A 116,210-nucleotide genomic window follows, 5' to 3' on the forward strand; every position below is an offset into this window, starting at 1 on the left:
CACTTGAGGGCAGGTCGGCACTGGTTGAGGGCAAGTGATCATCAATCTTGCCTCTAATAGTTCAAATCTTTTCATTGAAGAAGTTCATGAAGTCATTACTACTGAGGTCTATAGGAATACAAGGCTCCACAGAGCTGTGACTCTCTGTCAGCCTGGCTACAATGCTAAAGAGAAACCTGGGGTTGTTCTTATTTTTCTCTATTACTGATGAGTAATAGGCTGCTCTGGCATTACGGAGGGCCTTTTATATGTTTTAAGACTATCTCACCAAACTAAGCGTGATTTTTCTTGGTGGAACTCCATATGCTTTCAAGCTTTCGTGATGTTTGCTTTAGTTTGCGGGTCTGAGGGTTATATATAAACCTCCTTTGCCTCACCATCTTCTTCTTCAGAGGGGCTATTGAGTCTAGTGTCATTCTCAGTGAGCCTGTAGCACTATCGACAAGATGATCAATCTCGGACGGACTAAAGTTAGCACATTGAGACGTGGTATTGAATCAAATGCAGAAGGAATCGCTTCTTTAAATTTAGCTATAGCACTGTCAGTTAGACATCTGGAGTAGAAATGTTTGACTAACGGTGTACACTCTGGGAGTATAAACTCAAAAGTTATGAGGTAATGGTCTGACAGAAGAGGGTTCTGTGGAAAGACCTCCAAATGCTCAATGTCAATGCCCCATGCAAGAACAAGGTCAAGGGTGTGGCCAAAGCAGTGAGTGGGTTTCTGTACTCTCTGACAACATCCACATGAATATTAAAATCTCCTACAATAATAACCTTATCAGTTTTATGGACTAAACTTGATATAAACTCTGAAAATTCAGATAGAAATTCTGAATATGGACCTGGTGGCCCATACAGTATAACAAATAGAATTGGCTGTAATGTTTCCAAGTTGGATGTGAAAGGCTTTCAAATGAGTTGTAGTTCAATTTAGGTTTAGGATTTATTAATAGGCTTGAGTCAAAGATGGCAGCTACTCCACCTCCTCGGTCGGTGCCTCGAGGAATATGAGTATTAATATGACTTGGAGGAGTTGATTCATTTAGGCTGACATATTCTTCATGACTCAGCCAGGCTTCAGTGAGACAAAATAAATAATTTACTAATACAGCTTTAGATGACAGATCTAATATTAAGGAGTCCACATGTAATTCTCCTATTTTGTTGCACTGCTGAAATATTGGCGTTAACCTGTATGAGGTTATTTTGTATGACTCCTCTTCTGGTTACTTTTGATTTAATTAATTTAAGTGGCTGAGGGACAGACACAGTCTCTATAGAGTTAAGGTTAAGGGTGGGTACCTGCTTGAATGGAAGTGCAGAGAACGGTGTAAGACTACAACTCTGCTTCTGCTTCCTGATCTGAACTCTGGATTGTCTGTTAATCAACTTGGACATATTTGCAGAAATGAGACCCGTCCTTCCAAAGTGGGATGAATGCCGTCTCTCCTCATCAGATCAGGTTTTCCCCAGAAAGTATTCCAGTTATCGACGAAGCCCACATTGTTTGCTGGGCACCACCTCGACTACCAGCGGTTGAATGACGACATGTGGCTATACATGTTGTCATTGATAAAATTAGGGAGAGGGCCAGAGAAAATTAGAGTCCGACATTGTTTTGCCGTATCTACACACCGATTCCACATTAACTTTAGTGACCTCCGAGCGTCAAATTCAGGAGTCATTACCGCCGACGTGTATTACAATCTTATACTGTATTTACGTTTATCTTAAGCCAGGAGATTTAAACAGGATTCAACATCGCCCGAAATGTGCAGGACGAGGGATCAGACACACTGGCACAGGACAAGGGGAGACACAGACTATAAGTACACATGAGGGAAGTGGGGAAACAGGTGGACACAATCAGGAATCAGGGAAGACAATCAGACTGGTGACACAAGAGGAAGGGCACGGAACCTGAAACGAAAGGAGAGTTAATTTCCAAAATAAAACAGGAAGTCACAAAACAAACATGGAGACAGGACAAAAACCCAACTTGACATACAGGTGTGACAGGTAATTGGAAAAAAACGTTGTCTCTCGGGGCACAAAAATACAATTTTACATACATACACTGCTAAATTATGAACATGCATATGCTCCTGCTTTCAAGGTTGTTCATTAAAATGTTGACATGCATTCATTTCATCACATCATTAGCTTAGTTTTGTTTTTTTAAACTGCTATGAATCGCATAAAAAACGTAAAACCTCCTCCATAACATAACCACTGCTTGAGCAAAACTGTACAACAGTCATCAGTGTGAATACATTAGACCCTTTTGCAGAACAGCATCTTAAGGTGTACATAAATTCCTCTCATTTTTAGTCCATAAATGATTGGATTAAAAAGAGGTTGATATATTACTACTTGTAAAATCATTATCAAATGTAAAGTTTTCGGAAATTCAGGTTCCAGTCGAGCAAGAAGTACATCATATGCACTTAAACAGGATAAGCTGAATAGAACCAGGAGGTGGGGTAAACATGTCTGTGCAGCTTTTCTCCTGACTCCTTGACATCGATAGGATACTACAAGTATCCTGGTGTAAGTAAAAAGTATGAAGAGCACGGGGAGAAGTACAGCACTACCAAAAACAACCAAGCCATAAAGAAACAGCAATCTTGAAGTCACACAGTGAAGTTTATGAACGGTGCTGTTGCAAATTATTCCTTTCAAATAAAAGTTACATATTGTCTTATTAGCACTCAAACACATCGGGACTGAAACCTGACAAGCAGGCACAATCCAAGCTGAAATCAGTAAAATATTAACAGTTGTTTTGCTCATGATGGTTGGATATTGCAGAGGGTTACATATAGACACATATCTATCATAGGCCATGACCGACAACAGGAAGAAATCTGAACAGGCAAGTGAGTAATATACAAACCACTGTAAGAGACAGGCTGAATAAGATATGATCTGTTTTTCTGATAAAAAGTCAATCAAAAGCTTCGGGTAGATAGCAGTGCTGAAAAGAACAGAGTTGATTAACAAAGCTGCAATGAAAATGTACATTGGCTCATGGAGGGATTTGTGAATCACTATGATGCACACAATAGTTAAATTACAGCTAATTGTTAAAATATACAATGTAAACATGATCACAAAATAGAGATATCTATATTTGTGCACTTCCACATGCCCACCAAAAGTGATGTATGTCACATTTAAGCTATTATCCATTAAAGATATATCAATGATAAAATAAAATAAAGATTCTTGAGTAACCAGCACTAGATTGTCTTATTCAGTCTTCAGTACCTGACCTGGATATGCACTGGTGTGATCCAGCAGACAGGATCTGTAAAGTGATCTGTTTGAGTTGGTGGGATGTTTTTATCAGATTACTTCATCCTCTATGGATCTCATTAAACTCTCCAAAGAATGAGCTACGTAAAGAACTTGATTCTTGAGGCATGAAGTCATACATGTTTTCTTTACCTCGATTTGTTGGAGCAATTGTGGTGTTTGTAGAGAATTTACCATCAAGCAGTATATCTAAACGTCATAATTAATCTAGCGCTGTTTGGGGCCTTTTTAGTGGTGCGCCCTAGGCTCAGGTTGCCGACCTTGCAGAACAGTCCAGTTTGCCCCTGGTGTTTTCTGCCAGTGAACCACACCGAAGGACAATTTCACCTGTTTAGAACGGAGAGCTGCTGCTTTAGCTAGGAGGTTGGAGCGTTAGGGTTTCCCTTGAGGGATTATCTGAATGGCATAATTGAGTGGCAAAGAGCTGCTGAGAAGGGCTGTGCTCTTTTTTCTTACTGTTGATTGATTGGTTTTGTGGTGGAATTATTTGTAACTCCTATTCACAAGCTTCGGATGAGATGGTTGAAATAAAGAGATTCCACAAACAACCTTTAAGCTTCTGCGTATTTATTCTTGCGCATGAAGGAACTGGTCTGCAGAACGATGAATGTTCAGCAGAGAAGTACAAATGCACATTGGTTTTGGGCTCAGTTGTATACCCTTCCTTCCAAGGGGTCGTGTAGCACACGAACATGCACAGATAGGGAGTATGTAAGGGCGGGGCAAAGGTACATCAGAGGTTATGTATTTTACTTCATTGTATTATGGCGATACATCCGCGGAGCGTCATGGTTCTTTGAACATAGCGTAGTGCGTGTCTTGACAGGACATTTGCTTAACAGTTTTCCTTTGTCACATATTGTCACGCCCGGTGGTGTTTGATACAGACCTTTAGCGTGTCAATGCGAAATGGGCAATGAATGGTTGTATTGGGCTTTTCTGACCTTCTGACCACTCAAAGCGCTTTAACACTTGTCATCATTCACCCATTCATACACTGATGACAGGAGCTACCATGCAAGGTGCCACTCGCCCATCAGGACTATCTAACATTCAAAGACCATAGGCACAGCTACGGGTTTAAGTGTCTTGCCCAAGGACACATCGAACCGCCGATCCTCTAATTGAAGGACGACCCTGCTCTACTATTGAGCCACGTTATATATGTTCTATGCTGACGATACGTTATTCACGTTTTACTTAGTTTTGGTACTCATTTTAAGGCCAACCATTATGTTTTCCCTAAGCCTAACCAAGTGGTGTAGTTGCCTAAACCCTGAAGACGTTAATCATATGTTTATTGCATATAAATTGATGCACTGGGCTACACACTGCATTAGAAAGTGGCGCCAATGATCCTGACCTAAAAACTTTGAGTGATGCAAATCAAAGGGAGATCCCGCCCCCCTCTTTGAACAGTTAGGGTGTGCTTGACTGAAACAGCTTCAGTTGACACCTGTTGGAGCTCAGGTCAGGTTTTAATGTGTGTGTCTCACTGTAGGTGTTCTGCAGTTACAGACAAGCCAAGTGTTGACTATACATATTAAGGAAATAACGACAGCAGCATTGTGCTTTCTTATAAGTTATTTTAGTTGTTATGGTTCTCATCTGATAGTATCAATATATGTCGTGCATAAAGTATCATATGTTGTAGCCACACGTCACACCAACACTCGCAAACAACACACATCTCTGTGGATCTGAAGGCTCAACCACCATGGAGACAGTCCGGAGCGGGTCAACAAGCCCTCTTCTCATGAATAATCAACATGTCTCATTTGGAGTGTGTCGAAGCATAGTATTTTTGCAACGCTGTCTGTTTTACTATTATACAGCTTAAACATTAGAAGAGGACATTAGAACAAAGCTGAAAGTATAAGCTTGAATCCACCCAGTTTACCTCCTTGGAAAATTCATCACACATATAAACATTATTGTGTAGTAAATGTGATATGATTATTTTTCTCCATAAAGAATGAAATTACCCACAAGCAAGACTTGGATGGTGGGCACATGATACAGCCGTTTATCAATAAGAAACATGCAGTCAAATATAACATAAAACATATTTTCAGCTTATTAAAATTCTGCACTTTTTAAATCCAGCATATGTATACAAATTTGACTTTTTTTATGAATTAAATTATTTACTCCAGATGGAGAAAACAATAATGAAATACACACTTGACAGACACAACAGTTTAATCATTCATTTTTACTATAAAATGAAAAAAACGTGCAACCTCCTCCATAACATAACCACTGCTTGACCACAACTCACTGCATCACACACTATATCATGATACTTTTTTAAATTTCAATTGTGCTGCTAAAACCCTGGATTGCCCTGCAGGGATTGTTAAAGGGCTCTGATCTCCTCTGATCTTGTGCTTATTTGAGGGCTCATGTTATCACCAGTAACTAAACTCAAACTGGAAAATTGATGATAAAGTTGTGGTTATCTGTTAGACTAAACCATTACCTTTGGGTCTTTGGCAAACTGCAGTGAATTGCTAAGTACTTATCATTAAATTATTGAAGTGGAAGACTCTTTGTGCGTTATTGTATGAAAAACAAGTCTTTAATCTCTGCATTATTATGACAAAAACGCTGACTGTACAACAGCTATCAGTGTGAATACATTAGACCCTTTTGCAGAACAGCATCTTGAGGTGTACATAAATTCCTCTCATTTTTAGTCCATAAATGATAGGATTAAAAAGAGGTTGATATATTACTACTTGTAATGCCATTATCAAACGTACAATTTTCGGAAAGTCAATTTCCAGTCGAACAAGAAGTACATCATATGCACTTATACAGGAGAAGTTGAATAGAACCAGCAGGTGGGGTAAACATGTCTGTGCAGCTTTTCTCCTGACTCCTTGACATCGATAGGATACTACAAGTATCCTGGTGTATGTAAAAAGTATGAAGAGCACGGGGAGAAGTACAGAATTCCCAAAAACAACCAAGCCATAAATATTCAGTATTCTTGAAGTCACACAGGGAAGTTTGTGAGTGGTGCTGTTGCAAATTATTCCTTTCAAATAAAAGTTACATATTTTCTTATTAGCACTCAAACACATCGGGACTGAAACCTGACAAGCGGGCACAATCCAAGCTGAAATCAGTAAAATATTAACAGTTCTTTTTCTCATGATGGTTGGATATTGCAGAGGGTTACATATAGACACATATCTATCATAGGCCATGACCGACAACAGGAAGAAATCTGAACATAGAAGAGAATAATATATAAACCACTGTAAGAGACAGGCTGAATAAGATATGATCTGTTTTTCTGATAAAAAGTCAATCAAAAGCTTTGGGTAGATAGCAGTGCTGAAAAGAACAGAGTTGATTAACAAAGCTGCAATGAAAATGTACATTGGCTCATGGAGGGATTTTTGAATCACTATGATGCACACAATAGTTAAATTACAGCTAATTGTTAAAATATACAATGTAAACATGATCACAAAATAGAGATATCTATATTTGTGCACTTCCACATGCCCACCAAAAGTGATATATGTCACATTTAAGCTATTATCCATTAATGATATATCAAATGGAATGATAAAATAAAATAAAGATTCTTGAGTAACCAGCACTAGATTGTCTTATTCAGTCTTCAGTACCTGGCCTGGATATGCACTGATTTGATCCGGCAGACAGGATCTGTAAAGTGATCTGTTTGAGTTGGTGGGATGTTTTTATCAGATTACTTCATCCTCTATGGATCTCATTAAACTCTCCAAAGAATGAGCTACGTAAACAACTTGATTCTTGAGGCATGAAGTCATACATGTTTTCTTTGCCTCGATTTGTTGGAGCAATTGTGGTGTTTGTAGTGAATTTACCATCAAGCAGTACATCTAAACGTCTTAATTAATCTAGCGCTGTTTGGGGCCTTTTTAGTGGTGCGCCCTAGGCTCAGGTTGCCGACCTTGCAGAACAGTCCAATTTGCCCCTGGTGTTTTCTGTCAGTGAACCACACCGAAGGACAATTTCACCTGTTTTAGACTATACGTATAGCCGTGTAATGGATGTGTGACACAATGCCAGATGTATTTCTCCCAAACCCGATGAAGCACCATGTTCAGTTGTTTTGAGAAAGCTGCAAGCAGCACACCACAGGCCAACGAATCGGCTCGTCCTTAACAGGCATGTTTTGAACGAGCATTTCACTTGTAGGACTAATTCACTTAGAGTGAAAACAATATTTATTACACATGCATCGGGAAATGAATAGTGAAGAGTCTTTGGCAATTAGACTCCATGGTGACGTAGTATATTAAAGGAGAAGGTGATTTTGTGATCACTGATATTCACAGACATACCAGGCAAATACTCATTTCTGTTTTGCATGCATCATCCAGGATGACTGTCCTGCCGAGAACGGAGAGCTGCTGCTTTAGCTAGGAGGTTGGAGCGTTAGGGTTTCCCTTGAGGGATTATCTGAATGGCATAATTGAGTGGCAAAGAGCTGCTGAGAAGGGCTGTGCTCTTTTTTCCTACTGTTGATTGATTGGTTTTGTGGTGGAATTATTTGTAACTCCTATTCACAAGCTTCGGATGAGATGGTTGAAGTAAAGAGATTCCACAAACAACCTTTAAGCTTCTGCGTATGTATTCTTGCGCAGGAAGGAACTCGTCTGCAGAATGATGAATGTTCAGCAGAGAAGTACAAATGCACATTGGTTTTGGGCTCAGTTGTATACCATTCCTTCCAAGGGGTCGGGTAGCACACAAACATGCACAGATAGGGAGTATGTAAGGGAGGGGGAAAGGTACATCAGAGGTTATGTATTTTACTTCATTGTATTATGGCGATACATCCGCGGAGCATCATGCTTCTTTGAACATAGCTTAGACAGGACATTTGCTTAACAGTTTTTCTTTGTCACATATTGTCACGCCCGGCGGTGTCTGATACAGACCTTTAGCGTGTCAATGCGAAATGGGCAATGAATGGTTGTATTGCGCTTTTCTGACCTTCTGACCACTCAAAGCGCTTTACCACTTGTCATCATTCAACCATTCATACACTGATGACAGGAGCTACCATGCAAGGTGCCACCCGCCCATCAGGGCTATCTAACATTCAAACACCATAGGCACAGCTACGGGTTTAAGTGTCTTGCCCAAGGACACATCGACATGGGCTAGCAGAGCCGGGGATCGAACCGCCGATCCTCCGATTGAAGGAGGACCCTGCTCTACTATTGAGCCACGTTATATATGTTCTATGCTGACGATACGTTATTTACGTTTTACTTAGTTTCGGTACTCATTTTAAGGCCAACCATTATGTTTTCCCTAAACCTAACCAAGTGGTGTAGTTGCCTAAACCCTGAGGACGTTAATTATATGTTTATTGCATATAAATTGATGCACTGGGCTACACACTGCATTAGAAAGTGGCGCCAATGATCCTGACCTAAAAACTTTGAGTGACACAATTCAAAGGGAGATCCCGCCCCCCTCTTTGAACAGCTAGGGTGTCCTTGACTGAAACAGCTTCAGTTGACACCTGTTGGAGCTCAGGTCAGGTTTTAATGTGTGTGTCTCACTGTAGGTGTTCTGCAGTTACAGACAAGCCAAGTGTTGACTATACATATTAAGGAAATAACGACAGCAGCATTGTGCTTTCTTATAAGTTATTTTAGTTTTTATGGTTCTCATCTGATAGTATCAATATATGTCGTGCATAAAGTATCATATGTTGTTGCCACACGTCACACCAACACTCGCAAACAACACACATCTCTCGGGATCTGAAGGCTCAACCACCATGGAGACAGTCCGGAGTGGGTCAACAATTCCTCTTCTCATAAATAATCAACATGTTAGATCTCATTTAGTTGAGCCAATATTTTACCATTTTAGGTCATATACATGTACACAAGAAGGTTAAAAGAGTATCGATTGGCACCATAGCAGCAGCCTTTCTATGCAGATAAAGTATATCCGTCTCATCTCGATTTCATCAGAATCAGAAGTGTTTATTGCCAGGTACGTTGAACATACGAGGAATTTGACTCAATGTAAGGTGCATAACAATAAACATAAACATAGAAAAAATATATATATAATAAAAACACTAAACATGCAATAATAGATAAATATGGTAAGAAAACTAAGAGATAACAGTACTTTATAACAAGTATACATATTTTTCATAAAAGTGGCAAGTGTATTTTTATAGCGGAAGAAAATGTGTGCATATCTTTTCGACTCCTGAATTTGCATAAACTTCTGCCACTACACTCCTCGTACACTTAAAAAAATTATTATTGATGTAAACCAACGGGCCAGGCACTTCACAGTGGAACTTCTGACGTGAAAAAAAAGACACACACATAATCTTTCTTCCCCTAATTTTTTGAAGCACACAAGGTCTAAAGTCAAAGCTTGAAGCAAAAGAAAATGTTTTCTTCTGAGAAGATTTGTGCACACATGACTGCTGTTACTGCTCTAAACATCAATTATCATTGTTACTCAAAATAACTTAGTTTGAAGTGTTAAAAGAATTACAATCTGTATGGTGTAATAAAACGAGAGAAACTTGTCTGGAATACAGGCTTGTACACACTTTCATTGTACTCTTAACACATTATCCATCTGCATTAATACAATTTACATTCTTAAATTTCAATATTTAACTTGACCAATACACCGAGAGCCAATGATATAAATATGTATGTCATTATTTGTAAAAAGAGTTCAGGTGTGCTAACTAAATTCACAACAATAAAATAAAATACATAGATAGGTAAGTCTAAATGTCAGCTGTGATAAGTTGATGTAGAATGAAATGTTTTTAAATAATTAGCCATCACATTGTTCAAGCTCAAGACACTCTTTGTCATATCAAACAGTAAAGAGGCTCTTTACGGCTTGTTATGGAAATAAGTACATTAAATACCTTTCAAGAATTCACACCTCTGCATGACTAAATCAGATGAAATGCCTGTACCTTCGTAATCTGTGTTACTTCATCAAATCCTTTTTGGCTGAACAGAACAACTTTTTGAGGTGTTTGGAAATTTCTTTCATTTTGAGCCCATATATGAGTGGATTAAACAAAGGATGATACAAAACTATTTGCAACATCATTATTAATCGTGCAGTTTTGGGATAATTGGATTCCACTCGAGCGACACTGACATCATATGCACTCAAACAAGAAAAACTGATTAAAACCAAAAGGTGGGGTAAACAGGTCTCTGCAGCTTTCTTCCTTACTTCTTTACAACTCTGATAGGTTATTATAAGTATTTTTGTGTATGTAAAAAGGATGAAGAGTATAGGAAGAATTGCAAGATCTAATAAAGTAACAATGCCGTATATATCGATTATTCTCGATCTTACACATTGAAGTTCGTAAATTGCATTGTTACAAAATATTCCTTTTGTAATAAAGTTACACAGTTTTGTTTTAGCACTCAGTATTGTTGGGACTGCAATGTGACAAGCAGGCAGAAGCCAAGCAAAAAACAGGAAAATACTCACAGTGGTTTTTCTCATGATAGTCGGGTATTGTAGAGGTTTACATATCGACACATATCTGTCATAGGCCATGACCGACAACAGTAAGAATTCTGAACTGCCTATAGTGTAAAATAAATAAAATTGGAAGAGACAGGCTGAATAAGATATGATCTGTTTGTCAGATAAAATGTCAACCAGAAGCTTTGGATACATAGCAGTGCTGAAAACAATGGAGTTCAGTAACAAGGCTGCAATGAAAATGTACATAGGCTCATGGAGGTTTTTGTGTATCCAGATAAGGTACAGAATAGTAGAATTACTGCATATAATTAGAATATATAATGTGAATATAATAAAAAAATAAACATATCTGTATTTGCTAACTTCTACATACCCATCAAGAGTTATATATGTTGCATTTACCTCATCATCCATAATGACAGCCAACATGTATAACCAGCATAAATGAATTACACTTTGAAAAGAACTCTCACTTTCATGATAATAGGAACATCAAACCTGTATGGAGTGTCTTATTCATTCACAGGCACCATAGGTTCACTTACCCTGAAAGGCACTTGGTGTTTTCGCTGAAAGTTTTTATTAGATTGCTTTACCCACCAAGGATCTCATTAAATAGTTTGACCTCCTTTACTTAAGCATTGCGCAATCTTTTCCACTCCAAGTTATCAGCTGTTGTAGTCCATACAACCTCGAAGGACTATATCCTGGAATACCGGACTCAGCCATTCAACTGCGACTCTTGTTCCAAACACTGATCCCGGGTATCAGAGATCAACGCACTAGATACCCCTCTAGCGTTAGTTTTTAACGTGTTGGGATGGCATGTCAATATACGCTTGTTACATGAATAGTGTCTTTTAAAATTAAACTTAGCACGGTTGATGTTAACTTGACTTACTAGCCACTTACGTCACTGGCGAGTGACAAACTGGTCACGTGACTAGCAACTTCCGTGATTAAGCTGACAAAATATCAACGTGACGTCACGAGACACCAACACCGGTTTCCTGAAAGAAAGTCCTGTGTTTGTTTGACCCTCATGCCCTAAGCAGACTCTCACGCACTTCACTATGTTACATACTCTTGAGGGTGAGCAAGCAGCAGATGGCGGCTGAGCTGAGAGTTTTCCTCCTTCAGTTAGCCTCGCACTTGGTGAACAGAGCAAAGCCCGCAAATGAAGCCAAAAGATAGCAGCATAGTTTTCTTCAGTTCACTGTGAAATAAAACACCCCTATTTTTATCAATTGTCTCCACATTTTGGGGCAGCACGGTGGTGTAGTGGCTAACACAGTCACCTTACAGCAAGAGAGGCCCGGGGTCGGTTCCCGGTCTGGGCAGTCCCTCTGTGTGGAGTTTGTATGTTCTCTCCGGGTTCCTCCTACAGTCCAAAGATATGCAACTTAGGTTAATTGGACTCTAAATTGCCCATAGGTGTGAATGGTTGTCTGTCTATATATGTGACTTGAGATGGACTGGTGACCTGTCCAAGGTGAACCTGCCTTCGCCCAGTGGAAGCTGGGATCTGCTCCAGTGACCTGCGACCCTAAATAGGATAAGCGGTTCGGATAATGGAATGGGTCTCCACATTTTGGCAAATTCCGCATTATACAGTTTTAATATCAAATTCCCTCCATGTTTTAACCTTTTGAAAACCGACCTATTGTTTAGGTTTCTGCTCGAAATAACATACCCAAACTAAAAAAGGTGTATCTCAGCAATCACAAAGGCTATTTGAATAATGTTGGTGTTATAATAAAGGCAACCCATGTGTGCTTTTGTTCAGATGTGTAAATATTAGTACATGTGTTACTGATTAAGAGTAAATAAAGATGAAAGACAGCAAAAGTTGAATTTTCAGGTTCGCTTTCCGGATGATCCTTGGAAGGATGCGGAGCAAAGGTTTAAACTGACTCAGATCATAGCACAATATAATAATATAACACTCTCTCTGCAAAGTTTGACCTCGAAAAAGTAAAGCAGATCAAAGTTAGAGAGGTTTTAGTACAGATTGATTAGGTGAAATGGGCATTTGGGCACCATCTGTGCAATTTGAATTTTCTCATGTACAAAACCATATATTTCACTTGTATATAACTTATGGTGTTCAATACATCAAATACAGTAGTCTTTGTTGAGTAGAAGAAGATTTTTTTTTTTTTTTAAGTCAAAGATAAGCAACATTTGTGACTGTAAAGCGCTAAAGCGATTCATGTTGCTGTGTTTTTTGGCTCATATCTCGGTGATGCTTTGGTGCAGAAGGATTTTCTAAAGATGTTTAGAATATGTGTTAAATCCTCTTGCTCTTTGCTAACTGGCTTTTTCTGATAGCACCGAGCTACGGGTTGCTGGTTCCGAAAACGTGCTGAGTGGGCTGCCTACTGACAAAATGATGATTATGATATTTTAATAATTCTTTCTTGGTGTTTGAGTTGTGTGGAAATGGCTTACTTATTATTGTAGCCCAAGTTCTCTTGTTTAATTTGATGTACAAGCATCAATATATTTGCTCATGTTTATTGTAATGTTTTACACAGTCTAACTATAATGTGTAAATCGGCAATGGTTTTCAAAAGGTTAAGAATCGCGGAAAAACACAATCTCAATATTCTGGACTATCTATTCTCAGAAGAGTATGTCTGCTATGGTAACAAAGTCACTTAAAAACCTTTTATGTAGTGTGTGTGTGTGTGTGTGTGTGCCTCCTCCAATTAATATGATGCAATCTCACAAACACACAGCTGATGTAAGGATACTGTAGTGGGCGTCATTAGTGGGCCATCCACTGTGGAGAACAACAGGCCAGGCCTCATGAGAGCGGCCTGACTACAGCCAGTCTGTAAACAGCTAATTATGAACCAGGAGTCCCAGTGTGCAAACCTCTGCGGACATATTCCGAAACAACACAATGGTGAGGTCAGCACTTTTGGTGTCATTTTTTTATTTAGTTGATCTTTTGCCAAAAAGTACTATTTTTAACCCAGACCCCAATGTTTCCCCCACCAAGTTGTGTTTGTGACTAAACCAAACCAAATCTCCGATATTACCACTGTTTCTTTCAGTTTCCCCAAAACAAATATATACAAAATAATGATCTTTACGTTTGCTTCCTTGTGCACCTTCTTACATGCAATAAAGGCCCCCTTCCTGTTCCTGCAGAGGTTTGATATTTTGGGCGAAAAGCTTTAAGAGAACATGACTCCTTTTTTGGCGGTCATATTTTCTTACGTCTGCCTGTTTCTGTGGCGTCTCTCACAGGATCAGTGTTAATCCCGGAGGTGACCCAGTGACCATTACTCTGTGAAAACCCCTAACACACACACACACACACACACACACACACACACACACACACAGTTGATAACGGCTGGCCTCTTGAAGACCCAGATGTTGCAGCAGGGTTTAATGCATCACAACTACTGTTATTGCCCTCTTAACACTGTTTTGCCTGATGCTGCTGAGCATGTCTGACCTGCTGTGTGTGTGTTTGTGTGTGTGTGTGTGTGTGTGCTAAAAGCAGCAAAGAGTTAAGAAGCTTTGTGATCTATTGTAGAAGTACTTAAAGTGAGTGTAAGAGCGAGTTTATGATAGAAAGAGGGAGTTACACAATGAAGGAGTGAAGAACACGAAGAAACAGATGGAGTGAGTGAGGAGAGACGGGGAAAGATTACGATTTAAAAAATAACCGGAGGAAGCAAAGAGAGAGAGAGAGGGAGGGTGGTGGTTGGTGGATTAAGTCGGGTTAGAGAGGATTAATGTCTGTTTTGGTTTGGTAGTAAAATCACATCCATGTCAGTCCCCACTGGCCGCTGCTGACACGCTCACACTGATTCAGTTCAGCTCTCAGCTCACACACTGAAACATCACCGGACCAGAGGAAGAAGAGGACGAAGAGGTGGTGAGTTGGTCTTATTCCACAGCTTTGACTGGATGTGCTTGAGAGTCGAGGACTGAGCTCTCTGACCAGGAGTTTTACTTCCTGTTAGACTCTGTCGTTGTACTTGCAGCTCGGTGAGGCTAAATGATAACATCAGCATGCTAACATAAAAATGTTTAGCAGACGTAATGCTTTCCATGTTCACCATCTTAGTTCATCACATTTTTTTATTAGCAGTAAACACAGCGTGCAGCTGAGGCTTTTTAGAATGTCATTAGTTTAGTTATTTGATCATAAATCAAAGTACTGGACACATTGAAATCCTCCTCTGGGTACAATTAATATCTATAAACAATATTATGGCAAACCATCTAATAATTGCAGAAAGAAAAAGGACAAAACTTAAGACTATAACGTTGAACCGCAAATCAGAAAGTGTTTTAAACCCCGCGGCAGGTGCAACAAACATTGCCAAACTGACCTGACACTTATAGAATCAAAAACAGGATTATACATCAAAGCAGATGATGTACAAATATATTTACAATATAAACACCACACCAGCTGGTGCCCAAAACCACACATTAAAGATTTTACATTTATATACCTTCAAGGAAAGTACATCAATTTCAATCAATTTAAGATTATATCCAGAGTTGTTCCATTTACTTTATATCCAATTGTTTCACCGGTAAAATGAGCTTTTACACCTTTTAACGTCTTTTCTTTTACTCTGTTGGCAGGATGAAATTACTGGCAGAGCTAACTGAAACAAAATGGAGAACTTCAATAGTTTGCAGGAATTCAAGATTGAATTTGCCACTCAGTTCAGTAGCTGTGGTGCAGTTTTAGACAACTTCATAGTTAAATTCCACTCCTGTATTGAACTTGGTTTGAGTTTGTAGTGTTTAAAACCAGTGGGAATGAGCCAGGGCTTTACATAATATGTCTCAAGAAGCTTGTGCGGCTGCGTGATGTGCTCAGTTGACTTTTGATGACTTTTGGATCTAGTTAATGAAAGCTTTTGCAGCGTAAGTGGAAACGGAAGCAGAGCCCATTAAGAAGCTAAAGAGGAGACGTAACATCAAATTAGCCCACATTTAGAAACTCGCTGCTGTCAGAGGAGGTACCAAAATAACACACAAGCTGTATATAAAACATTTAGGTCATTTAGGTTTTAAAAATTACAAATTGCTAACACTCACAAAGGAATATCACAGAGCTTATCGGTTGTGTTATGACATTGGAAATACAAATGATAATACTGGTCTTTCTGAGTAACATTAGAGGGCTAGTAATTCAGTCATACCAAACAAAATGACAATCACATTTAATCACATGTTATGAGCCAAAACATATGCGGCATACAAACATATACAAAAATGAACAAATGTGAATAAGTTCGATGAGTTTTCATTTATTTTAAAGTAGTAAAATAAATGATGACAACAAATTTTTGAGTTATGTATTTTATGTTAACAATGGATCAAATGATGACGTGAGATTCGTAGACTATTTTTGCTCCAAGTTTTACTGTTTTGTTCCATCTCAATGTTTCCATTAAAAAAGCTCAGATAAACTCAACGTACTCTACCTGCTCAGCAGCAAACAGCAGACAGAGAGTTAGAGAGCAGCCGGTGAACATAGTGGAGCATTTAGCAGCTAAAGAGACAGCTATTTCCCTCTGCAGTTGGTGGAGACCAAAAACGGAGCTAAAAGAGAGAGCATTTTAGACTTGCTGTGTAACTGCTGAAAGTGGAAATAAGCAACTGTTTGTTATTGTATTACAAAAAGCAACTTTATGTAATATGTCACCTCATATGTTAGGTTGTTTGATTTTCAGATGATCCATAATACAACCTTATGAGAAAGACTGACATTAGGGGTTTTTCACACCTGATAGTCAGATTTGAGGTTGGTCTTTTTGTTACATTAAATACATGTTGGCTGATAAGCCAAATATAATAACAAACCTATTTGTGAAGTAAATGAAAATGGTGGAATGGAAAAGCAAGATTTTGTTTTTATATATACAAATTCACAATTAATTCAGTTAGACAAAACACAAGTATTTGCGGCAGAAAGACTTCCTGCTTTAAACTTTAACGTACTTACCGCATATCAACGCACCGAGTTTTTATTAAAATGATTATTTCAGAGATGTTCACTTCTGTTACCTCAAGCGCTTCTCTGTCAGCGTACACGTGGCTGACAGTGCATGCTAGTGCATGTGAGCCTGTCTCGTTGGCTAGCTATTGCTGTCATTTGTTTGTAATGATAATGATAAAGTAATGACCCTGCTGCATTAGATCAGAGTAGGATTCATATTCAAAGATGTTGTTTTTTCCTTTTCTTTTCTAGTAAAACCCTTTTCCTTTACGGTGATTGTGGACAATCACCATGAGAGAAGCAATGGAGGACGGTGAGAAACGCACGAACACACACACAAACACACACGCACACTAAATCTAACCTGCATTGATTGCATTCATTGTTTATTGTCTGACTTTAATTCAGTCTTAATCCTGAACTTGAGTCTAAATCCATGGGTGGGGTTAGCTTCAATTGGATTCTAATGTAAAACCTAATTCAGATGGTATTAGTGTCTCTCTGTGGGGTCAGGGCTCCTCGGTGTCAGATAATCCTGTCAGGCCCAAACACGTCTGTTTTTCAACCTTTACTCAAGAGAAACTTTCAACCCTAAGCATCTGCCTCGATATTACAGCATGTTCAAATACAATGTTGTCTGTTGTTGACTGGTGTAATGCATATAATGACATAACCAGAGGTGGAACAATTATTCAGATCCGTTACTTAAGTAGCAGTACTCTGACCACACTGTGAAAATGCTCTACATTAAACAGAAGTATATATTCATATTGTGTGTGTGCGTGTGTGTGTGTGTGTGTGTGTGTGTGTGTGTGTGTGTGAGCGTGTGTGTGTGTGTGTGTTTCTGCAGGTATCAGTGAAATGCTGTCCAGTGTGGTGGAGGACGTCAGTCTCGGGGTCAACAGAAACATTTTTGGTGCTGAAGTTCTGCATGAACTGCTGAGTGCACCGTGGCTGCACGCTCTGCTGAAGGTAAGACAAGACTCCACAAACCCGAAAGCAGACACACCATGGACATGTCAAACAATGACCTCATTTCCTGTTTTCATTGCTCTAGATTTATGAGTGCCTGTTGCAGTTCGAGAGGTCCACACCCACACCCCTTCTGCCTTATGCCTCAGGACTCTCACATGAGGTTTATGCACCCCCCCCCCCCCCCCCCCCCCCCACCCACACACACACACACACACACAGACATGCACACACACACCTAGATACGTATCAGGATCTGTCTTGTACACACTAGGATAAGCATATTCATGTTTGAACAGAAAGGACAATGCAGCAAATGTGTCTTCAGAATGATGCATGTTCGATGCAATACTAATTATTATAATTACAGAAAAAAAGAAAATAAAGCCCAACAAATCGTCACTGCCTGGACATCAATAGGAGCATGTCCTTGTTTCCTAAAACCATCCAAAGTTTGAGCTCATTCTTAATCACATAAAAACATTTTTAAAGAGGCCTCACAGATTACTAATAATAATGTTAACTTTTATTGATCCCACAGTGGGGAAATTCTTCTCTGCATTTGACCCATCCTTAGTTATTAGGGAGCAGTGGGCTGCAGTGAATCACCTGGGGAGCAACTGGGGGTTCAGTTTCTTGATCAAGGACACTTCGACATGCAACTATGGGGAGAGTGGGGATCGAACCGGCTACCTTGTGGTTGCGGGACGACCACTCTCCTCATGAGCTACAGACCCTTTTATTGACCCACACAGTGGAGAAATTCTTGCATTTAATTACATCTGATATGAGTGTTAGCATCTGTATTTCTGTCTGACTATCTGTCTGTCTGTCTGCCTGTCTGTCTGTCCATCAGATCATGGCTACAATAGAAAAGGTCCACCGTCCCTCCGCTGAAGCCAGAGAGCTCTACAGCCTCCTCAGCTCACCACACATGCAGGTGTGTATCACTCATGTACAAGCTCTTTCAGAACGTGTGGGTGCTCTGATATAACACATGCTACCTGTCTCTCAGGCCCTCCTATCATCTCACGACAGTGTAGCCCAGTCAGACTATGGACCCGTTTTACCGCCTCTGCCTGATGAGATGCCCGATGGCGAGGAGGCCATGAGGATCGTGTGTCTGGTGAAGAACAACCAGCCGCTGGTGAGACATAAGCTTTCTTTCTATTTCCAATTTTCGTGACTTGGTCGTGGTAAGTTGTTCTGATGGTGTAAGCTTTTGTTTGTAACTGGTGCAGTTAACACAAAGTCATTTTCCATTTCCACCAGTTCTACAAGAGAAGTTATGAAATGGTGAAACTGGTCAAACCTGATAACACATCTCATTTATTCCTCCTTAAATAAATACATCTGGTTGTCAGTGAAGATCCATATTCTTTCTAAAATAATAATTTGGTGAGCTAATATTAATTATTCAACCCAGTTTCCCAGTTAAATGTATACTACTAGATATTAGTGATGGAAGGAAAATAAGTATGTTTACTCACAAACTTGTAGGTACTTTTATTGTACTTGGTGTTCTGCTCCTTCATACGTCTACGACACTAAATCTCAGAGAGTAATGTACTTTTACTCCCCTACATTTTAAAAATTCAGAAGTATTCAGATCTTTTACTGAGCTAAAAATAGCACCAGTGTAGAAATGATCTGTTACATACAAGTCCTGCATTGAAACTAAAAGTACAAAAGTATTATCATAAGAATATACTTAAAGTACAATCAGTAAAATTACTCATGATGCAGAATTGCTCATTTTAGAATAATGTATATTATAATATTGGAATATAACTGGTTGTGTCACAATTCTTAATGAGCTCATTGATGATTTTTAGATTTTCATATTCATATTGCATATTCATATTCTTCTTTAGAAATGACATGGTATTAAGTGAGCTATAACTGCCATATTGTGGAGTAATGTACCACACTGAGGCCATATGGTTGGATTTAAATAACTAATTTGAATGTAATAACTTGTTTCCCCATGTCAATTGACAGTTATCTGTCTGAGGGTTGATATTGATCTGTAACTGCCTCACAGGTAATTAGTTACATTTTAAGCTATGAGAAAAGACCTTTCATCATCTTTTGTTAACCAAGAACAGAGAAGAGCGCAGAGCAAGTGTAGGTGACGGAGTCCGAGTGATTCGTAGTCGTTGGAGCAGCCTCCGTCGCCTCACGTTGGACCGTCTGGTCCCTGCAAGGAGGGCGTGGTCGGGGGAGGAGCTTAGAGCCACTGAAAGTGAAGCCCGGCCTTTGCCCCTCCCCAGGGGAGGCCAGTCACGTCCTTTCCTCCCCCGGTACGAGTCAACCGGAAGCTGCTGTTTGCGTCCACAAACCGCAGAGCTTTGGAAGAAAGGGCTCCACCAATCAGATCCTACTGTCTTTAGCCCGGCCTCCTGCACCGGTAAGAGGAGGAGGACTGTCAATCCATGCACTCATCAAGCATGCATCCATTTTTTGTGTTCACTCGTTCATTTTCCGACAATTCATCCAGCATGGGGTGTATTTATCAGGAGAGTTAACAGAGCACGACTCTCAGTGCAACTTATGATGACGTGTTGTAGTATTGTGATTATTAAATATTGAAAAAAATAAAAACATACAGAACAATGTAATGCTCATAAGCTCTTCTGGCAGCTCCCAACAGGTTGTCCATCTCTGAAATTTGCACATTCCTTTGTCGGAAAGACCATCTTTGGTTGATCCAGAACATGTGTTGAGGGACGACAACGAGTTCATCTATTAGTTCATCCATCATGTACCTCTCAACTCACAAACATACTTATGATCCTCACCATGTGTCAATCGTCATCACCAGTCTTTTTCATCTTACCATCCTGTGTTCCCGCAATGCTGGTTTTTTTCAATAATGTATTTTCACATTTCTTTTGTCTCTTTCTTTCTTATCTTCATTTGCCCCACCGACATGGAGGTCCATTTTTAGAGAAACTCAATCACAAGGAGGGAGAAGGTGCCTCTACCGGAGGGAGCAGTGATGACTACGCCTACCCTCCTCCTCCGGTCCCAGTTTACAGTCTGAGCTTTCCTAACTCCCCCGTCTTTTACAAAAAGGGGGCTACAGGGGGACACTCGAGGAACATCCCTACACCCGGCAGGAGCCCCTCTTGCACTGGGATGAACCCACTTAGAGCCCACACAGCACCTTCTAGTCCTGCAGCTCATCGCTCCACTCGGCAGCAGGGGGTTAGCACTCTCCCGACCCCTGGTAGGCAACATGTCTGTCAAACTGGATCTCATAACAAACTCCAAGAAGAGCCTCTAAGTCGGCCCTCAGTGACCCACTACTCTACCGCTTCTCATCGCAATGGACGCCAGAAGCAATCACAGCAGACGAGAAACGAGCAGGAGCAACCAAAACGCTGTCAACAACGGGAGCTCCCCAAACAGTGCAGCATGGAGGAACTCATGTCCACCGTCCAGACGGTGGCCACAAGCATTGAGCACGGCACTCAAGACGTCTGCCATCTTGGCCAGAAGATGGTGGCGGCCACGGAGATGATCACCGGCAGTGTGGAAGAGAATGCCCAGGCGCTCAACCTGCTGGCCGAGGTGGTCGACAAGCTCCAAGGGCTCATTGTGGCCAGCAAACATACAGAGGCTTTAGCTCCGTGCAGGCCCAAACGGCACACTCCTCCCCCACCTCCTCCAAGAGTCTCCTCAATGTCTCCCAAAGAGGTCCGCAAACCTCCCACACCTTACCCACGACACCTCTCGTCCTCCTCTTCTTCTTCTTCTTGCACTTCCTCGTCTTCATCCACGTCTGTCAGTACCTGTGCAGACGGCTTCACGACATCGAGGTGTCCAAAACAAATTAACCGGGGCTCCAAGAGGACGGTGGTGACCTTTGGTGTCACCCACAGGGCAGGTGGGAGTGGTGGTAACGGACAGGCGAGGCTCCACAATGGAGATGCTCTGGAGGAGCAACAAGACTGTCATAGCACAGGGTGCTTGACAACCAACAAGAAGAAAAAGAAGAAGTAGGGCCCAAAACAAGCCGTGTCCTCTCCTTTTCTGCGTGGAAAATAGACTCTGAAACTGAATAAGATATCTCGACTTCTTCTTATCAATATAAATCTCCATCAGAATTTGGATCCCAACAATTAGTTCAAGGAACAAAGTTAGACCATATACCAGAAGCAGACGAACAATTCGAACAACAAACACTTTTTTAGAGACAGTTGTTTTTTTTCACCTCTGGATTTACCACTGGAAGGGTGAAAAGCTAAATATTTGAAGGTACAAAATAATTACATCTCCTATTCCATCCAGCTATTCTTAAAACTGTGACATCATCGACTCTCTTGTATTCATTGCAGTTGCTCTTGTAGACCATATGTTAGTCTTCGCCTTTCTCATCTTAATTTAGCTTTAATTAGTTGAAGGAAGTCCAGGTGGTTTAATGCACAACTCAACGGGACAGTAGTTACAAACAAATTGGCATAAACTAAATACTTTGTGTAACCAACTCATTTCCTTCCATCAGCTCATGCTTCAAGAGGTTCAGTCATCAGTTGCTTTCATCCCGTCCTCATTTGTATCCTTCCCCAATGTGCTCTTCTCTCTGTACACAGAGCTGTCCTAAAAGCTGTCACATAGTGCTTCTGTAGCCACTAATGGTTGCTCAATTTGGAATAACTGTCTATATGTCAGGGGGCGACCATTAGGAGGGACGAGGAAACGGGAGAGATCTACATCGCCAGGGTCATTCATGGAGGACTGGCTGACCGCAGCGGTGAGATCTAACTGTATTAAATAGGAATCAAATATAACATACAATACCAGAGACATAAAAATGTATTACACATGGTCAGAATGTGAAATGTCATGGTTTCATGTGTATGTTTTCCAGGACTCCTCCATCCTGGTGATCTGTTAGTGGAGGTAAACGGAAACCCTGTGGTGGGTATGGAGCCAGGACAGGTCATCCAGATACTGGTAGGACACCTGAGGGGGGAATTACATACATAATTACAAAATAATGGCCAGAGATGACATATGTAACGAAATTGTTCATTTTCTTTTTTGTAACGCAAAAACTATATCAAACAAAAAACCATCAATAAATTAGAAAATAGAATAAGGAATAGCTCCTGTTTGGTTTTGTGACTGCATACTTCTCATACTTGTGATCTTGTAATCTGATTATTAAAACAATTGCTCAGTTATTTACTAGTTTTTGTTGTATTTGCAGATCAATTCCCAGGGAACAATCCTGTTCAAAGTCATTCCTGATCAAGCTCAGAGCAGCAGCAGACAGAAGTCGGTAAGAAACGGCCATCAAACATCTTCAGATGGTTGTCTGTAGTAAAGAAACTCACCTTTACTAAAAGTACAAATAGAAGAATGTAAAAATCCTACTTGAGTAAGAGTACATATGTATTATCAGCTTCATGCAGTAAAAGTACTGGTTGTGCAGTATGACTGTGACTGTTATCCAGTTATATGTCACATTTACTTTACTTAATGAAACCACGGGAGAAGCTCAGAGGGGTAATGTATCTTTGATGGAACTGCTAACAACTCATAAACATCTACACTGACAAGTGAGAGGATGTTTAGATTTGGGAGATTTCCTTGAATCCGTCTCTCTGTGTTCGTCAGGTGTACATGAGGGCGTTGGTGGACTACTCCCCCTTGCAGGACTCCTCCATCCCCTGTCCCGATGCAGGGATGGCGTTCAGCCGAGGAGACCTGCTGGAGGTGGTCGACCAGTCGGACGGACGCTGGTGGCAGGCCAGGAAGCTGCCCTGCGCTGCATCCTGCGCTGGTTTGATTCCCTCTGCCAGCATGCTGAAGAGGTGACACCTCACACACCCTGAATATGAACCTTACATGTGTTTCATCATTCCCAACTAAACTAAAGGGCCGTACTAATGTTTTAGCATCTTTTAACAGATTTAATAGAAATACCATATACGATACAAACTGTAAAATGTCTGAAATCTGCTTTTCACGGTTCAGCTTTTCAATTCAATTCAATTCAGTTTATTTTGTATAGCCCAATATCACAAATTACAAATTTGCCTCAGAGGGCTTTACAATCTGTACATATATGACATCCCTGTCCCAGGACCTCACATCGGATCAGGAAAAACTCCCCAAAAATAACCTTTGACAAGGAAAAAAGGGAAGAAACCTTCAGGAGAGCAACAGAGGAGGATCCCTCTCCCCGGATGGACAGAAGCAATAGATGTCATGTGTATAGAATGAACAGCATTTAAAAAGTTACATAAACACATTACATGAATATGACAATGTATGAATGGAACTCCAATCCATGAAACAGAAGGAGGTAGAGAGGAGGGGGCGGGGCATCAGCAGGGCCAAGGTGGGAGGCCGGCTCACCAGGCATCAGACACCTCCAGGTCCAATGGACCCTATGAGACGTGAAGTCACAACGACTCCGGGGAGGAAGCAGAGTTAATAAGGTGCAATGGAGAGATGTAAATGTATCCATAAGGAGAGAGAGAAGAGGAGAGAGGTGCTCAGTGTATCCTAAAACATCCCCCAGCAGCCTATAAGCCTATAGCAGCATATCAAGGGGCTCGACCAGGGCAAACCTGATTCAGCCCTAACTATAAGCACTATCAAACAGGAAAGTCTTAAGTCTATTCTTGAATGAGGTGACTGTGTCTGCCTCCCGGACTGAAAGTGGAAGCTGGTTCCATAAAAGAGGAGCTTGATAACTGAAGGCTCTGGCTCCCATCCTACTTTTTAGGACTCTAGGAACCACAAGTAGCCCCGCATTTAGTGAGCGCAGCTCTCTAGTGGGGCAATATGGTACTACAAGCTCCTTAAGATATGATGGTGCATCACCAATCAAGGCTTTGTAGGTGAGGAGAAGAATTTTATATGTGATTCTTGATTTTACAGGGAGCCAGTGCAGAGCAGCTAATACAGGAGTAATGTGATCTCTTTTCTTAGTTTTTGTGAGTACACGAGCTGCAGCATTCTGGATCAACTGGAGGGATTTAAGAGACTTATTAGGGCAGCCTGATAATAAGGAGTTGCAGTAATCTAGTCTGGAAGTAACAAACGTGTGAACCAGCTTTTCTGCATCTTTTTGAGACAAGATGTGCCTGATTTTTTAAATGTTATGTAGATGAAAAAATGCAATCCTTGAGATTTGCTTAACGTGGGAGTTAAAGGAGTTAAAGTCTCGGTCAAAGATAACTCCTAGATTCTTTACAGTGGTGTTGGATGCCAGGGCAATGCCATCTACAGAAACCACATCACCAGATAATTGATCTCTGAGGTGTTCAGGGCCCAGTAAAATAACTTCAGTTTTGTCTGAGTTTAACATCAGGAAGTTGCAGGTCATCTATGTTTTTATGTCTTTAAGACATTCTTGAATTTTAGCGAGCTGGTTGGTCTCCTCTGGTTTGATCGATAGATATAATTGAGTATCATCTGCATAACAATGAAAGTTTATGGAGTGTTTCCTGATAATATTGCCCAAAGGAAGCATATATAAGGTAAATAAAATTGGTCCAAGCACAGAACCTTAAAGCCTTATAGCTTTGACGTGAAAGGAAATGCAGTTCAATCAGGGAGAGACCAGGTAGATAAAGAAAGGATGCATGTTATTGTTAACAGATGATATAAAATGATAAAGTCTCAGAGTCTTTGGCGCTTGGACTCTGCGGGGAGATTTGAAATTGAGGGCCGACTGCCCTGATCAGCAACGAGATAGATCCCCCCGTGGAGTCCAGACCTGGTGGTGGCTGATGAGCTGATGGAATGATGAGTTGATGAGGCTGATGGATCCGTGGAGACTGGGCGGAGATGGGGAGGTGGAGGGGTGCGTAACAGCAGCATGAAAGAACTGAAGGTAGGGAGACAGTCATGTTTAAATGAGACAGCAGCGAGATGATTGGCTAGCCATGTCATTGTTTCCTTGTGCTGATTGGATAGAGAGGATCAGCTGATCTGCGCAGCTGGTGTCATGATTGACGGTGCAGGACGATGACAGCAAGTAAACAATGTGTGAGCATGCGTGAGGAATGATTGGCAGGAATGTGAGGAATAGATGGCGGGCTGAGGGGTCGGGTCTTCTTGTCTGAACTTGTGCTAGAGCTCCATTTGTAACTCCCTCCGTACGACACACTATGTGTATAAATATAAATATGAGACCCAATATTTGAATATTCTAAATTTGAATTGAATAAAACAATAAAAAGAACTACGTATACAAACGTAGTCCTAAAGGAAGAAATGAATAAACTAAATTAGTATTTACAATGAAAATATACAAACACAAAATATGTGCAATAACAGCAGGGATGGAAAGTAACTTACTCAAGTAATGTATTTTAGTACAATTGTGGGGTACTTCTTCTTTACTTTTATATTTAAGTCTTTTTGTGTCTTTCCAGGAAATCTTAAAACTATATTTATAAAGAAATTAATACAGTAATTTGTATTAGCGTTTTAATTATGGTGTTAAATATGTATACACCCTGCCATACCAAAAACAATCAAACATGATCCAAAGATGTGGATGTTTTCTGTGTTTTATGTTATCAAAGTCGTTGAAGGAATTCAATATGAAGCAGCATATATACTGTATACTGTCTTTTTTGATGAAAAACAAGTTGTTTGTAGCTGCAACTCAAATGTGTAATTGCTCCTCTCTCTCTGCAGTAAACAAAGGGAACAGTGGTGGTGTCAGCCATTGGAGGTCCATACCTGCATCAGACCCTGTAAGCACTCATCATTATCACTACCATCATTCACATCATTATGATTATCTCTCTTGACATCTGTGACAAACAACCCTTTTTTTAATTTTTACTTTTTATTTTGCATTTTCAACAAACAACCCTTTTGATGACGTTTTTCTTCTGTCTGTCCTCAGTGACTCAGGACGATAACGGTGGGTGAGACAGCTTATTGTTCACTCATTGTGTCCGTTTCATTTAAACATTTGATCCAATAGTTTAGTATCTTCATGTGACTTCAGAAGGTCTGTGATGATATTGATGATGCATGTATTAAACTGTCATGTGGTGTGAATGGTGAGGCAAAGAGCTGCATATGTTACTGTGCAAGTAATGGAGCTTGGTTTATATATATTAATCCGTGGAGGGGAAATTCTTACATTTTCTTATTTTGTTTAACGCAGACATAAATTGGTCTGAGCTGTAGTTACTTAATTTGTAACATTCATATGCGTTCATATGTCATATATATATATATATATATATATATATATATATATATATATATATATATATACACTAAAACATGCAGTACTGTCTCACGTGAGGTGAGATATTCATGTGTGGCAACAATAAACAAGCAGCTCAAGTGAAAGCAAGAGAGTTTTTTGTGATTTAAAAAAGTATACTTTTCTTTTACATGTTCCAGAGAATTATCAAATACATTCTGACGACAAGCGCAGCGTAACAGGTAAAAAACACTATGATGAATATATGATACTTGACGTTGTGTATAGACTGAAATTAATCAACATCTTCTGTTTTACTCATCTTCACAGAGCTGGAAGAAATATACTTGGGTAGGTGTTTATTTAGGCATACAGGAGAATGGTTGTCTGTGTTAACAGCTGAAGTGAGTGAAGAGTTGTTGTGTTTTCTTCCTTCAGATAAGGCTGACCCTGATATTATTGATGGAATATACCTGGGTAAGACACAATGTATTCATTTGTTTGTCTGTCAGTTTATACACTAATAAGCACAACGGAGTAACAGAGGGAGTGAATGCATGATTAACAGTTCGATTTAACAGTTCTGATCACATTTGTTTTGACTGAAACATTGTTAGTGAACATATCTGACAAGTCGCAAAATGTTAATATTGAACAAAAATGTTAGCCGATCACTTATTTTATTAACTTCCTATAACATACACTTTAACATTAACTTTATTGAACTTCTTTATGGTTGTGTACTCACAGCTCCTGGTTAAGGTTAGGGAAAGAACTTGATCTTGGATAAATATTGATTTCCCAATCATATATATATATATATATATGTGTATGATACTGTATATATAGTATTGATGTATAACGTTGTATCAATATCAATTCTTCCACTTAATCTCTGGGAGAGTTTGTCAGAAGTTTAATACATAAAATATACTGTAACTGTGTCACAGATACAATGAGTGAATGAATGAATTGTGTTCACCAGCCGGTTTCCGGCAGAGTTTCCGTCTCTGGAGGAGAACGTCCGTCAGGAGGAGACGACAGTCCTGCACCTCCTGCTCACCCAACAGCAGTGCCCTTTCCACCCCCTACGAGGAGGTGGCTTTGTACCAGCGCCCCCCGCAGGAGAACCACCGCCTCATCATCATCATAGGTGAGACAGGAATCTTTAAACTATCATTTAGTTTTGAGTGTTTTCTCTCACAGTATGTGTCCCCCTTTCATTTCCATATTCTCTATTATATTTACTGTTTATACAATATATTTTTCCATGTCCAGGTGCTACAAGAGTTGGAGTGAATGAGCTCAGGAAAAGACTCATCAAACTGAACCCTTCAACCTTCCAGGGACCCGTACCTCGTATGTGCCTCCACAAATCCAATATATTCATATATAGTGTCTCCACAGATATAAGTTTGCTGTTTTACAATGTGTGTGACATGGTTACAGGAGGGAATCTACAATGATAGAAAAGACATTTAAAAAAATGTGTTTTCGTATTGTGCATCATTCACAATGTTCAAATGGAATATTATGTGATGAAAAGAAGTTACAAGTTACTTTAAAATCAAAGACATGTTTTTAGATTTCTTTTGGACAACAAATATTTTGGGGTTTACACATAAATGATAACAACAAAACTAAGTCGTCAGTCATGTTAGCAGCAAGTGAAGAAATTTATTAAACCAAAGTATTGTTATAATCATCATGGTGACTGACCACAAAAAAACAGGAAATGGAACAAACCAAAAGAGGGGTCATGAGGTCAATGGTTTTCGTGAGGTTCGATAAGGATTTACTGGTTCATAATCTTGAGTTCTACATTAAGTAAGTAGTAACGCACTGGTTTTGATTGGTTGTTCCTCCAGACACCACTCGTCCAATCAGAGCAGGGGAGCAGACAGGACGAGAGTACCACTTTGTCACCAAAGAGCTGTTTGAGTACATGGTTTGTAACCACAGGTGCGCTTATTCTAAATTGTCTTTTCTTTTAACTTGATTTCTGTATTTGACTGTGCACATTTTATTTTTCTGAATTATTATTAGGAGATACTGTGATTATTTTACTTCAGGTTAAATGTATGTTCACTACAAGGTTTTGCTACGCAATTGTCCATTATTATTCATTTCTAGCTTTTAACTATATTTGTACCTCCGCCGTGTGTGTGTTCAGGTTTGTGGATTATGGGGAGCAGAAGGGCCACCTGTATGGGACTAGCATTGATGCTATTGATGAGGTGCTAAAACGAGGACGGATGTGCATCCTCGATGTGGAACCACATGTGAGTTTAATTAAGAAGAGCGTTGTTGACAGCATGGATCCACTTATTTCGCATTGATAGTTTGATTATTGGACTAAATCCAAGGTGGCAGAAACGTGAAAACACCATGCACCTTCATCTTGTCCATCGGTTCCTATTGAAGACATACATTATTGAAACACAAATGTATAACTCTGTGTTTAAAAAAAAAGTCTCCTAAAGCAGCTGGTCACTGCAGTATTTATCAAACAAACAGGAGGAAATTGTTGGGGACTATTTTTACCGGTAGATTAGACATATTACATTTAAGAATTTAAAATAATAATAATAACTTGATTTATATACCACCTTTAAAAACAGAGTTTACAAAGTGCTCTATAGAGAAGCAAAGCACAGTTATACACAACGTCAATACAGGTAAACATTTAAGAAATACAGGAGGCAGAAAAGACCATGCCACATAGGCAACGAACACAACAAGACCAAACACAGACAACCAAAAAGAGCAAATGCAATAGAAAAAATAGACAAACAAAATCAGGGGAATCAAAGAACTGCATAAAAGGACGTAAAAGGATGTAAAAGGACACCATCATTTAAAAGCAATTCTATAAAAATGGGTTTTAAGAAGTGATTTAAAAAGTTACTGATTCTGCGAGATATGTTGGTTTTGTCATCAGAGCATCCAGCCGCTGAGGACGAGGAAACTGAAGCCGTACGTGATCTTCATCAAAGCTCCCGGTCCAGACAGACTGAGACATACGCGGAGAGACGCTCGAGTCCTCACCAACTACTCCGTCAACAGAGCGTTCACAGTAAGAGCTCCAGCGATGTTAAAGCACGACAACAGACATATTACACGTAACGGCACCAAGTGCAGAAAGAAAGCAGTGAAAATGCAAAACATGTAGCCCTCATGTTTCCCCGCCTGCAGGAGGACGACTTTGTGGAGCTGGAGGAGGCGTCCCGGCTGATGGAGGCCAAGTACAAACAGTTATTCGACCGCACGTTGGTGAACGACGACCTGCAGCACGCCTGCATGCAGCTCTGCTCCATCATCCAGGAGGCACAGGACGAACCACAGTGGATACCTGTCAGCTGGAGTCGAACGGAGGAGTAAAGGAGGAGAGGGGAGATGTTGGAAGATTTTGGGACAAAAAAACTGAGTGAGAATAAGAAAAGAAGGTGGAGACGTGTTGGATAAAAGAGGACAATGCTGAGTAAAATATGAAGAACTGGAAAGGAGAGAAAAGATCTGGATATGGAGACAAATGAGATGAAGAAAGATGCTACAACATGATGGAGAGGAGGTTGCGTGAAGGGAATTCTTATTTATTATTCTTATTTGTATTTGTCTTTGCAATTTGCACCAAAACTCTCAAATAGTATTTATAATTGTAGTTGTGCAAATATTTCTCAGGGGTGAATTACGATGTGAAGCATGTTTTTCCCATAACGACCTTTCCATTCTCTTTTCATTAATTCTCAATGTTGGCAGGATCGCAAGCTTGAATAATACGCAGGCTAAAAGAATAAAGGACGACTGTCGTCATCGCGTTACCTCATGTCTTCTCTTAAACGCTGCACCTTAAAGTTTAAGTTAATTGGCATGAAATCAGACCTTGTTTTTGATACTATTTACATCAGATTCTGAAATTATCAAATGTATATTCATTATTAACTCTCTGTAGAGGGATTTGTATTGTAGGTGGAAGTAGAAGAGCCTGAATAAGTGCTGTGGCACCTCACCTGTAAACCCTCCTCCAACTCTGATGTGTGCAAAGGATTTCCTTCTGTCTGTCCAGGGGACCACATGTTACATGAGGTCTTGGGAGACAATTAATAGGTTAATTAATATATTTTGAATATGGTTTAATTAGACATTTATTTAATCTTTACTGTTTTTGAACTTCGAACAGAGTTTTATTCGCGCATCCAACACTCACGGAGCTGCATGACCAATCATTTTGAGTGGCATTTGTGTCCACCTGATGAATGGCAGTCAAATATTCACTATCTTTTAGCTCTGTTTTCGGTCTCCACCAGCTCCTGAGGGAAATATCTCTATCTTCTAACTGCTAAATACTCGTCTCTCTTCACCGGCTAGTGTCTGTCTGCCGTCTGCTGATGAGCAGGTGTAGTGTACAGTGGGTTTTTACTACTTCTTCTCTGAAGACGACGCTATGAGTGAACCAGAACAGTAAAGTTGTGGGCCGGACAGATGAATAATGAGCTGGAACTCGCTATGAATCTCCAATTAAATGAGAGGAAGCATTTTACACTTTAACTCAACCAGCTTTGACGTTTCTTTCTCTGAAACTCTATGCTGGCAACTGCTCAGTCTGAACTTTCTGAAAACAGACCGGCAAGCATGACATGTTTGTTTTATTTAGAATAAATGTGAGCATGTACATACTTACAGTATGTGTTATAATTAATATAATTAAAGATCAAGATACAATCATGTGCGTGCATTTGTCTTCAATCCTCTGCATATCTGGATAGCTGCAGCTCAGCCGATTTAACAGCAGGATTAGTCTTCTCTTCAGCTTTACTGTCATCTACACAACCTGCAGCAAGTGGTGGGCAGCGTAACACAACATAACAGATAACAAGACACGGTGAGCGGATAGGACAGGAAATATTACAATAACAAAAATAAAAAAGGAGAAAATGAATATATAAGAACTCAGATATTGTACTTAAGTAAAGGCAGTAATACCACAGGTTAGAATGAATTGTCAAAGATCAAAATGACCCAAAATGACAGTACTTGTTGCCCTTATCAGAATAAACTGGGAAACTTATTCAATGTATGCATGTGTTAATCACTATATAGGAACTGTATATTTTTGAAAATTAGCAGCAAACAAGTATTTGCTATGTGAAAGTTTAGGGGATTCATGGCGTCCTGAGCAGAGCATCGTCCCCCGGGCGCTGTGTTCGAAATCAATCACAGTCACAGCCTGTTTGGATCCGAGATGCTGGTGCTTAAGTGTGATATCTAGTGGCTCTGAAAGTCATATAACCTTTAATGGTGCATCTGGAAAAGGTGGTGCCATGTTTTAATTACTTTATAAAATACAGGGTAGCTTGTGAATTCTTAGAGGTTTTTAGAGGTTTCCCCACGATAAGCAGACACCAACAGTTTGTGCTTAGAAATAACTCAGTACCGACCTCTAGTGGCGGAGGTCGGTACCGCCTTAACACAGACTTTTCACCTGAAGTGCTCAGACTTGGCTCATGCCACGTGCAGCAGCCAATTTTGATTGAGGTTAATAAGGCCTTGATTAGCTGGTAACGCTAAAAGCTATTATTAAGGTAATAAATCAATAAACAGTATTGGCCCTTTTCATAGACAAAGGCAGTAGAGGTTCACTTAATGGAGCATATTAAGTAAAGTACAAGTAGCTCAAAGTTGTTCTTAGGTGCAGTGCTTGAGTAAATGTACATACTTACTGCCCACCATTGATCTCTGATGTATTGCGAACATCTTAATCTGCATTTGATGGATATGTCATGATAGATCATGTTCCTGATTTAGTTTTATTGTTTGCCCAGGTACATCCGATGATGCGGCTGAGAGAATCACTGAACTAGAATTGAAAGTGCAAGAGCTTAAACTCAAACAGGTGACCATTCTACAGCAACAGCCTCAAATTAAACACTTTTGTGCCTCAGACAAAGACCTCAGCAAAGACCGCAGGCTGCCTTTCATTGACGAGTGATTCATTGTTCCTCTGCAGAATTGCAGTTGGACTTAAAGAAAAGGTTTACTGGCATCAGTATTTAACGACAGTGTATCGACAGTTAGTCAAACCATCATCACAAGAAATAACCCAAAGATACAGTCTAACACATGTAGGATGGAGTCATGGTCGACAAAGGGTTTTTAATTGAAGATATGCTGGCAGAGGCAGGAGCAACACTGATCAACCCCCGACACTCAAAACCCCTCAGCTCAACACAACAGACATTTTTAAAAAACAGCGAGTGATCCACTTCCAGGTGGAGTTGGCGACGTGCTAGAAGAGCTTCCTGCAGCAGAAACGGGATGATGGTATTGAAGACATAGCTGGTCTACAAACGGGAGGAGTCCAGATGCTGGAGGATGCAGTGAAGGGCCATGTAGACCTGCCGGCTCTGGAGGCGAACTGCAGGGGGTCCAGGAGTGGGTTTGGTGAGGGTTTTGAGGTGGGACAGGACAAGGCGCTCAAACAACTTCAGAGTCAGGGCGGCGAGCCTGGAGTCGTTTATTCCTTGTCACCCTTGTTTTTTCGGGGGACGGGATGATGATGGAGGCCTTGAAGCAGGCTGGAGGTGTTGAAAATGTCTGTGAACACCAGAAACAGCTGATCAGCACAATGCTTCGGGATGGAGGGAGAGAGTCTGGGCCGGCTGCGTTCTGACTTTTAAACGGCATGTTGACTTCTCTCTCTTTAGAATAGAAAGAGTCATCGTGGTGGTGGTGGGGGAGGTGGGCTCTGCATGGGTGATTGGGAGGCATGGACCCCTGCTGATCTGGGGGAGGGGGACCTGGTGGTCTGGAAGTGGTGGATGGGGTCATGGGGGATGGGGTCGGGACTGTGCCATTGTCTTTTAAAGCAACATTGAAACTTGTTCAGCTTGTTTTATTGGTAGTGCAGTAACACTATCCATAATAATAACAATCCCACAAAAAGATATGCTAATCTTGAAATAAAAATGTAGCCATGTTTATTGTATCCACACAGATTAGCTGCTATAGCTAACTCGGCTAAGAGAAGACAAGCTGATTGTTATCTTTACTTTAAAAACTGCGGGTATAAAAATGAATTATAAAAATACTAATAATCAGAAAGAAACCTTGGTAATCTATATTAAGAAAATGTATTGATAAGCGTCTCCATTTGTAAATATATATGCAGGGTTGTGCGAAACAGACGGATGCCAGGAGACAAACACAGTGACGTTCCTGGTGGGCGGAGTTAAAAGTCCTCCAGGTGTAACCGTATAAAAACGCATACAGGACGTGCCCACTGTGCAAAACAAGCGCTCCTTGACTCTACACACGGAGGAAATAACGGAGAAAGAAGCACTCGATCTCTGCGTTTTGGACTCGGCAAAAGACTGGTGTGAATAAATAAAAGTAAGTACATTACGTTACGATTCATAGCTGTGCACTGAGCCCATATGATGCCGTTTAAATGCAGCACTTAACGCCAGCTACCTGAACACGAGCCAGGTAAAATAAACGGGAATGTTCACAATGCTCTTTCTACGTTAAAATGTTCTTGCAATTAGTTTCTTAACGCGAATTCCGTGAAAAGCAAAACTGTGGAGAATATGACTCAAGGGAGGATTTATCTTTTTAAAGTACGAGCCTGTTTGAGTTTTGTGCATAAAGTTAACGGTGGAAAGTTAACATTTAAATGTAAAGGAGCACGTGCGAGAGCGAGCCCTTTTCTTATCTACTGTTCCTGTGTGTTAGTTGCCGGTCAGTACGTTGATTATACCATTTTGCAAGATTGACCACGTATTAATGCTCAGATGCACTAAACTTGCATTAAACCACCAGCATTATTGTGTCGATCCACAGTGGTCTAAATGTGTCTGTTTAACATGTAAATCCTTTTTTTTTTTACAGATATAAAATTATCTCTGTCTACATTGAAACGGCATTGTGTTTGATCATAGGGTTCTCAATGGCTGCAAGGAGAAACAGACAACCTCCTGTATGGGATGCGATAGAACATGCTGTCAAGGCCCTCGACAAGACTGCAGACTTGGAAGTTAAATACATCAACTCTTTTAAAGGTGTGTTATTTAATGTAATGTAAGAGTGTGTATTCGTACTCAGGGGCTCGGTAAAGAAAACAAATTTAAAGTTGCATAGCATAAAGTGGTGCATTGTGTTCTTGCACCCACAGGACCATATAGTTGTCTTTGTATTTGTATGTAGTGCGCTAGGAGGATGCACAAAGCAAACTACTTTTACTTGTTGGGGGTTTTCACCATTTTTTTTGTCATGTGATTATTGATATGAAAAAAATAGTTCCCATGTGCAGCTTTTAGGTAATACACGTAAAGCTTTTCATTGTATCTATGCGTTTGTGTTAGGTCGAGGTGTGTTTGCCAAAGCTCAATTCCAAAAAGGAGACTTTGTGGTGGAGTATAGAGGCGAGTTGATAAGTGCTGAAGAATCTCAGAGGAGGAGGTCGATATATCATGGCAGATGTACTGTCTTCATGTTTGATTTCTACTGGCGAGAACGAGCATGGTGGTGAGGATTACATTTTTTTTTTTTTCCATATCCCAAACAAATGTTTATTAATTCAGTCAGTAACTATAACCATCAGTAATGTAGCCTGTGTTGCACATTAGATGCATGTATCCAAATCTTCAAGTAATTTCACTATTGAGAGCTGGGCTTTGTTACTCAAAACTAACTGTTGACAGATTCAATCAATACTTTGATTATATGAAGCTTTACCTGTGATTTATTATAATTTTGAAGTATTGATGCAGCTCAAGAAGATGCTAGTCTTGGAAGACTAGTCAATGATGACCACAGCCATCCAAACTGCAAGATGAAGGTCATAACGGAGGCCAAGCCACACCTCGTTCTCTTTGCTCTGAAGGACATTAATGCCGGAGAAGAGATAACGTATGACTATGGAGCAACGGACTGGCCCTGGAGGAAACAGGTTTGTTAATTAAGTTGGTGAAAAATTGATTGTGTATCGTTACCCTAAATGTAAAAGTCAGAATTAAACAAATGATGTTGCTGCTTCTGTCGTGATCTTGGTTTTGATTTAGTCGGTTTCCTGTCTTATTTTGAAGTTCCCTGCCTCCTGTGTTTACTTCACTTCCTGTCTTTGTATGCTTTCCTGCCTTTTTTGTAATGGACTGTCCCTGATTGAATCCTCCTGCATCTAATCACTTACACCTCCCTGGTGTTTTTAAACCCTGTGTTGGTTCGTATCCCTCGGGCACAAGTCTGGGATCCTGTTGCGTGTCGGTTTGCCCATTCTGGTTTTTACTACTTTTGTACTCGTTTTGGACATTTCTTAATTAAGTCACTGTTTATAATCCTTCTTTTCACCGTGTCTATTTGCACTTTGGTCCATCCCGTTACCTTTTTGCCCCAACTTAAATATGGACCCAGCAACTGGTTTATTTCAGGAGATTTACTGACTGTTATTCCCTCCTTTTGTAGGAATGGGCAGAGGAGAGCCCCAAGAAGGTTGATTGAAGACTCTTCTGAGGTTTGCATGTAGAGAGGCATCATCAATGTCATTGCGTGTAAATTATTTACCTGCTATCTAACCGGCTAAATATTTTCTAAACACCCCTGATTACCAGCATGCCTCTCAGCCAGCTAGCCTCCAGTTCCCCAGCCATCTGCCAGCTTCCTAGCTCAGTCTGCAACTCGGATGACTCCGCCAGCCCACTGTCGCCTGGTTCCTGTCGTGCCGGGCCGCAGCAAAGCCCCTGTTCCAGTAGTACTAGCAGCAACCGGGCCGTGCTGCAGCAAAGTCCCGGTTCCAGGCAGTGCCGGGCCGGGCCGCAGCAAAGTCCTGGTTCCGTGAGTCTGGGGTTTCCTGCCCCTCTTGTGTTCTGTGGTCACTTCCATTCCTGACTTTTGTAATTATCTGCCTCTGGTTGAATCCTCCTGTGTCTCATCCCTTTCACCTCCCCGGTGTATTTAAACCCTGTTATGTTTCCAACACCTCATCTCGGTGTTGGGTTGTGTACCTTGTGCACATGTCTGATCTAACTGATCCTGTTTTGTGGTTTGCCTGTTCTGGTTTCTTGGATTTTCAGTTACTACTTTTGTACTCTCCTGGCATCGACATGTTTGTTTTTGGACATTCCTTTATTAAAACCACTTTTTTTTTTTTTTACACTTACGTTTCCCCGTGTCTTATCTGCATTTGGGTCTGTCCCCTGGTATCATCTTTTCCTCCCACCATGAATGCTTTTGATTTTATATTAGGTTTGCTAACTTCTGGATATAATTCCAGTCTGATTAAACTTTTGTTAAAGTTTCCTATTTAATATTACCCATTGTATTAACACTTTTCTGTTTTGAAAACTTTAATTTAGTCTTTAAGCAATAGGCACCATTTAAAAGAGGATGCATGTCGTGTACATAGCTGTATTACATGTGATAACTTTACTGGTACTGTATCTGGGTTTATTTGACATTTTCTTGTATATTGTATTCATGGTTTATAGTTATTGAAATAGTTTTACTGCTAATCAAACTTTATGTCGAACTCCTTCTACAGGCTGGACCACAGACCATCACTGAGTCTTCTGAGGCTGAGATCTCTAGAACAACAGAGGATGCTCCTCAGATCGACCTATTAGATGATGGTATTAAATGCCCTGAATTAGTTTTCGTTTTTTAATCTTTCCCATTTGATTAATCATTAAGATATATCCAGTCGAAGCACAATCTAGTTTTTGTGATATAATGGGGACCAGTCAGTCAGGGTGTTTTAAGCTCTCTTGCTGTTGTGGCGTCCACGTTAACTGAATATTACCACACAAAAAAAAAAAAAAAATATATATATATATATATATATATATATATATATATATATCTCTTTGAGAAATATGTATTTTTCCACTTTAGTGTATTTCATCATGAAAGCAATTGATATGATTAAGTCAAATTGGTTCATCAGTATACTAAATTAAAGGCTGTTCCAATGAGACATTGCAGTTTTATCTGGGGAAAGAAAGTGCATTAATAGTCTTTTAATTTGCAACAACTGTAACGTATTGGTCGCATATTTAAATACATTTCACCTTGAAAAATTAGATTTTGTTTCTTATTCAAAGGTTTCGTAGGGCCTAGTTGATGTTGATGTGCATGCGCTCGCTACAAACAATTAAAGGCTCGAGGAGAAAAGAATAAATGTGAATAAACTCCTGGTGTCCGATGACCAATAACCCCAATGAACATTTCTGTCACTTTCATTTAATAAATTCTACAATATGATCGTGCTATTTGCAACACTTTACAGTTTTGGTTTACGCATCCTTTTTTGTGTTAATGTCTAATACATTTTGATTTCAGCAGCTACATTTTTAAGTTCGATGAAGACTGTGCAAGTCACTGAATTGTTTACATCTGAGGACATTTGGGGGCCTTCAGTTTGGAAGGAAAATATGAAGTTTTGAGTTATTTTCTTAACGGCCTAATGCTGTAATGAGAATATTAGATATTAAAGAAGCTTCATTCTAAAATATGACCAAATAGAAATATAGGTCTTGTACCCTCTGCAGCTGAGATAACTAAAGGCCCCAGACACTATTTGAGATAATACTGTAAGTAAGCATTTAGTTTTTTCTGTTCTACCTTCTTATATTCTATAGATGGACCAGAACCCTTTCCTCCAATGAAAATGGTGGGAATGAATCTCCCGGATTCTGATAACTCAGTCCATGTAGAAATCCTATACCTTTTTTAATAATTGCTCTTCTCAGGAAGTTAAAGATCGTTTTTGAGCATTGTCGTGTATTGTTTTAAATCTTAAATTGTTTTTGTACACTGGGCAAATGCTAATTGTATACATTTCTTTTGAACACTATAGACCAAGACTCCCAAGTTCTCAACCTGTAAACTGGCCTCGCCGAACAGGACCAAGAGTCCCAAGGCTGAGGACCAAAAGCATTAGAGGTAAGCAACACTTAGAAATATTGATACATGTTCTTTTTTCATAGTTTGCATCTTTTGTGAAGTCTGCATAGCAAATGTTTAATAATGTGCAGACTTTAAATTAATTAAACTTTTCTTTTCCAAAGATGAGTCAGATTAATTTAGATTCAGTTGAGCTTTTAATCACGTGAAACGGAGACTTTCACATTTGTACTTTACCTCAAGGCCACCGTAGTTCTCTACTTACTTGGGAAAGGGGTGAGCAGAGGGCAGAATGTCTGTTATGGTATGTTAAAATCATATCCTTGTGCAAAAGACATTTAGATAGTAAGTTTCTCTACCTTTTTATTTAATTTCATCTAACTTATCCTTTTATTGTATTTTCTTATTTGATCATATCATTAAATGTAATTTGATCTCATCTCGCTCCTTATTGTCTCCAATCTTCTCTCTATATCTCATCTCGTACTATCATCTCTCATCTCTCTGTCCATTTCACTTCATTGCCTTTAATTTCCTGTTACTTTACCTCACCTAATCTTCATTTTGTCACCATATCTCCTTTCATATCTCATAAATATATAATATAATTCTCATGTAATCTCCACTTTTAGCATCATTTCTAATTTCAGCAATCTCAGTAAATATTTTTCAAAATGTATTTTTCTTTGATTTTCTCCTAATCTTTACTCATCTCTTTTTATATTTGCAAGGTACAACAAATTATGTGGTCATTTGTTTATATTGAAATAACATTCAATAAAAATTTAAAATGGATTGAACTGCCTAAATCTCTTTTGGAGCATTTTTATTTATTAATTTTAAGTTTTTCAATCATAATATAAATGGCAAATTCATTGTGTGTGTCTTTATTATCAGCAATTTATTCAGGAGATTCCAATGGTTCTATCACAAAATGCTAATACTGGAACCAGCTGATCCATCACAACTACATTATTTAACTTTATTAAACGCTAACGATACCCTCTTCAGATTCTTTAGTCTAGTGCAGCTCTAGTCGTGACCAAAGCGGGCGACTCTGGAGGTAGAGCAGATCCCGGGACCACACCATGAAACTCAGAACTTGAACAGACTTCCTCCAGGTTACTGTGCATCATAAACTTTTAAATCAAACAAACTTTAAAAGACATTAACCCTTAATTGTCTCATCCTATTGGGGTATTTTTTCTTTTTTGCAGATGTTGGTGATTATTTATATGCTTCTTGTTTGCTGGAGGCTGTATTTGTGTTGTGTCTAAAGAAATGACCAAATAATGCTAATAAATTCTCCCTTTTCTTTACCACGACCAAAAAGCTTTCGACAAATATGAGTAAATACAATCTTAATGGTTTGTTCCTCACATTGCAGTCCTGGCATTCATTTGCAGTGGAAAAAAAAATTCTAAAACATGATCAGTCTAATAATTCGACCCATTTGTGAGTAAAAGATTCGATCTGTTGAAGAAAAGATTGTCAGGAGAGCAGAGTGAGGGATTATTAGCATCCATGGCTACTTTGGAGCATGACCAGCATGTGACATCACCACGGCTGATCAACCAACCACAAAGCTCCCAGAAGCTGCCACGGCTCAGCACACGATCCACCTGCTACTCTAAGACCCCGGGACGAGTCCTACAGCTCGCTGTCCTTTCTGCTTCACTTTATCTCCTCACTTTGGATTCATCCATTCAAGTTTAAAAGACTTGTACAGTGAACCAGCCATCTTTAATCCACCTTTTGGGATTTGACAAGAGACGGAGACATAAAGGGAAGAAGGGGGTTGAGATTTTGCACCGAGGTTAACCCTAAGACACTTTCCCTCGGCTTGATCAGAGACGGAAGGGGGAGGTGGTGATTGTCTGTTTCTTCAGAGCCGCAGACCAAGTCAGCTGCACAGGTGAGCACTGTCACTGATTCACTGAAATACACCGTTAAATACCCTTTTAGAAAATGTGCTTGGTATGGTGATTGTTCCACTTTTTCATAAACAAGGTGTAGAATTTGAAATATTTTATTACAGTCACTATCCAGAAGCATCAAACCTAAGTGAAGTTGTAATCAAGCATGCTACATTTTAAATAAATATAAACATTTAATGCAGAGTCTGAGATGCACAACATTTAATAAACATGAACACAAAATGAAAATGTATGCTCATGGAGCAGCATTGTCAAGAGATGCCACGCAGGTGGTGGACATAAATGTTTGGGTGTATGGCTACAACAAGACGTGGTTTGAAATAGAACACGTACATCGCCCCCCGTGTTAGAGTTCAATGTTTAGTTGACCCGTCCATCCACTACAACTTACTCTTTATGCATTCCAATACTCTACCATAACATTTAGTATGCCAGAAGTAGATTTAGATGCCCCTATATGTATGTCAAATGCACTTTGCCCAAAATACAAGGATGTCCAACTGCATTTTGCATTAAACAAGCCAGCATGCTTTGCTGGCTATTAGGACCCACAATGCTTTAGGCAGCAGACATATAGAGGGTCAAAGTTCAAGGTGCCATGCTATGACGAGTCCAAATGAAATGCTCTCTGTTTCTAATGAACCAGCTACGGCATGTTAACCACCATGTAAGAACCACATGGACTGACATGTCTTTCTGCCCCATGGACATACTTTTCAACTAACTGATAAAATGACACTTGAAGAAATATTAAAATTGTTATTTTATAAAGTATTTGTGACATTTTCAGAAATGAGCTTATTGGCTCTTTTGCTGAGTCACATGATGCGATAGCTTTATGCTAAGCTAACTGGCTGCTGAATGTAGCTTCATATTTAAAAGACAGTGTTAACTTGTCAATCTACTCTCAGCAGGAAAGCAAATTGTGTTTCTCAAAATGTGGAACTATTGTTTTAATGTTTACTACCAGCCAAGAGTTCACTAAGAGGAATAGAATAAAATACAATAGAAAACAATTCAATCCTTTATTGTTTAGCCAAGGCTGGAAATGTGTATGTGGCTATGTAAGACAAATTAACTCTGATTTGATCACATAAGAAGAAAATAGAACACCTTCATGCTCACCTGGACAAATAAATCACATACGGTATGTGAACATGTGAGTCTGTATCTTTAGTTTATTAATCGTAGGTTTGGTTTTCCTCAATTAACCACATGTGGGGTTAAGTAAGCTTTAGCATTGTAATGTTTCAGGTGAAAGTGAACAAGAAATAAGAAAACCAAAATGCAGGTTACTTTGGTTTCAGTGTCCACACAGTGATCGGATCAACATCCCTAACACAGGCTATGTCTAACTATATATGCAAAGCCATACAGGAACGTGGAAATCATCATTTCAAAATGTAGACTGCTCACTCACTGCAATGTACAGTCTTTCTCCAGCGTGTAACCTGAAGCCTCGTTCCACCAGCTGTCCTCAAAGCTCATGCTAATCCAATTAGCTCAAACAGGCGTCACCATCCAGCCACCTCAAGATCCTCGTTAAACGTTAATTAACTGACCTAAATACACACACAAAAAAAAATAAATAAAGAGGGATGCTACATGCTGAAAGATCTGGGTAATTGATTTTATTCATGACATTTTGAACTGTTGATCCTATCACAGAGAAACCATGCCAACCGGCAAGAGCAAGAAGAAGAAGCCGAAGAAGGAAGTCATCGATGGAGATGAGCAGGGAGAAGGTGAGAGGTGACCCCAGCAGCTCCACACCAAACTCCATTCTCTTCTACTCTATTTAACTATATTTTGTTCCACTACAGTTGGTCTGGAGGGGGAGACGGACGAAGTGATCAATAGGAGCCACTCTGTCAGCAGAGACCCGTTGACTCCAGAACCGCAGGATCCAGCACCACAGAAGAAGAGGAAAAAGAAGAGGACGCCTACTATTGGTAGAAACAATGCACCAACTGTTAATCCCGCCACCTTTTTTAAGAACCTACGATTAACATGTGTTTGTGTTAGTAAAAGAAAAAAGCAGGGTGAGGGGCTAAGTTTCATTCCCACACTAGTACCTCCATCTTTGTTCTCCGCTCCATCAAACAAAGTTGGCATTCTAGGCTGCTGGGAAGCCCACAGGGGTGATACAATGGGAAAAGAAAATATATGCAACACAATTTATTGATTTAAGACTTGCAGTATAGGCTAAAGTTGTTTCTTGTTAAGTGTTTCTGACTTTTTTTGCTTTAAAATGCTCATATTTAGCAGTGAATGTTTCTCATATTCACCACCAGCTAAGTTTGTATTGCTAGCACGCTGGCATTCGATAATCAGCAGTAAAAAGTACAGCTGAATCTGATGGGAATGCCATTAGTTTTTTCAGGTATTTTACATTTGTTAATATTAAAGAGTTTTGAGTTAAATGTGTACCTAAAGAAGGCGTTAGATGAAAAGTCAGAGGATCAACAAGGTTATTAAGTCATCCCCACATTTCATCCATCCAGTAGTTTTCACAATTTCAGTTATATTTTGTGGATAAAACAGATTTTGACAATTAAAGTTTACTTCAAACACATTATAGAGACCACATGCACGAGAAGGTAAAAAAGTAATCAAATCCCTGAATCCAGAGGGTTTCATGAACTGAAGGTTTTTTCTGTTCCTCCTTATGAAGATGTCGCAGTAAAAAAGAGGATTTTCTTCAGAAATGTATTGAATAAGAATTTCTTTGTATTGTCACGTTTTGTTCAGATCTGGAAGTAGAGAATGCCGACGTGCCAAACGGTAACATGGCCGAGCCCGACATGGACGGAGAGGAAATGACTGTTGCTGTAACCAGAAAGACGAAAAGGAAGAAGTGAGTTTAATGCGTTAATGAGAATGTTGAACGGATGATGTCACGAGACGAAAAGTCAAAGGTTCACCAAAGTTATTACAAGTCATTCTGAGGGGAACTCCTGAACCACACTTCATCACAATCCAATGGTTGTTGAGGTATTTCAATCTCCAGCCAGACAGTGTGGCTAAACTTCTGAGTTGCTTTGAATAAAAAACCCTCTTTCTTAAATCACGTGGCAGGAAGGCGAAGGCGGCAGAGCACTACAGCAGTGATCTGGGAGCCGAGGACGACGATATCATCACGGGCGGCCAGTCTCCGATCCCCCAGCATTCCCTGTTCTCCGCCCCTCATGGACACAGCCAGCCGGTCGGCAAAGTCTTTGTGGAGAGAAACAGTGAGTGTGAAAGATGAGGCTGGCCGTGAAAACAAACACTCACAAGAGTGCCGACAGGTGTGTCTGCAACAACCTGGCGTATTGTGTGATTCAGTGAATAAAACCATCAATTTGATAACCCCTCTGTCGAGACAACAATGAACAATAAAGTGTTTGTGACTTACCGCAACCACCAGAGGTCCTTGAGCACGCAGCCATAACTGGCAAGGCCAAAATATTGCGCAGTTTCTGCAGCAGACGGGCGCAGAGATGCACACTCACTCACTCACAGACGCAAGCATGTTCGCACATTTGGACATTTATTTATTTGTTTTGGGCCAACAACCACAAAGACACTGCAAAAATAAAATGATACACTTTTTTATAAAAGAGAAAGTGTGAATTTACATAAACTGGAGAGAATAAATCAACATTCATTAGTGATTGACTTTTTAAATTTTAACTACCATACTCTTCTGTCCTTTTGTAGTATTTTGTCCCACTTCATGTAGTTTGTATTTTTATTTTAAAAGAGCAAACCCACAAGCTTGTTCTAGGGTTCATAAAATAATACATTACTTAGTTTGTGCGTGCGTGCATGCGTGCGTGTGTGTGTGTGCGTGCGTGCGTGTGTGTGTGTGCGTGCAGGGCGTTTCCAAGCAGAGCGAGTTGAGCAGCTCCGACACTCAGAGATGATGGATGACTACATGGACCCCAGACAGATCTGGACCACCAGAGATGTCGCTATGAGGGTGCACAGTGGCTTCAGGTCTGCACTCACTCACAAACACATACATATACTGTATGCTATGTACTATTAGATAACTCCTCTCTCACATGTTTTCGTGTGTGTGTGTTCTCCCTCTGCAGGGTGGTTGGTCTGTTCTCTCACGGCTTCCTGGCCGGTTACGCAGTGTGGAACATCATTGTTGTGTATGTGCTGGCGGGTGAGCAGATGACAATGCTGCCCAACCTGCTGCAGCAGTATCACCCACTGGCCTACCCAGCTCAGTCTCTGCTGTACCTGCTGCTGGCCATCAGCACCGTGTCGGCATTCGACAGGTCTGTGGTTACTGCTGCAATAATATCTATGTTTCATTTCACTGCTGTACATTTTTTAAGTTTGGCTGATTTTTTAAGTTTGGCTGATTTAAACTCCTTTTATATATATTTTCTTCTAAATGCATCGTATTCTATAAAATCCTCATATGTTTGTATAAGAACCACGCATCAGAAAAACTGCCCTTTTTCAGCTTTGTGATGAAGCATTTAAATAGTTTATTTAGACCAAGAAGTAGCATTTTCACAACACATGAAGGAACACTTCATACTTTAAAGTCAACACACCTGGAGCTGCTTGAAAAATGGTGGAGCAGAAAAAACATACAATATTTGCCTTTAAGAAGAAGTGGCATACAAGTATAAAGTTGCATAAAATGAAAATACTCAAGTAAAGTAAAGACTAACAGCGTTGTGTTTGGTCTCACCTGCAGGGTGAACCTGGCCAAAGCCACCATGGCACTGAGAGGCTTCCTCACTCTGGACCCTGCTGCTCTGGCTTCTTTCTGTAAGTGAGACAAGACAAAGAAGATGATGTGGATGAAGAAGTTGATCATGAGGATGTGTTACATCTCCTGTCTTTGTGTTCAGTATATTTCATCGCCCTGATCCTGTCCCTCAGTCAGCAAATGACCAGCGATCGCATCAACCTCTATCCCACAGCCAACGAGACTCTGTGGTGAGAACTTGTGTTATGTTCCACTGTATTGTACTGTATTGCTTTGTACTGCACCATATTGTACTATAGTCTATTGTATTGTAATGTAATGTATTGTATTGACTCTCCCCTCCTCCAGGCCTCCAGGCTCAGAGCAGCAGATCCTGCGGCCGTGGATTGTGGTGAACCTGGTGGTGGCGCTGTTGGTGGGCCTGGCCTGGGCTGTTGTCTCCACCCGGCCCGACATCGATTACACAGAAGGTAGGTGGAGATATTGTGCTGCACATTACTGTCAGGTTAAATCTTTGGAGACAGACATGTATTGAACCGATTCAAAGCAAATTCAAGATATGCATGATGGCTGACACGCATGTAAACTAGAGGTGTTTAAAAGACAGATAGTAATATGAGAGGAGGAAACCTCTCAATTTTTAGATTTAATGGGTGAATAGCTGTGTGATTATAGCATCTCTCACATTATTGTGATGGCATACATTAAGCCATGTTCATTAAGGCGGAAGCAACACTTAATAGTGTAAAGAGCAACTTTATTGTTGGACCAAGGCTCCATCAGGGTCAGGATGAAGATCAGGGAAGGGAGGCCAGTATGTAAGATGGATGGGAGAAAGAAAAAAAGATATTTTGTTCCAAAGACGCAGCAGTGCAAGTTGTGCAAACCATCTCTGTCATACTGGATTGTTGGTGAATCTATGGGATCTTCACTAACATCAGCATCTGCTTTTAAAGGTGAATATAAAAGTAATATAATGATGTGATGGTTTTGTTTTTCTTTGCAGAGTTTTTGATGACAATGGAAGTGGAGGGATTCCCGAGAGGTGACGAGAATGTGGACATCCCTGTCTGAAAGTCTACAAACATCTGTCTGTCTGACTCGAAATCAGTTATCTTGTTCATTTAATGTTTGTTTTTGTACAAAATGTTATCTAGCACTTTGTTTTGCTGAGTGTTTTTTTTGTAAATAAAGAAATACAGTATATGTACAGTATCACCTGTGAGTTGTTTGGTGGTTGTTTTTGTTTTTACAGTGTTTGACCACAGGATGGTGCTGCTGCTCTAAGAAACAAGTGAGAAGAATTTTATATTTAATTTAGTCACATGTCTGCAGCAGTCGGTCAACAATGAAGGGGATTTAATGATACTCCACAGTTTGTAAAATCTACAATTAAGAGTGGTGGCGTGTTGTAGGCAGTAATCACGCCTGCTAAACCAAGAAAGGTCTTCAATAAGGCAATGGGAGAAATACCTGAACTTAATGTTGAGGTTCTTACTTAAAAGTAGTGTTTCCATCTTATGCTACTGTATGCTTTATGTTGTACTTTTTAGTGCACGACATTTACACATAGTTCGACATTAACTTAAACTGGGACAACATGTTGATCTCCTCCAGTGAGTGTGGAAGTATCCTTGAGCAAGACACTGAACCCCTCAGGGGTTGGCATCTTAGATGGCAGCCTCTGCTTAAATGTAGACAATTTAGCCGATCATTTACTTTTGAAAATGATTTAAATACTACTTCCACCACTGGAAATTGTCAAGCTTGTCAATGGAGTAGTCCTATCTCATTTACATCCTGCAGTTTTCTTTTGACGAAGATCACATGAACGCTCCATGATACTGATGAAGTTGTAGATGGGTAATACTTAGAGACTTGGACGCATAATTAGCTGTTTTCATAAGGAATTCAACAAGGCTCTCTTGATTACTGCCAATATTGATACAATGTGTAGATCGGCATGCTCCTCTTCCATTGACATCTCAGAGAAAATTAAAAAATTCCCGTTTTTCTCGTTATGTCGTCTTATAGTTGTGATATCGCCCACATTCCTTGAAGGCAGCGGGATACATCCAGTCAGCGCGCGCCGCGGCCGTTAGTAGTAAAACCATGCAAAGATGGCGGAGCTACAAATGCTGCTGGAGGAGGAAATTCCTGCGGGACGGAGAGCTTTACTGGACAGTTTTACCAATCTGGAAAGAGTAGCGGAGTACTGCGAAAGCAACTATGTCCAGGTACATGCTAGTGTTTAAACAGAAGGTGTATACGGCAAGTACAAAAATGACAAATCGGGGTAATGTTCGCAGGGAGTGGGCGGTTTGGTGAGTGGAGTGATGGAATGACAGCACCAGGCTCCGTTATGTGGCCGCGAGGTTTTCTATCAAAGAAAAAAGTCACGCCGCATTCAATTTAAATCACGACCTCTCGTGCGGCTGAGTGGCTTGAACCTCAAAGTAAATTAGGCTTCAAAATATTCCGACAAACACTTCTGCTTTTATGGGAATTCAACTTTTCTACCCACTGTTTTTTTACTCGTGACTGTCGGAGCGGTCCTTCTGTGTGGAGTTTGCATGTTCTCCCCGTGGCAGCGTGGGTTCTCTCCGGGCTCTCCGGCTTCCTCCCACAGTCCAAAGACATGCTGCAGGTTAATTGATCTCTAAATTGCCCATAGGTGTGAATGTGAGAGTGAATGGTTGTATGTCCCTACATGTGCCCTCGATGGACTGGCGGCCTGTCCAGGGTGTCCCCTGCCTTCGCCCTATGTCAGCTGGGATAGGCTCCAGCGCCCCCGCGACCCTAATGAGGATAAGCGGTATTGAAAATGGATGGATGGATGGATGTTGTAACGTGATACGTACTCAGGTTATTCCGATAAGTAACTGCTATGTTGTCCGTGATTTTATTTTAGTTGGTTTATTGCATGCATGCCGAATGAAAGAACGCTTTGTGTTTATTTCAACATCTCTTGGCACATCCTCTACAAGGTGTGTGACAAATGCAGAGAAGCAGGGATTCATCACACGGAGATGTTTCAAAGGGAGTCTGGCGTGAGAAAGGATGGCCCGTTCAATCTTAACCACACTCTCAGACCAATGTTGATGTAATTATTACTTAAATACTTGATATCAGTGAGAACATTATCTTCTGGGGATTTTGCTGGACATAATTCTTGTGATAAATGTAGTTCCATTATAGTAACAAAGTTGTTGTAGATTAATTCTCTGTCAATTAAGGAGGTGTTTTTCCCAGGTAAAAGCTAATGGAGATCCAAATAAATACTCAAATAAATAAACATGTAAAGTCAGCGATGTCTATGTTTACCACCTGGACATGGCCTTCAAATGGTCACCACATTTGTAAATACCAGCCAAGTTGCTGATTTCAACACGTCCGAAAATAGTTACTTTTTCAAGTTATTTTGTCAAACCAACAGTTCAAAACCAAAAGATATTCTGTTTATATAATTTTTTTAAATAGTTGCATGTTAATGTTCTGTTATTCGACTAGAATAGTGCAATCGTACTTGCATATATATATAATCATTTCAGCTATATATATATATAATCTGTGTACTGGACTGACATCCATCTCTGTAGTCTGCTAGTGGAGACTAAATGCAGTATGTGTGTGTGTGGGCAGCAAAGACTGTAATGGACAACTGTTCCTCCTCAGTTGGCTTTAAATTAACACCTGTTCATCGCCAGATTTCATCATCATCGCTTTCCTGCAGCAGTCAATCAACAAGACAAGCTGCATTAACAGTCTGCCTTTTCAAAAGGCAAACATTTATATGTGTTAATTAGGGAAGACGTTCTCCCCATTTTCTTTCTTTCCTTTTCTCTTTCCTCTTCTGTTTTTGTTTTCTTTACCATATTTATTCTTCTTCCCGTCTCCTCAAATGTCAAATTTTCCTCATTAAAGTTTCTTCTTCCCTTGCCCTCTTTACCTGCTCCTTCCTTCTGTTCTTTCGCATTGCCTTCCCTTTCTTTCTCTGAAAAAACTCCTTTCTCTCTGTGTTCCTCTCAGCATCACACCACATCTTTCTGAATGAAAAGACTATTTTCTAGTTCATTAGCCTGTTCATACTACATACCCAAATGGGGCCTAACTCGGTGCCCACTGGATGGCCTACATTCCCGCTGCCAGCAGATGATGTGAACTATTACATAATCCGGCAGTTGAGCTTTTGATCTTGTTTTATGGACTAAACATTTGGATTCAGTGTTAACCCTTGTTAAGCCCTGTGTGGCCCCCTCTTGGGCTATCAGACACTCCGGATTATGTGTGTCTAGATTTTGTTTTAATGCTGGGCAGCTGCTTCTCGTTATACTATTAATGATAATAAAAAACATAGTACTTAGGCATCAGATGTTTATATCATAAAAATCAAGTTGTTGAAATATGCACAATATGCATAAGTTAATTTACAAATGTTTGTTTTTTGATAAAGTGCCAGCCCTACCGGACATTGTCCAGAAGGACTTATTGCAAGAACCCAGGTTGTCCAAAAAAACATCACCCACAGCTTGTAGGTTTGTAAACTGTGACATAAATGCAATTGTCATTAGCGGAGGGAACTGAACCAGAAACACAAGATACAACTCTGCATCCATCAGCCTAATCATAATTTTATTCAAAAAAATGTCAACCCTGCCTCCTTTTCTGGGTCCTCCACAGCTGGTACCAGTTAGCTGTCAGCAGAGGTAGTCATAATGTAACTTGACCTGCTGCTCATTGAAAACACATGGTACCACTGCAGGAGGTGTGTGTGTGTGTGTGTGTGTGTGTGTGTGTGTGTGTGTGTGTGTGTGTGTGTGTGTGTGTGTGTGTGTGTGTGTGTGTGTGTGTGTGTGTGTGTGTGTGTGTGTGTGTGTGTGTGTGTGTGTGTGTGTGTGTGTGTGTGTGTGTGTGTGTGTGTGTGTGTGTGTGTGTGTGTGTGTGTGTGTGTGTGTGTGTGTGTGTGTGTGTGTGTGTGTGTGTGTGTGTGTGAGCGCTTGGAAACCATGGCGATTGGTTTTCCAGTGGAAGGAGTATCAGCCTCCACCTTCAGTGTTGGTGCCAGGAACAGCTCCTGCGGGGGCGTTTGGAAAGACGGGTTTGTTTTCAGAAACTTGGCCGTTTTAAACCTGAGCAGATCACACTATGGTATCACATTTCATCACAGCGAGACATTAACTATTTTTTTTTAATGTTCTTATTTTGTTTTATGTTTTCTCTTCAGGGGTTCTTCCACTCTTTCCCTGTTAAAAGTTTTTTTTGGGAGGTAGTTTTTCCCTATTTTTAATAATTGTCTCAGAACAGAGGGTGTCTGTCGTATGTTGTACAGATTGTAAAGCTACTTGAGGCAAGTTTGTGATACTGAGCTATGTAAATAAAAATGAACTTGACTAGTTGACAGCCTGTCTAAAGCAATTCAATTATGAGTTAAATTCAGTCGTTTAGAGAGTCTTGATTTTCTTGGGTGCTTTAAAGGCTTCAGATGACAGATATGAATGCATTAAGCAAACACAAATTTAACTTCCATCAAGTTAATGAGACACCCGTCATGTTGATTTATGGCAAATTTAAGGCGTCTTCCTCAGCCCTTGTGTTGAAACTGGTCTCCATGTTTCCTCTTATTGTGTCAGACACATGTAATAAGATTTACAGCTCAGCAGTCTCTACTTCAGCATTTCTTTTAAGCTAGAGAGATAGCTGTTATATTACGTAGTAATTATGTGATAAAATGTATATTGCTTTATCTGTATTAGAAGTTTAAACACCTTCTGGAGCACATAAGGGAGCTGTCCTTGTAAGGTAAAAACAGTGGCCGTGTGTGTGTGTGTGTGTGTGTGTTTTAGATGAGTGGATGGTAGATGGATCTTGTTCAGAGCCAAAGAGAATAGCTCTTTCGAAGATTAATGAGGTGTATCTTACTTGACACACACAGCTTCCTCTCTGTCACACACTGCTATGAATGGTCTGTAGAGGCTGTGTGACGGTAATAGTTTTATTTTTCAGATTTAGACTACACACACAGGTATGGATGTACCTCAGCCACCAATATTTATTTGCAAGCCTCAGTTTTTTCTTAGCCAGTTTTACATTCAAATACATAGTTGTTGAAGATATTTTCATCAAAACGTCCATGTTTGTTTGAGCGTTGAGGTTCATTTTGACCTTGGAAACTCGTATCTAATCTAAAGGTTCACCTACTTGGCTAATCCTAAAGCTTTCAGCTGTATGCTGCTGCTGTGGGAATAGTAAGTGAACCTTGAATTTGCATCCATGTTTGTGTCCATCTAAGACATGAAAGAAAACTCTGATGAAAACTCTTTCATGGTCCATGAAAGAAACTCTGACTCTCAGATGTCAGAGCTGTCCTCCACATAAGAAACACTTTAAACGGAGTGCTTCTGCCTGTATCGCCTACCCGCTGGTTGACCTCCGCTAAACATGTTTTAGAATTGGTTTACCAGAAATGTTGTGTGTGTTGTTTAAATAAAAATAAAAATAACTTAACCAAACTACTACTTCAATCAAAATAAATAAAACTAAAATGGGTATTTACAAATTCAATTTGACAGTATATTTTGCCTCCACACCTTGAGGCAGTTTTAAGCTTTGGTTGTGGTTTGATAATGTCACTTTAATTCAAAGTGCTGAGCACAACTCAGCCCAATTTAAGATATTGTACAGAAGGTGTGGCTAACTCTGGGACTAACCCCCTCACTTTAATCAGGAGTTGTTGCATTTATTTACCAAACAAATAGCCTAAACGCACTGCTACACTCACAGCTAAAATGCTGTTGATAACTTCTTATTCGCTCTCTCTCTCTTTCTGTCTCTCGACCATACAAATGCTAATGTTAAACACAGAGCGGGTACCAGTGGTACCTACACACCAGTGGGCTGAAGAGAGCGGACGGTGATGGTAGATTGTCAGTTGTTGTGACTATGAACTATAAGCTTTTGTAGCATGAAGAAGACTAACCCAAAACACTCAGTTGCCTGTTACACAGTAGAGACACTGTTTATGACTCTATTGAAAATCATACCGTGTAGCGTAATACTGTTTTACCGCCAAAGCCTAATTTGGAACAAATGAACAGCAGGAACGTGACGGTTAGACCTGAGTGTATCTTCATTAAAAAAGGAGGTCAGTGGAGTCAGAGTGTGCATATTATTCTATGTAAATCTGATCTTAGTCATGTACATGAACCTCATGCATTTAGCTGGAATGGAGAAAGAAGAAAACACATTACATTTGTGTCTGCGCTGTCCTCAGGCCAGAGAGGCAGCCCTCCAACTAGGTCACCACTAATAGGACATCAGATGGCTGATGGGAAAGTGAGAGAAAAATAAGAGATGTAATGAGGATGATGTGATAAAGAGAGGGAGTAGTGGAAGGGAAAGAGAGATTAAACAGGGAAAGAAGACTGGACTGAAAAGAGTTATAGTTCAGGTACAGTACCCTGTCTCTAAATAAAGAGTCCCACTATTATCTCTTTTTAAATAAATCGACACTTTAGAGATGGGCAGTGGTGAAAGATTCAGATCTTTAGTTGAAATACCACAGTGTAAAAATAGCGAGAGAAGACGGAATTGGGACACGCGACCGTGGACGTTTGTGTCGCGGTTTCGGTCTTTGTTTCTGAACCGTTACACCCTCAGACTCTTTGGATCTTTGTTTACATTTTCAAGAGAGTGTTTGAGCTCTAGCCTAATTTAGTCATTTCTCCCTTGTCCACCTCCTTATCCAACAGCGTGGGTAAGGGAGTTGTGGGCGGATGCCAACAGTCCTCTACAACACTACTTTAGAGATATACTTACTGTATACTAGTACTAGTTTTTCCTTATCTGATGCAAGGATGTCCAAGGACATAAGGTGTCTCATGTTGTACAGATGGTAAACCCTCTGACGGAAATGTGTGATCTTGGGCTATACACATAAAATTGCATCGAAAATGTAATTGAATATATTCTTCAGCGATCCAATTAAATGCATCTTGTGACTGTACTCTACTTATTCAGTTTCACTCAGAAGCCCATCAGAATGAAGTATTTCCTTCAGTCATTATATAATTAAATAACTTTAAATTTGAGGTCTGACTGTATGTGTTAATGTGTGTTTGTGTGGATTAGAGACAGACACACATTGGTGTCAGTGTGTTTCTTGTCAACCTCGGGCATGAATGAGTTAGACCTGACCTACATCATGCTTCAGCGAACACACATATATCAGTGTGTCTTTTAATACTGTCCGTGCTGTATTGTGTACTCGTACAGTATACATGTTGCACACACACAGAAATTAACAACTCTCACATTCGGTTACACACATATACTGATGCTCATTTTCAGATCTCTTGGCCGGGTTTCTTTTTGCCATACATGGATATCATGCTGTTATCTTGATTAAGTAAGACATTCAAGTGGATTCATTAGGGTTTGTGAATTAATGTGCATGTCTCTTTAGTTGATGTCCTTTTTATATGTATATGTATTTTTTGTTTTAGTTAGTTTTACTGAAAGGCAAAAGGCCCCACTGAAAAGGCAAAAGGATGCACTAATGGACATATCTTTTTATAGACCAAGCAATTATTGATTGAAACGTTAATGGAGGATGAAATTGACACCATAATTCCATATATTTCCATTTACTTCTATAAAAATAAGAATAGAAGAGAAGTTATTAAGAAAGACAGAAAAAGAAAGATAATTTGAAAAGGGAAATTAAGAAATTAGGCATCAAAGAAGAAGAACAAATTAAATGTGTTGTGAGTTAAAAGTTGCAGCCAAATTAATCTATTTGTCCTTGAATTTCTTATCTTTTAATTTATTGAAGGTGTTGTATTAACCGATAACTTAGTCCGTGCTATTCTAGAGACGCCTGATGTGTTATTTGTACATGACATAATAGCTGTCATATGCTGGAGTAAACCTAACATCTCTGCCTTCATGTTAAGCTGTTCCCGGGGTAGGTAACCCCCGATACTCAATGTTTTGATGAAAAACTAAAAGACAACAATAAGCTTCAGAAAAAGTACCACATTGGGTCTTGATTTTGCTCTTGTGTGTCCTTCTTCCCTTGTATTGATTATCTGCCACTGCGGTTTTCTTCTGCGTGTGAGAATAAAATGGTGGCACCGATGCGACTCCCGTCCTGAATCTGTCTCCCTTCTTCCTGCAGGCAGCAGACAAGGAGCGAGCGCTGGAGGAGACGAAGAGCTACACCACCCAGTCTCTGGCCAGCGTCGCCTACCTCATCAACACGCTGGCCAACAATGTGCTGCAGATGCTGGACATCCAGGCCTCGCAGCTCTGTCGCATGGAAAGCTCCATCAACCACATTTCACAGGTCTGGTGGGAACACACGAGGACCCTGTGCCCTCAGTTTGGTTCATATTTATTTTTATTCTCATTTGAGCATACTGCACAAGGACTTCTCCAAACCCCTCAGCTTCAAAAATCATAGTCATCAGTCTAGAAATATTTCTTTCTTCTTCGTGGTAAATTAAAAAATCCGGATTTTCCCCCACCAGCAACACAACATAGATTAGACAAATAAGAAATCGCATTTAAATTTCTCCAACCCACATTGCCTTGATGACCTAACCGAGGTATCTACAGGCACACGGATGCTGAAGAATATTGTGTTATTGATAAACAACTTGCTTTTTAAACCTGAAATCTGTGGGCATGCATGAATCATTAGCATGGACACAGTGAGAGTACTCATGGGTGAAAGCACACACAATATGTAATCGTGTATGCATGCAGTCACACTTATGTTCTCCGCTCTCTGGATGCTGCTCTCTTCACTGCGTCTTGCCAAATGTAGCCCAGAATTCATTCTCAGGAGGACATTGCACTTACAAAATCCCAAAGCATGCAACAGCAATAAACTGTACTAAATTAACAGCAAAAAGTGGAGAGAGTGCAGAAAAATGGATTTATAGTTTCCCACTCTGCCTTCTGCCCACATGAGAGTTTGATGTATGTATGTTTTTCAATGGGGTTGTGAACTAAATGATTTTTGGCCAGCCTTAGTGTCAATACATTTTCTGGTGACTTTATATCTTATGAGATCAACTGGCATACATTTTCAGGCGCAGTTAATGATGTAAAGTTCAATCTGCAGATTTTTCACTTTTGCTGTGACACAGACAGTTTTAAAACTTCTATTAGAATCACAGACGGATGGATGAATAAGCAGGTTCCTCAATAATCTACGAAAAGGAATATAATTAAAACGAGGATAAGACTTCAAACTCATTTGCATGTTAACACACAGCTAATTGAGTACATTTAAATAGACATCTAAAGTGTCAGGTTGCTGCAAAAATTATACACTTTACTTCAGTGCATTGAAGGATACCGTCTCGGAAGACAAAGGAAAAACAAGACTCTTCTTCATGTTCGTCAGCTGGTCAGACGAATAAATCCATCTGTAGGTGTGAAGCATCGCCGGGTTGTCTGATCAGGATTACACAACATTCTGCACCCACACAGCTCACCACACTGGATATTGACGACAAACCATTTAGTTTTGCGCTCGCTCTCTCTAAAAGCTTTTGTCGTTAGTATACTTCAATAACACTGCATTCATATTCCCAGACAAACTCACACATCATCCATACGAGTACACGTTGCTCAGTGCACTCTATACAGTACTTAAAGGAATAAAACTAGTTTTCAGTGGTACAGAGGATCCATTCTCCTCCTCAGACCTCTGTATAATGAGAATAAACTCTGCATGCAGAAATAATGAGATGCTTCTCTCTGTTATGTTAAGCCAGGACTGTGATTACACGTCATAATTACTGCTTTCAGTTCAGTGAGACACAGTCACATCTGTTATGTAGGCGAACGTTTCGTGCCATGAGGCGCCCTCTCATGAAGAATAAAAGTGAGAAGAGCTTATATAATCCATTTTGCTTTTCAGGGTATACAGACAAACGTATGTGTCTGTAGGATGTCTTTAAATGTTTCATTTCTTACTTATGAACGAAACCTAGTGGTCCCCTCACCCCGATCGATGTTAGCATTTCTGTGTGTAAGGATTTTTGATTATAATAAACTACTATCTAATATAGATGTAGTATTCACAGCTGGAAATGTGTTGTCTTACATTAATATATCTTTCAGTCAATTTTCTTATAATGCAACGATGAAAATGCAATTAACACTTGTTCTGACTCAAGACTCAACAAACAGGTTTTCATACATATTAAAATGGATAACACCAGAAATATCTGCAGTGTGAGAGCACATAACTCGTTTGAAATGTGAGGATTCTCTCTCTCTCTCTCTCTCTCTCTCTCTCTCTCTCACACAGTGAATACATTTAGGGGTGTTTTACTGTTTGGCAGACAAAGAAAGACGTCATTACAGCGAATGTTTTTGGGCTCCTGAAACTTTACAGACTTGTTTATAGACGATAGGAGCGATTATAAGACACATCCACACACAGAAAGCATTCAGAAAGCATAAAGACATTCTTGCCTGCAAATGGTATTTTTTTTAAATGTCTTAAAGCTCAATTCAATTTACAGTTTGGATGTACTTTGAGCGTCTTAAAGGTTGTCTTATAAAAACAAAACCATGTTTAAGTTATAATACGTAAGATTATCATTGTTATATCAAAACCTCATTTCTAACTCGATGAATAGTAGTGGCAGTGATTATTGGATGGATTGCCATGACATGTTGTGCAGCCATTCATGTTCTGCAGAAGATAAACCAGCTGAGTTTGATGGTCCGTTGACTTTTCCTCTTGTGGCGCCATGTGGGAGACATTTTTGTTCCCGCCAGGATGAATTGTAATAACTTTGGGGGCTCTTCTGACCTTTTTCTAGCGCCGTCATCAGGTCGACATTTAAAATGGTCCAGTATTTTGATTTATGACATTTCCCATCAGACTGAGCTGTACTTTGTGTTTACTGCCATTTCGCTAATGTAAGCATGCTAAACCAACTTGGTAAACATAGCTGTTACAGACTAGCATGTTAGCAGTCAGTCAGTATTCAGCTCAAAGTACAGCTTCCAGAGCTGCTCGCTTGGCTGCAGATTCTTGTTGTAACAGGATTGAAACAATAATTTGATTTCACGTTGGATAAATCACATCTTATTATTTTCTCCCTGTATTTTATTGAAGCCAGAAACCTAACTTAGTCCTCCTTTCTTTTTCAGACCGTTGACATCCACAAGGAGAAGGTGGCGAGGCGGGAGATCGGCATCTTGACCACCAATAAGAACACGTCCCGCTCGCATAAAATAGTTGCTCCAGCCAATCCAGAGAGACCAGTGCGCTACATCAGGAAGCCCATCGACTACAACGTGCTCGATGACATTGGACATGGAGTCAAGGTGGGAATAATAACGAAAATAATGATGATATAAATAATAATTATAGATGTTTTTAGTGTTACGTAATTGGTTACATATAGAGTTTAAATACAGGTAGTCAAGTCTACACATCAGAGGTGGTTGTTGATTTTTTAAACATCACAACAACAGATATTATCAGTAGTTCCGGCACATCGAGCAAACAACAGCAATGTAGTCGTTATCTCTTTGTGTCTACCTGTGCTTCATCTTAATCAGTTTTTCTGGGATGTTATTTCTGCCTCGTGTTTTAATGTTTGCATGATGCTGTTGCACCGACACTAACCTCGAGACAACGTTTCTCCCCTCTTCTTCCTCCTGCTCTCATTGCTTTCATTGATAGTGGTTGTTGAGGTTCAAGGTAAGGATGCACACATCTGTACATAATACCAGGATGTGTTACTGAGGGAGGACAATAAGCCATATTAAAGATGTATAAATAAATGCCAGTAATGAACAAAGGGAATGATTGATCCAGTTGGTTGCTAGGTAAAAGTACGTTGATACTACTGCTTGTAATGTTTTTGTGTGAGAACAGAAAATAACCATCAAACACTCTTTTCATTCATTCGTAACAGACCAACGAAGGGTTGAAGGGTCAATGTGCATGCTCTTCACGATTCTTTTAGTTTGTGTTAGGTAATGACAATGCAAAAGTATTGGTCATGTTCTATCATTACAAGACATTATGATCATGTTAAAAAATGTATATTCTCCAGGTGAATGGCCAGCAGAACATGAAACTAGGAGGGGGCCTATCCCGGTCCAACCCCCCCACCCAGAAACCACCCAGCCCTCCGAGGGCAGGCATGAGCATCTTAGGGTATGTACCCAGCCTAACGTACACACTCACACACACATGTAGACATTCACACACATTACACACTCTCTTTCTATGACATTTACTCATCTTTACTCATGTGTTCAAGTGAATGTGATTCTCTGGTTGTATTAATGTGTCCTGAATGTGTGAAAGACGTCTGAATAATGTGGCATTTTGTATTAAATGTTTTTATTTCAAAATCAAATAGAAGATTCCGCAGACACAAATCCTACTTCACAGAACCACAGATGTTCTTTGAGCTGACGTTCGAAACAAGTGGCGTGCTGCAGTTTGTGTGTGTTTGTCTCTTGCGAGAGGATAGGGGTTCCTGCGGCGAGTTTATTACAGATTAGACCCGGCAGAGGGGGATGACGTCACACTCACACACACACACTGAAACGTGGTGCTCAGAGGAAGAGTAACGTCATGCGTTGTGAAAGCTTGTTGTGTTCTCAAACATCTAGGTCACCCAGCTGTATCTCTTCCTCCTTCTCTCTTATCTGTATCTCCATTTTGCTTCCTCTCTCAATCTTTTCACTTTCTGTTTAATTCAGTCTGATCTTCAGTCTCATCCTTCATTCTTCTCTTTCACCTCACTTTTCTCCTCCTTTCTAACCTGTCTCCTCTGACCCAGTGGCCCTTTAGCCAAGGTTACAAGATTACTATATTGACATTGTACAACACAGGGTTGTGAACCCAAATGCAAAAAAATGATTCAATATAGTGGACGATGGAAGATAAGTTTAGGAGTCTCGAGGCCTTAGCTTAGCATGAAGGCTGTAAACCGGGGAATTAGCCTGGCAAAATGTCCAAATGTAACAAAATCACCACCTACCAGCACCTCTATCATATATATTTATCATATATATTTGCGTGCGTGCGTGCGTGCGTGCATTTTTAGTGTGAAGCCAGGTAGCCAGCTGGTCTAGCGCCTCCTAAGCCCTCCTGTTGGTGTGTTCCTTCCTGTTTCCTGTACATAACCTGCTGATCAGCCGTCTGTTTCTGTACAATAAACCTTATTTAGGTGTTAGTGTTATGCTGCTGAAACTGTCAAAGTAAAGCTGAAAGATTTAAGAGAAAGAAACCCAGGAATACAAAAGTGTTATAGAATAAGAAGAGAAAGTGTTTGAGTATGTTGGAAAGAGTAAACAGAAGCAGCTCAGCACTTTGTTGTGAAGAAGCCAAGTCCCTCAAACACACAGCAGTGAGTTGGCATCCCGCTGCCATCAACAGCTCAAGTCCTTCTGTCTTCACACACATGCACACTTCACCCCAGAAACACACTAGCCCGTCATTTTGACTTTCTATAACTGTTCCGTTCTTATATAATTCTTGTGTTTGTATTGCGCGCTAGTTTTATAATTTAACGACAGAAAACGTTATTATTTATTATCAGCTGTATGCACATTATGCCACATAAATGTTTCATTTCCTCTAGTAAAGGTGTAACTGGTCATATTGCAGAGTTATAACCATGCTTGTACTTCTTTCTACTGCAGTAACTGACATTATTTATGTTTTATTTTGGGAGAAATTCAAATCAAACTTACTCCTGTTTGTCTTCAGTCTAGTTTTTATTCTGTGATGATGCTCAGTTGTCCTTTTTCTCTACAGTTTGTGATGCTGAAGGAGTCATCATTCTCTAAAAATACATCCTGACCTTTTAAACATGACCTTAACCAAGTTCTCCACTTCTCTGACAGCAAGGAGGCAAAATCCCAGCCCATACTTAATGTAGAAATAATTTTTAATTACATATGAATCATGATGTTGTGTTAATGTACCCTGTCACCTTGAAATCCTTGACTTTTTAATGTCATGTTTTATTTAATTATGACTGACAGTTAATACTAGAATACGCTGTCTACTCTTTGGTGCTGGTGCTACAGCGGGTTAGAGCGACAGCGCCCTCCTGTGGCTCTTTACCCACAATTACATTATTAAATAGGCTGATTTAACATGTTGGATTAAATCTTATTAAAGTAAGAATCTAAAAACGGATGTTTTAATGTTGCAGTTGGTAAAGGTGGAGACTTTGGAATGGTTTAGGTTTCTGATTTTAAAGTCCCGTTAATTTGATAATAAACATTTGGGCAAGTTGATCAAAACAAACCTCAGCTCACAATTAGGTTTAACATGAAATTGCATTGTTTTGTTCCAGGCTCTCAAGTGTTACGCAATAATGCTGCTGGACCTTGTCATCGGAAGTATATCCCCAATTAACTCTGTCTCCACCCTCACCCCTGACATGTACAGGAAGAACTCCCCCTACAGGACACTGGAGCCAGTGCGCCCCCCAGTGGTGCCCAACGATTATGTCTCCAGTCCCACCAGAAACAATATGGCCATCGGACAGCTTCCCAGTCCGTCCCGCACCGCCACCCTCAACTATCGCCCCCGAACATACAGGTAGCCGGGTCGGCGTGTAAACACGGCTGTCAGAATGGGATTTCAGAGCTTTCCCCTCCACTCTAATCCTTTTTCTATGTTCCGCTCGGTATGTAGTTAATTTACAAAAAGGCAGATGTTCAACACAGCTGTATGTCTAGTTTGGGATTCCAGACTCTTCAACGCAATATGAGGTCTTGTTGAAGTTGCACAAACATGCTTCATTCTGATCTAGACCGACAGATGTGTTGAAGATCATGAAACTACAAACGCTAAAGAGGAGAAGCATCCTCTCAGCGCATCCTTCTTTCAATCACAATCACAGACTAAAGCTCGGGACTTGGTTGACACCCGGAGAAACGGGTTAATAAATTGTAATACGTTATTATTAAATGAACATCTAATAAGTGTTAGATAGCACTCTCTCGTCTGTGCATTTAACTATGAAGCATGAAGACTGTAAAGAAACCAGTAGTCTTTATGCTAAGCTAAGCTAACCAGATGCCATCTGTTGCTTCATATTCAGATGTAAGAGTGGTAACGATAATATGATTTGGACCTGTGCTCTCAAGCAACTATGTGGCTTGTTGACGAGTTTGGACCAGACAGAAAATATAAAGTGACATTGCAGAAAAATAATAACCAGAGCGATTTGCTGTTTTAAAACTCTAACGAGTTCTCACCTTTCTTCTGACTTTGTTGCTGAACTTCATCACAAACTCTGCTGCTGTCCAGTGTTTCCTCTGTGGTTTTATTCAGCGGTGATGCTCAGGGAGACGGGACATGGTTACTGCAGTGAACCCTGCTAGTTGATCATTAATGATCAAAAACATCTTTAACTTGTATTCTTACGTTGCTGAGGAAGAAAGATATTCAGGACATACACATTTATTTTTCAATAAAATAAAAATTCTGTAAAACCAAACATTCGACTAGACCTTAGTTTGTCTGAGCTGCTTCTCAAAATAGTTCATAAGCAATTTACTTTCAAACACAATTTCCTTTTCCTCCAGCTCCGTATTGAAAATAAGTTTGTAAATCCAGAGCAGAAACCTGTGAACTTGTGTTGCAGCATCACTGCTGAGTGAACACAGAGGAGTAATGTTCTGCTTTCATCCTCACAGCATCAACTAATTTTCTTCTCATTCATAGATTCATTTTCAGTTTTTTTTCTCAGTAGTTCTTCAATTTATGTAACTGGCTTGTTGGTGCTCTGGGTGGAAAAAGGACGAACAGTCACAGAATCCTTTTCATCCAATCTCCACCTTTGTCTGTCCTGACCTGGAGCCTCCAGCCAATCAGAGTATGTGTTTGCAGCTTCTCGTTGTTTCATTGCTTCTGTGCTGACGTTGACTCACTGTGGCCGCTCTTGCAGCCATCGCTCTGCTTTTATCCTGACGTTTCTCTACAGGCAGAAGACTTCCTGTCTGTCCGTTTTTTTGTATTGTCTTTTGTTATTATCATTCTCAGTTTGCTGCTTCTAACATCCTCTTTGCTTCTTTTCTTAATCTTTTGTGATCCGCTTGTGTGTCTTTTTAAAACGAGTCAACTTGTCATGAAAGTAAAATTGGTTTATTGTTCAGCGACATTCACGTTATTACGAAATTTCAATAGAGAAGCAAAGTCCCGCATGGGACCTTATTTCAGGGAAAATATGTATGATAGGAAAAAGAGAGAGACATTTGTTTAATCTTGTTTGTGCCATGAATTACACATACAGTGTGACATTTGTCAATTTAAGAGATAATTTTTTTAAATGTTCAAGTGTGTGTGTGTGTGTGTGTGTGTGTGTGTGTGTGTGTGTGTGTGCGCAGTGGTAGCAGTGGGGGCAGCCATCCCAGCAGCAGCAGTCGGAGCAGCAGCAGGGAAAACAGTGGCAGCGGCAGCGTTGGCATTCCCATCGCCGTGCCGACGCCCTCCCCGCCCTCTACCTTCCCAGGTAACGCGCACAATCAAAGATACACACATCAATATTAATTGATGTCTGAATATCTTCTTGTAGAAACCGCTACTTGAGATATTTCCAGTTACGCTGTCGTTCTCACTTCCTTCCTGCTTATCTCCTCCCTCTTTTCCTTCCTTCCTTCCTCCCTTCTTTGAAGTTTCTCCAACTACTGGACCTGCTAGCTCTTCCTCCACTGCTCCTAACTCCTCTCCCTCCCCCTCCCCAACTCCTTCCTCCTTCTCGTCTTCTTCCTCCACCACAACCTTAACACAACCCCACGCACAGTTATTACCGAACCTGTCTTCGCAACACACCGACTCACCTCCTCAACCAAACCCACAATCAAATGCACCTGCCAACACTTCTCCGGCCTCTAACCCCGCCCCCAGCACGTCCGATGTCCAATCCGTTGTCTTTCCTGGAGATCTGTCTCCTCTACTTCCTCCTGCCCCTCCTCCTCCACTCTCCTCCTCTCCCTCCTCTTCACCTACCGAAGGTGAGTTTCTCCAACGACACCACCACCTCCATCGCCTGCTTTCTCCCTCCCTCCATTCTCCATTTCCTTATCAAAGAAACGAATCCCGTGTTTTCTCTGTTGTGTTTTCATTACATTGTAGAGTGAAAGTTGTAATGAGTGTGTGTTTACATGAATGGGGCTGATGTGATGTTCTTTTTAGGATTGAGTTCCTATTAGGGCTGAAACTTGGGTTTTATAACTGATTTATCTGCTGATTATGTTCTCTATTAATCAATTAGTTTTTTTAATTATGCAATTTAAAAAAAGAGGGAGAAAGCTCAGCCCAAGATATTCAATTTGAAGGAAATACAAATCTTACCATTAGAGAATATTTGGCATATTTGCTTTAAAACATAATATGATGAATCGATTTTCAAATGGTTGCAGATACATTTTTTATCAATTGATTAATCAGCCTATCATTTTCTTTTTTGTATCTAGTTCTAGGTCCACACATCGCTAAAGCTAACAAGTCTCTCTTCGACCTTTCTTAGATCACGTCATGTCAATTTCAGGAGTCACATTCTCCCAGAAAAACTTTGATTCCTATGCGATCAATAGTTTAAGAAGATCAACTTCAGAATTCTGACATCCAGTATTGAGAGCAACTAAGAACAAAGTGAGCCAAGTCGGTGGGCTGCAGCTGTTACTTCAGTGTGTCAGATAAATCTTTTATCTACATTTCATCTCATTTTCAGTTTGACTCCACAACACGCAGTTTTTTCTTAAAACGCATTCTGTTCATTCGGCTGCTTGTTCATGTGTGGGTGATTTTTGGCTCACTCTCAAATAAAGGCTGATTTAACACTGTAGCATTGCAGTAACACAGCTTAAATAACACATTTTGTCTGGAACATGTCCTTTTATATTTGGATATTTGTATCTCCTTGAGGCCTGAGATCGGTCCAGAGTACAATTTTTGTATTTCTGTTTTCAGGATTACAGTAAAAAAATATATATATAAAATTGAATTGAAAAAAGATGAAAGTTGTACAGGAGTGTTCAAACATTAAATATTTAAATATTTAATGTATAAATATATTGGTCCTTAACTGGATTAACACCAAACCTCTGTACTCTGTCTAAGCTCGTCCCTGTTCTGTCTCAGGTCCCATCGTCCCTCAGTTCTTCAGTATGAACCGGCCTCAGCCCCGTCAGCAGGCTCAACAGGTGGGGGGGTCACTGCCATACCGCCGCCCCCCCTCTGTGACTGGTCAGCCAATCGTAACAGAGAACCAGGTCAACGGCGGTCCCTACTACAACCAAAGCCCAGGTATGTCCTGTGACACACACCAGTCTGGGGAAGCTCATACTGGTTGTGTTCAGACTGGTACAGGTCAGAATTCGTAGAAAATATATTTCAAAATAAGGCCATTTATTTGTGTATTAAAATGCTCAATGCGTAAATGATCTTTGATATGTGTGTGTTGGCAGCCTCCCCCCCGCCCCCCTCCCTCCTCCAGTTCAGTCCTCAGCTTCCTCTGATGGGTTTCGTTGCTCGAGTTCAGGAGTCCAGTAAGTAGTCCACATTACTCTATAACTTAGAGCGATGTCTGGCTTTACTGATATTTGTTTACCTGTAATTTTGTGTGTGTGTGTTTCTAAAATGCATAATGTACTTTCTCACCGCTCAGTCTCAGACGTCCCTCCTCCCCCTCATCCAGCCGCCGAGAGCCAATCGGGGCCCGAAGAGCCCCTCCTTTCTCCTCAGCCATTGGAGGACGGACAGGAAGAGGAGGACTCAGCGGTAGTGGAGTACTGCGACCCGTACGCTGAGGAAGACCCACCATGGGCCCCCAGAAGCTACCAGGAGAAAGGTACGTACACTGTACACTACCAGCTTACATTTAGTTGTGTGTTGCATTGTGGGATATACATAATCATCAACAACCTTACGCTCTCCACTCTCATTAACACCATTCAATAGAAAACCTTTTCTGAACCATCTCTGGCCTCCTCTCAATAGCTGCATTTCCTGTCTCTCTTATCACTATCGAATAAAGGCAAAGAAATCCACAAGCATATTGATTATTATTAACAACATTATGGTGTGTTTGTCGCCCTCTAGTGGTGGCCATCTACGACTACGCTGCCGACAAGGAGGACGAGTTGTCGTTCCAGGAAGGAGCGATCATCTACGTCATCAAGAAGAACGAGGACGGGTGGTATGAAGGCGTGATGAACACGACCACCGGCCTCTTTCCAGGAAACTATGTGGAGTCCATCATGCACTACGCCGACTGAGAACAAGGAGGAGTGTTTTGGTTTCCTTGTTCAGTCTCTGGACATGTGTTGTCTCACTCCAGTTCAGCTTCTTGGATCTGAACTAGAAGGGAAAAGTTGACTCGGCTCCTTTTTAGTTTTTCCTTCATACTCAAACCAATCAAGAGCATGTGAACATAAATCACAGTTTCACTAATATTTTATTGTGAGTATGAGCATCAGTTTAGAGTTTTGTTTTGTTCTGTTTTCTGAGCTACTCTTTCGACCCAATAGGCCTTTCATTTAGGGGTTTCTTAATGCTGGTTCAGTTGATGTATTATTACTAAGTATTAATAAGGTCTAACAATAAGGTTGTTGGTGAACTGAGAGGCTCTTCAGGCATCTTAATGTTGTTATTTGGTGTGAGTTTCATTCCAGATGTGTTTGGTGTGAAGGATCCAACGTTCTTTTTCTTTTGCAGAAGGTCAGAGAAGTTTCTTTTGATCACAAGAAATGTGTGTATAAATGTCCACAGCAGAAATTGTGTTTTCTTGAAATCACAAAATAATTATCTTAATCCTAAGGGACAAAATGTGGAGGTGCGACAGGCACCTGTACCTGTACGGTCCAAAATATAGCATGTCTGGCTACAACATGTAGTAACTCTATAAATTGTGTTCAAAGGACTAAGAGACTTTTAAAGTCAGACATTTAAACAAGTTCTTCCGGTATCTTGATGGAAAAAGCAGCAAAAACATTCCTTCTCATAACATGGAAATCATTATTTTTTTCACCTCAACTTCAGCACTTTTTTTCAATCACGAAATGATCATTTACAGGAAAACAAATCTTGTTATTTAACAGGCCAAGATTATAATTTTTTTTTTGTGATCAAAAGAAAACAATAATAATGTCGTGTGAAGTACATTATGACTTCTCTGGGCTTCCGTAGTTTTTGCCCTCACCCGACCCCCAACAGAGGACATTCACAGTCTTTCTCCTCAAGTGAAACATTTTGATTATTTTTAATATTACCATGTGGGAAACGAGAAGGAATATATTAAATAGGTTGGGTCTGATTCCAGAGAATGAAAGGAAGCTATGCAACAAACAAAGAAACACGTTAGAGCTGTAAACTAAAATCTGAGATTTTCTTTCTCCTTTCTTTGTATTTTCTTCCCCGTCTTCCTTCCTCTGAAGCCCTCTTACAGACCGGCTCATTATCTCCGTCTGGTTTGGTGACAAATTCATTGTGTTTCCTGCGACTGCTTCACAATAAATGTCATGGTAGCGGTAACTTAATCCAAATGTAATATGATTACAGGAGAGTGCATAGCTAATATCAATCAGATCACATTTAGACGGTTTTAGTTGTTTATCAAACATCTCAGAGCAGGAAATCATTCTGAACTGGCCAGAAAATTATCTCAGTGACGCATCTTTTATTCTACTTTTAACTAGAAGTAAACAAATTATATTTTCTAAGTTTCCCCTGAGAACTTTTCCTCCTCCTTCCACTTTTTAAAGTAAACTTCTTCTTCTCTCTTCATCTCATCATCTTCCCCATGCACGTCAACCTCACCTGCTTTTGTATTAATATTGTAAAAGCATTGAGATGCTGGTGTGTGGCTAGTGGTAACTGACCTCTACACTTACAGTGCATAAGGGGGATTTATTTATATTTTACTTTCCCTTTGACTTTTGCCTTAACAGATATCTCAACATTTTTTTCTTTCTCAAGAGCCTTACCTCCATCTCATCGATGAGTTAAAAAAAAAGGGAATTAGAAATTAAACAAAAGCCTAACACTAATGAAACTTCAGTCAAAAAAAGAACAATAACACTCAAACTCAGTGATGCTGTGTGAATGAAGTGGAAGTCATCCATCCGGCTGTGACGGACAGTTTTCAGTAAGATTTGTGCTATAAATCTTCATCATCATCATCAGCTTCCTTAACGTCACACATCCGTCTCTGATGTGAAGTCTGTAACTTGAGCCTCTGTGTATTTATAGAGGTGATGAAGCATTTTACCACCAGTAAAGAAATTACTTTAAATTCATCTGGTGGTCAGTATAGAGGAAGACATCTAATTTTTGATTACATTTTTTGCCCAACCTGGTTCTTATTATTGTAGTTTTCACTATAATTTATAAGAACATAACTGAAACTTGACTAACTAAACCTTTACTTTGGAAGAGAAATTAAACATAAGCATAAAAACATTATATTTAAAGGGAGGCAGTGGAGTTGTTGATCATTTAAACTCTACACTGATGTCCCTAAAATACTGGTATTTAGATATGATAGATTAATTAACTTTAAAGTAGGAGAACTTGCATATAATATAGGAATTATTTACGTGTAGCTAAACAAAAGATAACCTATTATTACTTTCATTTATTTCGATCTGAATTACTAGGATCAGACGAGGTTGGCGTTTTCCTCTCGGCTTCCGCTGAAGCGTTGATCGGTTCATACCGAACTACACCCGAACATATTTTATATGGATTCACACGTATTTGAAGTGTGACTTCTGAGCCTTTTCCTTCCTTGTGGTATTGCTGCCTCAGCTTTTGGCCGAGAGGCGACGTGGAGCTGAACGAACCGCCTGGTGGAGATTGTGGACCTGTTGCTAGTGTTGAAGTTTACAGTGTGTTTGCCTGCAGGCCTGATATATAAGTATATATATATATACATCTAAATATATATATATATATATATATATATATATATATATATATTAACTGACATTGTTATTCAAAAAGGTTTTCATATTGATATTAATTTTCTTTGTGTTTCTTTTTCACCTACTTGCTTTATGGTCTCTAGTTTGATCAGCTGGAGGTTGTGATGTTTTTGTTCAGTAATGTTTGGTTGTAATCGCTCTTTAAAAAGACGTCCCGTGTGTTTGGACTCCAGACTGACTCTCAGATTGAAGGTGGATATTTTTTGTGCCATATATATATTCAGGTGTCAGTGTGTGCGTGTGTATGTGTGTGCGCGTGTGTGTGTGTGTGCAGTATGAACCAAACCTTCCCTTGTTGACTAAAGTGACTATGGACCTGAAACCGTGTCTCCTTGTTGTATTGTTATGTTATTTAAGAGGCACACAAACCAGAGTATGCCGATCCCTGAGAGGAAGACGATGATTCCCTGCTGCGTCTTATTTTCCTGAAGATGAAGAACGCACACATTTTTTTGAAAGTGTGCCTTCAGCCTGAAATGCCTGTGACGGTGTTGATCTTGAGTCACAGAAGAAACCCAAAACAGCCACAGTGTGAATTCAACAGACCATATGACATGAAACACAAAGCAGCCATGAGTGCATTACATGATTTAACCTTTTAGTGTTCTGAGAGTTACAGGAGGAAAAGAAGATGCATAGTTTCCTGGATTTTCTATTCTTGAAAAACACATTTTTTGCTCTCTTACAGTTGTAATGCTATAAGACACATCATATCTTAATGGCTGCAGTGACTTTTCTAATTGATAACTTATATTTGATCAACCCTTGACATATATATCACAGCAAAGAATATTCAGTACAAAAGGCAATACACATTATGCTCTTTATTGCACACTGATCAAGTTCATGATGATGACAGGTTTATTTACATATATTTGCATATATATAGTGCATTAAAGTATATGAATTTATATTGTATATATATATATATATTTGTGACTTAGACATCTTCATTTGACAAATTTGAGCTGCAAAGGATTCTGGGAGCCGTTAACATTTGTCATGTACATTTAGGAGCTGGACGACCTTGGTTGTTCTCCATTCAGATTGCTCTGACTCCTGTAACATCCAGACATTGATTCATGAGCTCTGGATCAAACTTGTGACGCTGAACATGTTTGCATGTTTGGTTTTGCCTGCAGTTTCCCTTTAAAACCGAGTGCACAGCGAGATGAGATGATGTGACACACAGCTTTTACCAGGGATCTGCTTCAATAGTGGCCCTGCAGACGTTTAACCTTTAACTCCATTATTAGAGTTTGTCTCTGAAAACCAGCTTCGTTCTGAGTCTGATTCCAATTTGAAAAGTTTGTGTACAAATTCATTAAAGCCTAACAAACAGAAAACCTACAACTTACAAGAAGAAGAAAAAAGCTGCATTCAAAAGACAATATCAGGAGTCCTAATTTAAATACATGTAATGTAATGTAATGTAATGTAAATACGGGTTCACGCGCCCTCTCTGCATAATATGGCGATAATTCAGCGTAATGGTGAGTTGGCAAAATACGTCACATGATTTAAGTTCCCTTATTAAACTCAAGTGAACTCAACTGTTTGACATCTCTGTGTTCTTGGCTGGCTGAATTCTTAATTGTATGGTTGTGCTTTACTTGTTGCCTCTAGTGCGTATTATGTTTTTTATTTATTTCTGTTTGAGAGAGTGAGCAGTATTTAAAATGTATTTATTTTACCATATTAATTAATGCAAAATGTAACCCTGTTATTGCTCATTATTGACATATTCCAGACTGTGAAAAATATTAAATAAAATAAAGAAATCCTATCAAGCATTTAGTACAGAAAATAATTTAAATGACTGTTAACACTTCTTTTTCTTTTTCTTATAACTGTAGAAAATAACTTAATTATTATAGAACTAATAATATATCATGTTATGCCAGTTTTCTGTGAACCTTTTTTTTAAGTGAGGCACAAGGCTCAAGAAAGTTTTTGTGCTCACCTTTCTTTAAAATCACAATTGTCAAACATTTTTAAAAGGTAAAAATGTCTTTAAATGTCAATAATCTTCTCATAAATTAATGTTTTCTGAGAATAAAGACACTTGACTCTGTAGCTCAAGTTGAATTGAATGTATATTATATGCAGCTAAAAGGGGTCAGCTGACAATGTGTCAGTGAATTTCAGTTGAATGTCAAATAAAGACCCAGAATAGTTCAGACAGAAGACAGACTGTGTGTGTGTGTGTGTGTGTGTGTGTGTGTGTGTGTGTGTGTGTGTGTGTGTCCAGCTCCCTCAGTAGGTGGAGAAAGTTGACATTTTTAGGTGGCAAAAGACCCGTTTACAAAGTGTTGATCTTGAGTTTATAAAGTGGAAACAGCTCATTTGAGATGTTTGGGATATTCTTTGAGTGTCACTGAAGAAACAAGTTTCACCAGAAGGAACGGCTCCCCATTCAAATCAAGTTTTGAATCTCAACCTTTTCATTGGACTGAAGTAAATTCACTAAAGTCAATTTAAAGCTTTCTGGACCGTTCTCGTCCACTTTAACGTGAGAGCTCATTGATGAGCATGTGATTGATCTCTCTTCGTATTGATTGAATCCTCCGTCTGCATATGTTGATGCATGTCCTGACAACGCAACCTGTATATCAGTGGAATAGTGTGAAACTGCAGGAATGTTCATTGGGTCACCATCATGCAGGAGATCCACACAACAGGGATCCACTCATTAATGAAAAAAGATCTCCATAGCAAGACGAGAGCTCCACGGGGACCTTTGAGGTTCAGTAAAACATCAGGAGAAATCAGATTCTGAGACAAACGTTTTTTGTGATTTATATGTGCCTCCTTCTGTGTGGAGGAGAGAGATAAATGAAAAAAAGTGGCAGTCACATTATGTGTCATGTTAAAAAAGCTGACCATGTTCCAGTAAACGTTCTAAAATCAGTTAAAATAAATGGCTTGAGTTTCACCATCCTCACATCAGTTGTAAAACTAATTAAAAGTAATACTACAATTGAAGATGAATTAGAATAATCGTTGGCTCGAGACATCTTACATTTTCTATTCCAATTTATAGAAACATAATGCAAGATTCATGATTGATAACAGACTGTAAGACGTGTTTAGACACTTATTTTTGTTTTATTTGTTTTACAAGCAAAAATTTATTAACTTAATTACGTTGATTATAATAACAGAGAAAACAGCTCATTCATATCTCTAAATAAACAAACTCAAAACCTTTCTTTCCCTCATCATCAATGAAACTAAAGAGTAATTGTATTCGATAAGTTATCAGATAAATGCTCTAAAAATGGGCATACAATATTTTCCTCTGAGAGGTAGTGGAGTATAATTAGAAATTAAAAAATGGAAATACTCAAGTAAAGTACATGTATTTAAAATGTTTACATAGTGTACGTACAGTAGTAAGTATTTTAACTTAGTCACTTCCTACCACTGATTATTATAATGGCTCCAGCAAAAAATAGACAAGAACTATTTTAAGGAGCTACAACTTTTACTGTTACTCCAGCACAAATCCCGGAAGTACATCGCAAGGGCTTATGGGTAAAGAGGGTTGAGAGCTGGTCATGTTTAGTGTTCATTTCTGGTCCGTTTTGTCTTTAAAACGTTAGTTTGGAGATTACTTGTTCATATATACCACAATAAAACAGTCTTTAATGCCACGTGCTACCCTAAAGCGTCAGCGTGAGGTTTTCTTTTAAATACAGCGGTCCGATTTGTGCGGGAAGTGAAACCCTGGAACACGGAACTCCGCTACCCACAATGCAACGCTCCCATAGGGTCAAATCAGAATTTAAACGGCTAAGCAGCAGAGCCGTGTTTAACAGATCTCCTCACGCTTCGGCAGACCGGAATACTCTCCCCTAGGTCGGTGTTTCCTGGTGTTGTGTGGACTGGTATGTAGCTACCGAACCGATCGGTGCTGGGTTTTATTTTTTACCAGACGTACTCTTCAGTTTGGACCATGACTCTACCGGTTTTCGCCAGTTAGCGTCGCTAAGCTAAGCTAACTCGTTGCTCAGCGTGCGATGACTTTCGGTGCGTTTTGTTTTTCCGGCCACAAACATGGAGTGACTGCTCGCAGGTGATGACAGATCGACCGTATTGACCAGCGATATACAGAAGTTTATACGACGCCGATCTCCAGACGAGCTTTGCTTACGTCACCGAGGCGAGGAGACCATGACCCTCGCCCCGAAGGAGCTGTCCAACCTGCTGAGCATCATATCGGAGGAGGCATGCACCAACACCTTCGAGAGCCTCTCCACCCATTTCCACCACTACTTCGGGAAGGCGGAGCACTTCAGGGTGGGCTCGGTGCTGGTCATGCTCCTGCAGCAGCCGGACCTGCTGCCCAGCTCCCCGCAGCGGCTCACCGCCCTCTACCTGCTGTGGGAGATGTACCGCACCGAGCCGCTGGCCGCCAACCCGTTCGCCGCCGTGTTTGCACACCTGCTGAACCCCTCACCTGCCGGGGAGGAGCAGGAGAAGGTGCTCTCCGGTAGGTTTGCGTGTCAGTGTGTGTGATGCACAACACTTGTATTACTCAAAACTGTGTTGTTGTCATCTGTGTCCAAGACCGATTGCATTCAAGAGGATAGGAGATTAATAATCAGAATCGTTTATTGCCGAGTTGCACATACTCTTGTATGTAATTTGACATGGTGACAGGGGCAATAAACATAGACCGAGAATAAAACAATAAACATGCAATATCGAGACCTAACATAAATATTGTAAACAAATGAACATAACAGTACTTTAAAATAAGTATGTATTATAAAGTAAAAATAGCAAGTGTATTTTAATAAAGTAAAGACGTTGAAGGAAAGTATAATATAAAGGAGTTGGTGCACAGGAGATGAAATGGTAGGATTTCATGCACTGAACCAAGCCCACACAAATACAGTCGTGGAACATAACTAAGTACATTTACCTACAATTTTGAGGTACTTGTAAATCATTTTAGGACTTCCTTGTGCTGCTTTCTGCAGCTACTTAACTAACCGTTACATTTCAAAGTCAAATATTGTACTTTTTACTCCACTATGTTTCTTGATAACTTAAGTTACTTTGTAGATACAGATATACACTCAAACAAAATCAATTGCGAAGTTTTATGAAGATAATAACTGTATTTATCACTGTGTAGAAATTCACAAGCTCCAGATACATGACTATATAAAATAATTCAAATAAGCTCAAATGTTGCTGTCTGCGACATTAAAGCCATGACCTCATTAATGCATCAATAATTATAATCTAAATGAAGAATATATATTCTCAAATGAAAGACCACTTTTTGAAACTCAAATAATTTAGTCGAGTTATTGATTAGTCAACTGACAAACAGTAACTAACAAACTACATTGATTGCACATCAATCTCAGAAGTAATTTTTTAGTAATCCTAATAATGCTAAAGAATGTGAGGCTAGGCTGCCCTTCTCAGTTAAATATATATTATAAGCTGCAGTCTTTGGCTGTAGAGGATTCTTATGGGAATCTTTTCACTGTGATGTAACATTTCATAGTTCAAACAACTAATTGAATAGTTCAAACAACTAATTGAATAATTCAAACATCATCAGTCACACGTCTGTTCTGTGTCTCTTGATCTCTCCAGGCTTCCTGCCTCCCATCACCCAGCCAGAGAAGTTCTTCCTGTCTCAGCTGATGTTGGCACCGCCCAGGGATCTCTTCAAAAAGACGCCCAGACAGGTGTCCTGCATGGACGTCGGCAACATGCCCCAGTCCATAGACATCAGTGGGCTGCAGCTAGCGTTGGCAGGTCAGTGCACTGTGACACAAATGTTTATCTACTAAAGAAACCAACAGCGCTTGTGTTTTAAGGCTGGAACTTGAAGTGTTTTGTGTCTTTGTGGTGCAGAGCGTCAGTCAGAGCTGCCCACTCAGAGTAAAGCCAGCTTCCCCAGCATCCTGAACGACCCCGACCCAGATTCATCTAACTCAGGATTCGACAGCTCCGTGGCCAATCAGATCATCGAGTCCCTGGTCACAGGGCCCCGTCCTCCACTGGAGAGTAAGTGGTTTTGATGCTTGTGTTGTTTTAAAGTTTGAGAATTGATAACGGACCAAAACTGGGTTCGACAGAATTAACAGGGACTAAACTTAGTTGCATGTGTCAGTTTAAAAAAAAAGTAACGCTTTTGATTCGTGTGACTGAATGCTAACAGCTCAGCTATTTCAAGACAATGTGAAACATCTTAAATTCATGTCTTTAAATTCACCCTGCTCTACATTTCACTTTGGCAAGTAACCAGAAATTATCTGTTAATTTTGAGTTCATATTAAACACAAAAACACATTTGTCAGGTAAAGTGGTTTCACAGCAAGTGAGAAAGCACCAAACAGAAGCTGCTCTAGATCCCAGAGCCCTCTTTCCTTCTGTCAAATGTTAAATTATGAATATTTTTAGTTGTGGCACATTTCTAAATTTCTCAGCAGGGAAACAAATAAACAAACTGAGGTAAAGGTTTTAAATGTTGGAAGTGTTCTTAAAAGATCTCCCCTTTTCCGTCATGGTGTCTGATGATTATAATTATTTGCTGTTCACATCCTGACTCATGGTGCTGACTCTGTGAATATGAGGACGCCTTCATATCTTGTGCAAATGTTGCCATGGTTACAAAACTGGCAAGTAGATTAGAAAAAAAATATTTTCCTTCTGCAACCAAAATACACTTAAATTTCAGCAGGATCTGGTTGCTGGTAACTTGTGGTCATTGAACACATCATCGGTTCTCCTAAACCACCTGTCTCTGTCCTCAGGTCACTTTCGCCCCGAGTTCATCCGGCCGCCACCGCCTCTGCACGTGTGCGAGGACGAGCTGGCGTGGCTGAACCCCACCGAGCCGGACCACAGCGTCCAATGGGATCGCTCCATGTGTGTGAAGAACAGCACTGGCGTGGAGATCAAACGCATCATGTCCAAGGCCTTTAAGAGCCCGCTGTCGGCCCAGCAGCAGTCACAGGTGAGCTTGTGTCGCTCTGCGTCGGTCACATGATTGTTTAAAGCACATTGGTTGCTACTGAAGATGAACATCTTTAAAAACACAAATGTATAGTTCCACTGGTCATTTTGTTAAACAGCTGGTCACTGTGGTTTTCATCAAACAAACAGGAGGTACAGGCTTTTGTTGGACTATTTTCAGCTGCGTATTAATTCACACTTGGCGCTCTGAGTGTTTGAGGCAGCAGGATGGTGTGTGAAGGGATTGTGTCTAAATAAACTACAGTGAAATGAAGGAGCAACAGATTGGCTCACTGGTGGAGCGCTACGACCCAGAAGAAGAAGATGGATCTGGGTTTAATACAGACTCAATATCTGTTGGTAGGTTTTCTTCATCACTCTCTCTTTCTCTCCAGCTGCTGGCCGAGTTGGAGAAGGACCTAAAGTTAGTTTATCACATCGGCCTGTCCCCGGCAAAGCTCCCCGACCTAGTGGAGAACAACCCACTGGTGGCCATCGAGATGCTGCTGAAGCTGATGCAGAGCAGCCAGATCACAGAGTATTTCTCCGTGCTGGTTAACATGGACATGTCGCTGCACTCCATGGAGGTCGTCAACAGGTGAGGCCGCTGCTGTCTGTACTGCCTGCCAAGTAAAAGTACTAATATCAGTATGTGGGAATAATCCACTAAAAACAAAAGTCCTGCATTTAAAATATTACTTCAGTAAAAATGAGCAAATATTATCAGCATTGTTTGAAAGGTAAAACAATGTCCTGTCTAGTTCCAAGTTTGAAGTCCTTTATATTCTGTTGGGTAATTTAATCTACAGCAATGCATCTCATTCTCTAAGATCATATGTTCAAGCAAACTTTTTTTCGGCATTGTGACGTTGCACTTTTCAGCTTCTCCACACATCTAGAGACGCGTGTGTATCACTTTAACAGAAAGGGGATGAAAAACTGCCATCTGAAAAGTAACTAAAGGCAAGCGGTCAGTCAAATACTGTTAAAAAAAAGTGCAATTTTGGTTTCAGGGATGCTGATTTAGAATTCTCTCCCTTTTTTTAACTTACGAGATTGGTGCCTTGCACGCAGGGTGCTGTAGTTGAAGTGACAACGAGCCGCCCGGCTGCTACAATAACTGATGCACAAACTGGTTAAATCCATCATTTATCTCTAAATCTCAAAACCGGCAGCAGAGTCCTTGGTGAATACGTCCGGGAGAGTTAGAAGCCACGATGTTTCGTGTAATGTCGAGGACGCATGCAGCCACTTTCCCAGTTCGTCTTATCAGACGAACGGAAGTTTCTCTTTTTAAAGGTGCCATTTCTTCCTTTAAACTTTGATGGATTTCCTTTTTTCCTAAATCGTTGCTCGTGCTTCTTCAGGTTGACCACAGCTGTGGACTTGCCTCCAGAGTTCATCCACCTCTACATCTCCAACTGCATCTCCACCTGTGAGCAAATCAAAGACAAGTACATGCAGGTAAAGCGCAACACTTTATATATAATATTTCAAATGCTGTGCTTTTATTAGATCTTCGTTCTCACGAAAACAGAAAATTAGTTGAAAGAAATTCACTGAACGCATCTCTCGAGGTGCCAAAATATCAGCAAAACTAATGCAGTCATTATTGTGTCACTGCATTCAATTTACTAGTAATTTTACTCCTGTACATTCATTGTTTATTAATTCATAACAATTATTTCATACAAAATATATAGCACGACAAATGATTAATACAGAATAACAACGAAACTGTTCAGGCACAGTATTTGGTCCTCTTAGTTCAGACTAAATACATTAATACAATAATGAATCCGCCTTCCTGAAGGTTATAATGGTGAGTTTTAGTTTGGGGGCTGTAGTCCGTGCTGCTGTTTTTTAAATGTTTGGCATTATAGTTGTTTTCACTGACTTTAATGACATCATCTTCCAGAACCGCCTGGTCCGCTTGGTCTGCGTCTTCCTCCAGTCGCTGATCCGAAACAAGATCATCAACGTCCAGGACCTCTTCATCGAGGTTCAGGCCTTTTGCATTGAGTTCAGCCGCATCCGAGAGGCCGCCGGCCTGTTCCGCCTCCTCAAGACCCTGGACACCGGAGAAAGCCCTGCTGAGGCCAAACCTGCCAAATAACCAACCTCAGAGACACTGCACGGACAGTAGAAGTGGCCCGATTTACTAAAATAGTGCCACGTATATCAAAGGGACATCCTTCATGTCTTTGTACGTCACAGGAGCAGAAACTAATGCAGCCGGCTTAATATTGTAAATATGTAGTGACGTTTTCTTCAGACTTTAAAATCCAGTTATGCCTCTGAACTTTGTCAGCATTTTCCCCTTTCTCTTTTCCAGAAGTTTAAAAAGAACAAGGATCAACTCTGTTCACCATTTCATTTTTTTTACCAGGGCTCTCTTTCCTTTGGAAATCTTGCGATTTCTTTTTCCCCCTCAAATTAAACGGAATGTTTAATTCAATCTTGTGGAATTTTTTTTGTTCTTTCATTGACGATTTTATTTGTCTGGTAAATATTGATGACGTGAATCAAATCAATGCTCCCCTCATTGTGAACGCAGCTAAACATCACTTTCAGACGGCAACGCTGGGAACGCGTGGCATCGCGTGCAGGCCGGGTGGCATCACGCAGCTTTGCTTTCTACAGTTGACAAAACATGAACTTGGTTCGCATGTTTGGTTCAGTTGTTAAAGTCAATGTGATCTTTCAGGGTAAAATACATGATTTCAAAGGAAAGTTCTAGTTCTCTGCTGCACAGCTTTTAAATCTTAGTGTTGCGCAATCCCTGTTCATCAGAGCTCGATCATTAAAAATAACAAACTATAAGGTTTGTTACTATGACATTTCTAATGACATACAGGACCTTTTTCAATTAACTTAATTACATACTATACTATTATTTTGAGTTTTTAAAAATGAAGTATGACATAGATGACCTTTTGTATTACTTATCATGACCTACCATAATATGACTTTTGACATACAATACTGACATTTATTACTTTTTCTGACATCCTATATATATATATATATATATAATGACATTTGTATTGACTCTTCTGTGTATCAGGATATTTCTCAATGTCAAGCTGTTACTTTTTTTAAAGAGAAATCTTGTTCTCTGGTTAAAAGTTTCATGCCGCTTCACCACTGACCAGCATCGCAGACGTTTGTGGTCAGAAGTGTTCCCTGTCGCACCTGTAACCACACCCATCAGCAGGCACATGCACAGATAGACCCCTAGTGGTTCTCAAGATTGAAAAATGCTTTCACCTGGTTAAATAAAGGTAAAAAAAAAAGAACCTGCCCTTTTGCCCTGGATGAGAAAAGTGCCCCTTCTGCTGGAGCCCAATTTTTTTCTTCATTCATCAGTATTGCCTGGGCAAGAGCCTGCTGACTGGCCCTCTTCCTGGAGGGGAGCCAGCGGCTGCTGGTCCTCTTCAGGCAGGGGAACCCGTTGGCGGGGAAAAACTCCTCGTTGGTCCTCCTTCATGAAGTGGAGTCAGCGGCAGGCATAAGTCTGCCGACTGGTCCACTTCATGAAGTGGAGTCAGCGGCAGGCATAAGTCTGCCGACTGGTCCACTTCATGAAGTGGAGTCAGCGGCAGGCATAAGTCTGCCGACTGGTCCACTTCATGAAGTGGAGTCAGCGGCAGGCATAAGTCTGCCGACTGGTCCACTTCATGAAGTGGAGCCAGCGGCAGGTTTTTGGCCTTGCTGTCTGTCTTCTTCACGGACCTGGATGACTCCACTAAACCGTGTTCTACGGAGAGCTCTATCAACGCCCCGTTACGACGGCGAAACCACTATACACACCATCCGGATGCCTGTGCTGGCCGAACCGGGCACCGTCTTCAATCAAGTTGTTAGCTGTGTTACAGGAGCTATGTTGTCTGGGGCGGCGGCATCCGCCCTGGTGGGGTCTCCCATGGAAAACAGCTCTCGCTCGCTCGCGCTCTCTCTCGCTTTATAGATATATAGATATAAGATAAGATAAGATAAAATAATCCTTTATTAGTCCCTCAGTGGGGAAATTACAGGATTACAGCAGCATTGCTCACAGTAATAAGTAAAACAAGTAGTATAATAACAGAAATAAGATAAAAGAGTAAAAAAACAAGAAGAATATTATATATACAGACGGAGAATAAAGTGTATAAAATAAATTTTAAAAAATTAAAAAGTACTTAAACGTATTAGTATTGCACAACTGGGCTAAAGTAAGTGCTGTTCAGTGCGAAGTGTATATATAGATTAGATTAGACTAGATTAGATTAAACTTTATTGTCATTGCACATGTATTAGTACAGAGCAACGAGTATAACGATATATACAGATTATAAAATACAAATACAGATGAAATTAACATTAAATAGTGCAGAATATAAACTAAGACTACTATAAATGGAAACTATCTAGGTCTGCTGCTCTGTTAACGGATTATGTATTGTATAGCGTGTATACAGTGTTAACCCGAGTATAATAATGAAGGAATAAAAACGTGGGGGCATCACTTAGTTTCAGTGAAACTCTGCAATTCAAAAATCTTTTATTGTCACGTGTCAACTTCAGCACTTCTAACTGTCTGTTCTATTTGTCCATCAAACAGTAACTGAAATAACTCTATAAAGCCTGCATATGATAATACAAATATATCTTATAATTGAGAACACATTTCCTATGTTAACATGCTCACATTTCAAATTCTTCTCCTCGCCTACAAAGCCATGATTGGTGATGCACTATCATATCTTAAGGAGCTTGTAGTACCATATTGTCCCACTAGAGAGCTGCGCTCACTAAATGCGGGACTACTTGTGGTTCCTAGAGTTCAACAAATTAGGATGGGAGCAAGAGCCTTCAGTTATCAAGCTCCTCTTTTATGGAACCAGCTTCCACTTTCAGTCCGGGAGGCAGACACAGTCACCTCATTTAAGAATAGAGTTAAGACTTTCCTCTTTGATAGCGCTTATAGTTAGGGCTGAATCAGGTTTGCACTGGTCCAGTTCCTAGATATGCTGCTATAGGCTTATAGGCTCCTGGGGGACATTTTAGGATACACTGAGCTCCTATCTTCCCTTCTCTCTCTCCTTATGGATGAATTTACATCTCTCCTTTGCACATTACTAACGGGGAGAGGGATCCTCCTCTGTTGCTCTCCTGAAGGTTTCTTCCCTTTTTTCCCTGTGAAAGGTTATTTTTGGGGAGTTTTTCCTGATCCGATGTGAGGTCCTGGGACAGGGATGTCGTATGTGTACAGATTGTAAAGCCCTCTGAGGCAAATTTGGAATTGGTGATTTTGGGCTATACAAAATAAACTGAATTTAATTGAATTGCTAGCGCAAATATTCAGTGCATGTTTACTTGAGTGCAAACAGATTATATATATATATATATATATATATATATATATATATATATATATATATATATATATATAGATAGATATGCCATTGAGCAAGACATTTAAGTAAATTCAACTACAGGCCTATTTCAAATCTTCCATTTCTGTCCAAAGTTCTGGAAAAAACTGTTGCAGCACAACTTCACGATCACCTTGATGACACACAGCTCTATATGAGGTCAAACCCCACTTCTTCTGCTTTCCACTCTATAGCCACACTCACCACCTGCCTGAAGGACATAGAGGCGTGGATGAAACTCAATTTTCTTCAGCTAAACAGTTCAAAAACAGAAGCCATCCTAGTTGGCACACCACATCAGCTCCGCTCTTCCACCATCACCTGTATCACCTTCTCTGGTCAAAACGTCCCTCTTTCCACATCTGTCACCAATCTAGGTGTTAAAATGGACCCCAAACTCACTTTTGACACCCACATCAAACACCTCTGCAAGACAGCTTTCTATCACCTCAGGAACATCGCCAAACTCCGTCCAACACTCACCCTGACAGATGCAGAGAAGCTTGTCCACGCCTTTGTTTTGTCCAGACTGGATTACTGTAATGCTCTCCTCATCGGAATCTCTAACAGGAACATCCAGAGACTGCAACATATTCAAAACAGCGCTGCCAGGATCCTGTTAAAAGTCCGCAAATACGACCACATCACCCCCGTTCTGAAATCATTACACTGGCTCCCCATCCCATTCAGAATTGAGTATAAGCTCTCCCTCCTCACTCATCAGTGCATTCACGGACATGCCCCCCAATACCTAAAATAACTACTCATCCTCCAGACCTCCTCATTCACCCTCCGCTCTGCAACCAGAAACACCCTCCAAGTCCCCAGAACCAAGCTCCGCACTATGGGCGATCGGGCCTTTTCCTCTGCAGCTCCGAGGCTGTGGAACACCCTCCCCGACCATCTGAGGGCCCCACAGACTGCAGAGGCTTTTAAATGTGACCTGAAAACTCACCTTTTTAAGAAAGCTTACTGCTAATATATATTTTATAGGCTCTGCTTTTAAATTTATTTTAAATTTATCTTTAAATGTTCATGTTTTATCTTTCTGCTCTGTAGCACTTTGAGATTGCTAAATATAAAGTGCAATACAAATAAAATGTATTATTATTATTAAATCACAGTGAAGTAATACAAATCTTCCAAGAGATGGCACCAAGGAAGAGCCTGTTATTCATTTATTCAATTTGATAATTTGAGTTTGTTTGTTAACAAAAATAAATATATATATATGTATATATATATATACATATATATATATATATATATATATATATATAAGTTGAAAATATCCTACTGTGTTTTTTATGTATTTAATTATTATTATTATTTTTAATTTCATAAATAATGTTGGCGATGGGTGCATGCTTTTTTGGTTTGAGCACCTGCCCCCCCCCCCCGAAATGTCTGTGCACGTGCCTGACCAGCAGTGATGTCACAGGGTGCTGGAGTTCACCTGCGCATCACTGAAGCCAGGTCAGTCGAACCACTGGAGGTCAGCAAAGACCAAAGTGTGGGGTGACTCTTTAAATGTTAAGTGATGTCATTAGTTATTCTGGGACAATCTCTCTTATACAATAACAACACAGCTCTTACAAAAATCTGTTTATTTGTTGCGTACATTGAGTGTGAAGTTTGTGATTTTGACTCTGTAATCAAGTGAAACCCTGAACAGGTAAGACTCGTTCTGTACCGCACAAACTAACAGTAAATGACAAATCCTCCATGATTAACCTGCTTCACTGTTGCAAATAACTTTAAGACAAAAGACAATATTGCAACAAAAAGAGTTTAACAATCAGATTACTTTGACATTTTTCTAGGCTCAAACTCAAGGAAGTTGTTTGAGTTTAAAGCCTGGACTTTTCTTCAGTGTGTAAAACGAATAGACTGCAGTGGTTGTACCAAACATAAACTTTCCAGTGTGCCTTTGCCTTCGGACATCACCACTTTCTTTATTATCTGACCTATCTAGAAACCATGTGGATCGATTCTATTGTAGGTGGTCGTTAGGCTCTCTTCATGCCGCGTGCCATGAGGCAAGCAAACACCGTCATCACCATCTTAGGTTTGACCTCCACCAGGTCCTCGGGCAGCGCGTACACCCGGGCACCGATTTTCCTGGCCATGGAGATGGCGTACCTGTGAACACAATGACAGAGAGCGCGAAGAGATGAGAAGATCTGTTTCGGTCTTAAAAATGACACAGAAGAGGGAAATTGTGTGAAATAATTAGTTAACTTTTTTTTTTTTTAAGTGTCAATACTTTGCATTGTTGAGTTTCTCCTCTTCAGTTAGATCTTCTGTCTTCAGCAGGTCGTATCTGATCGATCCGGGCTGGATGGCATCGATCAAGTCCAGAACCGGCATACTGCTGCCGATAGAACCATCCTACACACACACACATCTCTAACAATCAAACCAAAACTTCACAGCTGCACAACTATAAATATAATTTTCATAGGAAAGGATGCCATAAATGTATAATTAGAAAGTCATAGTATAGTACAGTTATTCTTAACCATAGGGCCACGGACCCCGACTAGACCGCAAGCGCCACCTAAAGGGCCATTTTGCACCCGAGGGGCCGCAGGTGCAAAATGGCGTGGCGCGAAGTTGTGAAAGCCAATCAGTGTTGAGATGCTCCGGCCGCCTGGCTGCTGCTAGTCTAGTAGCGCTGGAAGCAGAAGTTATCGAGACGTAACGTTAGTCGGTGAAAGTCACTGAGCTGTTTGAGCCTAGGGGTGATGTCATGAACCCAGACACCAGGGTGTTAGACGTTACGACACTCGTGGGATGTCCACAACCAGTTTAAAGCAGAACTAGTGGTTATTTCTTCCGTGGTGGATGGCGGAAATGATAACTGTTTCCACGGAGTAAAGCCACAGAGATAAGCCACGCCCCCTCTTAGGCACGAATGAACGCAGCATAACAAGCTCCAATCAATAAGCAGAAGAAGACTGACTTGTCTTGTTGTGTTTACATAGGTTTACATACAGATAATAAATACATGTATTTGGCATCACATTGTTAAACAATAGAAGCATTTAAAACCTGTCATTGTGACTGGTATTGTTCATTTGTCACGATATGAAGACCAACTGCTGGTTCTTTGATGCCAAAATATAAATGTGAAGCATTACTCATATTAATTAATTTGAAGATTATAAGGCTATTTTCATTTAAAATGTATATATACAGTTTATTTAATTAGTCAAAGAAATATGGAAGTAAAAAAAAAGGTCAAAGTCATAGTATTGGATCTCATACAAATTGCAATTAAAAAACAAAAAGTGCATTTGAATGCCGATGTTTCTTGTTTTAATTCAGGTTCTGTTTTCAACTAAAAACTCAGTTTTCTTCCTGGCTCCATACAATATGAGCTGATGGTTCGCTTTGTGTTTCGGTTACCTTAAAGCTGGAGATTTTGGGTTTCCCAGCCTGTGTGAGCATGTCGTTGACCCAGGTCACGATGGTGTCATCCGTCACTTTCTGACCGGCGCCCAGGTCCTCCAGGATGTTCAAGGTGTATCTGAGGGAACACCACAACAATCCCAGGTTTCAAAATAAAAGCTTCAATTGCCCAGGGTTAATAGAAACATCTTTTAAAACCTGCTAAAGTCTTCTTTTATAGATGAGGAAACTGAAAATGTGCACAGCAATTTTTTTTAACCTTTTTTAAAATAGAGAATTAAAAGACAAAGTGTTGTTACCTCCTCATGAGCTGCCAGAGCAGAGCGAGGGTGAGGGTTCGATTCCCTGCGTTCAGGTCCTGACCTGCGATTCCCACCAGAGAGAATTTGGCCTCCTTCTTTCCCAACTCCACTGCGTAGTTACAGTTCTCCAGCTGGAACAGATGGAAGAATTATATTTTATTTTACTTAGTCAAGTTGTATTTTCTGGAAGTATTTTTATATTTTTATTTTATGATGAGTGTGAATGTGGGATAAACCATCAATCTTTGTACTAAGCATTTAAGCAGCATGTTGAGACCATTTGTTAATTCTGCCGTCTATTCAGCATGGCGTCATTTTTAATAATTCTAAACAGTTTTTTTTATTTGATATTTGACTGAAAAAATTCAACAACTGTTGTAAGGCTTGTACTGATATTTGGTTCAGTCATTCATGTTTCCATCAGGATGAATTGTAATAATTTTTAATTTTGCGCCATCATCAGGTCAACATTTTAATTTGTCCATGACTTTGGTTTCTGGCCAAATACCTGAACAACTAATCACATTCCCATCCGTCTCATTTGTACTTTGCGTTTATTGATAAATCACTAAAGTTAGCCTGCACAACAAGATGATGAACCTTTATGCATGCTTGCATCAGCATGTCAGCATATATTTGCTGAGCTTTTTCTCAGTCTTTAAACTTTTTAAACACTTGAATTCGGCTGTCGTGCCTTCTTCATGTTGCTGCCCAGTTTAGAGTACGGAGGCTTGTTGACTTTGTCCCAGTCCACCGGCACATTGATCTTCTCGTACAACTGGAAGATCACGAGGGCGTCATCGATGTCTCTGTAACAAACATGACGTTCATTTTACTGGAGCGGTGTATTACTCTCCGTTTGGCTTTTTAAAGGCAGGAAGTGTGAAACCGATTTAGTGGCCAGAGCAGAAGAGTGTTATTACATGTAGAGGTGGTTGACACGAGGGTTGACCCCCAGTGAGTTCATCCAGTTCCTGAAGGTTCGCTCCTCCCTGGTTTCACCTGAAAGAACGAGATCAGTGCTCCGATTTAAACAAACAGGAATTACTAAAGTACAGCGTCACGTGAAGCTGATATCCGTTTCTCTTTGTCACAAATATATGTAAATTTGGTCCAGCGGTTGTGTTTCACTGCCCTTCATACTCTTGAGAAGTTCAGCTGCCAACAAAATATACAAAATAAAAAGACATGATATTCAACCGTGAACCTAAATTAATCAAATAATAAAGTACTAAGTGTTTTTTTCTGGTTGGGTATAGGGATTAAGAACAAATAAAGCCATGTCGACATAAAAGCTGTGACCGTTAATTCCAAGTGGAAACAGAAAAAGAGAAAAAATATTAGGTCACATTTCATGGCTTTTCTTTAATAATGGAGGCTGTATATATATATATATATATATATATATATATATATATATATATCCCAGATGGATGTTAATGATCTCACAAAATGGGTAATCTGCATAATTGTATATCAGTTAAAATCAGAATGCTGTGACAAGCCTACGATGCTTTCGTTCTTGCAGATGGCTTAAATTGTATTCAAGAAATTGCTGGAAATAAAAAATGTCTTCACTTCCACGAATAAAGAGGTTTGCAGGAGGAGAGAGAGAGAGAGAAGAATCGAGTCTCCTATTCCGTCTCTGAGCATGAACTCACCTTCGATGGAGCTCCAGTCGATGTCCTGGTTCTCTGGTTTCTTCAGAGCCGGGTACTTGTTGAACAGATTGGCAACAAAGGCCAAGTTCAATTTGGGGTTGCCGCGGACAACGTCAGTTGGCATGACGAACTGTCTGCATCCGAGCCGGTCAGCCTGATCCAGCATGCACTCGGCCCGCTGCAGGTCCTCTTTCTCCTGCAGAGACGGATTATCTTTTAAATCTATTCTCAAAGCTCTTTATAAATGTTAGCACCATTTTATTTCCTATTTTTTCAATTATTATTATTGTGTATATTTTAGTTGGGTATTTTATTCCATTACATTTTTGTAATATCCTTAATTGTCTCATTTGATTTGCCACATCCCCCCTTTAATATTTAAATTATGGTTCAAAAACAGAAAATATTATACAATATAATTGTTGGGTTTGTAATCTACGATTAGACGACGAGTTGATTAGTCAATACTTAATGAACTAATCTGCAAATAAATTGTTTTAAGTTTGCTTCTTAAGTGTGAGCATGTTGTTGCTTTTCTTTGTTTTATGTGAAAGTAAAATGAATATATTTAGGTTTGTTGACTTTGTAACATATATTTTGATAAGTGCTATGTAAATAAAGTGTATTATTACTATTTATTACTTTATTTATTACTTTATTTTTAGACTGCTGGCTATTACAACAAGCAATGTTAATGCGTCAGCTTGAGCATTAAGTCATTTTATTGTAAAAAATAATATTACTTTTCCAAATGTTCTGACATTCATACCAGAGAACTGAAAGTAATGATAGAAAACAGTCTGCAGAATAATCAAAGATGTAAATAGTTGACAGTTTCAGCACTAATTGATATTAATACACTAAGAGAGTCTCTATATATAGGAGACAAGTTACAAGTCATGTCAGTTTTAGATACCCAAAATGCCAGAGTCTCTCACCCTGAGTCCTGACACGTCGATGGCGATGGGGGGGATTCCCTCCTCGTCTCCTTTGGGTGCCACTTGGTTCAGAAGGTTGTAGTACGCCTTGGAGTCCTGAAACATACACAAACAGTTTGGGAGTGAAAACTACTGCAGACTGAAGGGATTTTGCGTTTAAAAGAATCTAAATTCACATATTCAATCTGGTTTGTCTTTGAGATCAGATAGAAAATCTACAATATTCATGCATTCAGTATTTTATTGATGTGAATCTTTTTTTCTATTTGAATCTTATTTACATCCCTGTCTGTTTTGTCGTCAACATGTTTACATGAAGTTTAATAGATTGATCAGAGAAAAGATTTTGAAACCGCTGTTTTTCAGAGACAGACCTCCACCGTATCAGGAATTTTAGTATTTACAGGTTGTCACTTGGCATTTGAGATTTTATTTATATTTTATACAGATTTATTCAGTTCATTAAGAAAAAAATCAAATGATTGATGGGTCTAAGACTTCTGTCTGTGTGTGTGTGTGTGTGTGTGTGAGGATAACCTTGATGTCGGAGCTGAAGTTATTGATCTTGCCGCAGCCAGCCTCCTCCAGGTGATAGTTGGCCCAACGCAGCAGCAGCTCCTCGGGCGAAAGTTTCATCAGATCCTCCAGACTTTCTCCATCACGCAGCAGAGCGATCAGAGCTGCACACAACACACCGTGTTCATCAGGTCGCTTCAGAGGAGCCGCTGGAGTTGATTTAGTTACCTTTGGACAGAGCCAGGCTAGCGTCTTCCCCCAGTTTCTGGTCTTTGTGCTAAGCTAAGCTAACTTCGCCGACATTAGAATGGCATCAGTCTGAACATCATCAGCAAGAAGGCAAATGAGTGTACTTGACAAAATGTCGAACTATTCCTTTAAACTCTGTGGTCATTTTTGAGGTTGTATTTAGTGTTGCTGTTTGAAGTGGAAACAAGATGAGCACACACACACTCACACACACAAACACTCACACACACACACACACACACACACACACACACACACACACACACCTTCATTCCTGCTGAGCTCGATGTCGGCGAACAGCCCGATCTTGATGACCTGCCACAGCAGACCCAGGACCAGGTGCTGCCTGCCCTCCTTCAGGTCCTCAGCTCCGATGTTGACCACGTGGCAGCCGATGGCCGACGACGAGTTCAGAGCCAAGTTCAGGTTCTCCTGTCGGGTCGAACGACACGACGCACGATGTGAACACACTCGCAGAGCGGAGCGGGAAACATGCACAGAGTGACCAAACTGAATCGGGTGTTTCCCGTCTCACCTGGATGGTGAAAGGCGTGAGCTTCTTCTTGTTGATGGTTCTCTCGTCGATGGTGTCGGGGACCGACAGGTTGATCATCTTACTAACCAGCGAGAACATTGAAACATCTTAACGACACATTTATAGAAATATATACTTTAAAACAAACAATTTGATATGTTGGGACTAACGCACTTTGCTGGTTTGCTGAGAGTTAGATGTTTAGATTCTTACCTCGATAATTTTTTTAAAGTGAATATGAAGCTACAGTTAGCAGAAGGAAAACTCTGCTTAGCACAAAGATTGGAAACATAGCTCTGTGAGAAAGGTATTGAAACTAACCTACCAGCACCTAATTTGTTGTTTTTACATTTCAGTATTTGTATACTAGAAAAACAAGATATAACATATCAAGTAGTGAGCTTGGTAGGTGGATGTTATAACACTTGGACAAAGCCTGGCTAGCTGTTTCCCATATTGTGCCAGTCTTGATGCTAAGTTAAGCTAAGTAGCTGCTGGCTACAGCAACATTATGCAACGTGAAGGAAGGAAAAAAAGCTAACTTACAATTTGTTGAGAAATTCATAAAAGAAATCTGATTTATAAACAAAACGCACCAGAGAACGATCCCGTCTCCCATAGCGGTGAACAGGTCGTCGCTGTTAGGATCCATCGGCAGAACATGTTTACAGTCGGCATCCTTCTCCAGCGCTTTATTGATCCAGTTTACAAAGGCTACTTTCTCCTCCTCTGCAGAGAGAGAGAGAGAGAGTGGAATTCCACAGTGGGTCACAGGGAGCAGCCAAAATAAACTTTTATAGATTTTAACCTCCCAAAAAAGGTGCTCTTTCTAAGCCCTGATACAGGTGTAAATCCAGAAAATATAGAACGTGAATAAAAATCAAATGTGTGTGTGTGTGTGTGTGTGTGTGTGTGTGTGTCACTGATCACAGACCTGAGTATGAGTGCTGAGTGCCAGACTGCTCTGAGGTTCCTGCCACGTTACAGATTCCCTCCTTTTTATTGATCGCCTTCCTGAAGGTCTTTGCCACCGCCGTGCTCTTCAGCCCGTGGACAATCTGACGGTCGACACACAAGTATAAAGATTCATAAACAATTCACACCAAAGACAGTTTAGACAAAGGGAAGCGGTTCAAGGCTTTGACAGCAGAGGGTACAAAAAGAGCAACATAGACAATAAACTGAAGCTGTGCAGCAAAGAGGCAAAGCGGCGTTTTGTTCCTGCTTTAGAATATTTTATTATATATATATATATAGTATATTAAATCTGGTGTCATCTCTACAGCAGATTTTGACTGATCTTTGAGCATTTCTTTCTCAATGTTTGTAATAATAAAAGTAATTTGAAGGAAACACCTTCACCCCCGCCAGTAAACAAGAACACTGTATGTTTGGACTCACCTGAGTAAATTCATCAAAGGTCAGCTGGTCGGAGGACTTGGTCAGCTCCTGGACGATCTCTCTGACCCTGTAGCCCGGCAGCGGCAGGTTAGCGGCCCTGAAGAGCTCGTTGAGCTCGGCCTTGCTGATGAATCCATTGTTGTCCACATCTGGAGAAGAATGGAAAGGTCAGAGGTCAAACACAGGAAACAGACACACTATAATACCGCTTTCATGACACCTGCATATCTTGAACTTGGCTAAATGCGTATTGAGCATACTTACCAATCTTGGCGAAAGCTTCTCTAAGTTCCTCCTGTTCCTCCGGAGAGATCGGCGCTGGGGTGGTCATGTTGGGAATCTGAAACTGACAGAGAACAAAAAAAACAAAACATCCTCAAATTCAATCCGAGCCTCACAGGGTCGGGCGGCTCTGCATATCCGTCTGTAGCTGTGCAGAAAAAGGAGGAACTTGATGTCTCCTAATGTTGTGATGAAAACTGCTCATAGTTCTCACTTCTGGCAGCCTCCAACTTCCTGCTTCGGCTGCCTGAAGGAGAAAGGTTTCTTTGTTTGCTTCTGCTGTTTGTAATAAGATCTGCTGGTCCCACAGGTAACCTGTACTCTCAGTGTTAAGCTCCCTTTGTGTAACACCGTCAGACTCACGATGGAAATGAAAAATTGATGCCATCAGAACCAGAGAAATCCGCTGCTTTCCAAATCGTGTACTTTTTATTTTTAGTACATACTGTATGAATTTAATTGGGACATACTACTATTTCCTCATAACGTTGCACCTTTACACTCTTGCTCACATATCACATATTACTAAAGTAGTAAGGGTATTGGTTTAGATGGTCTTCTTCTTTCTTACCCACAATGCAACTCTCCCCCAAATAAAGAACATATAACATGGTAATCTTTGGAGGTGCTGGTAGGATGGATTTAGTTACCTTTAGGCAGAGCCATGCTAGCTGTTTCCCTCAGTTTACAGTCTTTACGCTAAGCTAAGCTAACCGGCTGTAGGCCATATGTGGTATCAATCATTGTATCTCCACTTCCTTTAAAGCTGCTGAAGGGGAAACCAAAGGGGAACACAATTATGTGCTTTGAATGAACTGCAGCAATAGTTCTGTAACTAACATCCACTTTGTATGTCTCAAGAAAGGAAAAAGCTGCATATGAGGAAGAGTGAAGCAATTCTGAGAAGTAGGTAATCACATGACAAACAGGGCATTTTATTTCTGGTGATTCACTAAGACCGAGTGTGTGTGTATGTGTGTGTGTGTGTGTGTGTGTGTGTGTGTGTGTGTGTGTGTGTCTATAGATCCTTTTTTGGCGAAGATAAATGTGATCGAGGAGGACGTTAAAAAAAGCGTGTCATAGAGAAGAGAATGCTTTAAACCACAAAGAAGACTGACTTCAACCTTAAAGACGAATGATTCAACTTCCTGCTCTGATGGTGACATATGACAAGAGGAAACACATCATTATGAATCTTCCGATGTGAAGACTGAGGACAAATTAAGTATATGATCATATATTACAGTCTACTGAGAGATCTGACACACTTGTTAAAATGCAAGCAAAATATTGTATGTCCGTCCATGTGTGGACACTTTTCTCTTTTTTAATCAATAAAATATTAATATTTAAACAAAACTACACTCCTTTCCTAAGGTCAACCTTAACTCACCCACAAAAATCTAACCGGTCTCTGCTTCATCAATAATGAACCATTTTTTGCAAAATGTATTTGTAAAACAAATCATCAGGATATGAACATAATTCCTGAGAGATGTCATATAAAGAGGTCTTTACCTGATCTATCACCTCCCAAAGTAGACATAAAGATAATCTATCAAAGTGTAATGGACCTGATCCGACTCAAACAACAACTTGACAGTTCAAAGTGGGTCCAAACCTCATGACCTGAGACCTTCAGGTCTGTGAGCCAATGAGAAGAGAGCGCAGTCCCCACACGTGAGATGTGTCACTTCCTTTTTTTGCCAAAAAAGAATAAAAGCAAATGGAGCCAATAAAACTTAATCTTCAGTCTGTTATAAAGACGCTTGCTATTTAATATTTTAACATGAACAATCCGTGGAAAACAATGTTTCAAACATATCTTTAATGTTTCCATGCAGTGTTTTTTTGCTGGCCAACATGTATGCAGCTTTAGCTCCGATAAGATCATTCGGCCCATTGATTTGTAGGACTGTATTAAAGGGGAGCGGACAGGGACTAATTTAATGAATGTCACTAAAAGAAAAATAAATTACTGGTATCCAAGAAAAAGTCGAATTTAAAATGCATAAAAAAATTTAGAATTTATTGTAATGTTTTGCTGCATACTTTTTAATTGCCCTACTGTTTCCATAAAAGTTGATTAAATACATTTAAAATGCAATTTAAGATTATTTGTATTATCAGTTAGTCTTCTGATTATTTTATCTATCAATTGATTATTTGTTTGGTCTATTAAATGTGAGATTATGCTCAAAAACAACATTACAAAAGTATTTTTCCAAAACCTAAAGATTTCCAGTTTATTTTCACATATAGGATAGGTGACCAATGAGAATCTATAAACAGATAACTATTTTTATTTTGCTTGAAAAAAACAGACAATACAATATTGAAGTTGTATTTTTTCGTTGACTGAGTAAAGTAAAAACACCCTGAAACATTTTAGATTTATGTTGATTAACATGAATTGAGAATTGTTTAGTCCGAGTTATCCGAGCACAGGTGACCCTGAATGTTACTTCTGCTTTTAAATGAATTATTAGGACATTTAAAAGCTCCGTTTAAGCTTTAAATTAATAGAAGACACTAAGTCTCTTTTTTTTAAATGTTGTTGGTTTTTTGAAGTCTAAATGTAGTGACGTCAGATCTATTCGGTCGTGAAGAAGCAGAAATGAAACTCAGCAGCTAAAATGAACCTCCGAACAGTTTTAAACGGTCACTTCTCATCTGCTTTGTTTGTGCCGGTTGAAGAAATGACTCAGTCTGACATTTAAAAAGATGCTAAACTGGACATACCCTGCACGTCTAGCTTCACCATCTTTAGACCCATTTGTATTATTTAATTATCTTAACTATCATCATTGTTTCTATTGGTTTAATTGACTACTTTAGTTGTGCATGGTAACATTGTAGTTGTCTTTCCTTTTGGCTGAATCTTTCCTGATGTTTTCTCCTTTGCCGTGAAGTTTTATGGTGGTTGTGTAACTTAACTGTAGCAGTGTTGTTGTACTTATTAGCCATCATCTGTCACAATATTACACTATTTGTCTTTATTATGTTTATATCATTTGAGATTATTTGAACCATCTACTGATAGACAAAATGGAATTTAAAAAATATATATTTTAAAGAATAAAATACAAATTACTTTTTGCTTTGTGCTTTCCATTATAATTTATTTATTTTGTACCTTACTTTTTTTATTTTTTATTATGTGAGGACCCCAGAAAGAAGTGGATTTCTCTCATGATTTACAGGGGTTAGTTATCTGAGTGCAGCAGCTCAATGTGTAGAGCAAGGCAGTGGCACTGAGAGGGTTAGTGGTCTGAATCCCAGTGGAGCCGCCTAGCCCTGAACCAACTAAACCATTATAACCGATTAGTCAACTGAAATAATTAACTGCTAAGAGTTTTGATAATTGTTTCATAAATTAAGCGAAAATACCGAATGGTTATTGGATTTGTTGTTATTCTTAGTTTTTTAAAATCTGAATATAAGTTTAAAACAAAACGCGACAGTTGAAGAGGTCGACTTGGGCTCTGGGACCTTTTGATGGACATATTTTTGAAAATTTCGGGCATTTTCAACACTTTGTGATTGATTGTTACGTGTTTTCTCTGCTTTCCTTCTCTCTCTCGCCAGCATCCATTCAGGTGCCACCCTTGTTCCTGCCTACCTGCCGCAGCGTGCTGAACACGGCTGTGCTCACTGGTCGATTAGTGCCATAGCAATTGATTGGAAAAAGGAAAACAACTGTTAGAGAGAGCCACCTCGTTTCTTTCTGGGAATCAACCAACTCTCTCCCACATTGAACTACTGGGGAACAGGTATGCGGGTAGCGTGGTTATTCAACTGTGAGTGCAGTAATGTGTCGAACTAATCAATACAATTTAATTTAATTTCTGTGACGCTGCAATGCCACCGTTTAAAAACCTCCAGTGCACTACATTAAATGCACCACCACTGAACCTGACCGGCCTGAATCTGTGACTCACGGATCAAAGAAGTGAGGCCGGCTACTTCAGACTTTATGAATCGATTTCCAGACAATAAAACAGGATTGTCTCTGAGCAGTGTGGCTTCTACCTGTGAGCCAAACCTCATCGGCACGCCTCACCCACGCTGCTTGAGTTTCCCTAACTGTCTCTGGTAGGATGTTGTAGCAGTTGAAGTGAAGCTAACCGCAAACTTCCTTTCAGCTCGCTGCAGTGGTTTTACTTCTTCTTCCTCCCCCCGCGAAGGCCTCACTCTGCCTCTAACTGATCTGATCATTTCAGCTGCGCAGGTTTGACATGATTTTAAGTTGTAAAACTATCCTGGTTTTATGGTTTTAGTTGTTGCTTTGTGTTCGTTTATGAAGTGGGACAACTTGTGAACACAAACCGGGTCTGCAGTGAAGAACAGTCGGAGGTTTGGATTATGAAATCGTAGATAAAATACAAACAAAATAAGATTTCAAACCCTCTTGTTCTTTCTTGCCTTCCCTCTTTAACAAAAACATGCAGAATAAAAAAAATGTTTAAACCCTCTTGGGTGTCTTTCATCTCACAGTGATGCCTTCAGGAAACACCTGTGTGGACCAGAGGCCCGTTGACCTTGTGTTTACTTACCTGAGAGGTGAGGCGAGGAGGCTGGTGATCTCTGGGCGTGGAGGGTTTTAAATCTCTCTCTTCCTCAGTTGGTTCGTCTGGCTGCTGTGCGGCTCACTACTTGACAGGCAGCGCACTGAGTCGCCACCGAGAGCAAGGCGACAACGCATCTATTCAAACCTACGAGGAAGGAAGTGACACCCTTCAGAAACAGGAATGAAAGAGGTTTTGTCTTTATATGGCAATGCACGCCGGCTGCTAGTGAAGGTGACCACGTGCCAGGTCAATGGATGATGGAGACGTGTTTTACAGTTTCAGATTAGCCACCGGGCTAAGTTTAGATGTGACAGGACTGAGGGCTTCATTTAAAATGCAGAATGAGGTGGCAATAGAGGCCACATTCGTACTTCTGAACAATTATGTACAACTAGAGCTATGCTTACAAATACAGATGATTTAAGAGAGTTGAATGAAGATTTCTGAAAATTGCAGTTTCCAGATGTTTAAGTTTGCTAACTTTGTCTCACAAGCCTAAAACTAAATACAGCGCATAGCTATAAGTCCAGGAGTGGGGTAACTGTGTTTTGTGACACGTGTTGCTCCACTGAAAACTACACATTGAACATTGCACCTCCAAATGGCAAACAGAGGTAAATGTCTCCACCCGGAAGTCCTGGGTGACAATGTTAAAACAAACACCATTTGTTTTTATTTGATATGTTATTTTATTATTTTGTAAGTGTATGTATTTTTTTGGCGTTACTTTTATTTTCAACGCGTGTTGTAAATGAATAAATAAATTGATACATGTCACGTGTCAATGACGCGTAAGTAAACAATAAACTGAGCCAATCGCAGAGCGACAGCTCGGTCAGCTGACGGAAGCTTCCGGGATTGTCACGTCAAGTGTTGTGTTGTCAAAATGGCAGGACACGAACATCACCATCACTTCTCTCCGTGTTTCTGCGATTTAATGAGGTAAGCTTCTTCTCACGAGCGCCTCGTCTCAAAGTAATACGTATTACGTTAAAGTTCGGTGGTTTACGGCACCCCGGTGGTGTCACGTCTACTCACCCCCCCCTCCCCTCCCCTCCCTCTTCAGGTTGTTGTGGTCCCTGGTCGCGCCCTGCGCCTACCTCAGCCTGGTCCTGACCCTGGTCCTGCTGCTCCTCCTGCTGGGGGTCCGGATGTGGCTGCGGGGCCGCCGCAAGGCCCGCTGGGCGCAGGACGGCGGCCCCGCGGTTGCTTTCTTCCACCCGTACTGCAACGCCGGAGGAGGCGGGGAGCGGGTCCTCTGGTGCTCCCTGAGGACCCTCATGAACCGGTACGGTGGTCAGCTGTCTGCCAGCAACACCTGTTTACACTGTGTGGGCACAGCATGTGGTTTCTGCTACTTTACACTCCAAGACATCTCAGACAGAAGTAACAGCTTTAGTTACTGAGCCGATTCAGATTACTAATATAACATATAGTCCACACACAAATTATGATGTCATATTATATAAATTAATATTAATAGTGCCTTCTTCACATTTCAGTGTACTAAGTCTGGGTGTGTTTATTGTGGTTTGGTCTCAGTTCATTTATACATCTCATTTTGTATACAATAGTGGTTTTCCACATCGAGTGTTATTGAAACTGTGGCAGCAGCTTCACAACTTCTTTTGCCCCCCAAAATTTTGAAGATAGTGAAAAAATGCTCGTCACAATTTCCCAGAGATCTTCTAATTATATATATTTTTTACTTTTGTAAATATTCAGTTTACTGTCAAATATGACAATTAAATGAAAAATCCTCATATTTGAAAAGCTGAAACCAGTAATTTGGAGTCGCTTAAACTTATTGATTAATTAATTCACCATAAAGAAAGGGTTTTCCCAGTTTGGTGTCGAAGACCTCAACCCCATCCAACACTAGCCAGACCTGATCAACCAACATCACTGTTGGGTGTCACTAATGCTCTCGTGTCTTAAGGGGGTCAAACCACTGCAGCGGGTTCAACATGTGGTGGAAAGAATAAAACCAGGAACTGATTTGATGCTTTCCCTCATCTATCCCAGATACCCCAGCATCTCCTTCGTTGTCTACACTGGAGACCAGGGAGTGACCGGCGAGCAGATTCTGGACGGAGCCCGACAGCGTTTCAACATCACGCTGCCTCGACCGATCACTTTCGTCTTCCTGCAACACCGCTCACTGGTGGAGGCCAGTTCTTACCCACACTTCACCCTGCTGGGTCAGAGCGGCGGCTCCATGTTCCTCGGTAAGGCCGCGCCACAACACGTGACTTATGGTGAATTAGTTTTAAGTGGACGGGGATTGTGAGTTAGAATACACTAACACTGTGTGATTGTTGCAGGCTGGGAGGCGCTGACCGCCTTCGTCCCTGACCTGTATGTGGACTCGATGGGCTACGCCTTCACCCTGCCCATCTTTCGTTACTTGGGAGGCTGCGAGGTGGCGAGCTACGTCCACTATCCCACCGTCAGCACCGACATGCTGTCTGTGATCAGAGAGAGGAACCCCAGGTTCAACAACGCTGACTTCATCTCCAGAAACCCCGTGCTGAGCGTGGTCAAGGTGGTTTACTACTGCTGCTTTGCCCTGCTGTACGGCCTGGCCGGCTCCTGCAGCGACGTCATCATGGTGAACTCCACCTGGACGCTGGGACACATACTGTCTCTGTGGCGCTCCCCGAGCCGCACCAGCATCGTCTACCCTCCCTGCGATGTCAGGGCCTTCCTGGACGTCCCGCTGGAGGAGGAGGAGGAGGAGGAGGAGGAGGAGAAGGAGGAGGATAAAGATGATGGGGAGGAGGGCTGGGAGGAGCTCGGACCGGAGCTGGGGAGTGAAGAGGAAGGAGGGGCGGACAGGAAGTGCCACTCCATCGTATCGGTGGGTCAGTTCCGACCAGAGAAGGACCACCGACTGCAGATTTGGGCGTTTCACAAACTGCTGGATGGGAAAAGGGAGGGGCCTGGGGGGCGGGAGTCTCTGCGGCTAGTGCTGATTGGCGGATGCAGGAACCAGGAGGACGAGGAGCGGGTGCTGATGCTACGGGGCCTCTGTCAGGAGCTGGATGTGGCCGACCGTGTCGACTTCAAACTCAACGTGCCCTTCGAGGAGCTGAAGAGAGAGCTGGTGAATGCCACCATTGGACTGCACACCATGTGGAACGAACACTTTGGTATCGGTGAGGACAACGCGCCACTCACACAATTACACCTACTTAATATTCACAAAAACTACACTTATTACTTATTACTCAGTAGCTTTGAAGATCTCCCCAGACATTTTATCAAGAGATACAAAATGTGTCTTTAATGTGTCTCTTTATGACTGTACATAATCTCTCTCTCTCCCCCCCCCCAGGCGTGGTGGAGTGTATGGCTGCAGGCACCATCGTCCTCGCTCATAAGTCTGGAGGTCCAAAGCTGGACATCGTGGTGCCGTACGAAGGCGGACAGACGGGCTTCCTTGCCGACAGCGAGGACAGCTACGCCGCTGCCATGGAAACCATCTTGGCGCTGTCTCCATCGGCCAGACTGGAGATCCGACATAACGCCCGGCGCTCTGTGGAGCGATTCTCTGACCAAGAGTTTGAGGCTTGTTTCCTCGCTGCCATGGAGTCTCTGATGCGTAAGCTGGAGCTATGAGGAGGAACAGACGAGGCCCAGGGTCCACCAGGGACCAGGACTTGTGGCGTGAAGCAGTGATTCATATCCATGTTTAAAACAAGCTAAGCTTTCGACGCTGTGTGTGACATAGTGTCTCGTTCCTCATTTAAAATAGAAAACTGAGCCGGCATTGTTAAGTTCCTGGTGGACACCCAGAGATAAACTTGTCTTTCTTATCGGCTGCAATGAAGCAAAAAAAAAACACACACATTCCCAGTGACTTTGCACGTGTCAAACTCCCGACGAATGTTCACCAAATGAACAGAAACATGGAGGAGCAACATAGATAAAGCGTTGATCAGTATCAGCAGATCTCAAACGTCACTATTCGACCTTCATGAAAACCTCCCCCGCAACAGGGCTGATCGCTATAATGTTCATTTATCAAAAGGGACCCAGCTTTGGAGAAGCAGACGACGGACCAAACATAAAAGTTGCATCGTGTTCACCCTTAAACTATCAATGGTGATGTAACGATGGCTGAGAAGAGACCTCACGCTTCAGGAAACTTTTATTCCCATTATTCCAAGTGGGAAGTAACATTTACGAGAGGGAATCTAATTTGGGAGTGTTTGTTCTCTTTAGTGGGTGTTAGATGAGTTATCATTAATGTCATATCACGGTGATATTTGGTCCAGGACCTGTTGAGCCTCGCTCACCACAAAGACTGAAAGCAGAGGGAACCGGCTAGCCCGCATATAATAATAATAATAATAATAATAATAATACATTTGGCTTCCATCTGTTCTTAAATTGCCTTACCAACACATGTTATCTCGTTAGCTAGCCAGCTAGTGGTTTTCCTCTTTGAGCGATGCTAAGCTAGCAGTTTCCCCCTGCTTCCAGTCTTTGTGCTAAGACAAACCCATGTATCACTGGACGCACAGACATTAAACTTATGTCTTCTCATCTGAATAGGAAGCATATTTCCCAAAAATGTTCCTTTTTTAAGTTGAGTTAAATTCCAAACAGCTTTGTATGCAACACCACTGACAGCTGTAGATTTTTTTCTGGTGTGACTTTTGATTTATAATGTGTTCATGGTGAGGTTTTCATCTGTTTTCCTGTTACTGAATGATTCTTGAATAGATGTGAAGGGGTTTGCAATGTTATTTTTCCTGACGAAGACTTTTGTTTTTGGTGTTTCTCTGCACATCAACGGAGCACTTAAAAAGTGTTTGGGTTAAGATGCTTGGCCAAATATCTCTCATTTAAACGTTTCACTTCCTGCATACCTGTTTGTAATGAGTTCACAAAGATATTATACCGTGTGAAATATAAAAGATCTTTATTTGGAAGAGGCATTATTATTAAGTATGTCCATGTAGAGAAGACGAGAAACTGATACAATACTGAAATAAACGCAATTGCTAAACACTTCATAGAAACTGCTTGTTTGTGCTGCCAGGCTGTGGCAAGAAATGGTTATAGCACAGAAAAAGTACACACATTAATGCTGCTTAATAGAGAATTTTTTTTTCTTCTGCACCAAAACAAAGAATAACAATAAATCCTATGAAAAAAACCAAGAGCAAACTCGATTTCCTCCTGTTTCTTTGATTAAAAACTACAGTGACTAACTGTTTGGGGAAATTACTGAGCCTTTAAACGGTGTATTTGTGTCTTTAAAGATTTACCAAAAGTATTGAGAGACAAACTAACACATTGTTAGTTTTGGTCTTTTCGTGGGATTTGTTGAAAGTAGGAAAGAAACAGAATAACACCAGACTTATCCGCTCTCTTTTTGTATTCTGGCATGCGCAACATCTGCTCTGTGTGGAGCGATGAGACTGTAACCTTCCTCAAATTAATACATGAAAAGAAATGTCATATTTCCATCATTTCAGCTTTGACGAAAGCTCTTTTAATTAATGACCTCATCTCATGGCGTCCTCCTCTTCAACGGTTTAATGGCATTGAATGGATAATTATCTCCACTTGCTGTCCATCAACCAATGAACTCATATTCACACAACTGTAGTGGATGGAAAGGCTAATTAATTTTCCTTAACCTTTGCCAATTTCCTAGAAATATAGTTATAATGTGGACTAAATGTGGATGTCTTGACTTCTGACCTTTCCCCATCCTTCAAGTGTGGCTGGTCAGAACAGCTATAAACACTTTTAGACCTAGTTCAACATACGTTGAACAGAGGCCAACAGAGGCCTTAAAAACTGAATTAGCGACAGTGGCTGGTTAAAGGTGCGCTGCAGATAAAAGCTTACCAAAGCACTTTATTTGTCTAACAAACAAATGCATAAAACATTTGCAAAGCTGAATTTAGTGTTTTAGTTACTGCCGTCTTGTTTTGACTCAGAAAGAAATGGTTAAATGTTTGTGAGCACTCAGGTCGGATGCTGCAGCTTATTTAAAGTCGTGTGATCAGACTGAGCGTCACATTCTTCGGGCTCAGTTGGAGCAACGTCCGCACAGGAATCTCCAAATTCTCTGTGGGTCTGTCGAGAGTCTGCAGCGTTCACTTCTCTTCCAACCTCGGTCTTGTTCATCCCAAAATCATCACCATCATCATCACCATCATCATCGTCCGCCCTCTCCTCTGTGCGCTCCGCCTCGTCCGAGCTCCCGGCCTCCATCACAAACAGGTTCCTCATAGAGTCTGCCACAGCTTCTCTCAGCTCGTCCTCCGACTCCTCAAAGTTGCTTATGAGGAAAGGGAAATAAAAATTCACCTCATGCAGAGCACTCTGACGGCAACTAAAAAATGTTGGTACGTAATGACGAGGTAGGTCAGGATGCTCTTCAGTTCCTCAGCGTGTGCAAGAGTTACAGACACAAATACTGCAGCAAGAAAAAAATTCTGAATTAAGCAGCGAACAGAAGGGAGTGTTACTTACGTGTCGTCATCGTCTGACCTCGGCTCCAGACGATCTTCATCCATCTCCATATCAGACTCCTCTTCCTCCTTCTTCCTCTCCTCTTCTGCTCCATCTTTCTCTGGCTCTAAATCTGAGCACAGTTCAGTATGTCACATTTGTGATAAAACCTGAGGTTTTCTGTCCATGTTGTAAGATAAATCCATTAACTGAACACCTCTTCATTCTAATAGTTATTCACTAATATTAATGTCAGTGACTCTGCTGCTGTATTCACCGTTAATCAGCCAGATGTCAGTGTGAGAGCATCAAGTCTGACCTGCAGTCACTGAGTCCACAGTTGATGATGTGAGCTCAGCCTGAGCGAGAGCGTCCAGCAGGGTGTTGGGGGGGTCCTCGTCCCACTGTCTGCGACCGGCCGCCGCCTCAACTGAAGAAGGGGGCGGGATCAGGAGACATACTTCCTACATAGCGCAAGTTTCTTCAATTTCTCCACAGCGATTTTAAAGCTCTATGTGATAACTGGACGCAATCACCTGAACAGAAGGTCAAAGTTCATAACTTAAGTTGGTTGCACTTCCGCTAAGGTGAATCTTTATGCTAACCATAATATATTAACATGTTATATTATATATATATATATATATGTGATTTATATTATATGATATTTATATGTTATTATAATATATATGATATTTATATTGTATATTTACTTCAGATAGGATTTATATATCATATTATACTGAGTATTATTATATGATATATATATATATATATATATATATATATATATATATATACTGAATTCTATGAATAAGATGTCCTTATTATGTCAGTGTTAAAATAAATGTTAAATTTTTTTAAATTTTTTTATTTGATAAGGGACAGTGCACATTAATATAGACATTTCTGTAAATGTGCCAGAGTTAGCCAAGAGGCTATTTTTCATCTGTATTCCCAAGAGGCAGATGTTATAATATTTAACTAATATTTAACTAGAAATGCGTGTTCGATACTTTTGTTGCATTGAATCATTCTGCGATGTTTGCTGAAATTGATTTGATGGCCCAACCAAAACAGAATTCCACCAGCCGCCACTGGTTGGGCCTCTTCACTCTGATGTTTAACAGGTGTACTGCACCTTGTTCAGCCTCGGCAGCGGTGCTGTAGACAGAGTTCACGTCCATGTTTGCGAGTGCGTCCAGCAAAGTCTTTGGAGTCCTCTGGCTCCACCCCCTCCTCCCCAACTCCTCTCCCTCCTGGAAGCTCAGAGTTTGGTTCAGAGGTTCCACTTCCTGATCGGAGAATCAGAAGAGATTGAGAGATTCAAAGTGAAGAAGAGCAGCTGTGAAGACGAGACACAGAAAGTTGTTCCTTACCTCCTCCTTCATTCGTCTTCCATCACCCACTTGCTCCTCTTCTTCCTCGCTTCCCTCCTCTTTCTCCTTCTCTGCGTCCTCTTTAATGCCTTCCTCATCTAACCGGATCTCAAACATGATTCCTTTCTGCAAGAAAGTTAAAAACAAAACAAGAAAACAACAATGAAACTCCTCTTTTTGTCAAATGTGTATGTTCTGATGTAAACTTTACGGCTGTTGTTCGAAGAGGTTCATGATTTTTTTGGCCATTTGTGCATTTTACTTACTGAATATACACTTCACAGGCTATTAGTAAAATTGCACGGGTGAAAAGAATAACAACTGCACACTGATTCCAACAGACACCAATTTAAAAAAAGATGACACCTTCATCATCATAGTGCTGATAAATCCACAGCAGAATGTCATGTATATCTGGTAGGGAGCTATCGAGGAACCTTGCGGTAACTTATGCTATTCTAGGTAAAATATTCAAATATTTTTAATTTGGGTCGTCGATCGGGATTAGAAGCTGTAATGCCAAAACTCAAAGACCGGTCAAAGACATCAGCTCTGATATTTAGTTGAGTCACCTTGTCTTTGTGTATTCTCTCCAGCGCTATCTGCTGATCTATGATCTGCCTCAGAGCTGCATCCATGTCCTGCAGGAGGAGCGAGACGCAGGAAGGACATGCTGTTAGAGAATATTACATTTGTGTTCTGTTGAGAGCTTATGGGATGAACATGACCTGTGTAGTTTAACATGTTATATCTCTCGTGAGTAACTGCATGACGGGTGATGATGTCACAGAGAAGAATAAACATAGTGTTGAAAGTAATGAAAGAACATGTCACCAATGTCTTTGTCGTTATTTATGGAATTTAGATGCTGCTTACCAACTTGTTTGAGTATAAAAACCACGATGGCCAGAATGAGAGTGAAACAACTGATTGATTGTATTCACCTGTGCAGGTGGAGCTCTCTGCTGCTCAGGCTCAGGGTCTCTGGACTTCACCACAAAGGTTACATGTTTGTTTTGTGGCTGAGGCTGACAAATGAAAATATGTTAATATTTTACTCTCATTGATCATGCTAAAACAAGTATACATTCACAATGACTGGAATTGCTGACTGGAGGAGCTCATTCAGACTAGATGAGGAGGCAAAGACACTACAGGAGGTGAATTTGAATAAAAAATTCCAACTATATCATGACAATTTAAATAGTACCCCTGTAATCTAGTGTACAGTACTGTAATGTCTTTAACGGTCCAGTGTGTAGGATTTAGGTGGATGTACATTGTCCTTCTCGGATCTATACGTACAAATGGAATGTAATATTCATAGCTATGTTTTCCAAACCATTACCGACCGGTAGGTTGTAATCACACTAAATCCTAAACACTGGTCCTGTAAGTATCACAGACAAATCACGGCACAGGTCACGCTCCATGCAAGAAAGGGATAAAAGGGCTGCAGGATGCAGAAACTGTCCTCTGCGTAATATCAGACACAAACATGTTCTGACCGCTGTTCTAGAACCTGAAGTGGAAATTAAGTTGGTGTACCTCTACTTCAGTTCTCAGTCTCATCTGTCTCATCTCCTGGTGATACTGCTGTCTGATGAGATCCAGCTGACGCAGGTACTCCTGCGAGACCACACACACAATCACACACACGTCCTACCTGCTGTCCCTTCACTTAATGACTGGTGTGTCTCCTGTGGGTCCTACCTGCTGTCCCTCCTGCCTCTTGTCCTGGAGTTCATGTTGTCGCACTTCCTGCTCCTGACCACCGGGCTTCCTGTTGCACTCAGCTGTACACGGACGCAGACCCTGATGGTCAGAAAGTTAAGGTCATTTAGAGCCGCAGTGGAACTTTGCATCAGTTTATTATATTCCTTTTTTGGGGGGGTTATATTCTCCACAAAGTGACTTTACATTTATTTTAGTTTTAGTTTTTAATAATTGTTATAATGTCAGCATGTGTGAGTGACAGAACAGATATGAAGCATGAGCTTCATCCTACCAGCTGTTTCTCTGCTCTCAGCTTGTACTGGTTGGCCTCTTGTCTCCTCTGCAGATATTCATTACGAGCTGCTGCCACACTGACAAACAGGCGAGGGGTTGGAAACAGAGACATGGTCATATTGGTCATATTGTTAATAATACAGAGTCTGGTTTTGAAAATAAGTCTGAATACATCTCCTTAGTTTCTGGGACATTGAACCTAAGGAAAATAATCTGTGGAAAATATTTCCACAGATTAATAAATAATGAGTAGAATTGTTAGTTGCAGCCCTGGTTGTATGGCAACTCACAGCTGGTATGGTTCCACAGTGTGGACTTCACATCGCTCCTTCTCTCTCTCCTGAGGAGGAGGAAGAGGAGGAGTTGGAGGGGGAAGGACATCTTCCTTGTTCCTCCTCTGAAAGGCGTCCAGCTGGGCGTAGTGGTGCTGGTAATGGCCGACTGCCTTCTGTCCATTAAACCTGCATCAGTAATAGTTTTAGGTCAAAGTCCACCTCTGAAGCTCACTGAGAAGTCACAACATCACTCACGTTCCGTTCATGGAGGAAAGAGGTTCATTGTCACAGTCGACCTACTTCACCTTTGGTTCTGCTGGCCTGCAGCGTCTCTGTCTGCAGCTCTTTGGTGAAGAGGCTGCAATCATAATCAAATTAAGTATTACGAGAATAGAAAGTAGAAAGAGAAAAAAACTGAAGGGTGCAAATATAAGAGAGTTGAATGAACATATATCGATAGTCCCCCACATTTGACAGCATAATTTTGTACAACGTCTTACATTTGTTATTTCAGTTGTTGCTCAACAGTCTCTGCAGCACTTTGTAAACATCCCTAATTTCTCAATTCAAGATGTATTATTGATATTTGCATATGATATACAACCTTAAAAAGTAATCATTAGAACAAAGAGTTTTAGAGAGATGTGTTTATGGGCTGGGGCACGAACACTTTCACGTTATAAGAAATATTCTTGAAGTTGAGCTAATCAGCTACACATTTAACATATTTGAGAGTGGTGTATATATACGTATATATTATATTCCTTCTGAAATGTAGCAGAGTTGAAGTGCAAAGTAGCATCAAATGGAAGTAACTCAAAATTGTATTTAAGTTCAATACTTGAGTTAGTGTAGTTTGTTATGCTCCACCCGCACACGGTCAATTACTTGTACTCATTTTAATACGACATTTTGGTCATCAGGTAAATTTCATGAGGGCAAACGGCACAAGCACCATAACATACTTAAACATGTGGCTAAAACACCATTCACAGGGTTCCAATACCACAGTATTTTTATATAAATAAATGTTCTTTGGCTATTATTATTATTATTATTATTATTATTATTATTATTATTATTAATAATAATATTACTTTGTAGTGGGCAGGAGTGCAGACTCGGAGTGGGACTTTCCATTCTGGTTTAGCAGGCTGTCTCTTCACAGCGGCTCTGGGCCTCTGTTTGTTCTCTGGATAACAGAAAAGTCTCAAGTTAGAATACCAAAGCATGTAAACAAGATAATGGTGTGACTTTGATTGTACTACACTTATTTAATAGCTTTAGTTACTAGTAACATCCTGTCCAGTGAAAACCATGTATATTTAGATGTGTTCTTGTATGGGTTGAGCACATTCTCCCCTGTCTTAAGCTACATGAACAATTTAAAAGTGCATACATACCATATTTCTGCCAATCATATTTCACATGTGCACCCATAGGTGGCATGAGTTGCCTGTTTAATACTGCTCTTCCTGCTCTTGTTCCTTTGTCTGAAAGTGTTTAGAAATGCCCCCCAAAAAAACCTGCTATAAATGTGAATGAGCACTTTTAAGGTAACACAAAAGACATGCAAAACATGTAATTGGTTAATACATTATAATGTGACATTATGAGCTGCTAGTTCAGGGATGAAAGATGAAGACTCGTAAGTTAGGTGACCTTTGAGAAGCAGACTAGCAAGTAAACAGGCTCTCCCTCGTTGATTTAAGACTTTAATATCTGATGTTACCAAAACACAAAGCAAGCCCACATGTGACAAGATCACAATCAGTCCAAGCAGGGACACGACCGAGGAGAGAATCGTGTTTCCCTTCAGTTTATCAGACTGGAGCCGAGCCAGCAGCAACAATGCGTGACCAGTTTGAACTGGTGTCGGTGAACGACCAGATTCTACATATTTTATGAGAGCTGAAACAACTTTACGATGGAGGGGAATTCCATTATAACCTTTCAGCATAATATAATTGAATTGGTCTGAGAATCAATAAAACCAGACTCCATAGAAGTCCTTTAAGGTCATATAAGAGAGCAAGTGTTCTTGGGCGTTCTACAAAGGAAGATGCACATGCAGGTCCCTTCGGTGAAAGACTTTTTCAAAGGTGGAATATGCTGATAGAAAATGTTCTATTCAAGCAGGATACCAAGAAGATGCTGCTTACCCCAGATCTAAAGATTCAGTTTCTGTCACTGCTGTTGTGGTTGTTGTTATCTGTGTCACAAGTGTGTCATATAAACGTACCTGCTGCTCCTGCTCTTGTTTTAACCGCCTGAGACGCCACTGCTCTGTTTCGATGCAGCACTGTGTGGCTGAACTCCTCCTGCATCATCTGCACGCACAAGAAACCACACACACATATGTTTATACATCTATACTTCTGAGGACCTTCATTCATGGAAACAAATAATGGCCATTCAAATTGTAAGTAACTGAATACATACATTTACAATTTAAATACCACTAAATCCACTGAAATATTTTACTTTTCACTGGTTTGATCGTTTAATGGTGAGCCGATCGGATTCCTTACCTGTGGATCCAGGTGTTTGCTGATGTGCTCCTCCAGGAAGCGACGCTTGAGGACGGAGCTGACCGAGGGTCGGTCCCGGGGGTTGACCTGATAAACAATGTGAGTGTGTTTATGTGTGCGAGTATAATGACAGTGAAGATGAACACTGAAGAGCAGCATCATTCACAGAAGATGCTTTTTTTAATTATTCCATGAAATTATAATTATTTGTGCAGTCCAATAACAAAAACTCATCATAAGTGACGAAATATAGATTTCCAAGAGTGTCACTTTTTTTCTGTCCAATATGAAACTCTATAAATGACATTTAGTTATGAGACATTTGCTTTCTACACATTGACTAGGTGCAGTGATCTCCACCTAAAGGTTATTTCGTAGATGAAATATGTTCAAAAGCTCCTGTAAACATCTGAAAGATATATTTCCCCTGGAAGCAGCAATAATCAACGTTCTTTTCATCTGCCTGAATGTCTACAGTAGACAATGGAAGCTTCCTTATGTGCCGCTCAGGCTGATATCCTGAACAGCTGCTCAAACCGTTGCCAGACATTCTGACATTCACACTTTCCTCTTCAAATGTACTTGTTTTGCACTTTGAACTCAGCCGCTGATTAAAGGAAGAATGTGTCTGACAAATTGTGAAACTGTGTTAGTATTCTGTATTGTATTCATTTCATGGAAATACACAATCTTCATGGTTTCTGAAGTTTATAGAAAAATCTTACAAAAATAGACACATTCATACTCCTATGCTGACAAGAATGCAGGGAGTTTAAGTTCAAGGTTCCTCCTCAGGGTTCAAGTCAGTTCCAGTTGGAGTCATCAGGGTGAAAGTCCAAGACCACAGGGTGCACGTCTGAGTCATCAGTGTTCAAGTAGCAGATGTACAGAATTTGATATAACTGACACTGATGTTCACGTTACAATTAAATTGAGTTGAATTGTTCAAATTTGTGTCATCAATGTTTAAGTCCAGGTTTAGCTACAATTACTGACCTGTTGTTTATGCATAGCTAATTATGGTTGATGTATCTTGTATCCACACTGTAAAGAGAAATGATATATGAAGAGTATCTGACCTTGAAGAGTTGGGTGACCAGCAGGCGAAGATCATAGGAGTAGTGGCTGGGTACCGGGTTGTAGCTCCCTCTGCAAATGTTACCGACCAGCTGCCGCAGACTGCTGCCCTCAAACTGCAGAAGACAATTAGAAAACAACACACACATGGATATATAGATATTGAATGGGTGGCACAATCAATCAAATAATCAAGAAAGTTATTCGCTGACTAATATACAATGAAAATAATCATTAGTTGCAACAATATTTGTATCCTCATTTTGCTTTACTGTGTAAGTGTCCAGCTGTTTGTGTGGGTGTGGTGCAACTTACTGGATGCCTCAAGGTGCAGAGTTCATACAAGACGCAGCCCAGAGACCAGATATCCCTGCAGAGAAGGACGGACACACACGCACACACACACACACACACACACACGGCATTATAAAGACTATTAAACGCAATCTGACATTAATTTAACTTTAATCATTTCATAACACCCTGCTTTGTTATATCGCTCCCAGATGTGTTCCCAGCACACAAAACTTGACAGAATCAGGGATTGTATTTATGAAGTAACCATGATGCAGCATTCGTGCATCTTATGTAACTTGACATATTTTGTGTTGAAACAGGATGCTGGGGCCAGCCGGGCCTGACATTATCCCCCGTCCCCTGAGCTAAAGTCATAAACACCAGAAACACAATCATAATGTAAAATTCCAGAACAGTGAAGCCGACAGAACATATTTAGTGGAAAGGTTTTTAGTTCTGGAGTCATACGACAGCTTTGGCATTTTCTTTTTTGGCAAGGAAATAAGTGTGTGCGTGTGCGTGTGCATGTGTGTGTGTTTGTGCTAGTGGACTTTTATCTTTGTGCGGTCCAACTATAGCTTTATACTTTAAGAATGAGGCCATTACCAGGAATTAGGATCTCTTTGTCCTTTGAGTTTAGAATAAAGTTTGGGTGAAGGTGAGGGGCTCAGGTGTGTATTATGTAAATGTGGGTCTCACAAGTGTAGCGATCCAAACACGTCTGTGTAAGCGTGGGAAAGAGGAAGTAACTTTGACCTCAGTTCAAAACAAGAGTACAGAGAAGAACACAACGTGTCTATTCACAGAAAGAGAGGGTAAAGACTGATAATCATGTTGTGTGTGTGTTTGCTGCACTTCTGAGTTCCCTGTGTGTGTGTGTGTGTGTGTGTGTGTATATGTGTGTGTGTGCGTGTGTGTGTGTGTGTCTGTGTGTGCCAAAGCATTTGTTTCTGGCTCAACCACGTGGTTGAGGTCATCAACCCGCTGCAACACGAACATGACTGTCACAGTGCATTTGAAACTTTTTGTGGTTTGTTTCAGCCAGCAGCGTAACGGGCATCAGAATGTTAATCAGTCAAAATGAATCTCCTCTTTGGTTCTTTAAATGACAATTTACATGAACATCACACATGAAGTGACGAAAACATTTAGTTTTTTCATAACATGCAGCCGGTCAAACTGTGACTTTGGGAAGCTTCTGAAAATTCCAAGAGAAGAAGAAGTAGTTGTTGACTACTGTACATTATTAAACCTTTAAAATGTCCTTATATCTATCTGCTGGTTCCATCCGTATACGTACGTCTTGTTGTTGTAGGGTCGACTCTCGCAGATCTCTGGGGAGAGGTAGTACGGTGTCCCAACACAAGTCCTGGCCAGCTCCATGGTGCTGCACAGCCATAGGTCAAAAACACAGCACAGTCAGCATTAGTGGCATAAAGTCACACAAAATTGAACTCACTCATTTTGTTAATTCCAAATATTAACTGACCCCTTCCTAACATTCTAACAGAGCTAAAAACATGGTTAAAAAACATCCAACTGCAGCCCACTGAAACGGCTAATAAGTAAGAAAGAGACAAGCAAATAGGAATATGCCTATTGCTCTGCATTAGAATATAACTCAAAAGTTGTTCCCCTCAGATTGGCTGGTTTGGGGGTTGGCTGTAGCTCATGGGGGAGAGCGGTCGTCCCGGTACCACAAGGTACCCGGTTCAATCCCCACTCTCCCCATAGTTCCATGTCAAAGTGTCCTTGAGCAAGAAACTGAACCCCCAGCTGCTCCCTGGGTGCTTCACTGCAGCCCACTGTTCCCTAATAACTAAGGATGGGTCAAATGCAGAGAAGAATTTCCCAACGGGGATCAATAAAAGTGTACATTACTTTCTTTCTTAGTAGTCGTTGTCTACTTTGGTTAGGTTTGGTCAATGAGGGGTGAGATTGTTAATACTGATGGATTATTAGCGCAACATTTAACTGGCTGGCCAAGCTGGAGCTAATTTCAACTACTTATATACAGTTCTGTAGTTTAGGCCAGCAGTTCCCAACCTAGGTCCCAACTAGATAAATCTGAGTGGTCGTGGGGTGATTAGTTGTAAAGAAGAAGAAACAAAATTTTGATCCACAAATCTGTTTCCAGTTTCTGGATTTTTCTCTCATCTTTTTTGTTGTGAAATATTTATAATGTGTTATTTGGAGAAAATGTCTCTTTTGTGGAACTGACGACAACTCAGATACATCTGAAACATAGCAAGGGGGACAAATTAGACACTGCTTGCTTGTGACGGGTTACAAGCAAAGACGGTTGTTAATCATTGATATAATCGCTATAAAAAAAGGATTGTATTTTATAGTATTGAAATAATACATATAAATATGTTCCCCTATTGTGAATGGTTGTATGTCCCTACATGTGCCCTCGATGGACTGGCGGCCTGTCCAGGGTGTCCCCTGCCTTCGCCCTATGTCAGCTGGGATAGGCTCCAGCGCCCCCGCGACCCTAATGAGGATAAGCGGTATTGAAAATGGATGTTCCCCTATTTTCAGTCCCTCAGGCTGACCATTATTTCCACAACATGTGTGTTTACATGTCCCGGTCGACAGTTTGTGGAATGATAATGACTTGTTTGGAGGTCTTCCATGTGTTAAAGAGCCCTCAGGGATAAACAGCTGCACTGTGTGTGTGTGTGTGTGTGTGTGTGTGCGTGTGTGTGCGCGTGCATGCGTGCGTGCATGTGAAGATGACACTGACTGACTTATTCAACATTCTTGCGATTCCAAAGTCCCCCAGCTTTGCTTTCATCCCTCCGTTGGTTAGGAAGATATTCTGGAGCAGAGGGAGAGCAGGAAAGAAAGCATGTCTGTGTTCCAGCGGAGAAACAGTGACTTTGCATGTATCCTGTGTGTGTGTGTGTGTGTGTGTGTGTGTGTGTAAACAGATATGATTGATGAAAGATAGTGATGGTCGTGAACAGAGACGTAGTCTGTGGTCAGTTATTTTAGGAGTTGGCAGACAGAGAGGCCTTTGTTTCCGAACAAAGCTGAAGCTCCGGACAGTTTAGCCTCACAATCCTCTGAACTCTGTCATAATAATACGTTAATTAAAAAGTTTCACCTCAGGGTTTGTGGATGAGGTTGTATACCATGCACAAGTTGTTCTAGGAATGCACGATGTAGAGTCTGTGTGATACGAGGCTCAGTTGTCGGCCTGAAAGGTGTCTGTAAAACGTTTCCAACAGCAGCTGTGCTCACTGGTGTGGATCCATGTCTCTTAATAGAAACATGCAGCTATATTTACACAGCACATTGCAGACAAAAAGATGTGACAAAGTAAACAATAAACCTCAAGCAAGACAAGTTTAGTATTCTTATCCCAAACTTTTCTCTGTGAGGTTTATTCGTGTGAGAGTTTCAAGTCAGATTAACCAAACTTTCCAAACAGTACGCACTTGTTGTAAGTTGCTTGTTTTAATTAGATAAATGTCCCTTCAGATACCTGAGCTTTGATGTCTCTGTGAAGGATCTTCCTGTCGTGGATGTGTTTGAGGCCGAGGCAGATCTGAACAAACCAGTCCACAACCTGAGGATCGTTTTTACTCTGTGAGTGTGTGTTATCAGAAATTTAATGACAGAAACATGGAGAGCATCATCAGCCCTCCAGAGGCCCCCTCACCTGCTCCCCAGTGAAGAAGACTCCTCTCTGCATTTTTATCTTCTTCATCAGATCTCCTCCGCCACAGTACTCCATCACTATATACAGGCTGCCTCTCTCTATGCACACATAGAGCAAACAGTACAGTATATTATGTTATTAAGTATATTAAGACATGACTACATGTTCTGTATAGAGCTACACTTACCTTGAAATGAACTGATGAAGGCCACAATGTTCGGGTGTTTCATCTTTGACAGCAACGTCACTTCTTTCTTGGACGATTCCTTTTCCCTCGCCGACATCTGAGCAGCGAACACACTTTTAATAAACTTTAACTCGCTACATGTGTGAATGAATACTATCCCAAAACGACTGGCTGACAACTGGTTTAAATAACGAACCCTTTGTATTCCTTTGACATTTTGGGATGCTGCATAATTTCCTGTATTGAACTTTCTTTTAAACAAAATATTGAGTTGGTTTAGAAGCGATCACGGCTTATTGACAGTGAACTTGTGCAATTGTGAAGTTGCAGTCTTATGGACATAAAACCATACATTCTAAAAATATTTTATTCAGCAAGGCCAGTGGAATATTAACTGTGGTGTTACCTTTCTGAGGTTGATCTGTTTGACCACACACTCTCTGTCTGCACCTCCCCCTTTGTCTCGAACCAAGAAGGCTTTACCAAACGCACCCTCTCCAATCTGACGGATGACCTCATAGTTGTTCATAACACCTGGAAGACCTGCAACAAGAAACACCATAAAGTTTTGACTGTTGGGTAGTTTAATTTGTATAAAGTCTTCATGTGTTTTATGTGGAATAATCTTAATCTATAAAGTATCCAAAACTGTAAAAAAAAGTAAATGCAGTGAAGTAAAAGGTAGTTTACAATATGTCGCTCTGAGAAGAGTAGAAGAAACACAACATTGATAATTATTATTATCAGGGAAATTGTGAAAACTTCCGGCGGAAGTAGCCCGTTGCCGTGGAGAGGAATACACGGGCTACTAACTTAGCTTAGCTTCCAATAAAAAGCAGATTTTCCGTTTCGTGGCAGATAATAACAGATCTTCTTACCCTATACAGAGTCGTCTTGTTCTGAGAAGTCACATAGTAAACAAAAAAAGCGGTGGCAACGAGTTTAAACTAATGAAACGGTGAAGTGTCTCCGGTCTGAATGCTGTCAAAACGAAACGGCGTTTGATAAATACGGCAAGCGCAAAGGGGGACGGAGGGGAACGCAGGGTATGCTAGGAGAGGTCATTTTCTTTGCTCAGTTCAGAAATACGCCTTTTCCCCAGCATATTGATGAAATAAACATAAAGTCAGTTTATGATAATAAGACACCTTAAAGAACTTAACGGCCAATTTACATAAACTTTGACACTTTCAAAACTATTTAATTGTTATAATATAATTATATAATATCCTAATATATATTTGTAATATTAGTCTCATTAATCTGAATTCACCAGTTAATTGATGACTAGTTAGTTAATTCCCAGAAAATTAAAGCTAGCCCTAACCCTTCCTCTGTGAACAAGATTTATAAGAGTGTGATGGCACTTTTATTTAAATGTTAACATTAGCTCTCACTCAGTTCCTGCAGTGTGACACTTATCAAGTCATTATAAAATGTTTTCTGAGTTATTTTGATTAAAACAAGCCAACTCAAACACACAGGAGTGCAGAGATGACACAGATATTGGAGTGAACGGTGTCGGCCTTAAACGGAGAAGTGCCCTCTAAGGGGGCCTTAAATTTGAGAAGATGCGATTCAGTGACATAAAGGCTGGTGCTAGAAATTCTTATGCACGCTAATACCCTTTTTAATTTTTTCCACCCCTTCCCCTCAGACAGCCGGGATCTGTCACTATCTGCAGTCGTCTTTCACCCGTCCACTCTGTAATCAGAACCAGAGGATTCACTGCGACTGCAAAGACAAGATCCTGATTTAAATACCGAGTTTGGCAGCAGAGGTTTGGTGCTTTATTCACAGTTACAGATCATGTTGCCGTTGTCACATTTTAGCCATCACACCCCAGAATGACATGCCAGGAATCTATCGTGTGTGTGTGTGAAGTTATTCATGGTGTCCAGTATGTTACTCTATCTGAAAGAGTGGTGGAAATGTAGTGTAAGTATCGACTGAATATTTGCCTTAATACATTAATAGTTGTGCTAAGCTAGGCTAACTACATAAATAACCTATATCTGAACATACATACTGTATGTGAAATTAATACTGAGACCATTTGTAAATTAAAGGTTGCTCTCAAAAGTACATCATTCAAAGACATGTTGAGCGAAACAATATAACTTGAGGTCTTAAGTTTTTGAGTTTATCAAACTAGTTTTTCCTTCCCTTCCCCGAAGTTGTTAGCATGGTGTTATCGATTAAGTCAGAGGATCCCAGGATTACCAAAGTTATTGTATTATTTAAAACACCCATCTGTGTTTAAATTAATGTTATTTTAATCAGATAAGCTAAAAGTAATTTGTAAACGAGGGCCCTTAATGAAGAATGTCCTTCATTTGTTTAAGTAATATTTGTTGTACTTCATGTCTGAGCCACATTTTAAAAAAAAAGAACTTTAACACGCTAAAAGATGCTGGTGGTGCTACATGAAAAGTCAGCGCATCACCACATTCAGTAGGATTCATCCTCTGGAGACCATGAACATCCAAACTAAATTTAAAGACGACCCATCTAATGGTCGTCGAGATATTTCAGTCTGAGAATGTTGAATCATTTAAAAACATTCATTACAAGTAAAAGTTGTTTTAAAATGCAATGTTTCATATTCTGCAAAACTATCACGTTTGGATGAAGTATCATTACATTTCAATACTTAACTAAAAACAGAACTTATGTAAATGTGCTTACATCTTAGTTAAGTATAATAAAAATGTTATTAACATGTTTTTATTAAAGAGCCGATGATGAGACAGGTTATTAACGTCTGTAGTTACATGACCACGTCTCTCTGATCCTTCAAGGTGACACGCCACCTCTCACCACCTGGCTCATTTCCCATGATCCCCCTGGGCGAGGTCCCTCTGATTAGTGCTTCAATCAAGGACACATTTTCACTGCGATCAAATGACACCCAGACTGAGAGCCTGGCTGTGGCAGCTGATCTGAGGTCAGTCCTCCGAGGTGACAGCGGCAGACACACGGTCACATGATGACACAGCAGAGTCACTGCGTACAAATAAAAAGGACACAGTAATATTAATCCTTTATGATAACACTATAAACACCGTGTACCAATACAACATGGTGAAAATACCATAAATAAGTAAAAAGGCCTGCATTCAAAATTATGCTTAAGCACGTATCAATGAAATAATAAAATATTCTTTCAGTAAAATGTCTCCTTGTTAGCGTTTTATTGTCGCTGCTCAAGGTGGAGGTACTTTTACATACAGTTAGCTAGTTTAGTCAGTGGTTCCCAGTCGAGGGCTCAGGCCCCATCTAGTTTCATTTAATGGACTTTTCTGATTCATTATTTAAGGTGAAATATTGATAATTTGAACAGCAACTGAAATTAATGAAACCATGTGAGACACTCTTTGGTGGAACTGATGAGGACTCAGACATCTGAAACATGACAAGAGGCACAAATACACAAAAAAAGGTAAAGAACCCATTGTTTAATGTTTTAAAATGTATTATATTCTATA

At 40.3% G+C, this 116,210-nt stretch overlaps 10 protein-coding genes across 14 annotated transcripts; 5 read left to right on the forward strand and 5 right to left on the reverse strand.

Moving 5' to 3' along the window:
• Positions 1–2,277: 2,277 nt before the first annotated feature.
• LOC117750683 (olfactory receptor 2AT4-like) lies at positions 2,278–3,195 on the reverse strand. The gene has a single exon (XM_034561967.1). The coding sequence runs from the start codon at positions 3,193–3,195 to the stop codon at positions 2,278–2,280; it is 918 nt and encodes a 305-aa protein (XP_034417858.1).
• A 2,768-nt stretch (positions 3,196–5,963) lies between these two features.
• LOC117750682 (olfactory receptor 11A1-like) lies at positions 5,964–6,881 on the reverse strand. Its single transcript, XM_034561966.1, has one exon. The coding sequence runs from the start codon at positions 6,879–6,881 to the stop codon at positions 5,964–5,966; it is 918 nt and encodes a 305-aa protein (XP_034417857.1).
• A 3,439-nt stretch (positions 6,882–10,320) lies between these two features.
• On the reverse strand, positions 10,321–11,256 carry LOC117750608 (olfactory receptor 11H2-like). Its single transcript, XM_034561877.1, has one exon. The coding sequence runs from the start codon at positions 11,254–11,256 to the stop codon at positions 10,321–10,323; it is 936 nt and encodes a 311-aa protein (XP_034417768.1).
• Positions 11,257–17,119: 5,863 nt separating this feature from the next.
• Positions 17,120–30,377, forward strand: LOC117750609 (MAGUK p55 subfamily member 4-like). The gene is made up of 17 exons (XM_034561878.1): positions 17,120–17,141; positions 17,679–17,800; positions 17,886–17,963; positions 18,657–18,740; positions 18,816–18,947; positions 22,478–22,559; positions 22,677–22,762; positions 23,019–23,090; positions 23,429–23,625; positions 26,471–26,547; positions 26,685–26,702; positions 27,982–28,149; positions 28,275–28,355; positions 28,865–28,958; positions 29,170–29,278; positions 29,938–30,072; positions 30,192–30,377. Exons 1-17 carry the CDS (start codon positions 17,120–17,122, stop codon positions 30,375–30,377), a joined length of 1,743 nt encoding a protein of 580 aa, XP_034417769.1.
• A 6,225-nt stretch (positions 30,378–36,602) lies between these two features.
• LOC117750612 (transmembrane protein 237A-like) lies at positions 36,603–46,622 on the forward strand. The gene is made up of 13 exons (XM_034561880.1): positions 36,603–36,824; positions 37,531–37,618; positions 40,743–40,806; positions 42,497–42,573; positions 42,652–42,780; positions 43,580–43,685; positions 43,907–44,061; positions 44,689–44,809; positions 44,911–45,102; positions 45,534–45,607; positions 45,691–45,778; positions 45,897–46,018; positions 46,555–46,622. The coding sequence occupies exons 1-13, from the start codon at positions 36,603–36,605 to the stop codon at positions 46,620–46,622; spliced, it is 1,506 nt and encodes a 501-aa protein (XP_034417771.1).
• Positions 46,623–47,668: 1,046 nt separating this feature from the next.
• On the forward strand, positions 47,669–68,458 carry LOC117750835 (abl interactor 2-like). Its single transcript, XM_034562221.1, has 10 exons — positions 47,669–47,785; positions 54,724–54,891; positions 57,726–57,902; positions 58,640–58,743; positions 61,000–61,152; positions 62,946–63,070; positions 64,702–64,875; positions 65,028–65,108; positions 65,228–65,410; positions 65,662–68,458. Exons 1-10 carry the CDS (start codon positions 47,669–47,671, stop codon positions 65,835–65,837), a joined length of 1,458 nt encoding a protein of 485 aa, XP_034418112.1. The 3' UTR covers positions 65,838–68,458.
• Positions 68,459–72,314: 3,856 nt separating this feature from the next.
• Positions 72,315–77,988, forward strand: cnot11 (CCR4-NOT transcription complex, subunit 11). Its single transcript, XM_034562397.1, has 7 exons — positions 72,315–73,038; positions 74,163–74,327; positions 74,427–74,579; positions 75,329–75,531; positions 75,926–76,128; positions 76,898–76,994; positions 77,449–77,988. The coding sequence occupies exons 1-7, from the start codon at positions 72,720–72,722 to the stop codon at positions 77,644–77,646; spliced, it is 1,338 nt and encodes a 445-aa protein (XP_034418288.1). The 5' UTR covers positions 72,315–72,719; the 3' UTR covers positions 77,647–77,988.
• Positions 77,989–82,542: 4,554 nt separating this feature from the next.
• On the reverse strand, positions 82,543–94,929 carry lcp1 (lymphocyte cytosolic protein 1 (L-plastin)). 3 transcript variants are annotated; one of them, XM_034561479.1, is made up of 16 exons: positions 94,805–94,929; positions 90,231–90,312; positions 89,967–90,115; positions 89,500–89,623; positions 89,162–89,294; positions 88,566–88,647; positions 88,297–88,462; positions 87,803–87,945; positions 87,266–87,361; positions 86,328–86,523; positions 85,590–85,668; positions 85,361–85,475; positions 84,664–84,797; positions 84,362–84,482; positions 83,217–83,341; positions 82,543–83,092 (listed from the first exon to the last, which is right to left on the reverse strand). In XM_034561479.1, exons 2-16 carry the CDS (start codon positions 90,295–90,297, stop codon positions 82,960–82,962), a joined length of 1,863 nt encoding a protein of 620 aa, XP_034417370.1. In that variant the 5' UTR covers positions 90,298–90,312; positions 94,805–94,929; the 3' UTR covers positions 82,543–82,959. The 3 variants fall into 3 exon arrangements, with proteins under 3 accessions (XP_034417370.1, XP_034417371.1, XP_034417369.1); XM_034561480.1 differs by lacking the exon at positions 94,805–94,929 and adding an exon at positions 91,767–93,279; XM_034561478.1 differs by lacking the exon at positions 94,805–94,929 and adding an exon at positions 90,463–91,730.
• Positions 94,930–95,001: 72 nt separating this feature from the next.
• LOC117750324 (GDP-Man:Man(3)GlcNAc(2)-PP-Dol alpha-1,2-mannosyltransferase-like) lies at positions 95,002–99,841 on the forward strand. Its single transcript, XM_034561481.1, has 5 exons — positions 95,002–95,761; positions 95,886–96,107; positions 96,845–97,047; positions 97,144–97,977; positions 98,157–99,841. Exons 1-5 carry the CDS (start codon positions 95,706–95,708, stop codon positions 98,438–98,440), a joined length of 1,599 nt encoding a protein of 532 aa, XP_034417372.1. The 5' UTR covers positions 95,002–95,705; the 3' UTR covers positions 98,441–99,841.
• On the reverse strand, positions 99,733–113,743 carry LOC117750321 (serine/threonine-protein kinase Nek5). 3 transcript variants are annotated; one of them, XM_034561475.1, is made up of 24 exons: positions 113,601–113,743; positions 113,129–113,265; positions 112,723–112,819; positions 112,536–112,633; positions 112,359–112,442; positions 111,619–111,689; positions 110,166–110,252; positions 108,884–108,938; positions 108,571–108,684; positions 107,492–107,578; positions 107,203–107,290; positions 106,058–106,152; positions 105,266–105,318; positions 104,976–105,146; positions 104,684–104,762; positions 104,389–104,490; positions 104,224–104,304; positions 103,620–103,703; positions 103,248–103,316; positions 102,676–102,801; positions 102,438–102,591; positions 101,616–101,726; positions 101,318–101,429; positions 99,733–101,123 (listed from the first exon to the last, which is right to left on the reverse strand). In XM_034561475.1, the coding sequence occupies exons 2-24, from the start codon at positions 113,249–113,251 to the stop codon at positions 100,808–100,810; spliced, it is 2,457 nt and encodes an 818-aa protein (XP_034417366.1). In that variant the 5' UTR covers positions 113,252–113,265; positions 113,601–113,743; the 3' UTR covers positions 99,733–100,807. The 3 variants fall into 3 exon arrangements, with proteins under 3 accessions (XP_034417366.1, XP_034417368.1, XP_034417367.1); XM_034561477.1 differs by lacking the exons at positions 99,733–101,123; positions 101,318–101,429 and having other exon boundaries at positions 101,612–101,760; positions 113,601–113,731; XM_034561476.1 differs by lacking the exons at positions 99,733–101,123; positions 101,318–101,429; positions 101,616–101,726 and adding an exon at positions 101,741–101,832 and having other exon boundaries at positions 113,601–113,731.
• Between the last annotated feature and the right edge of the window lie 2,467 nt (positions 113,744–116,210).

This window comes from Cyclopterus lumpus, chromosome 21, assembly GCF_009769545.1.
Source record: "Cyclopterus lumpus isolate fCycLum1 chromosome 21, fCycLum1.pri, whole genome shotgun sequence".
Lineage (NCBI taxonomy): Eukaryota > Metazoa > Chordata > Actinopteri > Perciformes > Cyclopteridae > Cyclopterus > Cyclopterus lumpus.

Bases quoted from the DNA above. Each gene is read 5' to 3' on its own strand.
- LOC117750683 (XM_034561967.1), bottom strand. From the start codon at position 3,195: ATGGATAATAGCTTAAATGTGACATACATCACTTTTGGTGGGCATGTG.
- lcp1 (XM_034561478.1), bottom strand. From the start codon at position 90,636: ATGGCATCAATTTTTCATTTCCATCGTGAGTCTGACGGTGTTACACAA. The intron at 89,295-89,499 runs GTCTGTGATCAG...CTCTCTCTGCAG, and splicing joins CACTCAGCACTCATACTCAG to AGGAGGAGAAAGTAGCCTTT. The intron at 84,798-85,360 runs GCACGACAGCCG...CATCTGTTCCAG, and splicing joins TGGGCAGCAACATGAAGAAG to CTGGAGAACTGTAACTACGC.
- LOC117750612 (XM_034561880.1), top strand. From the start codon at position 36,603: ATGCCTCTCAGCCAGCTAGCCTCCAGTTCCCCAGCCATCTGCCAGCTT. The intron at 44,810-44,910 runs GTCTGCACTCAC...CTCCCTCTGCAG, and splicing joins AGGGTGCACAGTGGCTTCAG to GGTGGTTGGTCTGTTCTCTC. The intron at 45,779-45,896 runs GTGAGAACTTGT...CCCCTCCTCCAG, and splicing joins ACAGCCAACGAGACTCTGTG to GCCTCCAGGCTCAGAGCAGC.
- LOC117750321 (XM_034561475.1), bottom strand. From the start codon at position 113,251: ATGAACAACTATGAGGTCATCCGTCAGATTGGAGAGGGTGCGTTTGGT. The intron at 112,820-113,128 runs GTAACACCACAG...TTCGCTGCTCAG, and splicing joins AACAGATCAACCTCAGAAAG to ATGTCGGCGAGGGAAAAGGA. The intron at 103,317-103,619 runs GTGAATACAATC...CTCCTCCTGCAG, and splicing joins AGAGAGCTCCACCTGCACAG to GACATGGATGCAGCTCTGAG.
- LOC117750609 (XM_034561878.1), top strand. From the start codon at position 17,120: ATGAGAGAAGCAATGGAGGACG. The intron at 17,142-17,678 runs GTGAGAAACGCA...GTGTTTCTGCAG, and splicing joins GAGAGAAGCAATGGAGGACG to GTATCAGTGAAATGCTGTCC. The intron at 28,150-28,274 runs GTGAGACAGGAA...TTCCATGTCCAG, and splicing joins CCGCCTCATCATCATCATAG to GTGCTACAAGAGTTGGAGTG.
- cnot11 (XM_034562397.1), top strand. From the start codon at position 72,720: ATGACCCTCGCCCCGAAGGAGCTGTCCAACCTGCTGAGCATCATATCG. The intron at 73,039-74,162 runs GTAGGTTTGCGT...TGATCTCTCCAG, and splicing joins GCAGGAGAAGGTGCTCTCCG to GCTTCCTGCCTCCCATCACC. The intron at 75,532-75,925 runs GTGAGCTTGTGT...CTTTCTCTCCAG, and splicing joins CGGCCCAGCAGCAGTCACAG to CTGCTGGCCGAGTTGGAGAA.
- LOC117750835 (XM_034562221.1), top strand. From the start codon at position 47,669: ATGGCGGAGCTACAAATGCTGCTGGAGGAGGAAATTCCTGCGGGACGG. The intron at 47,786-54,723 runs GTACATGCTAGT...TTCTTCCTGCAG, and splicing joins GCGAAAGCAACTATGTCCAG to GCAGCAGACAAGGAGCGAGC. The intron at 65,411-65,661 runs GTACGTACACTG...GTCGCCCTCTAG, and splicing joins CAGAAGCTACCAGGAGAAAG to TGGTGGCCATCTACGACTAC.
- LOC117750608 (XM_034561877.1), bottom strand. From the start codon at position 11,256: ATGGATGATGAGGTAAATGCAACATATATAACTCTTGATGGGTATGTA.
- LOC117750324 (XM_034561481.1), top strand. From the start codon at position 95,706: ATGGCAGGACACGAACATCACCATCACTTCTCTCCGTGTTTCTGCGAT. The intron at 96,108-96,844 runs GTACGGTGGTCA...CATCTATCCCAG, and splicing joins CTGAGGACCCTCATGAACCG to ATACCCCAGCATCTCCTTCG. The intron at 97,978-98,156 runs GTGAGGACAACG...CCCCCCCCCCAG, and splicing joins GAACGAACACTTTGGTATCG to GCGTGGTGGAGTGTATGGCT.
- LOC117750682 (XM_034561966.1), bottom strand. From the start codon at position 6,881: ATGGATAATAGCTTAAATGTGACATATATCACTTTTGGTGGGCATGTG.